At 39.9% G+C, this 144,179-nt stretch overlaps 4 protein-coding genes and 1 pseudogene across 10 annotated transcripts; 2 read left to right on the top strand and 3 right to left on the bottom strand.

Annotated features, from left to right (window-relative positions):
- Window positions 1-1,457: 1,457 nt before the first annotated feature.
- Window positions 1,458-3,519, top strand: LOC129462933 (lithostathine-1-beta-like; annotated as a pseudogene).
- A 13,180-nt stretch (window positions 3,520-16,699) lies between these two features.
- Window positions 16,700-19,628, bottom strand: LOC129462487 (lithostathine-1-alpha). The gene is made up of 6 exons (XM_055242514.1): window positions 19,602-19,628; window positions 19,191-19,300; window positions 18,430-18,548; window positions 17,985-18,122; window positions 17,157-17,268; window positions 16,700-16,961 (listed from the first exon to the last, which is right to left on the bottom strand). The coding sequence occupies exons 2-6, from the start codon at window positions 19,252-19,254 to the stop codon at window positions 16,894-16,896; spliced, it is 501 nt and encodes a 166-aa protein (XP_055098489.1). The 5' UTR covers window positions 19,255-19,300; window positions 19,602-19,628; the 3' UTR covers window positions 16,700-16,893.
- Window positions 19,629-40,094: 20,466 nt separating this feature from the next.
- LOC129462047 (lithostathine-1-alpha-like) lies at window positions 40,095-110,671 on the bottom strand. The gene is made up of 9 exons (XM_055241663.2): window positions 110,590-110,671; window positions 103,833-103,888; window positions 43,308-43,400; window positions 43,094-43,167; window positions 42,682-42,789; window positions 41,793-41,911; window positions 41,364-41,501; window positions 40,543-40,654; window positions 40,095-40,338 (listed from the first exon to the last, which is right to left on the bottom strand). Exons 5-9 carry the CDS (start codon window positions 42,743-42,745, stop codon window positions 40,271-40,273), a joined length of 501 nt encoding a protein of 166 aa, XP_055097638.1. The 5' UTR covers window positions 42,746-42,789; window positions 43,094-43,167; window positions 43,308-43,400; window positions 103,833-103,888; window positions 110,590-110,671; the 3' UTR covers window positions 40,095-40,270.
- On the top strand, window positions 52,039-66,434 carry REG1B (regenerating family member 1 beta). Of its 4 annotated transcripts, none has more exons than XM_055241664.2 (8): window positions 52,039-52,380; window positions 63,186-63,278; window positions 63,430-63,500; window positions 63,801-63,910; window positions 64,527-64,645; window positions 64,953-65,090; window positions 65,856-65,967; window positions 66,176-66,434. In XM_055241664.2, the coding sequence occupies exons 4-8, from the start codon at window positions 63,847-63,849 to the stop codon at window positions 66,241-66,243; spliced, it is 501 nt and encodes a 166-aa protein (XP_055097639.1). In that variant the 5' UTR covers window positions 52,039-52,380; window positions 63,186-63,278; window positions 63,430-63,500; window positions 63,801-63,846; the 3' UTR covers window positions 66,244-66,434. The 4 variants fall into 4 exon arrangements, with proteins under 4 accessions (XP_055097639.1, XP_063472682.1, XP_063472681.1 ...); XM_063616612.1 differs by lacking the exon at window positions 63,430-63,500 and adding an exon at window positions 59,179-59,348; XM_063616611.1 differs by lacking the exon at window positions 63,430-63,500 and adding an exon at window positions 54,394-54,495 and having other exon boundaries at window positions 52,066-52,380.
- Window positions 110,672-118,684: 8,013 nt separating the features above from the next.
- LOC129462436 (regenerating islet-derived protein 3-gamma) lies at window positions 118,685-121,507 on the bottom strand. 4 transcript variants are annotated; one of them, XM_055242404.2, is made up of 6 exons: window positions 121,424-121,507; window positions 121,026-121,135; window positions 120,366-120,484; window positions 120,025-120,162; window positions 119,264-119,390; window positions 118,685-118,988 (listed from the first exon to the last, which is right to left on the bottom strand). In XM_055242404.2, the coding sequence occupies exons 2-6, from the start codon at window positions 121,099-121,101 to the stop codon at window positions 118,867-118,869; spliced, it is 582 nt and encodes a 193-aa protein (XP_055098379.1). In that variant the 5' UTR covers window positions 121,102-121,135; window positions 121,424-121,507; the 3' UTR covers window positions 118,685-118,866. The 4 variants fall into 4 exon arrangements, with proteins under 4 accessions (XP_055098379.1, XP_055098377.1, XP_055098378.1 ...); XM_055242402.1 differs by having other exon boundaries at window positions 121,026-121,214; window positions 121,424-121,505; XM_055242403.2 differs by having other exon boundaries at window positions 121,026-121,112; window positions 121,424-121,505.
- Between the last annotated feature and the right edge of the window lie 22,672 nt (window positions 121,508-144,179).

Below are 144,179 nucleotides of genomic sequence, written 5' to 3'. Positions count from 1 at the left end.
TTATAATCACCTTCTCCAAAGATCAAAGACCTGGTACCTCTAAAATTTTAATGAACAGATCTTGGTGTATTATAAGGCTATTTTAATCTATGCTAAGGAGACAACATGAAGGAAAATTCTTAGTTCTGGCCCTATTGTGTTCTTTAATTGGCTAAATAGAGAAAATGCCAATGTTGAAAAGAACCAATAGGAAATTCTACTGGATGGTAGGATCAGAAGGCAAGCCAGCAAATCCAATAAGGGAGACTCTCAGAAAGAACCTGGAGCTCCTTTTGCAAAAGACAGAGAGTGATCTTGATCGTCTTAAAAGGGTGCTCAACAGAGGAAGAAAAGCATGGGCTTTTCAGCTACTTGTGGGACAGTCAAATTGAAATGCATGAATGGTTTGAGAAGTACATGAAGGTTATAACAGGGTGATGCAGGCAGTGGTTTTGTCAGGAAATGGACAGTGCAGAAGTACTGACCATACACGGACTGACAGAACCTGCAAGTGGAGGGTGCTCACAGACCAAAACAAACAAACAACAACAACAAAAACAGTATATTAGAATAAGAAGGAGAAAAAAAAGAAGAATTGAGTTTTAGCTCCACTTTCTTCCATAGTGCAGTATTGGATAAGTCAATTAAGTTACCAATATTGTAAACTCTATTTGTCCCACTGCTCCAAACAGGGATGCTCCATAACCATTCAGCAGCTCCCTTGTCCCTGTGTCTCAAAGACGGCCCTACTCCAGGTTCTCACTCTCTCTGCCCCTACTACTTCTGGCCTAGCCTGTATACCAGCTGCCAAGATTCCTGGAAGGTCTCAGCTGCTTGCTGGATCTTCAGGGCTACAGGATAGGACATCTAGTTTCTGCTAAGCAAGGGCAAGGTCTGCCTTGAACTTGGAAAGTTTTCCAGTTTAGGGGAAGGGACTTCAACTGTGGCCATTCCCAGGATATGCCAGGAAGAGCTCCTCTTGATGCCAGAATCTCTTACTGTCAATGCCCTCTGTAGGACCGCTGTCTCCCATTCCTTGCTCCACCCCAGGCTTAAATACTGTGGCTCTTCTCTCAGACCCTGTTATAAATCTCTACCATTACCTTGCCTGAAAAGCCACCTCAGATTCAGCCAACAGGTACGTGGGCATTAGAGGAGAAGGGCACCTTTAACAAGGCTATAATCTAAAATCTTGGGGAAGATACAGCATTATCTGTCCAAGAGGTGTCAGCAGTAATGAAGACTCAGTAGGAGCCAAAGTTATTCTGGGTTACTGAGTCTGTATAGTTTCCAGATTCTCAAGAGAAATATTTGGGAATATAGATATCTCAGAGGACCTTCCTGCTGTCAGGAATTCATAGGAGGATCTAAGGAAGGTAATAGGTGCTCTGATCTCATTCTCTCAAACCCTCTTCCCCGTGTTCTCCTATAGAGATTGCTGATTTGGTCCTTAGGCAAGAGATTCACTGCTGCTCAGCATGGCTCGGACCAACTCATGCTTCATGCTGATCTCCTGCCTGATGTGCCTGTCTCTGAGCCAAGGTGAGATTTTTCCCCCACACATCCCACAACCCCATCCCTGAAGCCCTCACTCCATCCTCATGCATATGAGTTCATTTGAGACAAGGCAGAGTCAAGTTCAGGGGTTGTTTTGTGTTGTTCAGTGATATTTATTGCTGATCTCATCCCATTCAAAAACATTCTCACCTCACTAGGGAGTTGGAGATGGAACTTAGCATGACCCTTTATCAGTGACCACTGCAGTTGGCATTGATTTATCATATTAACGCTACTCATGATGAGGGGTTTGAGGATGTCTGTATGTAGACAGTCATTAGTGGAATGGGGAACTGAGGGGAGCTTTGTATGTAGAGAAACCGGACAGGCTTGAGAAAGGCAGAAGCCTGAGTCCTTCAAGGAAGAAAAAGTCAGAAGTAAAAGGGACAATGGGGACACTTTTCATGAGCCTATTCATTGTGTGCTCTTGTCTTGAGCAAAGACATCTTGAGAGACTACAGGTAAGATGCAGCAGGGCAGAAGTGACCAATCACTTCATGACCTATAGCATCCTTCTCTTCTTATAAAGAATCCTCAGAAGCTCCTACCTCATATTTTAGCCTTTGCCTTGTCCTGAGGGTCTTTCTTAATTGTCTCTCTTTTCTCAGGACAGGAGGGCCAGGCTGAGTTGCCCAAGTCCCATATCAGCTGCCCAGAAGACACCAATGCCTATGGCTCCTACTGCTACTACTTTTTCCTCCTTTACTGAGTGCTCCATTTCTTCTCCAACAGCTCTACCAACAGAATGTGAATTTGGGTTACCTGGTGTCTGTGCTCACCCAGGCTGAGGGTGCCTTCCTGGCTTCACTGATTAAAGAAAGTGGCACCAAGGATGGCAATGTCTGGATTGGCCTCCATGACCCCCACTGGCTCAGTCTGCTGCATCTTCTACCTCCTGATTATCAGGTTCCAGAGGGAAGACAGAGGTTCGATGTCTGGCACCTCAAACACCAGTTTTTACCATATTATGAAAAAAGCAACCTCTCTATAAATCCTATAATGTAAAGGATATTAAGGTTCTCTATAGGTTCTTAGAGATGAGCTTAAGGCTGAATGTCCTCTGTGTTTCAGGCATTCACGGATAAACTCATTCTGTCTACTTCTAAGGTAGCATCTTTATGTATCTATTATGTACCTCTTATCTATTGCGTTATCATCTCTGTTATAGAAGAGCCTTTTGTAGACCATATAGAAAAAGAGAATAGAGGAGGATCTACTGCTGTCAATTGGGAACTGCAAGGTATACTAAATAATATATCAACAACTAATGGCCATCTAATGCTATGCTGGATATGAACTTTTGGGGCCTCAGGAAAGAAAAACCAGGAACCAGTTTCAATAATGAGGTTTCATGGTTCCCTGTGGCAAATTTAGAACACTTATCGTTTGGCAGGACACAGAGAGGTAGGTGAACATTCCAAGAAAGAAGAAGCTTAGAGAAAATGTGGAGGAAATAACATGACACTTAGAGAAAAAGGAAGGTTTATTCTTGTCTTATGTCTTGACCTGTTTCTGAGTGCGAACACAAACCAGGTGTTTCTATCTCTTTCTGAGTCACGTCTACTCCTGTTCTGGCCCTTACCCATCTAGAACTGTCATTGGCACTGGAGCAGTGGGTCCCTGGTCTCCTACAAATCCTGGGACATTGGAGCCCCAAGCTGTGCCAATACTGCCTACTGTGCTAGCCTGACTTCAAGCTCAGGTGAGAAGCACAGAATCCACACACTTATTGCCATCCTCTCCTATTTATCTCTGAGGATCGACCAGGGACTGGGGTAGAAGAAGGGTGAGCTCCTCATTTAGGAAATAGTGGAGCGTTTCCTCTTTATTTTTGCTGAGTCCTGCAGCCAGGAGGGTAATACATTCTGATCCCCTCAGTCTGAATCTTCTCATTGGCTTATAGGATTCAAGAAATGGAAGGATGATTCTTGTTAGGAGAAGTTCTCCTTTGTTTGCAAGCTCAAATACTGGAGGCAATTGTAAAATGGACGTCTAGAATTAGTCTACCAGTTACTATGGAGTAAAGGAATTAAACTGGACCATCTCTCTCCATATCAATCCGGATCATCTCTTCTCTGCATCAATGACCTTTAGTATCTTTACCTACCTCAATCTCTGGAGCCCTAAACAATAAAAATAAACATGTTTCCCCATGGTGCTGTCTTCTGTGTCTGCTATTTCCCCACCTAATGCCTGGGTACTTGGGATGGGAGTGATTGTAGCACTCTAGCGTTTGCTTTGGCCCATTCACTTTTAAAAACTTTGTCCACATATTGTGCATGTTGGACTCAAGGGTTTATGAACATATGGTGGCCTTGCTTATGACAAGGTTAAGAAGTTAAGGATTTCACTCACCACCCACATATTTCCATGGACCTACTGTCAGAGAAATTATTACTGTTGATTTACAAGTGACTGGAGTGTTTGGTACTCTAAAGGGGTTCACATACTTGTGGTCTGAGGAGGGAACATCTGTGCTTGGTTATATAAGTTGAAGCTATGACTGAAGTGATAATTTGAGAATTATCAGGCCTACAGTGTTGAATGCATTGGTGTTGGAATGACTAGAGGCTTGGTGGCCAGGAATATTGGTTAAATGGCACTCCTGGAATGAACAGCTAAATGAATAATAAATTAGATTAATGAAATACTCAGGCATACTTATTTAATAATCCTATCTTCACATACAGTCAAATTCTGAAGTACTGATATTAGGACTTTAATGAATTAATTTTGTGGGAACACCATTCAGTCCATCACACCAACAGCATCAATGATACTATTACCTGGGATTTAATAAAACAATGCAATCGAAAGGCACATATTGTCAGTCTGAATTAAAACAACAACAACAACAAAATCTATTTATAAGCTATGAATAAATTGACTTAGATTCAAAGACACTGTGGAGATGAAAGTGACTCCATCTTGGGTGCTAATCTGCCATGTTGACTTTTGATTAGCCCCAGTCCTGGGAATGCTTCCTGATTCCTACATTATTTACTGTCCTTAGGATAAGAACATATACTTACTAGAAATCTTGCCTTTAGATAAAAACAATCTTGAGGTCTTTGCACAAATTATAGGCTATACTGAACGTAGCATTCTTGTCTGTTTGGAAGGGTTGCCTCTAATTGTCTCTATAGAGCATGTGCACTCTTTCCCTGTGGTACATAAGCTCTGGGGCCAGGGAGTAACTGTGTGGAGATCTCCCTGTCTGTGGCCACCAAGACCACGCTTCTGTCTATACATAGCCCAGCAAATCACCGTTTACTGACAAACTGGACTGTTCTGCCTCATTCTTTAGTTTCTTTGCTCCTTTTGTGTTTGGTGGTTGCTTTGCATATATGATCATTTATGAAACAACTGGGGAGTCAGTCAATAGGGGTCCAGGAACCAAAGTATGGGCAAAAGGCAGGAAACATATGTGGAGGAAATCCTGGCGGGCCCCCCTCATCTATGTGGGGTGGTGTTGGCTACTTGCTAGATGCCTGTGGACCATCGCGTGAGTACAGGGTTGCCCTGAAAATGCTGGAGGGTCTAGAATGCTTGTTAGTAGAAAGTTTTACAGCTCACTGTAAGGAAGTTCACCAGGTGGCTGAGACAGAGGGTTGGTCACTGTTACGGATTGTGGGAATGGCCACAGAAGTGTAGTTAGCAGCTGAGATGAAGGTACTAAGACTAGAGGAAGAATTACCGTTAGAAAAGGATATGAGGACCTCTGCGTCCATGTTTGCATCTAGTCTGGCAGATAAGCTCAAAACTCAGGATACTCACCTGGAACCCCTAGCCTGCTGCTCTGTATGGTTAGGTGGGAGAAAGCTGTGTTGGCCAAAAGTGCAAGCCGTTCTTCCTAAATTGGACTGGACTGATAAGACTTGTTGTCCTTAGGAAACAATTAGTGAGTGAGATGAAGACATACCTCAGGAGGAGGAGGAGAATTATCCTTCCCTTTTGAGAGCAAGACCTCTCACGCAACAGAAAACAAAAGCCCAACACCTGCAGCCAGGTAGTAATGGACAGCCTTTTCAGGAAACTTCAATGTCCAAAATTACACCTTGGCAGAATTATTGAACATAGCAAAAACTTTCAAAGAGCAGCCAATAGACAGCTGAGCCACATGGATGATGCAGCTAAGAAACCCTAGTGTGAGTGGCATTTCCTTAGCAGAAAGTGAAGCTGATAAAATGAGTACTGTAACCACCCAATCCACTTTGAGACAGCGTTGCATAGTGCTGGAACTGTTGAGAGCAAGCACAGTCTTATAGACCACATTATCCTGGCTGTGACAGAGGCTTGGCCAAATGAAGGGGACTTTCCGGGTCAAACTCTGGTAAGGTGAACTCTGGAGGTAACAAGGACCAATTTAAAGGAGTTGGTCATGCTCAGGCCATCTATGCCCAGCAATTTGCAGGACCAGATAAGGCCATGTTTACCATGGGCAAAATATATATATATAATAATAATAAGTTGTTGCAAGCTGCCCTGTCCCCACCACCTCTGGAATTGGTATGGTTATTTCCTATGCCTCTTAAGCCCTCTTGTGGGACAAGATATATATTACATGAGGAAGCTGTAGCTAATCTTGGAAAAAATGAAAAGGAAAGAGATAAGGTCTGTCTGATTACTAAAAAAAAGGTGGGTGGTGGGGAGGCGGGGTGGAGAAGGAGAGGCCAAGTCTGCCGGACTAAAAAAGGGAGGAATGAATGGCCTAGTTAGGATTACCAGGAAGCAGATATGGTATGATCTGATCTCAGCTGTAGAAGACAAAAAATAGATCAGAAACACAATGCCATATTAGTGGGCCTTTGGAAAAACCTGGCACCTGATCAACATGTTAGACTACTTCCTAGTGCCCCACCATAATAGGGAGTAGAAGAGGAAACTTCACATAAAAGAACCCCAATCTCTGCATTCCAGGGGCGACTCCTCCCCAGCCTAGAGACTGTTGCCTCCACCTGCCAGCAATAGGGGGCAAACAGGCCCCACGTGGATCTCACAATCTACTGAAGTCCAAAAAACAAGCAGAAAGGCTTAGCCTTAGTGGACATAGGTGAAAAATGCACCATAATTCATGGAAACCCAAAGAGACATCCTGGTAAGTAAGCAGCTGTGGATGGTTAAGAGGGGGTGAACAATCTGAGTGAAACAAACTCCTTTCGTCGTTTGTACTGGGCAGAGTACCCCCACTTATTATGTTTTTATCTCATTTATTCCATAAAACACCTTCAGTAAGGACGTCCATTTAGAATGCACTTTACAAATGTCTATGAGGGAATTAGCCCATGAGTTTGGGTGGTAAAAGCTATTTTAAGAGGGGAAGCAAAATGGGAACGGGTACACCTTCCTCCTCCACTGTGTTTATTAATGTGAAACAATACCCTCTTTCTGGTGAGATAAAAGAAATGACAGGCACCATGCAGGAGCTGGCCAAAGTTAATGTTATGTGGCCGTTCCAGAGTCCTTTCTAGAGTCCTGTACGGCCAGTAAAAAAAACTGATGGCACCTGGAACATGAGAGTAGACTACCAGGAACCAAATAAGATGGTTCCAGAGACACACATCACTAAGCCTAACATAATCTAAGTGATACAGCAAATAATACCAAAATAGCGCTTTGCACCCTGACTCATGGAACCAATTTGCTTTTACTTGGAACAGCAAACAATGGACATTCCAAGTGTTGCCCCAGAGTTATTTCCACGGCCCCACTATTTCTCATGGAATGATTGCCAGAGATTTAACTTTGTGTTCACTGCCACCTGCTGTTAAACAGTTTCATTATAACAATGGTATTATGCCAACTTCTGAAGACTCGCTATTGCTACAGCAGCACCTCCATGCATTGTGCACTCTTCTCCAATCCAGAGGATGGGCCATCAATTCACAAATGACACAAGGACCAGGATTGGCTGAGCAGTTCCTAGGGGTCACTTGGTTGGGTAAGACATGCCTTATCCCAGGCACAATCATTGATAAAATACAGTTTGCCATGCCTAAAGCAGTTAAACAGTTGCAAAGTTCCCTATGTCTTTTGGAATATTGTCAGGCTTTCATTCCACTTTTAGCGCAATGTTTTCATGCTCTATACTGACTAGTGAAGAAGGGATCTCGTTGTTGCTGGGATAAAGAACAAGAAGACGCATTTGAGAAGGCTAAAATATTAGTGGCTCAGGCACAAGCCTTAGGTCGTCCCTTCCCAAGGTGCCAAAGTCTTTGCATGCGAACATAAGGCCTGAGGGGATCAGTTGGGTAGAAGAGTTGTGTCCCAGACCTCTATCAGCTATTCTCCAAGCCTCCACTTTACAAAAGTGGCATGTGTCCCTGCAACAACATAGTGCCTTCTCCATGAGTCCCTTGGGAATGAACTGCATGCTATTTTAGAGCCAGTGCCATATATGGGGCCAATGCTATCGATGGGACCAGTGCTGCCCTTATTGAGGAACTCTCACAGGAGATGCCTCCAATAGTGCACAAAGGCACAGCCCCCATTCCTGAAAATGCTTGGTGCTCCAATGGACAAGAGCTAATCCTTGTATATGGATGGCAGTAGCTGTACAACCATGGACAGATACTATCTGGTTTGAGATAGGAATGTAGCAAAGCAGTGGGAAGAACTCTGAGGTGCATGGTTCGTTTGTACCCATGAGCCACTGCCTATAGTTCTCTGTACATATAATTGGGCAGTATTTAAAGGTCATACAATTGGCTTGCCCAATGGGCCCAAGATGACTGACACGTGCTTTGAAAGCCTTATGGGGAGCTGCTATGTGGAAAGACGTTTGGGAAAGGCTGCAAGAACTCACTGCAAGCTTAATTGTGTATCATGTTTTAACAACAGTCAGATTCACCTCCTGGAAACATGGAAGCTGATACTCTAGCAAAAATTAGAACACTAGCTCCCTTGCAATTATCTGAACTAGCTGATTGGTCCATAAACACAGTGGGCATCACATTGCAGAAGTGTGCTGACAAATAGCAAAGGGAACAAGATTGCCCCTCTACTATGCATATTTAGTGGTGAGAGTAATGAACTGACCCTGCCATGTCCCACAAACACCTGGACAGAAACAAGGTGAATATATACACATACACACATAGGACAGCTGCTCTTGTAAGAACCTGGCAGATAGACTACATCAGACCCCTGTCAGGCATCTTGGAACAAAAGCATGCACTAAGGTGTGTAGATACTGCCAAGAGATTGTTGCAGCCTTCCCTAGAAAAATGGCAAACCAAACAACCATTATTAAGGGCTTGGAAAAATTCAGTGTCATGTATAGATACCCTCCATGCATTGATAACAATGGAGACATGCGTTTTACTGGATATGATGTCCAAGATTGGGTACATGAAAAAGATACAGACTGGAGATTTCACATGCCATATAATCCGCAAGTAGCAGGGTTGATTGAAATGGAAAATGACATTTTGAAGGCACAACAGCAAGCACTCTCACATTCCAATACCTTGCATTTCCAGGGAGTTGATTCACTGGATGCATAAGAAAATGAAAACTAATAAGCAAAAAGTAAAATATTCAATCTCTTAGTTATTGCAATATATAATAGTTAAAATGAAAGTAAAAGAGAGTGCTGGGTTGGAACTTAAGGCTGGAACAAATTTTGATGTGGGCCTGTCTGAGCTCATGCCACTAACCTCAAAGCTACCCACAAAAGGGAAGATTATTCCAGGACAAAAGAAAGTACCTCAGACCAGTGGTTACCAAAAAGATAGTCAATATGAGAGAAAGAACAACCAGTAACTATTGAAACAAGAGGATATAGTGTGAAAGAATTTTTTCATGTTGCAGATCAGCATCATTAGCTTTTTGAGAAAACTGAAATAAATGGATTCTGAGAGTAACTAATTTAGGAGCAGTATCTTTGTTTTCAAATGCTGCAGAGTGAAATAGCATGTTTGGGTTAATGCAGGACCCACAACTCACTATTGAACAATTGCAAATGGGTATAAATTATCCAGACACACGAGGTAAATCCCGAGGGAACCACCAGCCTGATGGACTGGATGAAAGCCATTGTGAGATCTGTTTATCCTGAGGAAAGGAGCTGTTCAGCTCTCCCTATAAATGCCAAGTAAAGCACTTTAGATGAAGCAGTTGATATGCTTTCTATGAAAGCCACATGGGCCTGGCTTTATGATGACAGGGATATTCGCCACTGAGTATGCCCATTACTTAGGTTAGGGTAAATGCTGTGTTTAAGATGACCCCTTCTACATGGGAACCTCATGTGACTTTACTCCTGCAGAGTTAAATAACAGTTCAAGAAGCCTTATCAAATTTGCTGTCTGAGCTTCCTCTCATGGGTCTCACAGATGTTAATAAAAACACTAAGTTTATTAACAAGAGAATGGGGGAAGGCAGGAGGGAGAGTGAATGGACTCATCTCGGAAAGGTAGACATTTGTAAACAAATCTTAAACAAAGTGAATGAAGAAAACATTGATAGGAATGAAACTGAGAGGAGAAAGAAACGGGAGAGACATGGGACTCAGGCAGCAGGGTGAAAATCTTTAGATGATTATTAAAAAATGGAAAGAATAAAATGGAAATTAGTAGAATTAAAACAAAGGTCTTCATACAACAGGATTGAAGGTTGAGTGGACCAAAAGGAGCCCCTCCTCTCCCCCCAACATTAAACAGCCTAAGTCTCTGAACCCAAATCCTTTTCCACAGAAAAAAAGTAAAATGGTCTCGGGATGGAGAAAAGAAGTTCCTGGATCCTAGAATATAAAAGTATAAAGGTTAATAGGATTATGAAAGTTAAAATCTATAAACAGGTTTTATGTAAAGTAGTTGTGTCTCCTTTACCTAAATGTTTTATGGAATGTCTGACTGACGAATGTTTCCTCTGCTTTGTAGTATAAAACGGAAGGCGGCCGGACGCGGTGGCTCACGCTTGTAATCCCAGCACTTTGGAAGGCCGAGGCGGGCGGATCACGAGGTCAGGAGATCAAGACCACGGTGAAACCCCGTCTCTACTAAAAATACAAAAAAATTAGCCGGGCGCGATGGCGGGCGCCTGTAGTCCCAGCTACTCGGAGAGGCTGAGGCAGGAGAATGGCGTGAACCCGGGAGGCGGAGCTTGCAGTGAGCCGAGATCGCGCCACTGCACTCCAGCCTGGGCGGCAGAGCGAGACTCCATCTCAAAAAAAAAAACAAAACAAAAAAAAACGGAAGGCATGTGAATCTGCTTTTTCAGCAATAGATGTTTTAATGGTGCACAAGGGGGGACTTGTGCCATTATGAAGGCTGAATGCTGTGTATATATTCTTAATAATTTAATATTATTATAATATTATTTACTATTATAATATTAATATTTAATATTATTAATATAATAATAATAAAATTCTTAATAATTCCAGCAATATAACTTCAGTCCTACAGGACACGCATGAACAAATAACTGCCTTTTCTTTCTGACTCTACCCTTTCTCCCAAAGGCTCTCCTCTTTTTTTTTTTTTTTTTTTTTGGCTCCAGGAGAACATGGTGGCAAAAGGCATTATTAATTCTGTTTCTTATACGTAGCATAGGTATCATCACCTGTTGTTCATATTACTGCTGTAGCCTCTGCTTACATGTAAAAACAAATTGATGTAACGTGTTACACACACTATCAAAATGACTGCAGCGCCCCCCACCCTACCCTATCCCCAGCTCAGGGACCATGTGGAGCAAGTGGGTGTGTGAGATTATAAGAGCCTGATTAGAGCTGTGGAGTATGGAGACAAAAGTGACTCTATCTTGGATGCTAATCTGCTGTATTGACTTCTGCTTAACTCCAGTCCCAAGAATACCTCCTGATTCTTTATTTACTGTCTTTCCTTTTTTTTTTTTTTTTGAGACAGGGTCTCACTCCTGTCACTCAGGCTGGAGTGCAGTGGCATGGTCACAGCTCACTGCAGCTTCTGTCCCCCTGGGTTCAAGTAATCTTCCTGCCTCAGCCTCCTCAGTAGCTGGGATGACAGGCACACCTCATGTCACCAAATCCGGCTAATTTTTGTATTTTTAGTAGAGACAGGGTTTCACCATATTGCCCAGGCTGGTCTCAAACTCCTATCTAAAGCAATCCATTTCCTTTGGCCTCCCAAAAAGCTGGGGTTACAGGTGTGAGCCACCGTGACTGGCTTATTTACTGTCTTTGGTGCAAGAATATGCACCCACTCTAAATCTCTCCTTTAGAGCAAAGCAACCTTAATATTATCATGCAAATTACAAATTATGACACATACAGCATTTTTCCTTGTTCTGGAAGGTTGCCTTTAATTGTCCCTAGAAAGCATGCACCCCCTTTCCCTATGGTGTATGTGCACTGGGCCTGGGAAGTTATGGTTCAGAGATCTACCTGTCTTGCTGCCACCAAGACCACACTTCTGTCTGTAAGTTCTCTAATAAATCACCCCTTACTGACAAACTGGATTTGTTTGCTTTGTTATTTCTCTTCTCATCTCCTCCTTCATTTGCCAGTTGCTTCACATATATGGCCCTTTCATGAAACAGATACAGTAGTTTGAAAGTAAAAAATCAGGAAAAGATATGTCATACAAACAGCAACCATAAGAACACTGAAGTGTCTGTTCTAACGACAGGCATGTTAGACACTAAAGCAAAAAATGTTACTGGACATGTTAGACATTAAAGCAGAAAGTGTTACTAGAGGAAAGGAGGAGCATTTTATAATGACAAAGCGGTTAGTCTTTCAGAAAGGTGTAATAATTGTAGATACCTGTACAAATAACAACAGAGTCCCAAAATGCATAAAGCAAAATCTGGGAGAAGTGAAGGGAGAAATAGGTGATTGAACAGTAGTAGCTGGAGTCTTCAATGCACACTTTTATTAATGGGTAGAACACTTAGAAGATCAACAAGAAAGTAGAACACTTTAAATATATTCTAAATTCACTAAACCATACAAACATATATAGAATGAATGCTTCACCTAATGTCAGCAAAATACACATCCTTCTCGAGCACACAAGATATATTCTCTAGGAAAAACCATATGGTAGGAATAAACAATTTAAAATAATATCAAGAAAACATTGTCATTACAATAATATCAAAACAAATAACATTTTAAGAAAAATTTTTAAAAGAAGTGCAAATCTTGTACACTAGAAACTACAAAACATTGTTAAATGAAAGTAGAGAAGAACTAAATAAGTGAAAAGAGAGTTCGTGTTCATGGATCAGGGACGAAATATTAAGGTGAAAGTACTCTCTAAATTGACCTATAGATTTGTCTTAATCCCCATCAAAGTCCCAGCTGCCTCTTGCAGAAATTGTCAAGTTGATCCTAATATTCATCTGGAAATTCAGAACAGCCAAAACAATATTAGTCAAGAATAGACAAAACAATTTTGGTAAAGAACACAAGTTATTACAGTTACAGTTTCAGATTTTTAGAACTTATTTTTTTATTATTATTATTATACTTTAAGTTTTAGGGTACATGTGCACAATGTGCAGGTTTGTTACATATGTATCCATGTGCCATGTTGGTGTGCTGCACCCATTAACTCGTCATTTAGCATTAGGTTTATCTCCTAATGCTCTCCCTCCCCCCTCCCCCCACCCCACAACAGTCCCTGGAGTGTGATGTTCCCCTTCCTGTGTCCATGTGTTCTCATTGTTCAATTCCCACCTATGAGTGAGAACATGTGGTGTTTGGTGTTTTGTCCTTGCGATAGTTTACTGAGAATGATGGTTTCCAGTTTCATCCATGTCCCTACAAAGGACATGAACTCATCATTTTTCATGGCTGCAGAGTATTCCATGGTGTATATGTGCCACATTTTCTTAATCCAGTCTATCGTTGTTGGACATTTGGGTTGGTTCCAAGTCTTTGCTATTGCGAATAGTGCCACAATAAACATACGTGTGCATGTGTCTTTATAGCAGCATGATTTATAGTCCTTTGTGTATATACCCAGTAAGATTTTTAGAACTTATTACAAAGCTAAAGTAATAAAGATTGTGTAGAATTGTCATAATGACAAACATGAATTATCAGTGGTATAGAATGCAGATTTCAGAAATAAACTTTTAGCCTTATAGTTAGTTGTTTGTTGCCAACTGTATCATGGAAATTCAAGAGGGAAGAATATCCTTTAGCAAATGGTGCTGGAGCAACTAAATAGCTATATGCTAAGGAATGCGTTTGGTTCTATTTCTTACACTGTATATAGAGATTGATTCAAAATGAAATATAGATTTATATTTAAGAGATAAAACTATCAAAGACTTGAAAGAAAACATTTAGTAATTCTGTAAATTTAAGCCAGATCTCCTATAGATAACACATAACTGGATCTTGATTTTGTTATTGTGGTGGTTGTTTTAATGGAAAAACCTGTGTTTTTTAATTGGATTGTTTTATCAAATCACATGTAATGGTACTATTGATATGAATGGTGTTATTGTCTGAATTGGGTCTTCACCAAATTAATTTGTTAAACACCTTAGACTCAGAACTTCAGAATTTGACTGTATCTGGAGATACAATCTTCAAGGAGGTAACTAAGTATGCCTGGATATTTTAACTATTTATTGATTTATTATGTATTCAAGGAGAGCCTCGTAACAACTGTTGCTGGATTCCAGGTCTCTAGGTTATTCCACTATGCATTCAGCACTCTAGATCTGAACATTTTCTTTAAATTACCCATTTCCGTCGTGGCTTCAATTTGCGTATGGAGCAAAGATGCGACATCCTCAGACCGTAACTACACAAATATCTCATGAATATCAAATACTCCAGCCATCTGTAGACCATCAACAATCACTTCTGTAACTTGAACTGGGTTTATGTGAATACAAGCATACCTCGTTTTGTTGTGCTTGATAGATACTGCGTTTTTGGTTTTTGTTTTAACGGAAGGTTTGTGACAACTCTACATTGAACAAGTCTGTCAGTGCTGTTTTCCAATATCGTGTACTCACTTCAAGTCTTTGGGTCACATTTTGGTAATTTTGCAATATTTAAAACTTTACTATTATTATTATATCTGTTGTGGTGATTTGTGATCAGTGATCTTTGATGTTACTATTATCATTATTTTGGGCTTCAATGAAACATATAAAATTATGAACTTAATCAATAAATGCATGTGTTCTGACTACTCACTGGACACTTCTCCAGCTCTCTCCCTTTTCTCTGGCCTCCCTATTCCCAGAGACACAATAATATTGAAATTAGGCCAATTAATAACTTTCCCATGGCCTCTAATTCTTCAAGTGAAAGGAAGAATTGCACATCATTTGAGTTAAATTAAGAGCTAGAAATGATTGAGCTTAGCGAGGAAGGCATGTCCGAACTGAGATAGGCTAAAAATGAGGCCACTTGTCCCAAACAGCCAAGTTGTGAATAAAAAGGAGAAGTTCTTGAAGAAAGTTAAAAGTGTTACTCGAGTGAACACACAAATAATTTAAAAAGCACGTCCTTATTGCTGACTTGGAGAAAGTCAGCAACATTCCATGAAGGCTGAGAGAGTTGAGGAAACTGCCTAAGAAAAGTCTGCAGCTAGCAGTAGCTGGTTTATGAGGTTTCAGGAAAGAAGCTGTCTCCATAACATAAAAGTCCAAGGCAAAGCAGCAAGTGTTGATGGAGAAGCTTTAGCAAGTTATCCAGAAAATCTAGCTAAGATAATAAAGGTGGCGACACTAAGGCCTGGATGAGAGCATCTGTTTATAGCATAGTTTACTGAATATTTTAATCCTACTTGTTGAGACCTATGTATCAGAAAAAAGATTTTTCAAAAATATTATTGCTCATTGATGATGCACCTTGTCACCTAGGAACACAGATATATGCAAGAAGATTTATGACTTTTTCATGCCTGCTTCTAACAGAAAATCTGTTTTGCAGCCTAGGGATCAAAAAGTTATTTCACTTTTCAATTCTTATTATTTAACAAATACATGTCACAAAGCTATAGCTGCCATACATAGTGATTCCTCTGATGGATCTGGGCAAAGTAAATTGAAAACCATCTGGAAAGAATACACCATTCTAGATACCATTAAGAACATTTTTGATTTAAGGGAGGAGGTCAATATATCATTATTCACAGGAGATTGGAAGAAGCTGATTCCAACCTTCATGGATAACTTTGAAAGGATCAAGATTTCCGTGAAGGAAGTAACTGTGAATGTAGTGGAAATATCAAGAGAACTAAAATTAGAAATGCAGCATGAAGAGGTGACTGAACCGCTACAATCTTATGATAAAACTTGAAAGGATAAGGAGCAGCTTCTTATGGATGAGCAGAGAAATTGGTTTCCTGAAATGGAATCCACTCTTGACAAAGGTGCTGTGAACGTTGTTAAAATGACAACATAGGGTTTAGAACAACATATAAACTTAGTTGATAAAGAAGCAGCAGGGTTTGGAGAGACTGACTCCAATTTAAAAGAAGCTGTACTGTGGGAAAAATGCTATCAAACAATATTACATGCTATAGAGAAATCACTCACGAAAGGAAGAATCAAATCAATGTGGCCAACTTTATTGTAGTCTTATTTTAAGAAACTTCCACAGCCACGCTAACCTTCAGCAACCACTGCCCTGCTCAGGCAGCAGCCATCAACGTTGAGGCAAGACCATTCACCAGCAAAAGAATACTACTTGCTGAAGACTCAGATGATTGTTAGCATTTTTTAGCAATAAAATACTATTTCATTAAAGTACGTATATTTCTTTTTAGATATAATGTTATTGCTTATATAATAGACTACAGTATAGTGTAGACAAAACACTTATATGCATTGGGAAACAAACAAAAAAAACCACCGTGTAACTTGCTTTTCTGTGATATTACCCTCATTACAGTGGTCTGGAACTGAATGCAAAATATCTTTGAGATATGCCAGCATGTGAATTTTTGGTCAATCTCCATCTTGTTAATCTTGTCATAAGCAAAGCCACATATATTTATAAATACTGAATTCCAATATGCATCGTATGTGGATGGACTTTTAAAAAGTGGATCTTTTTAAAAGTCTTTAAAAGTGGATCTTTTTAAAAGTCTTTAAAAGTGGATGGACTTTTAAAGGCCAGAGCAAGCTTTGTTGTAATCACTCCCATCTCAACCACCCAGGCATCAGCTGTGGAAATAGCAGACACAGTGAGACAGCACAATAGTGGAAATATGTTTATTTTTATTATTTAGGGTTCCAAAGACTGGGGTAGGTAAAAGTACTGAAGGTTAACAAGGCAAACTCAGCAGATAAGAGAGTGTCCAGGTTAAGTTGAGTTGGAGAGATGGTCTGGTTTAATTTTTGACTCCGTAGTAATTGCCGGATCAGTTCTAGACATCTATTTTCCAGCTGCCTTTAGTTTTTGAACTTGCAGACAAAGGAGAACTTGTCTTCACAAGGCACATCCTTCCATTTCCGGAATCCTATAAGTCAATGACAAGAGTTAGAATTGGGAGACCAGAAAGAGTATGACCCTCCTGGTTTTAGGACTCAGGACAAAAACCAAACATCCATTTCCTTAATGAGGAGTTCACCTTTCCTCTATCCCAGTCCCAGTTCCATCCATAGAGCTAAGCAGGAGAGAACAGAAACAGGTGGATGGATTCTCTGCCTCTCACCTGAGTTTGAGGTCAGGCTCACACAGTAGCCAGGATTAACACTGCTTGGGGCTCCAGTGCCCCAGGATTTGTAGGAGACCAGGGACCCACTGCTCCAGTGCCAGCGGCGGTTCTAGATGGGGAAGGGCCAGAACAGAGGCAGTGGTCACTCAAAACTACATGGAATCACTGGGCCTGTGTGCACACTCAGAAACATGCTAAGACACAGGGAAGAATAAACCTTGCTAAGTATTGTTTCCTTTCCTTTGCTATTGCTCTAAACTTCTTCTTTTCTGAACTGTCCAACTCATTAACCGTGTTTCACCAAGAAATAAGTGTTATGAATTTGACATAGAGACCCAAAGTAGCTCACTTAAAAAGTGGTTCCTGATTTTTTGTCTTTATGGCCCAGGACCCTCATAACCAGCATAGCATTAGCCATTAGTTGTTGATATATTATATTATTTAGTATACTACCAGGTTCCCAAATGCCAGCAGTACAGCAGTAGATTCTTTACCACAAGTCTCCTTTTCTATATAGTTGGCAATCTAGTCTCTCTTATGACACTGACAGTAACAAAATAGGTAAGCAGTTGGTGCATAAAGATGCTCTGTTGACTGTAAACAGAATAAGTTTATTCATGAATGACCAGGACACCTAGGAAATTCAGCCTTCCACTTGTATCTCCAATCATCTACAGTGCACCTTGCTACACAGGACATTAGGGGATCTGTAAACAGCCTGATTTCTGGAAAGTGACAAAAGCTGGTATTTAAGAGACCAGAACTTGAACCTCCTTCTTACTTCTCAAACCTGATCATTAGGAGAAAAAGAAGGCTGCAGCTTACCTTTTTGGGGTCATGGAGGCCAATCCAGACATTGAAGTCATCAGTGCCACTCTCCTTAATCAGTGAGGCCACAAAGGCACCCTCGGCCTGGGTGAGCACAGACACCAGGTTGCCCGAATTCATGTTCTGGCAATAGAGCTGTTGGAGAAGAACGTGGAGCACTCAGTGGAGGAGGAAGGCGTGAGGGATATACTGAGTCCTCCAAGAGGATGGGTGAGAAAAAGGACAGCACAGTAATGTCCCTGATGATGCTGTCACTGACCACCAGGTTCTTTGTGCTGGGAATGTGCTGAATAATGGGATAAAGTAGATTGGAAAGTTTGGGGCTTATGATAGTATAGCAAGGGGTTCAGTCTCATCTCATTGCAGCCACTGAACACACTGGAGAGTGGCAGCTTCCCCTCCCTTCATGAGCCTCCCTTCCCACACTGCTCTCCTCACTCACATCTGCATCAACCCAGGTCTCACGGTCTTCATTAAAATAGTAACAGTAGGAGCGATAGGCATTGGTGCCTTCTGGGCAGCTGATCCTGGCCTGGGGCAACTCTGTCTGGGCCTCTTGGCCTGAAAAACAAGAGACAATTAAAGGAGGCTCTCAGGGTAAGGAAAAGGCTTGAAGGGGAGGTAGGAGCATCTGAGGTTCCTTTATAAAACAGAAGAATCCAGTCTATTATGGGACGACTGCTCACTTTTGCTCCTGCATCCTACATCTTCTCTCTTTGGTTTTTTTGATCAGGGAAAAAAAACAGAATGAATAGGCCAAAGAAACATGTCTCCAGTTTCCCTTTTACGTCTGGAGCTCAGGCTCTTCTGCCTTGAAGGACTCAGTCTTCTACTTTCTCAAGCCTGTCTTGGTTTCCCTGAACACACGCTGTCTTCAGTTCTCTACCCTATTAGTGACTCTTTACACACAGACATCCCCAAATCCACCATCATGTATAAATTTAATCAGATAAACTCATGCCAACTGCGGCAGTCGCTTATAAGGGGTCATTTTAAATTCTAGCTCAAACTCCTTAATGAGGTGTGGATATATATAAATGTGAAGGGATCAGCAATAAAGCTCACTAAACACCACAAAACAACCCTTAATGGTGACTCTGCTTTTTGTTTTGTTTTTTTTTTTTTCAAGTAGACCTGCATGCTTGGGGATAGAGTGAAGGCTTCAGGGCTAGAAAGAGTTGGTTGGTGGAAAAGAGATCTTACCTTGGCTCTGAGACAGGAACATCAGGCAGGAGATCAGCATGAAGTATGAGCTGGTCTGAGCCATGCTGAGTCGCAATCAATCTCTTGCTTAAGAGGCAAATCAACAATCTCTACAGGAGAACACAGGAAAGGGGCTTCTGAGAGATGGAGAGCAAAGCACCTATTACCTTCCTTAAAACCTCCGCTCAGAATTTCTGAGACCAGGAAGGTCCTCTGAGATACCCATACCTTCAAATGTTTCTCTTGAGAGTGGGGATTATACAGACTCAGTAACTGAAAAACAACTTTGGATCCATCTGAGGCTTCATTACAGCTAAAACCTCTTGGACAGAAACTCATGCTGTATCTTCCCCAAGAGTTTAGATATGCAGTGCTCGTTAGAGGTGCCCTCCTCCTGTAATGCCCACTTACCTGTTGGCTGAGTCTGAGTTGGCTTCTCAGGCCAGGTAGCTGTAGGAGCTTTATATCAGGATCTGAGATAAGAACCACGTCATTTAAGCAAAAGGGGTGGGGGCAAGGGGTGAGTTTTGGGGGCCTGGAGAGGGCATTGACAGTAAGAGATTCTGGCACCAGTAGGAGCCTTTTCCTGGCACACACTGGGAGTGGTCACAACTCAGGTCCCCTTCCAGCAAACAATTTGGCAAGCTGTGTAAGTCCAAGGTGGACTTTGCTCTTGCTCAGCAGAAAACAGCTGAGGATTCCCATGTGCCCTAATAACCCAGAGAGGAGCAGAGAACAGTAGATTTCCTTCTACTCCCTGTAAATTTAGAGGTTCCTCCTTGGTGTCAGGCATGCCTAGGAGATGGGGAGGAATTAACTGATTCCAAATAATTTAGAACAATGTGCTTTTGGCATTAAGTGGTTCCTCCATGTCTTTTTAGGCTCACAAACCTCTCAAGACCTACCTCAAGAGGTAGGTTAAATTTATATTTCTAAACATTTAACATGTCCAGCAAGGTTTGAGCTAACAAAATACAGATATTCTCAATGTGAGAATTGTAGAGAGCTGACGCCTAAGGAAGCTTAAAGGCGCTAAATACGAAGTCAGGCTTCATTGAAATTGTCCATGTGAAGTCAACTGCTTGTTAGTGTGAAGTCAACTGCTTGTTAGTATGAAGTCAAAGATTGTGTGGTGAAATTGAATATTTACCAGAATCATCATAGAATGGTCATTTATAATTCAGGGAATAAAAGCCAATCAGAATGCAAAATTAGGAAGAAAAAACTAACCTGAATGTTCACAGAAAGAGAGATCAGTATATGAATTGGGACAAATGGATTAACAAAATACAATAAAATGCTAAACAGAATTTAAATCGAATAAAGTAGATATCTATATTTCAACTTGTACTAGTATCAAAGCCATAACACTGAATACAAAAATTCAGTTGCAAGAAGTTATAAGCTATTTGATAAACTTTATATATGGTTTTACAAGACAGATGAATACGAAATTTTATTTATTAATCAATTCTCATACAGTTTAAAAAATAAAAATCTGAAAGGTAAGAATATGTATTGCAATTTTTCATAGTATTTGCCTAACAATTTTAAGTTTTTTTTTTAATATATAAAAACTAATGATGGGCCTTGTGTGGTGGCTCAAGCCTGCAATCCCAGCACTTTGGGAGGCTGAGACGAGAGGATCACTTGAGCCAGGAATTGGAGACCAGCCTGGACAATGTAGCAAGACCCCATCTCTACAAAAAAAGTATATATATATGTATATATATCCAGATATGGTGGCCAGTGCCTGTAGTCTCAGCTACTTAGGAGGCTGAGGTGGGGGATTGTTTGAACTTGGCAAGTTGAGATTGCAGTGAGTTGTGGTTGTGCCACTGCACTCCAGCCTGGGTGATAGAATGGGAAACTGTCTCAAAAAATAAAAACAAAAACAAAAACTAATGATATTAAACAAAGATGACAAATGTTAACATTGTTTATTCTCACTGTCTGGTTCATATGTGTTTGTTAAATTAATCCAATTTTTTTCTGCTTTTACAAAAAGTAGTTATGCCTTTTAAAATGATTACAACCAGAGAATGATTCCTATTTTTTTCTGTAAATAGGAGATTCGACATATTCTTCCATTAACAAAAGATATAGTAGGGAAGAGTCCAGCATACTTGGTACCATGACATATTTATCTTGTGAAAATTAAACAAGCAATTTTTTAAAAATTTAAGATAAAAATACTTTATGGCATAATATTTTATTTTCTTTTTTTAACTTTAATTTTAAGTTAAGTGGTACAAGTGCAAGTTTGTTACAGAGGTAAACTTGTGTAATGGGGGTTTGTTGTACAGATTATTTCATCACCCAGGTATTGAGCCCAGTACCCTTAGTTATTTTTGCTGACCCTCTCCCTCCTCCCATGTCCCACCCTCCAAAAGGCCCCAGTGTGTGTTGTTCCCCTCTATTTGTTCAATTGTTCACATCACTTAGCTCCCATTTATAAGTGAGAACATGCAGTATTTGGTTTTCTGTTCCTGTGTTAGTTTGCTAAGGATAATGACCTCCAGTTCCATTCATGTCCCTGAAAAGGACATTATCTCATTCTTTTGTATGGCTGCATAGTATTCCATGGTGTATATGTACCACATTTTCTTTATCCAGTTTATCATTGATGGGCATTTAGGTTGATGCCATGTCTTTACTATAGTGAACAATGCTGCAATGAACATATGTATTCATATGTCTTTATAATAAATGTTTTTAAATATGAGATTTTTTCTAAATTTAACATAACTTCAAACAAGAAATGACTGTCCAGGTATAAAAGATCTAATACTCTAAAATACGCAATAAAATATGTTACAACTAGGAAGACATAAAACAGACAGAGATTCAAAACAAATAACAATTGACAAAGTACTCCCATAAAAATCTTTATTGTCCCCAGTAGTGGTAAATCCATTGAGAAGTTGCACTTATTGCTTACATAGGTGACTGGCCAAATTCCACATGCAAGATAATAAAATTTAGGACATAAATTGGTAGCAGCCTTGGTCCCAAAGAAATTCTTTTTTCAGGAAAGCCATACATTCAATCCCTTTAATATTTTCCTTATTTTTCTGAGGATCTTCAAGGACCTTTGACCTAGTTTTATAAGATTTCCAGAAGCTCATTTCAGCCCTTTCCCATCTATTCCTTGTTAGTTTTCTCATAGATAGAAACAAGTATCATGGACATTAGGGTTAATATGTGCCCAGGTGGGGCAATTTCTTGATAAGACTTAATATGGCTTAGAACGTTTCAAGGCTGTGGGTGATAGATGGTACTACTGGCCATCATCCAGTAGGTATTTTCTGCTTTTGATGCTTGTAATAGAGATTTTAGACTTATTATTGAGAAATAATTTTCCTCGTTTAAATACTTAGCAGGCATGCGAATAGAAGCCTGTCTGCAAACCTTAGACTGGAGAGGAAAGGAGCTCAAGAAATACAAGATGCATTCAGGACTTTCCTTGGTCTGCTGTGTTCTGCAGGCATAAAGAAACTTACTTATAACTTAGCCTCTTCTGCTTCACAGGAAACCTCTGTTTTATTTGACACAAACTTTCTTTTTCTTTTTTCTTTTTTTTTTTTTGAGATGGATCTTCACTCTGTCACCCAGGCTGTAGTGCAGTGGCACCATCTCAGCTCACTGCAACCTCTGCCTCTCAGGCTCAAGTGATTCTCCTGCCTCAGCCTTACAAGTAGCTGGGATTACAGGTGTAAGCCACCACGCCTGGATAATTTTTGTATTTTTAGTAGAGACAGGGTTTCACTATGTTGGCCAGGCTGGTCTCGAACTCCTAACCTCAGGTGATCCACCCACTTCGGCCTCCCAAAGTGCTGGGATTATAAGCATGAGCCACTGCATGTGGCCATTTAACACAAACTTTCATTGCATGCTCTCTGTGCCAGGGACTATTCTAATGCTGACTAAGAGGAACCTACTTAATCCACATGACATCCTAATAATATAGGTCCTATTAAGAACCATATTTAACAAATGAAGAGACTGAGGGTCAGAGAAGAACTAACTAACTAAACCAATCTAAATGGCAAATATTTATTGGAACTATATTCAACACAAGCAGTTTTGCTTTAGGGTCACTTTGTTATTCCAACTATCTTTCTGAATTTCTTTTATTAAGTAATTTCCATGTTCAACCCATCTAGGCCTCTGAGGACTGATTTAATAACCACAAATTCATCATGGCCATGGCCAGAGACACCATAAGAAGAGCTTAAAGTGTGAATAAATATAAGATATCAAGCACCCATATCTACCCCACAATTTATTTATTACTTTTTTAACATATGTTAACAACACAGTTCTGACCTGAAGTCACAAACCAATGTGGTCAAATAACTGGAAATATTGGAGGATCCTTGGGAGAGCAGAAACTTAGGGCCCCCTCCTCACCCTTTCTCATGACTCAGCACTTTTTCAGAGAAATGAAAGACACAAAAAGATTCAGGAAAATACCAGGCACAGAAAGATAAATACCACATGTTCTAGCTCAAATGTGGAAGCTAACAATTTAGATCTCATAGCAGTAGAGAGTGAAATAGTGGTTACTACAGGCACAGAAGGGGACACAGAAGACAGCCAAAGCTTGGTTAAGGAATACAAAAGTACGGCCACATCTGAGGAATGGGTTCCAATGTCCTATAGCACTACAGGGTGGCTATAATTTATAACAATTTTGTGTAAATTTTTGAATAGCTAGATGAGTGAGTTTTGAATATTCCCAACAAAAGAAACGATGCATGTTTGAAGGGATAGATATGCTAATTACCCTGGCTGGTTTATTGCACATAGTATACATGTATGGAAATATCACAGTGAACCTGAAAAATATGTACACTTATTATAGGCCAATTAAAACATTGAAAGGAAAAAAGGAAAAAGAAAAGAAAAAGCTATTACATAAAACTCTCCAGGACCTCTCCCTACTTTAAATCTTGCATCACTGAATAGTCAGAAACACCTACTCTATCAAGGCCCCAGTTATTTAATGTATTTATTTGAGTATAGAGTTTCCAGAGAACTTGTAAGTTCCTCAAATCCACAACAGAAGCTATTTTCCTGTGGATCCCTCCTACTGTAAAAAGAGCTTTGAATTTGAATTCCAAGCAGAGGGCAAGGGTAGAAGCTCAGAGACCCTACAGATGGCTCCGACACAAGGGAGTTCTGGCATCGGGGGAACTCTTCCTGGCACACCCTGGGAGTGGTCACATATAAAGTCCTCTTTCACAAACAGCTTGGCAAACTGTGCAAGTCAAAGATGGGCTTTGTCATTTCCCAGCAGCAACCTGATGCCCAGTTCTCATGGCCCTGAGCAGCCCAGGAAGAAGCAGAGACCTTCCAGGAATAGTGATGATGGGTGTGAAGGGAGGACTCTGGGAGGAGGGGCAGTGAGTGTGTGAGCCTGGAGCAAGACCATCTGTGGGACAAGGGACAAGGGCAGCAGCAGGACAAGATGTGGACCATCCTGCTTGGGGCAGTGGGGAATGGGAGAGACAGAAGTTCGTGGAATGTTAACATCATTTACCACGGAGGCCTCTTCTACTGACTAGGCGTGTCCTGAAAGGATCCTATGGAAAGAGAAGCTCCCATGGAAGAAGCTGAAGGTTTCTGGGGACTGCACCTTACACCTCACTTCCCCAAAGTAATAAATCAACTCTAATGCTTCTTCAGAACTGTTGCCGGATACAACGAGGAGAAAGGAGGAGGGGAGTGATGATGGGGATGATGCATTTAGCAAAGGCACTCTTAACACTGTTGGCTTTCTGCTAAGCACATAACAGTGACGATTAAAGCTGAAACTATAATTCTGTATGTACCTTCATAATACCTTGAAATACACCCTTTCATATAATAGTTTAGAATATTTCTGTCATATTATTCCATTTGCACAAACATGTATATTACAATTTTCATTTTCTGAGAAATATTTTTACATGTGTAAAACATGTTAACTTTAAAAAAATATCCCTACATACTGGGAGGCTAAGATGGGTGGATCATGAGGTCAAGATATCGAGATTATCCTGGCCAACATGGTGAAACCCCATCTCTACTAAAAATACAAAAATTAGCTGGGCATGGTGGTGCACGCCTGTAGTCCCAGCTACTTGGGAGACTGAGGCAGGAGAATCGCTTGAGCCTGGGAGGCGGAGGTTGCAGTGAGCCAAGATAGCAGCACTGCACTCCAGCCTGGTGACACAGCAAGACTCCATCTCAAGACAAAAAAAAAAATCCCTACAGAGAAGACAGTTACCTTAGTAAGTAAATAAATAAATAAATAAATTTAGGAAAAGCCTTATCCACAGAAAGGTGGATTAACTTGCCCAAGGTCACACAGTGACCACAATATGTGGCATAGCTAGAATTCAGACCCAATGAACCTGACACCAGGGTCTGTGCTTTCTATTTCTCTGCTCTATTGCCCACCCTGCAAAAGTTCTAAAATTCTGACACAACTGGTAAGAATGGAAAGTTATTGGTAGATGGGATCACATATTGTTCCATTCTCTCTCATAAGGAGACAGGTATTCAGAGAATTTTATTATCTAGTTCAGACACTAAAATTGGATCCCTCCTCTCTAAAGAGAACCCCTGTCCAATGGTGATCAAACAAAATGCTGAAACTACAATCCACTTCCCTGTCTGCTATTCCTTCCACCACTTTGCCCCTCCTTTCCCTGCGGGCTCCAGCAGCTATTTTGCTTTATGGTTATTTTGTAAAAGCTTCCCATCGACAACCTCATCTCCACATGAAAGCTGGAGTTATACCATATCCTCCTCGGAGTGTCTGTATTCTCTCAAGTTTCCTAACCACCATCCCACTTCCTCCATTTATAGGCTTCACAGAGAAACAAAGTCAAACTCAGTTTTGTGAATATATTGTCTCTACTTTGCAGTCTCTGGACCAGTTAACTTGTTGCCAGTGGGGTTTGACTTATTTTTGTGAGACTTCCAAGGAGGAATCACTCTGTCAAGGACTGTTGTCAACTGTCAACTGTCCATTATAAGCCTATGGGCTGAAGCGCCAAATTTTGTTTAGGGAAAGCTCCAAAGATTCTGATCCTCAATTTCTGAGTGAATTACCTTTTGCAGGAGTAATGGATCCCTGAACCCTAAAACATGAAAAGCTAAGTATATAGCCATGGTCAGAGCCATCATCTGCCAAACAACATTAGGCTTTTTAAAACATGCATTGATATTAGCCACAGACTAGCACGAATATAAACTTTGCCTTAAAATCTGAGATTTAAGAATAGAGGTGGAGTTCGGGAGCTCAGATTTTATTCCCTCTCATGTGAAAAGATTCTTTCTTCTGAGGAACAATGGCCTGCCTCAAAGACATGGTAAATCCACAAATTTAAACTGAACTCATAATGGATGCCTTGCTATGGAGTTAGAGAAAATGTAAAAGAGGAAGCCAGATGACCCTTTTAAAAATACCATTATGTTAATTGAGATGAATATTAACCGTGGTCCAGATGAACCAAAAAGGTAAGAAAATCAGAGAAGGTTATAATATGTGTTCCCTCCAAAACTTTTGTTGAAATTTAACTGCTATTACAATATTACTAAGTAATGTTACCTTAAAGAATTAATGGAGCTATGAGGCTTCTGTTCTCATGGGTGGGATTAATGCCATTATAAGATGGCTCCTTCCATTTCCTTTTGCCTTTTTGTCATTCAGCCTTTTACCATGAGATAACACAGTAAGAATGCCATTGCCAAGTGCAAGCACTGTGATATTGAACTTAGTATCCAGAGCTGTGAGAAAATAAATTTCTGTCAGTTATAAATTTCCCTCTCCCAGGTATTCTGTTCTAGCAGCATACACAAAAAAACTAAGATAGAACTTGGTACCAGAAGTGGTATTCTTACCATAACAAATACATAAAGACTTATGTCAGCTTTGGAACTGGGTAATGAGCAGAGGCTGGATGGGTTTGAAAGAAGAGGCTGGAAAAAGTCTATATTGCCATTAACAGAGAGTTAAGGGCTTTCCTGATGAGGGCTCAGAAGAAGGAGAGCTAACAGCCAAGACTAAATCATCTCCAAGATTACTAAGTAAGTGTAAACAGAATATTGTTAGCAACATAGACACTAGAAGTAATTCTGATAAGGTCTTAGATGGAAATGAGGAGCATGGTATTGCACAATGGAGGAAGGGCCGTCCTTTATGTAAAGTGGTAAAGAACTTGGCTGAATTATCTTTGTGTCCCAGCAATTTGCGAAGGCAGACTTTAAGAACCGCGAGCTAGGATATTTGCTAAAAGAAATATCTCGGCAGCAAATTGTTGAGGATGCTGCATGGCTTCTTTGACCTAATAACAGTAAAATTCAGGAAGAAAGAAGCAACTTAAAGCTTATGGATGCTGGGCTTAATACCTAGGTGATTGGCTGATCTGTGCAGTGAATCACCATGACACACGTTTACCTATGTAAAAAACCTGCATATTCTGCATATGTACCCTGGAACTTAAAATAAAAGTTGATGAAAAAAAGAAGGCATAATTTATGTGAAAAGATAAACAAAGTGTAAATATTTGAAAAAAAATCTCAGGGTTGCTTTGTTTTTAAGAAAGAAAAGGCAAGGTAACAAGAGAAAACCAAAAATAAAGACAAGTAACTATTTGATATAGAGATTAGTATGAATGGAAGAAGCTAGCTGCTTCTTCATCAAGACAATTCATCAAGACAATGGAAGAATGATCCCAATGGCATCTTGGAGATTACTGGTGCTGCTTCTCCCTTCACAGGTCTAGAATGCCAATATCTAGGGGATAGAATTATACTAAAAGCTGGACCTTGGAAGCCCTTGAGACCTTGATGCTCAATGCCCAGGGCTACTTCAAGTCTCTGATGCCTACATTCCTGAGCAGCAATCCTTACCATTTCAGAAGTGGCTTAAAGGATCTCACATGTGGCTACATCCACCATTCCAGAAGCTGCAGGATATAAATCTTGGCAGTGCCCACTGGTTGCTAATTTTGTAGGCTTGCCTATTATAGATTTCAAAAGATACCTCAGAGAGGCTCAGGGCTCAAATAATTGACACAAGGACAGGGTCACCACAGAGTTTGTCCACTAGGGCAATTTCTAGTAGAACTTTGGGAGATGGGTTTTCTTCAAAACCCTAACTGTAAATCCAGCAGTGTGAGATGCCACCTGTAGAGGGCTGCATACAAGAGACTCTAACTTCTGATAGCTACTCCCTGGGATGCACCCAGCAAAATCACAGGGGCCCAACCCTCACCCCAATGTGTAGAGAAGGTTTGACTTGGAGCCAAAGACGATTATTCTCAAACCTCAAGATTTAATGTTGTTTGCTTTGGTGGGAATTTGACTTATTACAGACTTATTATTTATTTTTATTTTCCATTTCTCTCTTTTGGAATGAGGCTATCCATCCTGTGCCTGTCCCATCACTATATCGTGGAAGTACATAACTCACTTGATTTCACAGCTGGAGAAGCATGTGCCTCAGAATGAATCATACTTGACTTTCACGCATATCTGATTTTGATTATATTTAGATGAGAACCTGGACCTTAGACTTTTAAGAGGATACTATAATGAGCTAAGACTTTTGGGGCTTTGGGGATGAAATGAAACATTTTGTACCTGAGAAATATGTGATTTTTAGACAGCTTAGAATGCTGCAGTTTGAATGTTTGTCTTCTCCAAAGTTCATGTTGAAATTTAATTGCCATTGGAACAATGTTAAGAGGTGGGACTTTTATGTGGTGACCAGGCCATGAGGATTCTAAAGAACAATTCCTCCTTTCTGGAACACACACACACAGACACACAGACACACACACACACAGACAGACACACACAGGTTTGTGGTGCTAGTGTGTGTGTAAAAGACAAATTAAATTGTAGGTTAAGAATTGGGTGCTTGATGTCTTACATTTATTCACTTTTTAAGCTCTTCTTGGGGAGCCTCTGATCATGTGGAGCCATGATCAGTGGGTGGTTATGTGTTGAAATCAGTCAGAATCCAGATAGCTGAATGAGTTGCATGTGGAAATAAGTAGAGGAAAATCAGTATTGTGGGAGCTCAGGGAATGGCCCTGAAGCTAAACTGCGTGTGTCTGAATCTAGTGCCAACACATAGTAGCTGTTTGGTTTTTTAAAATTTTATTTTAGGTTCAGGGGTACATGTGTATGTTTGTTATATAGGCAAATTGCGTGTTGCAGGAGTTTGGTGTATGGATTGTTTCATCACCCAGGTAATATGCATAGTATCTGATAGGTAGATTTTCAATCCTTACTTGATATCCACCTTCAATCCTCAAGCAGGCCCTGTGTCTGTTGTTCCTTTCTTTGTGTCCATATGTACTTGATGTTTGGCTCACACTTGCAAGTGAGATCATGCAATATTTGGTTTTCTATTCTACTATTAGTAGATATAATATTTGGTTTATAATATATAATATTATATATTATAGTAGAATAATATTCTACTCTTAGTAGTATAAGATTTGGTTTTTCTATTCTAATATTAGTAGCTGTTTTAATCTTGCAGAAGTTGCCTAGCCTTTCTCTTGCCTTCAGTTTTTTTATGTGTCAAATATGGTTCCTAGCATCAACTACATTATTAGGTTTTCATGGGGATTAAATGGTTTCTAATTAGGCAAGCATTTAGAATTGTGCCTGGCATAGAGAGCATGTGACAAAAATTAATGTTTAAAAATCGGAGGTTTCTTGTGAAGCAGAATAGGCTAACTTATAAGTAGGTTTCCTTACACTTACAGAACACAGCAGACATGAAATGTCCTTGCTGCATTTGGTATTTGTTCAGCTCCTTTCTTTTCCAGTCTAAAGTTTGCAGACAGGCTATTATTTACATGCCCACCAAGGATTTAAACAAGTGGGAGACTATCTCTCTCTTATATGTCTAAAATCTCAATTCCAAGGGTGGAAAGCAGAGAATACCTCTTGGAAAATGGTAGACAGCACCTAGTATCAGCCATAGCCTTGGAACTTTCTTGGCATTATTGGAGGCTTATCAGAAAGTTTTCCACTTAAGGACATATTAACACCAGATTTCCAGGAGACTGCTTTCCATATACAAGAAGACTGCTAGAGGGAATATGATGGGAAAGACCTGAAATGAGCTTCTTGGAATCTTGTAAAACTATGTCACAGGAACGGCCTTGTTATCTGGAGGGCAATGAGATAAACCTTGAATGGATAGGAAATACAGTTTATATAAAAAAAGGCATCACTTTGGAACAAAGTAGCTGCCAGGTAAAGATATCAGTTTTATTACCTTGCATGAGGAATTTGGCCAGCCACATGTGCAAGCAATAAAGTTAATGGTATCTCAGTGTGTTTCCAGATACTGGTAGCAATAAAGATTTTTATGGGAATACTGTGTCAATTGTTGGTACACTATTGAACTGAATCTCTCTCTGTTTTATATCATGCTACTTACAGTTTTTCATTATGTATTTTAAAGTATTAGATCTTTTATATCTGGAATGTTTTTGCTTGCTTTAAGTCTTCTTGAAGTAAAGAAGAACTGTCATATTTAAAAAAATTATGCCACAATTTTTTGTTTCAATTTTAAACTGTTAATTACTTGTTCATTTTTTTGCAAGATACAATTATTATGGTACCATGTATACTGGACTCCTACCTACTGTATCTTTTATTAAGTATGAAGAATATGATTGACTTTCTTATTTATGAGAAAAAAGATATCTTAACCTGGCTATAAGCTTTTAAGATAGCATAAATATTTTTACTAAATGCAGAAATAAGTTGGATTAACATAACAAACACCTATGAACCTGCCAAGTAGAATAAATAATGTCAACGTTTGTCATCTTTGTTTAATATTATTAGTTTTATTTAAAAAGTTATAAATTCTCCAGGCAAATACTGTGATACATTTTTCCGTATATTCTGTGTATATGCAACAATGTAGCAAAAATTATCTCACTAAAATCTGACAACTTGATCTTGGACTTCCCTGTCTCAAAAAATTAGAAAAATAAATTTGTGCTCATTAAAAATTCCCCAATCTCAGTTATTTCATTCTGTTATAGCATACAAAATGAACTAAAACTAGAAGAATGCCTACCTGGTATCTATCACGTCTTCCTCACTAATGACATAAGCAAGAATTTACATGATGTGTCAATGTATCACAATAAAGAACATTTTATTATTATTATTATTATTATTACATATATATATATATTTTTGAGACAGAGTCTCGCTCTGTCACCCAGGCTGGAGTACAGGGGTGCGATCTCTGCTCACTGCAAGCTCCGCCTCCCAGGTTCAGGCCATTCTCCTGCCTCAGCCTCCCGAGTAGCTGGGACTACAGGTGCCCACCACCACACCCGGCTAATTTTTTGTATTTTTAGTAGAGATGGGGTTTCACCGTGTTAGCCAGGATGGTCTCGATCCCCTGACCTTTCGATCCACCCACCTCGGCCTCCCAAAGTGCTGGGATTACAGGCGTGAGCCACCGCACCTGGCAAGAACATTCTTTTTAAGGTCTTATGCATCAGAGTACTTAAATGTAATTACATTTTTATAAATGTGATATGTGTATCTGAGATATATGCTTTTGTGGAATGAAAAGTTTTCTTTTAAAAGAGAGTTAAAAACTGTGACATGGGCCATTTTGTCTTTCTTCTATTCCTCTTGTCAGATGCCTGGGTGGCTGGAGCACTGGGAGCCTTCTTAGAACATGAAAGAAGTTTGTAGGGATTATTTACATGCAAAAGATAATGGTTTAGAGGGATAAAAAGGACAGGTTAGCTGATAATTGTGAAACTTTCATAGCATGCCTGTAGGTCTTTTAACATGACATAAATACATTTCAATCTTATTTAGCCATTTAAAATTTTAATTTTGTAATATTTGTAGCTGAATCATATTCATGACCGAACCAGGTGGACCTTGACTGAAAGGATTTTATCTGCAAGGCTCTGTCTATAGGAGCCTGCTCACTGACAAGTCATTAGGGGGATTTCTTTAAGTTCTGAGAAGTCAAAATTTGCCTTCCCCATCAGCAGTTTTCCTTAAGAGAATATTTATTAAAAAACACTAAGCATATACATTTTTGAAAAATTTGGATTCAAGGCTACATGTGCCGGTTGGTTACGTGGGTATATTGCATGATGCCCAGATTTGGGCTTCCATCCATCCCATCATCCAGATAGTAACATAGTACCCAATAGGTAGTTTTTCATCCCTGGTCCTCTTCCTTCCCTTTCCCCTTTTGGAGTTTCCAGTGTCTATTTCTCTCATGTTTATATTTGTGTGTAACCAGTGTTGAGCTCCCACTTATAAGTGAGAACATGTGATATATATTTTTCTGTTTCTGTGTTAATTCACTTAGGATAATTGCCTCCAGGTGGACTGGATAAAGAAAATGTGGTACAGGAACACAATAGAATTATATACAGTCATAAAAAAGAACAAAAAATAATTTGAATAAATTATTATAATACATTTTGAAACTTAGAAAGATAGAATTTCCTAGAAAAGCTATCATACTCACTCAAAAAAATAGAAAACTGAATAGATTCATAGCCATTAATAAACTGAAGTAGTAGCATGTAATCTATAGAAACTGAGTCAAACTAAATAACCATGCCCATAATGTTTTACAGGGCATAGGACATGAGATATTGAATAAGCTTACATAGATCAGATAATTCCAGCCTTACACAACCCATCAGCGGAGCCTATAAATGAGGAAATTTCTATAGCTCATTTCTTGAACACATTATAACTTTTATACCAGAATTAGGTAAAAATATATAGAAAAACAGAGCTAGAAGTCTATATTAATTACAAAATTAGAAATGAGAGTCCCTCCAAAAATGTCAGAAATTCAAAATAAGCATACGTATAGTGTGACACGTAGTTTCTTCATATTCAGGTTGAAAGTTATATTCCTTTAGTAATATAGTCTCAGAAGTGACACCCACCACTTTTGCCATATTCTATTTCCATAAACTAGCAGGGGGTGCTGAGCACAGGTCTGCCTAGTCCAGGCCCACCCCTTCACCCTCTCCAGTACACAAGTATACTATCCAGGGAACTGAAAATTGCCCAAATCAGTCCACCATAAATTGGCATGAAAACTCCTCCAGGGACTGAGGTCAGACCCATCCAACCTGCTGCTGTCACCACAGCTTGTGCCCACCTGCACATATCACCTGAATGTCTGGGGACTGGTCTGCCCAGCCCATTGCAGCCACTGCTAACACCAGTGCAAACTGTATGGGTCTCAGAAGGTAGTCCCACTACTGTTACTTTCATCACCAATGCCATACCCATAGCCCAGGGAATTGAAAACAAGCCCATCTGCCTGGCCTACCACTATCATTTGTAGCACCTGAGCAAGCAACCTGGAGTCCCAAGAATCAATCTGCCTGGACCTGCTAAAACCTGTGCAAGCATATGCCAACCTGGGGCCCAAGAACAGGCATGCTCAGCCCACCATTGCCAACACTGGATTCCAAAGACTGGCTCACCTGACGTCTCAGTCCCAGAAAAACTTCACCACAGTCTTTGCCAACAACCGTACCCTAAGCCATTAAGGAAACCAAACACCACTAAAACAATCAAATATATCATACAGAGACTACACTACTGGATGCACCCAGAATCATTGTTAAAGTGCCCTACCGAAGCAACATCATAGATACATTTTCAGAAAAAAGCTCTCCGTTATGAAGGCAAATTTGAAAGATTGGAAAAAAGTGACTGTTAACACCCGATGCATAGATATTAAAGTAAGGACACAGAAAACATGGAAATACAGGGAAACATGATACCTCCAAAGGAACACAATAATTCTCCAGTAATAGATCCCAATCAAAAAGAAATTTATGGCCAGGCGCGGTGGCTCACTCTTGTAATCCCAGCACTTTGGGAGGCCGAGGCGGGCGGATCACGAGGTGAGGAGATCGAGACCACGGTGAAACCCCGTCTCTACTAAAAATACAAAAAATTAGCCGGGCGTGGTGGTGGGTGCCTGTAGTCTCAGCTACTCAGAGAGGCTGAGGCAGGAGAATGGAGTGAACCCGGGAGGTGGAGCTTGCAGTGAGCCGAGATTGCACCACTGCACTCCAGCCTGGGCGACAGAGCGAGACTCCGTCTCAAAAAAAAAAAAAAAAAAAAAATTATAAAATCCAGAAAAGAGAATTCAAAATATTAATATTAAAGATGTCAGTGAGATACAAGAGAATACTGAAAAGCAATATAAAGAAATTTTTAAAAACTCAAGATATAAATGAAAAATTTATAAAAGAGGTAGATATTATAAAAAATGAACCAACCAAAAATTCTGAAACAGAATAACTCATTGAATTAAAAAACAAATTACATGCAAATATTTAATGATAGACTACTAGGTCAAGCAGAATGAAGAATTTCAGAACTTAAAGACAAGTCTTTTCACATCAAGCCAAAATAAAGAAAAAGGAATATAAAAGAATGAGCAAAGCCTAGGTAATATATGGGACACCACAGAGTGATCAAATATTCACAATTTTGATGTCTCAGAAGTTGAAAAGAAAATGAAAGAGTTGGAAAATGAATATAATGAAATAATTAAAACTTCCCAAGTCTAGCAAGATATTTAGACATCTAAATACAAGAAGCTCAGAGATCCCCAAATGGACACAGTTTATCGCACATTATAGTCAAATTGTCAAAAGTCATAGACAAAGAATTCTGGAAACAGCAAGATAAAAGCATTTAGTCACGTATAAAGTCATCCTTTTTATACTAACAGTGGATGTCTTAGAAGAAATCTTTAGAGTCAGAACAGAATGGGATGGTATATTCAAAGTGCTGAAAGAAAAAAAAAAAAACTGCCTGCTAAAGATCCTATACTTAGCAAAGTTACCCTACATAAATGAAGGAGAAATAATGTCTTTCTCACACAGACCAAAGGTAAAGGGATTCACATCACCATACTGGTCCTACAAGAAATGATTTAGGGAGTCCTTGTACCCAAAAGTGAATGAACAATATCTACCATCATGAAAGCATAACAATATCAAAACCACTAGTAAGCAAACACACAAACAAGGAAGAGAAAAGACTCAAAAGTTATCACTACAGAAAGCCCCCAAACCACAATGATAAACAATGAAGAGGAAAAAAAGAAATGAAAGATGTATAAAACAATCAGAAATCAATTAATAAAATGAGAGGAATAAGTGTTAAAATATCAATAAAAACTTTGAATGTAAATAGATTATACTTTCCACTTAAAAAACTGGCTGAATGGATTTTTAGAAAAATAACTCCACTGTATCCTACCTATAATAAATTCATCTCACCTGTAAAAATGCTGAAAGTAAATGAATAGAAAAAGATACCTCATGCAAATGGAAACCAAAAGCAAGTAGGAATAGCTACACTTGTATCAGGTGAAACAGACTTTAAATCTAAAATAGTAAAAAGGGACAAAGATGTTAATTATAAAATGATAAAGGGATCAATTCAGCAAGAGGATATAATAATTCTAAACATAAATGCACCCAACATCAAAGTACCAAAATACATAAAGCAAATAATATTAGATTTAAAGGGACAGAGAGAGATTCCAATGGAATAATAGTCAGGGACTTCCAAACCCCATTCCCACTCTCAGAATTAGATAGATCACTAGAAATAAAATTTACAAAGAAACATTGGATTTAAACTGCATGCTCAGCCAAATGGACCTACCACACATACAAAACATTTGGTCTAACAGTTAGAGAATACACATTCTTCTCATAAACACATGGAACATTCTTCATGATAGATCATATGTTAGGATACAAAACTAAGTCTCAACAAATGTTAAAAAATCAAAATCCTATCAAGTATTTTCTCAGACCACAATGAAATTCAACTAGAAGTTAATAACAAGAATTGAATACTTTGGAAGCTGTACAAACACATGGGAATTAAAGAGCATGCTCCTGAATGACCACAGAGTCAAAGAATAAATTCATAAGAAAATCAAAAAATATCTTGAAACAAGTGAGAATTAAAACCCAACATACCAAAACCTATGGAATACAACAAAAACAGTGCTAAAAGGGAAGTTTGTAGCAATAAATGCCTATATCAAACAAATAGAACAACTGTAAATAAACAATCTAATGATGTACCTTAAGGAACTAGAAAAATAAGAACAAATCAAACCCCAAATTAGTAGAAGAAAATATGTAATAAATATCAGAGCATAAATAAATAAAATGGTCACTAGAAACATAAAAATAACCAAAAAAACCAAAAAGTTTTTTTAAAAGGATAAAAATCAGTAAAATATTTTCTCTCTTTTATTCTTGGTTATTCTAAACTAACAAAGAATATAAGAGAGAAAATACAAATAAACAAAATCAGAAGGAAAAAGACATTACAACTGATACCACACAAGTTAAGAAAGATCACCAGAGACTATTATGAACAAATACACACTAACAAACTGGAATACCTAGAGGAAGTAGACAAATTCCTGGATACATACAACCTACCGAAATAGAATCAGGAAGAAATGGAAAACCTGAATAAACGAGTGTTGAGTAATAAAACTGAATCAGTAATAAATAGTCTCCCAAAAAAGAAAAGTTCAGGAGCAGATTCTGAATTCTACCAAACATTCAAAAAAGAACACCAACTATCCTTAAAATATTCCAAAAAATTGAAGAGGAATTCCCTCTGACTCGTTCTATGAGGCCAGCAGTGTGGACTCCTCCAAGGACTGAGAAATGACTGTTACACACACCTACAATGATCTCATTTTCAATAAAGGTGTCAAGAACATACACTGGGGAAAAGGCAGTCTTTTCAATAAATGGTGCTGGGAAAATGGGATATCCATATGCAGAAGAATGAAACTAGACTCCTGTCTCTGGCCGTATACAAAAATTAAATGGATTAAAGACTTAAATATGACTCCAAAAGATGAAACTACTAGAAAAACAAATGAATAAACAAACAAACATTGGGGAAAATCTCCAGGACATAAGTCTGGGCAAAAATTTCTTGAGTTATATCCCACAAGCACAGGCAACCAAAGCAAAATGGAAAAATGGGATCGCATCAAGTTCAAAAGCTTTTGCAGCACAGGAAACAATTTACTTCAGGGTGGCAAAGTTCTCCAAGCCCTGGGCAGGTCCAGATATGCTGTCCAGTAGCAGGGACGAGCATTAGAAATGTTAGAAGTCTACCTGATACTCTATGTACTTTGGCTAAGCTGGCACTCAAACCACAAGACAAGGTCTTTTCCATTCTTCTCTACTCTTTCCAAAGGCAGAGGAGCTTCCTCCTGTAGCCTCTGCCACCACAGGCCACAGGGAGTATTGCATTCTACCCAATGTTCCCTTAAGTCCCAAGGGCTCTTAAGTCAGCTATGGTGAAAGTTGTCTGGCCTGGGACTCACCCTTCAGGGAAGTGGGCTACTTTTTGGCCCAGCGCAGGTTCAGACATGCTGTCCAAGAATCAAATCCTGGAATGGAGGATCCCAACAGCTCACTTGGTGCTCTACCCCCCTGTGACTGTGCTGGTACCTAAGATGCAAGACAAAGTCCACTTTACTTTTCCCTGTGTTCTTCTCAAGCAAAAGGAATTTCACCTGATAGCCACCATAGCCGGTATTGTGCTGAGTCTCCCATGAAGTGAGCAATTCTTAGATGCTCACCCAAGTCCCTTGACTTAGTACTTGGGTATCACTGCTGGTTATTCAGGGCCCAAGGGCTCTTCTGTTAGCAGATGATGAATGCTTCTAGGACTGGGCCCTTCCCTTCAAGACAGCAGGTTGTCTAGAAATGTGTGTGTGTCTAGAAATATTAGCCAGGAGCCAGGACTTGGAGCTAGGGCTTGGAACAGGGACCTCATGACTCTTTCCAGTTTTCTATCCTACTGTGACTGAGCTGGTATCCAAGATTCAAGACAAAGTCTTCCCCACTCTTCAGTCTCCTCTCCTCAAGTAGAAAGAAGGGGTCTGTTTTGAAGCCGCAAGCTTTGCAGCCTGGTGTTAGGGAGAGAGGTGATGCCAGCACTCAGCCACCACAGCTGGTGATTCTGCAGATCTCATTCTCCACCCCCTATCAGTGTCCACTGGGCCCAGTTCGGCACTAGGACTCGCCTATGAGTTGCAGTCCTTGTGGCCAGACTGCCTTTCAAGTTTATTTAGAGCACAGAGCACTTTAGCCTGTGGTGGTGAGGTGTGCAGAAATTCAAATTCCAACCACTGGGATTGGAAATTCCCCTCTGACTGGGGCTCCTTTAAATCCTCCATGTGTGGGCAGATTTCAGCTGAGTATGAACCAAAAATAAAATTCTAAGCCCTCCAACCATCTAAATGGACTCCTCCTCTTGGAAAGGGCATTCCAAGGCTAACCTGAGGGGACTGGTTCAGGCCATGATAGTGGGCAGGGTTCAGACATGCTTTGTTATACCCTATCCCTTTTGGAATTACTGATAGAATAGATTCTTTAAGTTTGATGTGAAACGTTGACAATCTATTCTCTCTGAAGCCTGATGCCTGGAGGCTTCATTTGCATGATAAAACTTTGTTTTCCACAAACTCTTTTCACCATAACCCAGACATTACTTTCTATTGATTCCAGGTCTTTAAATAATAACAACTCTTTCAACCAATTTCCAATCAGAAGAATTGTAAATCTACCTATGACCTGGAAGCAACGTCCCCCTCACCCCCAGCTTCCAGTTGTCCTACCTTTCCAGACTGAACCAATGTTTGTACATCTTACATGTAATTGATTGATGTCTCATGTCTCCCTAATATGTGTAAATTAAGCTGTACTCCAACCACCTTGGGCACATGTTCTCAGGATCTCCTGAGGGCTGTGTCGCAGGCCTGTTGGTCACTCATATCTCTTCAAATATTCTAAAGAGTTTAACTCTTTTCATTGACATGATTTTGGTCTGGTTTTCCTTTAGGATCTCGTAGGACAGTGCTGAGTTCAATGCCTCACAATTGCTATACTTTCCCTCTCTCAGCGCTCAGAGATGCTCTCTGCACCACACTAGTGTTGCTGAGGGCTGGCGTCAGCGATTTAAGACTGTTTTTTCTATCTTTTCAGTGCTTCTTTCAGTAATTCAGAGTTAAATCCAGGTATAAGAGGGCTCATCTGAATTTTGGTTCTTATGAAGGTGTTTTTTCTGAGTAGATAGTTGTTAAATTGGTGTCCCTGTAGCAGGGGGACTATTGGCGGAGACTTCTATTCTGCCATCTTGCTTTGCCTCTCAGAAAAATCCCTACAAAATTAATCTGTGGAAGTCCTAAAACTCAGTATTTCAGAATTTGAATGTATTTGGAGATAGGATCTTTAATGAGGAATTAATATGCCTGTAGATTTTTATTTATCTAATTCTTTATTTATTTATTTATTTATTTATTTATTTATTTATTTATTCAAGTAGCACCATTTAACAAACCTTCCTGGTCTTCCACTAGTTATTCTACCACCAGTGAAGTCCTCTCTCTATACCTGACAATTCTTCTTAAATTATCGCTTCAGTCATGAAATCAACTTGCATATTTGAGTATAGATGTGGACTCCTCAGACCCTAATTATGTAAATCCTTTCATAGTACAAAATATTCCAGCCATCTCTAGATCAATGATCCAATTATTTCTTTAACACAAACTAGGTCCATGGTAACATGTAGGATATGGCTGAAATCTTTATTTTCTTAACTTGTCATAAGAAAGGCCATCACATGTTCATAAGTGCAACAGGCATGATATGTAAATGAGGCTTTAAAAAGTAGCCAGGAAAAAGCAAGCTCTGAAATGTTGCAATCACTCCAACCCCAACCATTCAGACACAGGCTGTGGAATGAACAAATGCAGAAGACAGCACAATGGGGAAAACGTTTATTTTTATTGTTTCAGGCTCCGGAGACTTAGCGGTGGGTAAGGTACTGAAGGTTACCGATGCAAATTCAGTAGAGAAGAGAGGGTTTGAACTGAGTTGGAGATGTGGTCCAGTTTAATTTTTGACTCTGTAGTAATTGCAGGATCACTTCTATACGTCCATTTTCCAGTGCCTCTAGTTTTTGAACTTGCAGACAAAGGAAAACTTTTCTTCACAAGACACATCCTTCCATCCCTTGAATCCTATGACACAATGAAAAGAGTCAGAATAAGGGGTTTGAAAGGAGGGTGGCCTCTCTGGATCTAGGACTCAGGACAAGAAACAAGGAAAAACACTTCACCATTTCCTGGATGAGGACCTTACCTCATCTCTACCCCAGTTCCTACGTTCATCCCAACTAAGCAGGAGAGAATGGTAAACAAATGGATGGTTTCTCTGCCTTTTACCTGAGCTTGAAGTCAGGCTCACACAGTAGCCAGGATTGATACTGCTTGGGGATCCAATGACCCAGGATTTGTAGGAGACCAGGGACCCACTGCTCCAGTGCCAACGGCGGTTCTAGATGGAGAAAGGTCAGAAGAGGGTAAGAGGTGACTTGGAAAGAGAAACACCTGGCCTGTGTGTACACTCAGTAACAGGCCAAACATAAGGCAAGAATAAACCTTATTGTTCCCATGAATAGAACATTTTTTCCTCTGCTTTCACTTTAAGACTCTCCTTTCGTGGACTGCCCAATTCTCTCCCACTCTCACACAAAATGACAAATGTTCTGAAGTTGATACAAAAAAAAAAAAGCTCATTATAGAACATGGTTTCTTATTTTCTCTCCTGAGACCCATGACCCTCATATTCACCACTACCAGTGGTTGCCCATTAGTTGTTGGTGTATTGTTTAGTATAACACCAGGCTCCCAAATGCCTTGTCTCCACCAGTATCTTTTTGTATATAGTCTACAAAGAGATATTGTTCAAGAAAGACAATAATAAAATGGGTAAGATGTGGTATATAAAGATGCTTTCCTAGAAGTAGATATAATGAGTTTATGCATTAATGAATGCCCAGGACACTCAGGATATCCAGTTTCCACTCATCTCTCCTACTATCTACACTGAATCTCACTACCTCATACATCATAAGATCTATAAAGAAGTCCCTTTTATTAAAAATAAGAAAGGATAAAAGCTGGTTCTATAGTTCCCAAACCTTAAACTTCCCTCTTTCTTCTCAAAATTGATAGCCAAGAGATAAAAGAAGCTCCAGACTGACCTTTTTGGGGTCATAGAGGCCAATCCAGACATTGCCATCATCAGTGCTAGTTTCCTTAATCAGTGAGGCCACGAAGGCGCCCTCGGCCTGGGTGAGCACAGACACCAGGTTGCCTGAATTCATGTTCTGGCAGTAGAGCTATTGGAGAAGCAAATGGAGCACTCAGTGGAGAAGGAAAGTGTGGGGGATACAGTGGGCCCTCCCAGAGGATGTGTTAGTAAAAGGACAGCACAGAAATGTCCCTGATGATGCTATCACTGACCACCAGCATCTCTGTGCTGAATGATGGGATAAAGTAGATTGGAAAGTTTTAGGCTGATGATTAGATAGGGAGGGGATTAGTCTTATATCAGCCACTGAACACACTGGAGAATGGCAGCTTCCCCTCCCTTCATGAGCCTCCCTTCCCGCACTGCTCTCTTCACTCACATCTGCATCAACCCAGGTCTCAAGGTCTTCATTAAAGTAGTAGCAGTAGGAGCCATAGGCATTCGTGCCTTCTGGGCAGCTGATACGGGCCTTGGGCAAGTCTGTCTGGACCTCTTGGCCTGGAAAAGAAAGAACAATTAAGAAAGACCCTCAGAGCAGGGCAAAGGCTGGATGGTGAGGTAGGAGCTTCTGAGGTTCCTTTATAGGGACAGAAGGATGTAGTAGGTCATGGATGATTAGTCACTTCTGCCCTCCTGCACCCTACCTCTTCTCTCTCAAGGTATCTTTGCTCAAGACAAGAGCACACAACGAATAGGCTCATGAAATGTGTCCCATTGTCCCTTTTACTTATGGGGCTCAGGCTTTTTCTGCCTCAGACTCAGGCTTCTGCCTTTCTCAAGCCTGTTCAGTTTCTCTACATAAAAAGCTCCCCTCAGTTCCCCATTCCACTAATGACTGTCTACATACAGACATCCCCAAGCCCCCCATCATGAGTAGTGTTAATATAATAAACCAATGTCAACTGCAGTGGTCACTGATAAGGGGTCATGCTAAGTTCCATCTCTAACTCTCTAATGAGGTGAGGATTTTTTTTTTCTTTTTTCTTTATTTTTTGAGACAGAGTCTGGCTCTGTTGCCCAGGCTGGAGTGCAGTGGTGCGATCTCGGCTCACTGCAAGCTCTGCCTCCCAGGTTCATGCCATTCTTCTGCTTCAGCCTCCCAAGTAGGTGGGACTTTGAATAGGATGAAATCAGCAATAAAGGTCACTGAGCAACACAAAACAACCCCTGATGTTGACTCTGCTTTTTCTCATGTGAACCCATATGCATGAGGATGGAGTGAAGGCTTCAGGGCTGGGGTTGTGGGAGGTGTGGGGGAAGAATCTCACCTTGGCTCAAAGACAGGCACATCAGGCAGGAGATCAGCATGAAGCATGAGTTGGTCTGAGCCATGCTGAGCAGCAGTGAATCTCTTGCTTAAGGAGCAAATCAGCAATCTTAATAGGAGAACACAGGGAAGAGGGTTTGGGCAGTGAAGAGCAGAGCATGGTTAACTTCCTTATAGCTTCCTCTCTCTAGATTCCTGATGGCAGCAAGGCCATCTGAGATACCCACACCCTCAACATTTCTCTATACAGGTTGGAGATCATACAGATCCTGTAACCCAGAAACAGATTTGTCTCCTGCTTAGGCTTCATTACTGTTGAGACCTTTTGGTTAGAAAATTATCCCGAATCTTCCCCAAGATGAAAGAGGAATAACCCATGTTAGAGTTGCCCTCCTCCTGTAATGTCCACTTACCCGTTTGCTGGGTCTGAAGTGGCTTGTTGGGCCAGGCACTGGTTGGAGGTTTATTACAGGGTCTGAGAACAGAGCTGCATAAATTAAGCAAGAGGCGGGGCAAGGAGTGAGGATCAAAGGGCCTACTTTGGGCACTGAGACAGAGAGATTCTGGCATCAGAACTAGCTTCTTCCTGGCACACACTGGGAATGATTACAAATGACATCAACTTACCACAAACAGATTGGCAAACTGTTCAAGTGCAAGTCAGGCTTTGCCCTTCCTCAGCAGCAACCAGGTGTCCAGTTCCTATGGTCTTTAGCAGTTCTAGAAAGAGGAAAGGAGTAGATTTCCTTGTCCTCTCTGTAAATATGGAGTCCTTTCTTTGATATTAAGCATAGGTAGGGGTAGGGGAAGAGTTGGCTGAGTCTACATGAGTAAGCACAATTTGCTGGTTGATTGGGTTGTTCCTCTATTTCTTTTCTTTTCTTTTTTTTTTTAGACAGAATCTCACTGTCACCCAGGCTGGAGGGCAGTGGTGCAATCTCAGCTCACTGCAACCCCTGCCTCCCAGGTTCAAGCGATTCTCCTGCCTCAGCCTCTCGAGTAGCTGGGATTACAGGTATGTGCCACCACACTTGACTAATTTTTTGTATTTTTTGTAGACACGGGGTTTCACTAGGCTGGTCTCGAACTCCTGAACTCAAGCAATCTGCCTGACTCAACCTCCCAAAGTGCTGGAATTACAGGCATAAGCCAACGCGCCCTGCCATTCCTCTATTTCTTTTCAAGTTCAGGAACCTCTCAAGACCTACTTCAGATGTCAAGCCTTAAGAGTTACATACATGTAAACCAATATGTCCAGTCAGGTTTTAGTACAAGTAGCTAGCCTGATATAGGCATTCTCCAAGTCTAAACAGGTGGCAACTGTACAGTGAGCTAATGCTTAAGAAAGCTCAAAATACCTGGATATGAGGTTAGGCTTCATTGAAGACTTTGGTACGAAATTAACAGTCTCTTAGAGTGAAGTTACAGATGATGCGATGAAATTGAGCATGTAGCAGAATCATCTGAGTATTTAGTGGAATCATCAAACAAAAAACAATTCATAATGGAATATTAGAAAAAAACCCTAAATGTTCACAGAGACAGGTGTATCAATTGGCATAAATAGATAAATAATGTATTATAAGACACTACACACATTAAATCAAATAAGCTAGATATTTATCAACATGGCTTGGTTTCAAAAACATAATGTTGAATATAAAACTGTCAGCTGCAGGAAGTTATAAACTATTTAATAAAATGTATACATTCTTTAAAAAGATAGAGATTAAATTGTATAATTTTTTTTGGTCAATTCACATGTAGTTTAAAGAATAAAAATCTGAAATTCAAGAATATACATAACCACTTACATTATTTGCATAGAGAATTTAGAGTGAGTTTTTAAATCTTTCCTTTGTTTTATAAAAGCTAAAGATTTTAAACAAAGATGACAAATATTAATAGTATTTATTCCAAATGATAGCTTTATACACAGTTGTTAATTTAGTTCATTTAATTTTTGCATTTACTAAAGTTATGCTTTCTAAAAAACAGCACCAGTGAAAGATGTCTTTCTTGTTTCTATAAATAAGAGGTTAAGTCATGCTCTATAGAGTTACCAAAGGATAGAGTAGGAAGGAATTCAGTATATTTGGTGTCATCACAGGTTGATACGGTAAAAAGCAAAGACACAATTAATTAAACAAAAATTAAAACAAAACATTTTGTGGCATGTCTTAAAAATATGAGTTCATCTATATTTCAAGAATATTCCAAACAAGCAATGACTTTCCAGGTATAAAGGATCTAATACTTTATAGTGCCTACTAAAATATATTATTGCTAGTGTGATATAAAAGAGAGATATAAAACAAACAATAATTGAAAGAGTACTCTCGTAAAAACCTTTATTGCCCTAAATAGCTCTGTCCCTATTGAGATACTTACCCTTATTGCTTGCATATATGACTGACAAATTCCACATGCAGGACAAAAAAAAAAATTTAGGACATTTACTGGCAGCCACTGTGGTTCCAAAGTGATGCCCTTTTCAAGGAAGTCATAGTTCCTATTCCTTCAATGCTTATCTCATTTTCCTCAGTAACCCCAGGTTCTTTCCTCTGAGTTTTATGACATTCCCATGAGCTCATTTAAGTCCTTTCTACCAAATTCACTCTGAAAGCCGTCTCATAGATGAGAATCATTACCCTGCACATCTAGTGTTAATGTAGCCTCAAGTGGGGGAACGTTTTGATATGCCTTAATAAGGCTTAGGAAGTTTCGAGGCTATGGCTAATTTTTGGTGTTTTTGGCCATCTCCTTGTAGATATTCCCTGCGTTCCACCCTTGTAATACAAATTTTACACTTATGAAGGAGAGATAATCTCCCTCTTTTTTTGGTCCTTGGCAGACATGTGAATACTGCAAACATTATACCTAAGAGGAAATTAGGTGAAGTAGTACCAGGTTCACAAATAGACCTTCCATGGTCTATTTGTGCTCTGCAGATGTAAGAAATCCTTCTTACAACTTAGCTTCCTCTCCTTCACAAGAAAGCTCTAGTTTATTTAACACAAGCTTTCACTGCATGTTCTTTATGCCAGATACTATTCTAAATGTTTTACAAATAAGAACCCACTTAATCCCATGACATTCTGAAAATACAGGTGCTATCTGCAGCCATATTTAAGATATGAAGAAACTGAAGATGAGAAATGGCTTAAGTAATTTACTTAATATAAAACAGCTACTATGTAGTGAAGCAAAATTCAAACATAAGCATAAGTTTTGCTTTAAGGTCATTTAGTTATCTCAAATATCCTTCTGAATTCCCTTGATTTATCTCCACATTCAACCCATCCAGCTCTCCCAGAGTTCTGACTGATTTCACCAAATAACTAAGTTAGAAAGAATGACTAAGACGTAGTATTTGTTAGCACAACAGGATGATTATAGTAAAAGATAATTTAATTGGATGTTTTAAAATAACGAAGAGAGCATACCCTGCTGTGTTTATTAGGCATTGCATGCTTATAATAAAATATCTCATGTAACCCATAAATATATACACCTACTCTGTACCCAGAAAATGAAAAATAAATGAGTAAATAAATAACCACTCAGCAATCATAGCCATACCACAAGCCCCAAAGGATGAACTTAAAAGGTTAATAAATGTAAGATACCAAGCACCCAATCCTTAACCCATGATTTAATTGGACTTTTACATATACTAGCATGACAATCATGTCTGTGTCTGTGTTTGGCACAGAGGGAGCTGTTCTTTACCACCTTAGCACGGATAGGAGCAAGCCTCACCAAAAGTCACACAACAAAGGGGTCAGAAAATTTGAAGTTTTGATGGAATCTTGGAAGGTTAGGAAGCAAGCCAGGGCCTCTTTTCTCCCTTCCTCATGTCTCAGCACTTGTCCATGGAAATCAAAGCCAGAAAAACACTAAGAAAAACTAAACTCTTACAGAAAACCATCCATGATCTCATAAAGTCTTGCATCCCTGAAGAGTTAGAAACCCATAGGTTAACAAGTTTCCACTTATTTACTTTATTTAATATGAATAAGGAATCTCAGAAAAGTTGCAAATTCCTCAAATCCAAAAAGAGAAGCTATTTTTCTATAGATCCCTCCTCTATAAAATAAGCATTTAATTTAAATTCCAAGCAGAGGGCAAGGAGAGAATTCACAGGCCTTGTAAAAGGCACTGACACAAGTTCAGCATCAGGGGGGCCTCTTCCTGGCAAACCCAGGACTGGTCATACATGAGGTCCTTTCTCATAAACAGCTTGGTAAACTCTGCAAGTCAAAGGCAGGCTTTGCCCTTCCCCAGCAGCAACCAGATGCCCAGTTCCCATGGCCCTGAGCAGCCCAGGAAAAAGCAGAGACTTTCCAGGAATAGTGATGATGGGTGTGAAGGGAGGACCCTGGGAGGAGGGGCTGTGAATGTGTGAGCCTGGAGCAGAACCATCTGTGAGACAAGGGGCAAGGGAGGCAGCAGGACAAGATGTGGAGCATCCTGCTTGGGGCAGTGGGGAAAGGGAGGAACATACATTCATAGCATGCTAGCACCATTTGCCATGGAGGCCTCCTCTCCTGACAAGGCATGTCCCGAAAGGATCCTGTGGAAAGAGAAACTCCCATGGAAGAGGCTGAAGGTTTCTGGGGACTGCACCTTACACCTCACTTCCCCAAATTAATAAATCAACTCTAATGCCTCTTCAGAACTGTTGCCGGATACAACGAGGAGAAAGGAGGAGGGGAGTGATGATGAGGATGATGCATTCAGCAAAGATGCTGCTGACTTTCTGCTAAGCACATAACAGTGATGATTAAAGCTTAAACTACAGTTCCTCTCTGTACTTGCACAATACCTTCAAATACACTCTTTCCTAGTGTAGAATATTTCTATTATATTATCCCATTAAAGCAAACACTTGTATTTTAATTTTTATGTTCTTAGAAATATTTTTACATGTATTAAATATGTTAACTTAAAAAAAACTCTACATTGAATGTAAATACCTTAAGCACCAAAAGGTGAAGTGACTTGCCCAAAGTCACACGGGATTCACAGAAAGTAGCACAGCCAGAATTTGGGTCCAATGAATCTGACACCAAGGTCTGTGCTCTCTCTCTCTGTCTGTTCTATTGCCCACCCTGCAAAAGCTATAAAATTCTAAAACTGGAAAGAATGGAATGTTATAAGTAGATGGGATCACATGTAATTAAACTGTCCCTCTCATAAGAGGACAGATGTTCAGAGAATTTAAGTACCTGGACCTCTATCCAGTGGTGGTGAGAAAAAGCATTAACTCCAATCTACTTCTCAGCCCTCTGTTTCTTCCACCACTTTGCTCTGTCCTTTTTCTGCAGACTCCAGCAGCTACTTTACTCATGGCTGTTTTGTAAAAGCTTTTCATCCACAACCTCATCTCCATAGGAAAGCTGGAGTGATTGCCATATCCTCCTCTGGGTGTCTATAGTCTCTCAAGTTTCCTGACCAGTATCCCACTTCCTCCATTTATATACCTCACAGACAGACAAAATCAAACTCAGTTTTGTGAACACATTGTCTCTACTTCCTAGTATCTGGGCCAGTTAAATAACCAGCTGAGGTTTCTGACAAGGTTTGATTTCTTTTCTTTTCTTTCTTTTATTTCTTTTTTTTTTTTTTTTTGAGATTTCCTAGGTGGAATCATTCTGGCAATGACTATTGTCAGCTGCCCACTGTAAGTCTATGGGCTGGAGGGCCAACATTGGTTTGGGAAAAAATACAATAGTTTTGAACTTCAAGATATAAGTGAATTACCCTTTGTAGTGAGAAGAGAAAAAAAAAAAATAACTCAGAGCTCTGACCTATGAGATATGCAAAATTTATCAGGCCCAGAGAGGCATGAGTGTGGAACTTTGGTCATAGCCCCTCACACCCATGCCTGGGGGCAACTGCTTAAGGGCATTTAGTTCCTGACTAGCTGCCTCACTTATTATCCTGATTTTTTTTTATACAAACTACAATGTATAACCTGTAAATAGTCTTTGTTATTAATGTAAATTCTTGGTAAAGAACTTAGGAACTGCCTCTTTTTTTCCTATAAAAACCCAATGGTAACTGCTGCTAATTGGAGCATATATTCAGGGAAACTTGAATTTATGCTCCCAGGTTGTAGTCCTCAAACTTGGCCCAAATAAACTCTCTACTTACATTAATTTTGCCTAATTTTTCCTCTATAGTTTGACAGTAGGACTAAATAATTCCTTAACCATACAACATGAAAAGTGAAACTAATAGCTATGTTCAGAGAACACACTTGTTGAATGTCTTTGTCCTTTTTTTTTTTTTTTTTGAGATGGAGTCTTGCTGTGTCTCCCAGGCTGGAGTGCAGTGGCACAATCTCGGCTCACTGCAACCTCTTCCTCCCAGGTTCATGCCATTCTACTGCCTCAGCCTCCTGAGTAGCTGGGACTACAGGTGTCTGCCACCACGCCTGGCTAATTTTTTGTATTTTTAGTAGAGATGGGGTCTCACCATGTTAACCAGGATGGTCTCGATCTCCTGACCTCGTGATCTGCCCGCCTCTGCCTCCCAAAGTGCTAGGATTACAGGTGTGAGCCACCGCGCCCAGCCGGCGTTGTCCTTTTTAAATACAGAAGGCACAAAACTAGCAGCAATATAAACTGCTGTAACATATGAGGCTGAGGAATAGAAGTGGAATTTAGAAACCCAAACTGGATTTTCTCTCAAGTGAAAGGATCCTTTCCTCAGAGGATCAATGACATGCCTCCAAGGCAAGGTAGATTCACAAATCTAAATTAAACCGATCATGTATTTCTGGCTATGAAATGATAAAAAGTGTAAGACAGATAACCATATAACCTTTAAACAAATGTCATTATGCCAATTGAGGAGATGAATATTAACCAGGTTTCAGAAAAATGAAGATAGTAAGAGAATCCAGGAAAAATTATCAAGTTTATCCTCTCTAAACTCATGTCGACATTTAATTGAACATTGTAATCATATTTACATGGACCTTTAAGAAGTGATTGAGCCATGAAGGCTCTGTTCTCATAGTTGAGATTAATACCATTATAAAATGGCTAGTTTCATTCCCTTTTGCTTCTTTGCCCTTCAGTCTTTTGCCATGTTGCGAAACAGCAGGAAGGCCCTTGAAAGATTCCAGCATCTTGATAATGAACTTCTAAGTTTCTGGAACTGTTAGAAAATAAATTTCTGTTTATTATAAATTATCCAGTCTCAAGTGTTTTGTTCTAGTTGTAGAAAATGGACTAAGATAGAAATATGTACCAGAAGTGGGGTTGTTACTATTAGAAACACCTAAAAATGTGTGTCAGATTTGGAACTGAGTAATGGGCAGAGGGCAGAAGAGTTTAGAGGATCAGGCTAGAAAAAAGTCTAGATTGCTATTAACAGAGTGTTAAGGGCTACGCTGGTGAGGGCTCAAGAAGAGGAGAGCTATAGGCTAAACCTAAATCATCAGTGAGATTACTTAAGTGGTTTTCAAAAGACTAATAGCAATATTAATGGTGGCGGTAATTCTGATGAGATCCCAGATGGAAATGCAGAGCATGGTACTGCACAATGATGCGAGGGTTATCCTTTTTACTAAGAGGCAACGAACGTGGCTGAATTGTCTTTAAGTCCCAACATTTTACGAAAGGCAGAATTTAAGAACCACAAGTTAGGATATTTGGTGGAAGAAATATCTAAGTAGCAAATTGTTAAGTATGCTGCATGACTTTTTTAAACTGTCAATAGTAAAACTTGAGAAAAGGGAAAAAATTAAATATGAAATGTATATTGAAAAGTAAGCAGAAAGTAAAGATTTGGAAAATTCTTAGTCTGGCTGTGTTTTAAAAAAAGAAAAGGCATATTCAAAAAAGAAAAACCGAGGGTGTGGCCAAATTTTGATAAGGAGATAAGCTCCCATCACAAGCCCAGAATGCCAATGCCTGGAGAACAGAATTAGATCAAAAGAGGAGTCTTGGGAGCCCTTGGGACCTTGTTGCTCACCACTCAGGACTTCCTCAAGTCTCTGATTCCTGCATTCCTGAGCAGCACTTTTAGCCATCTCAGAAACGGCTTAAAGAAGCCCAGATGTGGTGCTGGCCATCACTCCAGAAGGCACAGGGTATAAGTTTTGATGGTGTCCATAGAATGTTAATTCTCCAGGATTGCTGATTGTAGGAGCTAGATTTCAAAAAATGTGTCAGGGAGCCTCAGGGCTCAAAGAGAGAACTGACACAGGTGCAAGGCCACCACAGAGATTACCCACTGGGACAATTCCTAATGAAACATTAGTGGGTAGGTTGCTAGGCAAATAGCTAAACATAAGCAGGAGGGAAGAACTCCTGACAAAAGGGAGGTTTAAAAACTTTTACACCCCAGAGATTACCTAAAACAGGCATGCTAAATATAACCCGAAAAGAGGAAATAAACTCTCTGTTCTCTATTTTCCTTCAATACATTCTCTTTTTTGGTTAAATCAATCACTTGGCAGAATTCTTCCTCCAATTAAAACTAATCAAAAATTCCTGCACTTCCTAGTAACAGTGGGAAACCCCAGCTGCAGCTAGCTTTGGGGATAATATTCCAGCCTGTGAGAGCTGCTGCATTGGTTGCTCCCAGAAAAGCCATGGAGGCCTAACCCCTGCCCCAGTCTGTGCTGATGGTGGGACTTGAAGTCAAAACGAAAAATGCTCAAACCTCAGGATTTAATGTTGTTGTTGTTGTTGTTGTTGTTGTTTTTGGTGGGGGTTTGGATTTAGTTGGACCCTGTTAATTCTTTTCATTTTCTGTTGTTCTTTTGTTATGGAATTTTCTATCCTATGCCTGTCCCACCATATATTTTAGAAACATATAATTTGTTTGATTTCACAGCTGGAGGGGAATTTTCCTCAGAATGAATCATAACCTGAGTCTTACATATATCCAATTTTGATGATATTTAGATGAGAATCTAGACCATAGACTTTTAAGATTATGCTAGAATGAGTTAAGACCAGGAGCTATTGGGTTAAAATGAAAGTACTTTATATGTGAGAAGTACATAAGTTTTGGGGGTGACAGAGGCAGAATGCTGTAATTTGAATGTTTGTCCCTTCAAAAACTCATGTTGAAATTTAATTCCCACTGTAACAGTGTTAAGAGATGTCACCTTTAAGTGGCCATTAGGCCATGAGTGTAAGATTCTCCCTGGGGTCTGAAAGCTTAAGGAGATGAATAACTCTTCCCTTCTCAGGCCCAGTCCCAAGGCACAAGGCTACTTGCGCCACCAGCGTGTGCCAGCAAGATAGCAGAAGCAGGAAGTGAGCCATCTGGAAGACACGTACCCCTGAAGATCGAGAAAGAGGCCATCTGGGTCCAACGTAGCAGTTACGTCAGACTAGGACACTTCCTGTTTACAGGAGACAATAAAACCTTTGCCCCTTCCTCACTTGGGGCTGACGCCATTTTAGGTCTCAGCCATCCTGCACCCAGGTGCTCATTAAAACAGCATGTTGCTCCACACTGCCTCCTGTTATCTGTTGGAGCGCTCTCAGGGTTTGAAGTGATACAAAAACCTTACATCTGGTGCTGAAACCCAGGAGGGGCTCAGGTCTGCATCCTCCATGGACCTACCCCTCCACCCCAGAAAGGAGACCACAGCAGCCGGACAAAGGAAGCTCCTCGGTCTCCAGTCACTTCTCTCTGCATGCACATCGGTCACTGATCTCGCCTGCTGGTAAGTTTCCTTGGGAGCCCCGTTAACAGGGAAAAATCTGCACAGCCTCTCTTGGTTTCTCTGGTCCAAAAATCCAACATTGGTCCAAGAAGGCTCCAGCATGTGTCAGGCACTCGCTGATCATCTGGTCTTAAGTGGATGCCTCTTAGCCATTTGATCCTGTTTCGGGAACAAATAGGCAGCGGTGACAGTTGCTCCTTTTACCATCTCCCTCTTGCCATCCAGGACGGTTTCCTTTTTCTCTGTTCTCCCAAGCCTACCCTCTGTTATGGAAAACTCCCAGTCCTCTATTCCAAAAAACAGCCCTCTAGGCTGCCTCATAAAAAATCTGCAAACCTTAGGCCTCAGGCAAGATATCCGCCCTAAGCCCCTTGCCTTTCTTTTTGCAATACAGCCTGGCCGCAGTGCAAATTAAATAACGGATCCAAATGGCCCGCAAATAGAACATTTGACTTTACAGTTTTAACTGACTTGAGCAATAATTGCCGACGACTTGAAAAATGGGGAGAAATTCCTTATGTCCAAGCCTTTGTGCACTCAGATCACTACCTGATCTCTGCAATCCTTACTTACCGGTTCAAATTCTTCCCCTCCATTCTTGCCTCCCTGATCACCTTTCTCCTCCCGACCCTCTCTCTTTTTCCTCATTCGATCCAGCTGACTGCTGTTCACCCCTCCCAGCCACTACCTCTTCCTCTCAACTGTCTTCTTTAATCCTCCAAACCTCCTTGTTGTCTTCTCAGCCGCCATCTTCCCAGCTGCCATCTTCCCAGCCGGCATCACCTCCAAAAGTACCCACTTCTTTTCCTACAACATCCTCTCAAGACAACTGTAGCACTGTCTGTACTAATTCTCCTTCTTCACCCCCCTCTCCTGAAGCCTGTAAAACCATCCCACCACCTTATGCCCCTATCTATCGTCCACTGCCTGTCAACTCAACCCTGCTTCCCCTTCAAACCCTGAGCAGGAACCACTTCTGGCTTCTTTCTTCTCTCCCACCCATATTCGTTCAGGCACCATCTTTGGCCCATGCCCTACCCTTACTTCAGCGCCGGCGCTAGAATGCCCCCTTCGGGAAGTGGCAGAAACTGTTCCCTTCTCCCTCACTAATGTCTCTCAAATTAACAAAAGACTCAGTTCATTTCCAGAAGACCCAACCTTTTATATTAGAGAGTTTCAGTACCTTACCCAGCCTTATAAGCTAACCTGGCATGACCTCTACGTTATCCTCTCTTCCACCCTCACCCCAGAAGACCAGGACCGGACCGTATCTGGACCCTCGCGCAGGCACACGCTAATACAATTCATCACCAAGCTCCTGCCCTGTCTACTAGCACAGAGGCAGTCCCCAGCCAGGACCCCCACTGGGATTATTAAGATGGGGCCTCTGGATGGCGCCATCAAGACCACATAATTATGTGTCTCCTTGCAGGACTCAAAAGGGGTGCCCATAAAGTGGTAAACTGTGAAAAACTTTCAGAAATCACCCAAGGTCCTGACAAAAACCCAGCCCTTTTTCTCTCTGGTTTTACTGAAGCCATGAGAAAATATACCAACCTAAACCCAGCCAGCCCAGAAGAAACCACTATTTTAAACCTTCAGATCATTTCCCAATCCACCCGTGATATTAGGCGCAAGCTTCAGAAGCTTGACGATGGCCCTCAAACCCCACAACAAGACCTTCTTAATTTAGCCTTCAAAGTCTTTAACAGTTGCGATGAGGAAAGTAAAAGGCAAAAACAGGCAGAGTTTCAAATGCTTGCCTCCGCCATCAGGGGCCCTGCAGGCCCCCGGGGCCACAGCTCCACACGGAAGTCTCCAAGCAATCCACCTCCACCTGGCACCGGTTCAAGTGCAGCAATAAAGGCCACTGGTCCAGAAAATGCCCAAATCCAGGTAGGCCCACCAGGCCATGCCTTCTCTGCAGAGCACTCCACTGGAAGTTGGACTGAGAGTGGCCCCTGCAAGGACCACCCCCATCCCTTCCTGAGCTGGCCAAAACCTCCTACTCAGATCTCATTGGCCTTGCCGCTGAAGACTGACGGTGCCCTGGAATGGATGCCCCAGCAACTACCATTGCTTCATCCGAGCCAAGGGTAACCCTGATGGTGGCAGGTAGGCCAGTATATTTTTTTAAATTAATATCGGGGCAACCTACCCTGCTTTACCTAATTTTTCAGGACCCACCCAGTCCTCCTAAGTCTCTGTTGTGGGAATTGATGGACAAATCTCTAAACCCTGAGCCACCCGCCACTTTTCTACTCCTTGCACACTTTTTCCTTCACTCACTCTTTGTTAGTCCTGCCCTCATGCCCAACTCCACTCCCAGGCAGAGATATCCTTTCTTTTTCTTTCTTTCTTTTTTTTTTTTTTTTTTTGAGATGGCGTCTCACTCTGTCGCCCAGGCTGGAGTGCAGTGGTGTGATCTCGGCTTACTGCAAGCTCTGCCTCCCGGGTTCATGCCATTCTCCTGCCTCAGCCTCCCGAGTAGCTGGGACTACAGGCACCCACCACCACGCCCGGCTAATTTTTTTGTAATTTTAGTAGAGACAGGGTTTCACCATGTTAGCCAGGATGGTCTCAATCTCCTGACCTTGTGATCCTCCCGCCTCGGCCTCTCAAAGTGCTGGGATTACAGGCATGAGCCACCGCGCCCGGCCGAGACATCCTTTCAAAACTCCACACTACTCTCCACTTCCATGTTCCCCATAGTACCCAACACATCCACCCAGACCCCTCCAGTACTTCTAGTTTTCTTCTGCTCCTTCAACCTCCCACCCTAAAACATGCAACCTTTCCTTATCCCCCATCCGTAGTTAATCCCGCTGTTTAGGATACTTGCACACCCTCAGTCACAGAACACCACACCCCTGTCTGCATTACTCTTAAAGAGCCCACCCAGTTCCTATCACAGAAGCAGTATCCCATCCCCCAAGCAGCTCTCATAAGCCTAAAGCCTATCATTTCTTGCCTTCTTGCCAGTCACCTACTCCGCTCAACAAACTCCCCTTTTAACACACGAATTCCACCTGTCAAAAAGCCAGCTGGAACTTATCGCTTAGTTCAGGACCTCAGGCTCATTAACCAAGCTGTACGTCCAGTATGTTCAGTAGTGCCTAACCTATACACTTTACTTTCCACAATTCCCTCCAATACCACCCATTTTTCTGTTCTAAACCTAAAGGATGCTTTTTTTCACAATTCCTTTACACCCCAATTCCCAAAACTTCTTTGCCTTTATGTGGGAAAACCCCAACACCCACATTTCACGTCCACTCACCTGGTGCATACTACCTCGAGGTTTCAGAGACAGCCCCCACCTTTTTAGACAGGCCCTTGCTTGCGACCTTTGTATCTTATCCCTAAAACCGTCCACTCTCCTTCAATGTGTTAATGATCTGCTTCTGCGTAGCACCTCTCAAAAAGACTGCAACGTCCATACTATCTCTCTCTTTTAAACTTCTTGGCAGAATGGGGGCATTAAGTCTCCCCTAAAAAAGCACAAATATGCACCCCCTCAGACATCTATCTAGGCCTAGCTCTTACCCTGTGTACCCAAGGGCTCACAGCCAACCACATATCCCTCCTCCAGTCCCTCCCACCTCTGCAAACTAAGCAAGAAATTCTCTCTTTCCTAGGGACAAGCAGGATATTTTAGACTCTGGGTTCCCTCCCACCTCTGCAAACTAAGCAAGAAATTCTCTCTTTCCTAGGGACAAGCAGGATATTTTAGACTCTGGGTTCCCTCCTTGGCTCTACTTGCCAAACTGTTATACCAAGCTGCTAAAGGCCCTCTCCATGAGCCTTTAAAACCTGCACAGCCTATTACTTAACCTTTCCATCTACTCCAAAAGGCTCTCATCTCAGCCCCCATCCTCACTCTCCCACACCTCATCAAATTTTTCTCCCTCTATACCAACAAACAGCATGAAGTTACACTGGGTGTTCTAACCCAGTCTAAGGGACCTAGCATCCAGGTTGTTGTCTACCTCTCTAAACAGCTTGAAGCCACAGTTCTCAGATGGCCTGCCTGCCTCTGAGCATTGATGGCAGCTGCTGCCCTCACCTTCAAAAGCCTAAAACTATCTATCCATGCCAACCTAACAGTTTATTCAACCCATAACATCAAAGACATGCTAGCTCACCACAGTGTACTAAATCTCATCTCTGCCTCCAACTGTATGCTCTATTCATAGAAACCCCCCAAATCACCATGCTAATCAGCTCCCGTCTAAACCCAGCCACACTTTTACCTGAAGCTACAACCACCCAAGACCCTACACACTTCTGTGTGAATACTATTCAAACCTTTCTTATACCTTTTCCAAACCTAACAGACCAACCCCTTCCAGATGCCTCCTTTACTTGGTTTATAGATGGTAGCTCCTTCCTACATCAAGGACGCCGGCATGCTGGCTACGCTATAGTGTCACCCCCCACGCACACTGTTGAAGCCAATCCAATCCTAGGCACCACCTCCCAAAAAGCTGAACTTATCGCTCTCAGTCGAGCTCTCACTCTAGCAACCAGACAACAGATCAACATATATTCAAATTCTCATTATGCGTTCCACATAGTACAGTCACATTTGTCCATCTGGAAAGAACGAGGTTTCCTAACTGCAAAAATCACCCCTGTCGCAAATGACTCCCCCATCAGCAAGCTCCTTCAAGCTGCCAGGCTCCCACAGAAAGTTGCCATCATTCATTGCAGGGGCCACCAAACCCCAGACAATCCTATATCGGCCTGAAATGCTTTAGCAGATCAGGTAGCCAAAAAAGTAGCCCTACAACAAGGCCAGTTTCTGTCCCTGTCCTTGTTCTCTCCTCTTTACTCCTCAGAAGAAAAGGAGGACTTCTGAGCCCAAAACCTTCAAAAGCAAGGGCCATGGTATGTCAATGAAGGGCGCTTCATTCTTCCTCACTCTCAAAGTCTTCCTCACCTCCAAAGCCTCCATAACTCTTTCCATGTTGGTTACAAACCTCTCTTGCAACTTCTCTGCTCTATTCTCACCTGTCCTCACCTTTCCAGCTGTGTTTGAGAAATTACCCAGTCCTGCTCCATCTACCACTCAGTGTCACCCCAGGGCTCCTTCTGGCCACTGCCTTTTCCTACCCACCAAGCCTGGGGCCAGATACCCAGGCAAGATTGGCAAGTAGATTTCATTCACATCCCACCCGATAAACGGCTCGTCTCTCTTCTAGTCTTTATATGTACTTTCTCCGGGTAGGTAGAAGCATTCCCAACAACTTCAGAAGGTGCAAATATCCTCACACTAACTCTCATCATGCATATAATTCCCTGTTTTGGACTTCCAACATCCATCCAGTCTGATAACGGACCCGCCTTCATCAGCCAAATTACCCAAGGCATCTCTACATCCTTAGAAATAAAATGGGTTCTCCACACACCCTACAGATCTCAATCTTCAGGCAAAGTTGAAAAAATTAACTCTGTCCTTAAAGCCCAACTCACCAAGCTGGCTCTAGAAACCCACCAGTAGTGGACAACAAATCTCCCTTTTGCCCTCATGAGACTCCATGCAACACCAAAAACACCCTCTTTTTATAGTACCTTTGAAATCGTGTGGCCAAACTTTTGTCTTAGGGCCTCTACCCTTACCAGACTTACCGCTCAGGAATTACCTCCCCTCCTTAATCCAGACATGGTTTTTCATTCATGAAACAGCAAATGAGGCCATGCCTCTCCTGTTGACACCTCCTTGTCCTCTCAACATAACTGTCTTGCAGGCACGATGTGTTTATCTGCCAACCTGACCCCCACCCAAATGATACAACCAAAGTGGACAGGCCCCTACACTGTGATACTCAGCACCCCAACTGTAGTGAGAGTCCAAAGACTCCCCCACTAGGTCCATCCTACCAGGGTCAAGCTCACCCCCAAGGCTACTCCTTCTTCCAAAACATTAACAGTGGGCAACACTCTCGGAGTCCCTGTATACAATAACCTAAACAAAGAAAAATGATCCTTAAAGGTAGGAGGAAGCCAAAGATGGCGGGGAGACGAATGGCCTCCGCAACGGATCATCGAGTATAACTGTCCTGCCACTTAGGCTGAGGATGGTTCCTGAGGTTATCGCACTCCTATATATATGCTAAATAGAATAATTAGACTACAGGCTGTTCTAGAGATAATCACTAACCAAACCACTTTAGCCCTGGAAATGCTCGCGCAACAACAAAACCAAATGTACCCGGCAATTTATCAAAACGGGCTAGCTAGCACTAGACTACTTATTAGCAGAAGAGGGTGGAGTCTGTGGTAAGTTTAATATCTCTAATTGCTATCTTAATATAGACAATAATGGAAAAGCGGTTCTAGAAATCGCTTCAAACATCAGAAAAGTAGCCCATGTACCAGTCCAAAGCTGGAAGGGATGGGACCCAACAAACCTTCTAGGAGGGTGGTTCTTTAGGAGGATTTAAAACGCTGGTAAGGACAGTAATCTTCATCATTGGGCTCCTCCTGTTTTTCTCCCGTGTTATCCCACTGATAATAAAAGCCATTAAAACTCTTGTTGAAACTAGAGTTAACTGCCAGACAATCCAGACGATGCTCCTGCTACAATGACACTATAGATACTAACCCGTCTCTTAAGAATACACCAAAAATTAAATTTTTCTTTTTCCAAGGTGCCCACTCCACCCCTATGTCACGCCTGAAGTAGTTATTGAGAAACTCATCCCTTTTCCCTTTTCTATAACCAAATAGACAGCAATGTAAGATTCTCCCCAGGGCCTGAAAGCTTAAGGAGATGAATAACTCTTCCCTTCTCAGGCCCAGTCCCAAGGTGCAAGGCTACTTGCACCAGCAGCGTGCACCAGCAAGATAGCAGAAGCAGGAAGAGAGCCAGCTGGAAGACACGTACCCCTGAAGATCGAGAAAGAGGCCATCTGGGTCCAACGTAGCAGTTGCGTCAGACTAGGACACTTCTTGTTTACAGGAGGGTATAAAACCTTTGCCCCTTCCTCACTTGGGGCTGAAGCCATTTTAGGCCTCAGCCATCCTGCCCCCAGGTGCTCATTAAAACAGCATGTTGCTCCACACCATCTCCTGTTGTCTGTTGGCATGCTCCCAGGGTTTGAACCAATACAAAAACCTTAAAACGAGGACTCTAAAGAACAATTCCCATTTCCTTAAAAACAAGTACACACACACACACACACACACACACAAGATTGTGATGATAGCGTGTGTAAAGGACAAATTAACTTGTAGGGTAAGGACTGGGTGCTTAGTATCTTAAATGCATTTTTTTATGTTCTTCTTATGGGTCCTCAGGCCGTGGCCATGATCAATGGGTTGTTCTATATTGAAATTAGTCTGGCCTCAGACAGCTAGATTGGTTGAATGTGGAAATAAATAAAGAGAAGGAAACTAGCAGGTTTCATTGAGCTAAGAAAATGAACCTGAAGCAAAACTTCTTGCCTTTGAATCTAGCTTCAATATAGAGTAACTGTTTGATCTTGGGGAAGTTACTTAGCTCTGCTCTTACCTTCAGTTTCTTCATATGTGATATATGGTTCCTAGTAGTACCCATATTACAAAGTTGTCATGTGGATTAAGTGGGTGCGGGAAGTTACTTAGCTCTGCTCTTACCTTCAGTTTCTTCATATGTGATATATGGTTCCTAGTAGTACCCATATTACAAAGTTGTCATGTGGATTAACTGGGTGCCTATTAGTCAAGCATTTAGAATAATACCTGGCATAGAGAGCACGTGATGAAAGTTTGTGTTAAATAAACTGAAGCTTTCCTGTGAAGCGGAAGAGGCTAATTTATAAGGAAGTTTCTTTACATCTGCACAATACAGCGGATGATGGAAAATTTTTGGTGCATTTGGTACTCCTTCAGCTCCTTTCTTTTCCAGTCTAAAGTTTGCAGACAGGCTGTTATTCACATGCCTGCCAAAAGTTTCAAACAAAAGAGAGATTCTCTCTCCATAATAAGTCTAAAATCTGTTAAAAGGTGGAAAACAGGGAACAGCAGATAGAAGATGGCCAATAGCACTAAAAATAAGCCATAGCCTTGAAACTCTCTAAGCTTTATTGAGGTGTATCAAGAAATTGTCCCCATTTGGGGATATACTAACACTAGATGTCCAGTTTACCCCTTTCCACCTATGTGAAGACTAACAAAGGAAATAGATAGGAAAGGCCTCAAATCAGCTTCTTAGAACTTTGTAAAACTAGTTCAGAGGACAGGACCTTCAGAATCCTAAGGACAAGGAGATAAATCTTAAAGGATTGGGAAATATGGCTTCCTTGACAAAGGCATCACTTTGGAACCAAAGTGGCTGCCAGTAAGTGTCCTCAATTTTACTACCTGGCCTATGGAATTTGGTCAGTCACATATGTGAGCAATAACGGTTTGTTATCTAAACGGGCATACAGCTATTGGGGCAATAAACATTTTATGAGAGTTGTGTCAATTGTTATTTATTTTGAAATGTTTTCATATCGTGCTAGCCACAATGTGTTTTATTGTGTATTTGAAAGTATTAGATCTTTTGTACCTGAAAAGTCATCGTCTATTTGAAGTCTTCTTGATGTAAAGAAAAACTCTCATTTAAAAAATTACCACAAAGAATTTTTTTGTGTTAATTTTTAAAAATTGGCCCAACACAGTGGCTCCTGCCTATAGTCCCAGCACTTTGGGAGGCTGAGGCGGGCAGATGGCTTGAGCCCAGGAGTTTGAGACCAGCCTGGGCAGTATAGTAAAACCCTGTCTCTACTGAAAATACAAAAATTAGCCTGGCATGGAGGTGTGCACCTGTACTCCCAGCTACTCAGGAGGCTGAGGTGGGAGAACAGTTGAGCCCAGGGGCTCAAGACTGACGTGAGCCATGATTGAGCCACTGCACTCTAGCCTGGGTGACAAAGAGACACCCTGTCTCAAAAATAATGATAATAATAATAATAATAATTGCTTGTTTGATTTTGGTAAGATAAACTTATGGTAACAAGCATAATAGATTTCTCTCTTCTTCATCGCTTTCTAACTTGGAATAATATGATTGAAATTCTTACTTATAGAAAGAGAACCTCGCATCTTTCTCTGGTTATAAGCTTTTAAGAAAACATAATTATTTTTAGAAAATGCTGAAATAAGTTGGAGTAGTTTGACAAACACTTTTGAATTTGTTAGACTAAACAATATTAATCTCTGTCATCTATGTTTAAAATGATTATTTTAAATAAATAAAAATATATATTCTCCAGGAAAACAGTAACGTAGACAGTAAAAAGTTTCCTCTTCAGAGTTTCCCTTCTTGTTAAAGAATAAATCATAAGTGTTAGAAATAATAGTTTATTTTAAAGATGAACTTCCCTCAAGCCCCCTTGCTTTATGCTAATAACTCTTTATTAAGCCCTATCTTATACAGCTGTTAAACATGCTCACAGGCACATAATACATTCCATGTCCTTGTACCTTAACCAAGATATTTGTGTTGGACATGCTCATAGGTATGTCCCAGTTCACAGCCTATGACCCTTCCTTATTTGGAAATACTATTTTTGTACCTATTTAAAAAAATTATAAATTATTAGCCAATCGGGTTTTAATTTAGATTGCGAGGTCTGGCCCCAGCCAGTGGAGACAGGACACAGCAATAGGGACCTCATGCATAAGGAATAAATATTCTGGTGTCTCTTTATTCTGTGTATGCCCTTGCCGTTGTTCCATCTGTGAGGGGCATCCTTTCTGCAGAAAGTAAAAATTGCCTCACTGAGAGAACTTTTTGTCTTAATGCTGATTTTTCCTTGCAGAACCAAGGAACACACATTTTGTATTTCTAACAAGTATGAAAATTTTTTGTATAGTGTTTTATTACGGATTCATTTTACTTTAAACCACATGTGAATAGATAAAGAAACAATATAAATAGCCTTTTTATAGCATGTATAAATATTATTAGTTTGTAAGTTTTTGCAACTGACTTTTAATATTCATTTTAACTTTATATATGCTTTTGAAATGAGCTCATGTTTATATAAAGATATTTAGCTTATTTAATTTAACTCCTGTATTTCAAAATATATTATTTAGTCATTTATCCCAATTGATACAGCCATCTGTATTTCTGTCAACATTTTGGTTAGTTTTTCAACTGAATTTTAAATTCCAGATTTGCTCTTGTTCCCTGAATCTGAATGGATAGTTAATGGGAATTTCAGTAAGTGTTTAATTTCACATCACTATCTGTAACTTCACAACAACAGATAATTGACTTCAAACCAACAACTTCATATTCCACTACATGTGTGGATGGAGGAACCTAGTGGGAGGCGATTGGATCATTGGAGTAGTTTCCCCCATGCTGTTCTCGTGATAGTGAGTGCATTCTCACAAGATCTGATGGTTTTATAAAGGGCTCTTCCCTCTTCACTTTCTCTTGCTCACCTGGACCATGTAAGACATGCTTTGCTTCCCCTTCATCTCCATGATTGTAAGTTTCTTGAGGCCTCCCCAGCGTCAGGAAAGTCTGTGAGTCAATTAAACTATGAGTCAATTAAACCTCTTTCCTTTTTAAGTTACCCAGTCCCTGGTAGTATCTTTACAGCAGTATGAAATGGACTAATACACCTTGACTTCTGAAGTAGGTCTTGAGAGGTTCCTGAGCCTGAAAGGGAATGGAGAAATGACTTAAAGCCACCAGCTAATTGGGCTTAATCATTTGGACTCAGTTGACTCTTCCCCTACCCCTACCCATGCCTAAACCAAAGAAAGGATCATCCCATATTTACATAGCACAAAGAAATCTACTCTTCTGCTCTTTCTAGGACTGCTAAAGGCCATGGGAACTGGACACCTGGATGCTGCGGAGGAAGGGCAAAGTTCGACATCAACTTGGACAGTTTGCCAGCCTGTTTGTGGTAAGTTGATGTCATTTGTGACCACTCCTAATGTGTGCCAGGAATAAGCTCTTCCTGATGCCAGAATCTCTTACTGTCAGTGCCCTCTGTAGGCCTTCTGATCCTTACTCCTTGCTCCGCCCATTATTTATATCAAGTGGTTCTCTCTCAGACCCTGATATAAAGCTCCTACTCTGTCTGACCTGACAAGCCACCTCAAGTGGACAAGGCACTTACCAACAGGTAAAGGGGCATTAGAGGAGAAGAGCATGTCTAACATGGGATTTTCTCTTTTCATTTTGAGGTAGATACAGGGTGATTTTCTGAATTAAAGATCCCAGTAGTAATGAAGCTTAAGCAAGACCAAAGCTGATTTTGGGTAATTTGGCCTCTGTTATCCCCAAACGAAAAGAGAAATATCTGGGAGTGTAGCTATCTCAGTGGACCTTCCTGCTCTCAGGAATTCAGAGAGGAGGGGATGTTAGAAAGATAATAGGTGCTCTGCTCTCTTCTTCAAACCTTCTTCCCTGTGTTCTCCTACAGAGATTGCTGATTTGCTCCTTAAGCAAGAGATTCACTGCTGCTAAGCATGGCTCAGACCAACTCCTTCTTCATGCTGATCTCCTCCCTGATGTTTCTATCTCTGAGTCAAGGTGAGATTTTCCCCCACACCTCCCACAACCCCAGCTCTGAGGTCTTCCCTCCATCGTCATGCATAGGGTTCACTTGAAAAAAAGCAGAGTCAACATCAGAGTTGTTTTATGTTGTTCAGTGATCATTATGGCTGATTTTATCCCATTCAAAAACACCCTCACCTCATTCGTGGGTTTGAGACAGAATTTAATAGGACCACTTATAGGTGACCATTGTAGTTGAGTTTATCTGATTGAATCTATATGCGATGGCAGTTTGGGGGATGTTTTTATGTAGTCATTGATAGGATGGAGAACTAAGGCAAACGTGTGCAGGGAAACCAAGAGAAACTTGAGAAAGGTGGAAGCCTGGGTCTTTAAAGGCAGAAGCCTGAGCCTCAGAAATAAAGGAAAATGAGGACACATTTATTTAGCCTATTCATTGTGAGCTCTTGTCTTGAGCAGAGGAAACTAGAGAGAAAAGAGATAGGATGCAGGAGGGCAGAACTGAGCAGTCACCCCAGTATTCACTGTATCACTATGTTCTTATTAAGGACACCAAGAAGCCCCTAATTTACCTTCCAGCCTTTTCCTTGCCCTGAGATTCTTTCTTAATTATCTCTTTTGTTTTCCCCAGGCCAGGAGTCCCAGACAGAGCTGCCTAATCCCCGAATCAGCTGCCCAGAAGGCACCAATGCCTATCGCTCCTACTGCTACTACTTTAATGAAGACCCTGAGACCTGGGTTGATGCAGATGTGAGTGAGGAGAGCAGCAGGGGAAGGGATGCTTATGAAGGTAGAGACAGCTGCTAATTTGCAGTGTGTTCTGTGGCTGCAATGAGATAAGATTGATCCCTTCCCTATTCCACCACTGGTCCAAAACTTCCCAATCTACTTTATCCCATCATTTGACACATTCCCAGCACAGAGATGCTGGTGGTCAGTGACAGCATCATCAGGGACATTTCTGTGCTCTCCTTTTTCTGTTACATCCTCTGGAAGGTCTCAGTGTATCCCTCACACCTTCCTCCTCCACTGAGTGCTCCATTTTCTTCTCCAACAGCTCTACTGCCAGAACATGAATTCAGGCAACCTGGTGTCTGTGCTCACCCAGGCGGAGGGTGCTTTTGTGGCCTCACTGATTAAGGAGAGTGGCACTGATGACAGCAATGTCTGGATTGGCCTCCATGACCCCAAAAAGGTCAGTCTGCAGCCTCCTCTATCTCCTTATAAACATTTTTGAGAGGTAAGAGGGACGTTTAAGGTCTGGCACCTCGAGCGCCAACTTTTATCTTTTTGTTTGTTTAAATAAAAGCAACCTCTTTATAGATCCTATAATGTATGAGTTGTGAAGTTCAGTGTAGGTAGTTAGAGACATGAGCTGAAGTCTGAATTTTCTGGGCTCCTGGGAATTCATGCACACACTCATTGTGTCTACTTCTAGAAATGCATCTTTATGTATGACTTCTTCCCTATTTTGCTATTGTCTGTCTTGGAAGAGGTCCCTCTGTAGACTATATAGAAAATGAGTAGTGGAGGAGAATCTATTGCTGGCATTTGTTATACATTTTATACAAGTGTATAAAACTGTACAGTATATTATTTAGTTTAACACTATAAACTAAATAATATATCAACAACTACTCTACCTCCAATGTTATGCTGGATATGAGAGTTCTGAGCTTCAGGAAGAAAAACCAGGAACCACTCTCTGTAATGGGCTTTTATGGGTCTCTGTATCAAACTCTGAACACTTATTATTTGCTGGAAGAGGAGGAGGAATTTGGACATTCCACAGAAGGAGAAGCTTAGAGCAAAAGCAGAGGAAATGATATGATATTCATGGTGACAACAATGTTTATTCTTTCTGCTATATCTTGGCCTGTTTCTGAGTGTGCACACAGGCCTGGTTATTCTATTGATTTTTGAGTGACCGTGGCTCCTGTTCTGGCCCTTCTCCATCTAGAATCGCCGCTGGCACTGGAGCAGTGGGTCCCTGGTCTCCTACAAATCCTGGGACACTGGAGCCCCAAGCAGTGCTAATGCTGGCTACTGTGCAAGCCTGACTTCATGCTCAGGTGAGAGGCAGACAGTCTATCCATGTATTGCCATTGCCCTCCCACTTATCTCTGGGGATGAACATGGGGACTGGGATAGAGGAAAGGTGAGCTCCTTATCTGGAAAATAAAGGAGTATTTCCTCTTGTTTTTTGTTCTGAGTCCTAGGTCGAGGAGGGGCTACCCTCCTTCTGATCCTCTCTGTCTGACTCTTCTCATTGTACTATAGGATTCAAGAAATGGAAGGATGAATCTTGTGAGAAGAAGTTCTCCTTTGTTTGCAAGTTCAAAAACTAGAGGCAGCTGAAAAATGGATGTCTAGAACTGGTCCTGCAATTACTATGAGGTCAAAAATTAAACTAGACTATTTCTCCAACTCAGTTCAGACCATCTCCTCCCTAATGAGTTTGCATCACTGATCTTCAGTACCTTCACCTCTCCCAGTCTCTAGAGCCCTGAAAAATAAAAACAAACATATTTTTCTCCATTGTTTTGTCTTCTGCATTTGCTCTTTCTATAGCCCATGCTTGGGTGGTTGGGGTGGGAATGATTGTCACACTCCAGAGCTTGCCATGGCCCATCCACTTGTGAAAACCCCACTCATATTTTATGTATGTCAGGCTTATGAACATGTGGTGGCCTTGTTTATGACAAGAGAAAAAGATTAAGATTTCATCCACAACACATGTTAGCATGAATCTAGTGTGAGTTACACAAATAATTAAATTGTTGATCCAGTCTGACAGGAGTATTTGATATTCCAGAAGAATTCGCATAGTTGGGGGTCTGAGGAGAACACATCTGTTTTCGGTTATGCAGTTTGAAGTCATGACTGAAGTGGTAACTTAAGGAGAATTGTCAGGTCTACAGTCCTGAGTGCATTAGTGGTACATTTTTGGAGGCCAGCCTGCAAAGTTTGTTAAATGCTACTCCTTGGATGAATGAATAAGTGAATGATCAATTATGTAAATTAAATATACAGGCATACTTAGTTGTCTCTTTAAATATCCTCTCAATAAAGTCAAATTCTGAAATATTACTCTTAGGACTTTCACAAATTAATTGTGCGGGGACACAATTCAGCCCATAACATCAATCATATCAATAATAGAGTTAAATGTGATTTGATAACAAAGGAAACAAATTGTCAGCTGGATTAAAGTAAGAACAATGAAAACAAGATTCAACTGTATGCTATGTATGAGAGACATGAGTTAGATTAAGACACAAATAGCTTGAAAATAAAAGGAAGGAAATAGACATATCTTGCAAACAGAAACCATAAGAATGCTGGTTTCTGTACTGTTACCCTGTGTAATGCCTATATGAGATTGCTGAATTTCTACCCTGTCCTAACTCTGCTTATCTTTAAGAAACAGAATGCCTGTGGTAAAAAGTTTTCTTTATAACTAGTCCAGCTGAGACTGGTTAGAATCAAGATCACTATCAAAGGACCTCAGAAAGACATCTGGTTCATTATAATCTCATTTCCTTGCTAAATGACACTCCTATCAGCACAATGACAGTTGATAATCACCATGACAATGGCCAGAAGAAGCGGTAAAGTTACAAAAAGGAAGGCACACTTCCAGGAAGTTCGCAACCTATTTCCAGAAAAGACATGAATATTCCTCCTTTTGTTTTTAATGCCCAGTACTTTCATTAGAGAAACCCTATATTTTAACCCCTTTACCCCTCACTAGTAGAGAAGCCGATTTGTGAGTCATGTTCCTGCTTCTCAATTCCATGGCCATCAAATAAATCCTTCAGCGCTTGACACTCACTTTCTGTTTCATGTATTGGCTTTGTGACACCAAATAGGGAAAAATTCCATCTTTTGGGGGACTGGTTTTGTCTGCAACAATACTAATATCAGACATACTTGACTTTAAAGCAAACAATGTTACTTGAGAAGAAAAGGAGCATTTTATAATAATAAAGTAGTTAATCCTTCAGGAAGATGTCTCAAAATACCTGAAGCAGGTGGAACCCACTGCAGTGTGACAAAGCTGCTATAACAAGACTGCCCCTCTGGATTCCTCCTCTCTGGGGAGGACATCTCTGAAAGAAAGGCAGCAGCCTCAGTCAGGGGCTTATAGATAAACTCCCATCTCCCTGGGACAGAGCACCTGGGGGAAGGGGTGGCTGTGGGCCAAGCTTCAGCAGGCTTAACCGTTCCTGCCTGCTGCCTCTGAAGAGAGCAGCAGGTCTCCCAGCACTCAAGCTCTGCTAAGGGACAGACTGCCTCCTCAAGTGGGTCCCTTACTCCAGTGCCTACTGACTGGGAGATACCTCCCAGCAGGAGTTGACAGACGCCTCATACAGGAGAGCTCCAGGTGGCATCTGGCTGGTGTCCCTCTGGGACAAAGCTTCCAGAGGAAGGAGCAGGCAGCAATACTTGCTGTTCTGCAGCCTCCACTGGTGAGACACAGGCAAACAGGGTCTGGAGTGGACCTCTAACAAACTCCAGCAGACCTGCAGAAGAGGGGTCTGACTCTTAGAAGGAAAACTAACAAACAGAGAGCAATAGCATCAATATCAACTAAAAGGACACCCAGGAAAATCACCATCCGAAGGTCACCAACTTTAAAGACTAAAGATAGATAAATCCATGAAGATGAGAAAAAAACAGCACAAAAAGGATGAAAATTTCGAAAACCAGAAAGCCTCTTCTCCTCCAAAAGATCACAACTCCTCATCAGCAAGGAAACAAAACTGGATAGACAATGAGTTTGATGAATTGACAGAAGTAGGCTTCAGAAGGTGGGTAATAACAAACTCCTCTGAGCTAAGGAGCATGTTCTAACCCAATGCAAGGAAGCTAAGAACTTTGATAAAAGGTTAAAGGAACTGGTAACTAGAATAACTAGTTTAGAGAAGAACATAAGCGATCTGACGGAGCTGAAAAACACAACATGAGAACTTCATGAAGCATAGGCAAGTATCAATAGCTGAATCAATCAAGCAGAGAAAAGGATATCAGAGATTGAAGATCAACTTAATGAAGTAAAGCATGAAGACAAGACTAGAGAATAAAGAATGAAAAGGGATGAACAAAGCCTCCAAGAAATATGGGACTATGTGAAAAGACCAAACCTACGTTTGACTGGTGTACCTGAAAGTGACAGGGAGAATGGATCCAAGTTGGAAAACATACTTCAGGATATTATCCAGAAGAATTTCCCCAACCTAGTAAGAGAGGCCAACATTCAGATTCAGGAAATACAGAGAAGACGGCAAAGATACTCCTGAGAAAAGCAACCCCAAGACACATAATTGTTGGATTCCCCAAGGTTGAAATGAAGGAAAAAATGTTAAGGGCAGCCAGAAAGAAAGGCCAGGTTACCCACAAAGGGACACCCATCAGACTAACAGAGGATCTTTCTGCAGAAACCCTACAAGCCAGAAGAGAGTGGGGGCCAGTATTCAACATTCTTAAAGAAAAGAATTTTCAACCCAGAATTTCATATCCAGTCAAACTAAGCTTCATAAGCAAAGGAGAAATAAAGTCCTTTACAGACAAGCAAATGCTGAGGGATTTTGTCACCACCAGGCCTGCCTTACAAGAACTCCTGAAGGAAGCACTAAATACGGAAAGGAAAATTGGTACCAGCCATTGCAAAAACATACCAAAGTGTAAAGACCAACGACACTATGAAGAAACCGCATCAACTAATGGGCAAAATAACCAGCTAGCATCATAATGACAGGATCAAATTCACACATAACAATGTTAGCCTTAAATGTAAACAGGCTAAGTGCCCCAATTAAAAGACACAGACTGGCAAATTGGATAGAGTCAAAACCCATCTGTGTGCTGTATTCAGGAGACCCATCTCACGTGCAAAGATACACATAGGCTCAAAATGAAGGGATGGAGGAATACTTACCAAGCAAACGGAAAGCCAAAAAAAAAAAAAAAAAAAAAGCAGGAGTTGCAATTCTCATCTTTGATAAAACAGACTTTAAACCAACAAAGATGAAAAAAGACAAAGAAGAGCATTACATAATGGTAAAGGGCTCAATGCATCAGGAAGAGCTAACTATCCTAAATATATATGCACCCAATACAGGAGCACCCAGATTCATTGAGCAAGTTCTTAGAGACCTACAAAGAGACTTAGACTCCCACACAATAATAGTGGGAGACTTTAACACCCCACTGTCAATATTAGACAGATCAACGAGACAGAATATTAACAAGGATATTCAGGACTTGAACTCAGCTCTGGACCAAGTAGACCTAACAGACATCTAGAGAACTCTCCACCCCAAATCAACAGAATATTCATTCTTCTCAGCACCGCATCACACTTATTCTAAAATTGACCACATAATTGGAAGGAAAACACTGCTCAGCAAATGCAAAAGAATGGAAATCACAACAGCCTCTCAGACCACAGTGCAATCAAATTAGAACTTAGGATTAAGAAACTCACTCAAAACTGCACAACTACATGGAAACTAAGCAACCTGATCCTGAGTGACTACTGGGTATATAATGAAATTAAGGCAGAAATAAATAAGTTCTTTGAAACCAATGAGAAGAAAGACACAATGTACCAGAATCTCTGGGACACAGCTAAAGCAGTGCTTACAGGGAAATTTATAGCACTAAATGCCAACAGGAGAAAGTGGGAAAGATCTAAAATTGACATCCTAACATCACAATTAAAAGAACTAGAGAAGCAAGAGCAAACAAATTCAAAGGCTAGCAGAAGACAAGAAATAACTGAGATCAGAGCAGAACTGAAGGAGATAGAGACAGAAAAAACCCTTCAAAATATCAATGAATCCAGCTGGTTTTTTGAAAAGATTAACAAAATCAATAGACCTCTAGCCAGACTAATAAACAAGAAAAGAGAGAAGAATCAAATAGATACAATAAAATATGATAAAGAGGAGATCACCACTGATCCCACAGAAATACAAACTACCATCAGAGAATACTACAAACACCTCTACACAAATAAACTAGAAAATCTAGAAGAAATGGATAAATTCCTGGACACATACACCCTCCCAAGACTAAACCAAAAAGAAGTCAAATCCCTGAATAGACCAATAACAAGTTCTGAAATTGAGGCAGTAATTAACAGCCTACCAACCAAAAAATATCCCAGGACCAGATGGATTCACAGCTGAATTCTACCAGAGGTATAAAGAGGAGCTGATACCATTCCTTCTGAAATTATTCCAAACAGTAGAAAACGAGAGGCTACTCTCTAATTCATTTTATGAGTCCAGCCTCATCCCGATACCATAACCTGGCAGAGACACAACAAAATAAAGAAAATTACAGGCCAATATCCCTAATGAACATCGATGCAAAAATCTTCAATAAAATACTGGCAAACTGAATCCAGCAGCACATCAAAAAGCTTATCTACCACGATCAAGTCAGCTTCATCCCTGGGATGCAAGGTTGTTTCAACATACACAGATAAATAAATGTAATCCAACACATAAACAGAATCAATGACAAAAACCACTTTATCTCAATAGATGCAGAAAAGGCCTTTGATAAAATTCAACACCACTTCATGCTAAAAACACTCAGTAAACTAGGTATTGATGAACCATATCTCAAAATAATAAGAGCTATTTATGACAAACCCACAGTAAATATCATACTGAATGAGCAAAACTGGAAGCATTCCTTTCGAAAACCGGCACAAGACAAGGATGCCCTCTTTCACCACTCCTGTTCAACATAGTGTTGGAAGTTCTGGCCAGGGCAATCAGGCAAGAGAAAGAAATAAAGGGTATTAAAATAGGCAGAAAGGAAGTCAAATTGTCTCTGTTTGCAGATGACATGATTGCATATTTAGAAAACCCCATCATCTCAGCCCAAAAACTCCTTACGCTGATAAGCAATTTCAGCAAAGTCTCAGGATACAAAATCAATGTGCAAAAATCACAAACATTTCTATACACCAATAATAGACAAACAGAGAGCCAAATCATGAGTGAACTCCCATTCACAATTGCTACAAAGAGAGTAAAATACCTAGGATAAAACTTACAAGGGATGTGAAGGACCTCTTCAAGGAGAACTACAAACCACTGCCCAATGAAATAAGAGAGGACAAAAACAAATGGAAAAGCATTCCATGCTCATGGATAGGAAGAATCAATACTGTGAAAATGGCCATAATGCCCAAAGTAATTTATAGATTCAATGCTATTCCCACTAAGCTGCCTTTGACTTTCTTCACAGAATTAGAAAAAAGTACTTTAAATTTCATATAGAACAACAACAACAAAAAGCCTGTATAGCCAAGACAATCCTAAGCAAAAAGAACAAAGCTGGAGGCATCAGACTACCTGACTTCAAACTATATTACAAGGCTACAGTAACAAAAATAGCATGGTATTGGTACCAAAACAGATATATAGACTAATGGAACAGAACAGAGGCCTCAGAAATAACACTACATGTCTACAACCGTCTGATCTTTGATAAACCTGACAAAAACAAGCAATGGGGAAAGGATTCCCTATTTAATAAATGGTGTTGGGAAAACTGGCTAGCAATATGCAGAAAACAGAAACTGGACTCCTTCCTTACACCTTATAGAAAAATTAACTGAAGATAGATTAAAGACTTAAACATAAGACCTAAAACCATAAAAAAACTAGAAGAAAACCTAGGTAATACCATTCAGGACATAGACATGAGCAAAGACTTCACGACTAAAACACCAAAAGCAATTGCAACAAAAGACAAAATTGACAAATGGGATCTAATTAAACTAAAGAGTTTCTGCACAGCAAAAGAAACTATCATCAGAGTGAAAAAGCAACCTACAGAATGGAAGAAAATTTTTGCAATCTATCCATCTGACAAAAGGCTAATATCCAGAATTTACAAGGAACTTAAACAAATTTACAAGAAAAAAACAAACAACCCCATTAAAAAGTGGGCAAAAGAATATGAACAGAGACTTCTCAAAAGAATACATTTATGCAGCCAACAAACATGAAAAAAGGCTCATCATCGTGGGTCATTAGAGAAATGTAAATCAAAAACCACAGTGAGATACCATCTCACACCAGTTAGAATGGCAATCATTAAAAAGTCAGGAAACAACAGATGCTGGGAAGGATGTAGAGTAATAGTAACACACTGTTGGTGGGACTGTAAATTAGCTCAACCATTGTGAAAGACAGTGTGGCAATTCATCAAGGATCTAGAAACAGAAATACCATTTGACCCAGCAATCCCATTACTGGGTATACACCCAAAGGAACATAAATCATTCCACTATAAAGACACATGCACATGTATGTTTATTGCAGCACTATTCACAATAGCAAAGATTTGGAGCCAACCCAAATGCCCATCAATAATAGACTGGATAAAGAAAATGTGGCCCATATACACCATGGAATACTATGCAGCCATAAAAAAGATTAGTTCATGTCCTTTACAGGGACATGGATGAAGCTGGAAACCATCATTCTCAGTAAACTAACTCAGGAACAGAAAACGGATCACTGCATGTTCTCACTCATAAATGGGAACTGAACAATGAGAACATATGGGCATAGGGAGCGGAACATCACACACTGGGGCCTGTCAAGGGGTGGGGACCAAAGGGAGAAATAGCATTAGGAGAAATATCTAATGTAGATGACAGGTTGATGGATGCAGCAAACCACCATGGCACATGTATACCTATGTAACAAACCTGCATGTTCTGCACATGTATCCCAGAACTTAAAGTATAATAATAAAAAAAAAGAAGTAAAACAAAATACATGAAACAAAAACTGACAGACTTAAAAGAAGTAGATAATTCAATAATAATGCACCTCAATTCACCACTTTGAATAGTGAGTAGAACACTTAAAAGATCAATAAAGAAGTAGAACACTTGAAAATATTCTAATCCAACTGGATCATACAGATATCTAAAAAATGCTTCGCCCAACACCAGCAAAACATAGAGTTCTCAAACATACGAGAAACATTCTGTAGGATAAACCATAAGCTAGCAATGAATGATACAAAATGACATCAAGAAACAATTTCATTGCGTTAACATAGAAAGAATAAAATTTTTAGAAATTCACTTTTTAAAAAGTTCAAGTTTTGTATACTAAAAGTGAAAACCACTCGTAAATGAAATCAGCAATCTAAATAAACGAAAATATATCTCTTGTTCAGTGACTAATATAATATAATATAATATAATATAATATAAAGGTGGACATTCTCCCCAAATTTATCTATAGATTTATCACAATCCCTATCAGTGTCCCAGATGGCTTTTTTGCAGAAATTGACAGGCTGATCCTAACATTCATATGGAAATTCAGAATAGCCAAAGTAATCTGGATAAAGAAAAACAACATTGGAGGGCTTACGCTTCTAGATTACAAAATATACTACAAAGCTACAATAATCAAGATTTTTGTGGAATTGGCATAATGATAAACACAGATTTCAGCAGTAGAGAATTCAGAATCCAGGAATAATCTCTTTCATTTACAGCTAGCTTTTTTTTTTTTTTTTTTTGATAAATGTGTCATAGAAATTTAACGGAGAAGACTATTCAATGGGGTTTCTCCATGTTGGTCAGGCTGGTCTCGAACTCCCGACATCAGGTGATCCGCCTGCCTTGGCCTCCCAAAGTGCTCGGATTACAGGTGTGAGCCACCATGCCTGGCCAATTTCTTCCCATTTTTATGCTACACATAGAAATTAATTCAAAATGGGTCACAGACAAATTTAAAAGATAAAACTGTCAAACACCTAGAAGAAATCATATAAGCAACCCTCAGTGACCTTGGAACGGGCAATGGTTTCTTAAAGTTATGACATCAAATGCACAGGTGGTAAATATATTTATATATATTTATTATATATTATTATATATAAAATAAATATATATTATTTACCATCAAATGCACAGGTGGTAAATGTATAAAATATAATAAATACATATAAGATTTCAATAAAATTTACCTATTTTGTGCTTAAAAGGACACAATCAACAAAGTGAAAAGACAACTCCTAGAACGGTAGAAAATACTTGCACATCATACATCTGATAAGGAGTCTGTATATAAGATATATGTATGTATAATATTTATATGTATATCTTGCATATCTTATGCAAAAGTCTCATATCTATATCTTACACCTCAATACTAGAAGACAAATAATGCAATTAAAAATGAGCAAAATATTTGAAATATATCTCCCAAATAAGATATACAAATGGCCAATGAGACATGGAAATATGCTCAATTATGGAAAAATGCTCCATCATTAGACATGAGGAAAATGGAAACCAAAACCATAAGGAGATGTACCTCACATACCTACTAATATGGCTATAATAAAAAAATATAATAACAAGCACTGTTGATAATGTAGAGAAATTGCAATTCTCTAACACTGCTGGTGGGAAGTGTAAAACCATGTGGCTGATTTAGAAAACAGCTTGACAACTTCTCAAAATATTAATCATGAAGTTACCATATGATCAAGCAATTCTATTTCTAGGGACCTATTCGCTAGAAATGGAAACTTATGTTCACACAAAAACTTGTATACAAATGTTCTTAGCAGCATAATTTTTAACGGACAAAAAAAATGGAAATAATCTACATGTTAATCAAATTGATGTTTAGCTCCTTGCCACATCATGACTTTCACCCTCCAGTAATCAAATCCTTCTGTACTACTCTCTCCTTTCGTGTCAGCTGGGCATAGTGACTAGATTCTGAGAAATGAAATATAGCAAAGTGATGGATGCCATTACTGAGATTATGTTACAAAAAATATGATTTTCATCGTGAATACTCAGTCAGCTTGTCACACTCTTAATATAGAGGTTTTGAATTTCTGACGGATTATCTAAGTTTGTAATTTTTGCAGATTTCTAGTTCTTATATTTGATATACCTTTATTCAGACCTGGTATTAAAAGTATAATATATTCATGAATGAATTGGAAACTTTCCTCTTTTATAGGCTTTTCTGATAGCCTGTGTAAGATTAGATTATCTGTTTATCGAAGACTTGTAAGATCTCTCAGGCCTCAAACCTTTCAAAGTACTATGAACAGGGTTATTTATTTTAATTCGTGTTTGTAGCTTAAATGGTTATTTATGTATTGTAGCTTAAATTTTAATTTGTCTAATGACTGTAAATCCATTCAATTTTCCTATTTTTTGGAATGAGTTTGATAGACTTTTCTAGAAAATTGTCTCTTCTCTCTAAGTTTCAAAAATGTTTTATGATAAACCTATTCGAAGTTTTTTACTGATTTTCTTTTTATTCTTCTTTCCAGAAGCTGCTGATGGTAAATGCAGTTTCTTTTTACTACTCAGGACTTAAATCCCCCTAATGACCTGTCACTGAGCAGATCCCTATAGGTAGAGTCTGCAGATGAAATCCTTTCAGCTAAGGTCCATCTGGTTCAATTTAGAATGGGGTTAAGCTATAAATATTACAAAATTAAAAATAAAATGGCTAAATATGATTAAAATTTATCTTATGCTAAAAGATGCATAGGGATGGTATAGAATTTTCACAATTATCAGCTAACTTGATCCTTTTCACCCTTCTAAACCAATATACTTTGCAGGTAAATAATTCCTACAGATGATAGTTTCGAGTGATCTTTTAAAGAAAACTTTTATAATTCCCTAATAGATATATTAAGCCCAAAATGCATATATTCTGGATATATACTTAAATACTTATATCCAGAATATATATCATATATACATATCTCACACATAAAGACCAAATTGCGTTTGTAAACTCTAATGCAAAATAGTCTAAAATATTCTTAGCATGATACAATGGCATATCACATAAATGGTTGGTTCTGATACTGGCGAAGAAGGAGTAAGCGATATCAGGTAGACATTCTTCCAGTTTTAGTCCATTTGTGCTGTTACAACAGAATACCTGAGACTGAGTAATTGATAATAAACAGAAATTAATTTTCTCACAGTTTTGGAGGCTGGAAATCTAAGATATAGTTAATGCCTCTAGTGAGGACCTTATTGCTACATCACCGCCTGACAAAAGGCAAAAGGGCAAAGAGGCAGAGAGGGCCAAACTCCCTCTTTTATAATGACATTCTTCTTACTCATGAGGTCCAAGCCCTCGTGACTCAATCACTTCATAAAGATTCCACCTCTTAATATTGTTACAATGAAAATTAAATTCCAACATAAGTTTTGTGGGACACAACATTACAGCTTCTCCTGATTCACCTATCATCTTGATTTATCTGGGCCCTAGTTAATACTCATCTTCTCAATTACTATAATGGCTATTTGTTAAATGGTCATCTGATTACCTTCTTTTTAACCTTAAAACATACAAAGACAGACATTAGGCTTTCATTTTAGATTTGTGAATATACTATGCCTTGGAGGCATGCTGTTTTTCTTCTGAGGAGAAGATCTTTTTCTGTGAGGGAGAATCCAGTCTCCACCAGCAAACTCCATCTCTTTTCCTAAGTTTCAGATCTTAGGGCAGTTTATATTTCTGCTGCTCCTGTAGCTAGTGTCAATGTGTGTTTGGAAATGCCCATGTTGTTTCATACGTGGTGGCTCTAAACATGGCTCGTGGTTTAGCTTTTCATGTTTTAGATTCAAGGATCCACTACTCTTATAAAAGGTAATTCACTCAGATCTTAAGGCTCAGAGTTGTTGGATCTTTCTTCAAACCAAATTTGGCCCGACCACCCATAGAGTGGCCAGCTGGCAATAGTCCTTGCCAAAGTGATTTCTCCCTGGGAGTCTCAGAGAAAGAGATCAAACCTCATTAGCAACCTCAGTTGATTAGTTAACTGGTCCAGCAACTGAATAGTAGAGACAATGTATTCACAAAACTGAGTTTGACTTTGTTTATGAAGTGTTTACATGGAGGAAGTGAGATAGTGGTTAGGAAACTTGAGAGACTGAAGACGCTCAGAGGAGAATATGACAATTACTTGAGCTTTCCAATGGAGACAAGGTTGTGGATGGGAAGCTTTTCCAAAATAACCACAAAGGAAAACAGCTGCTGGCATCTGCAGAGAAAGGAGGAGCCATGTGGTAGAATGAACATCAGGCTGGTAAATGGATAGGCATTTTAGTGTTTTTTCCCACAACCATTGGATAGTGGTTCAGACACTTAAATTCTCTGAACCCCCGTCCTCTTGTAAGAGGGAGAAATGAACCACATGTGATTTCATCCATATATAACTTTCCATTCTTTCCAGTTGTTTCAGAATTTTGCAGCTTTTGCAGGGAGAGTAATAGGGCAAAGAGGTGAAGAGCACAGATCCTGGTGTACCATTAGAATCGAATGCTATCTGTGCCACTTGTTGTAATTACTGTGCCATCCTGGGGCAAGTCACTTTACCTTTCTGTGCATGAGGGGTTTTTTTTGTTTTTTTTTGCCAATGATATCTACCTTCTGTATAGGGAGACTGAAAAGGAATCAACATATTTAAAACACTTACATTTTTCAGAACATGAAAATCATAATGCAAATGTTTGTTCAAATGAAATAACATGGACTCTGGACTAGAAAACGCGCCAGAATTATAGTTTAAGCTTTAATCATCACTATCATGTGTATAGCAGAAAGACAATAGTTTTCAGAGTTTGTTAAGCTGCATGAATTGTCATTATCACTACTCTCCTTCCCTTCCTCCTCACTGCATCTGGCAACAGTTCTGAAGAGGCATTAGAGTTGATTTATTAATTTGGGGCAGCGAGGTGTAAGGTGCAGTCCCAGAACGCTTTAGCTTCTTCCATCGGAGTTTCTGTTTCCACAGGCTCCTTTCAGTGCATGCCTGGTCAGGAGATGAGGCCTTCATGATGAATGATGTTAAGATGCCCTGAACTTGTGTCTGTCTGTTTCTCCACTACCCCAAGCAGGGTGCTCCACATCTTATCCTGCTGCCTCTCTTGTCTCACAGATGGTCCTGCTCCAGGCTCACACACTCGGTGCCCCTCCTCCCAGGGTCCTTCCCTCACACCCATTATCACCATTCCTGGATGATCTCTGTTTCCTCCTGGGCTGCTCAGGGCAATGGGAACTGGGCGTCTGATTGCTGCTGGGGAAGGGCAAAGCCTGCCCTTGACTTGCACAGTTTGCCAAGTTGTTTGTGGAAGGGACCTCTTGTGTGACCACTCCCAGGATGTGCCTGGAAGAGGTTTCTCCTGATGCTGGGCTTTCCTTGCATCAGTGCCCTCTATAGGGCCTGTGAACTTCTCTCATTGCCCTCTGCTTAGAATTCCAATTTAAGACTTCCTTTACAGAGAGGGATTCACAGGAAAATAGCGTCTCTTTTTGGATTTGAGGAATTCACAACTTTTCTTAGACTCCATACTCAAAAAGCAAATAATGGGGTCTCAACACACTACGTGTTTTTGACAGCTCAAGGGTGCAAATCTTTGAGGGAGAGATCTTGGCTGGCTTATTCTAAGAGTTTAGTCCTTTCTGAACATTTTTATGTCCTTTATTTTCAAGGACAAGTCCTGAGATATGAAGAAGAGAGGAAGAGTCCTGACTTGCTTCCTGTCTTTCCAAGTTTCCCTCAAAACTTCAAGTGTTACCTGATCCCATTTGTTTGTGACTTTTGTTGGAGGTTGGTCATATCTGTGCTAAGATTAAAAAAACATTCTCAATGCCTCCAAACACACACAAATACGATTGTGGTACCAGTAAATATAAAAGTCAAATTTAATTGTGCTCTAAGGATTGGGTGCGTAGTGTCTCACATTTATTTACTTTTTAAGATCTTCCTGTGGGGCTTGTGGCTATGGCTATGATTCATAGGTATGTTTTTACTGAATCCAGTAAGGCTTCAGAGAGCTGAATGGATTGAATGTGAAGAAAACTGGAGAGATCTCAGAAAGATAGTTGTGATAACTAAATGACCCTAGAGCAAAACTTGTGCTTGTGTTTGATTTTCACTTCAATACATAGTAGCTGATTGATTCTAGGTAAATTACTTAGGCCTTCTCTGACCCTCAGTTTCTTCATTTGTTAAATATGGTGGCAAATGGCACCTCTGTTTTTAGGATGTCATGGGGATTAAGTGGGTTCCTGTTTGTCAAGCATTTAGAATAGTGCCTGGCATAGAGACCATATGATGTAAGTTTGTTTAAAATAAACTAGAGCTTTCCTGTGAAGCAGAAGAGGAGGTTTTCTTACATCTACAGAACACATCAGGCCATGGAAGATGCTTGGTGCATCTGGTACTTCCTCAGCTCCTTTTCTTTCCAGTCTGAAGTTAGCAGAAAGGCTGTTATTCACATTGCCTGCTAAGAATTTAAACAAGAGGGTGAGTATCTCTCCACAGCAAGTTTAAAATCTAGATTATAAGGTTAGAAAGTGGCAGCTTCTGGAAGATGGCCAATAACATAAAATATCATCTATATATTTGAAACTTCCTAAATGTTATTGGAGGCTTATCAAGGAATTGCCCCACTTGGGGAGGCATTAACACTAGATGTGCAGGATATATTCACCCTTTCATCTATCAGGACACTCTCAGAGAAAATATGATGGGAAAGACCTGAAATGAGCTTCCTAGAACTTTGCAAAACTAGGTCAGAGAATAGGACCTTGTGGCTGCTGAAGACAAGCAGATAACATTTTTAAGGGACATGAAATATGACTTCCCTGAAAAAGGCATGACTTTGCAACCAAAGTGACTGCCAATAAATGTCCTTAATTTTATTACCATACATGTGAAATTTGGCCTGCTACATATGTAAGCAATAAAGGTAACTATCTCAATGGGTATACAGCTATTGGGGCAATAAATATTTTTTGTGAGAGAATTTTGTCAGTTGTTATTTGTTTTAAATCTCTCTCTTTTCCATATTGTGCTAGTGAAGCAGGATATTTCCCTGACCCCTTCACAAGCCTCATGACAGGGGTGCCTCACTTAGCCCACAGCTCTCAACCCCTTGCAGGTGGGGGAGCATGCAGTTGAGCAGGTACAGGAGCCAGGGCAAGCGCTACTGGGCACCGGCAGGAATGAACTCCATACCAGCCCCAGGGCAGCATCTAGGGGGGTGCCTGTGACCCCTGAAGCCCCAGAGGGAGTGTTATGGTCAGTGTTCTTTTAGCTTTGCCATCCCTGGATGGCTTATGTCAATGGAGAGTCATTGTGACAGTCTTTTGCATGCACACTTGTGGCTCTGAGCTCTTGTCTGCAATCCAGGAAAAATCAGGTCACATGAACGAATTGAAGATGGTAAATGCAGGGGATTCTATTGCTGGCGAAACTGGATCTCAGCCAGAGGGGGAGCTGAAAGGGGGACAGAGTGGGAAGGTAATCGTCCCCCGAAGACTGGCTGTCCCCGGCCGGCCCCCTCTTTGAAGCTATGCTGTCAAGCTGCCCCTCTGAAGTCAAGCCACTTCTCTCTGACATCCAACTCTAGTCTCTGACATCCAGCTGGTTCTCCTCTCTCTGCCACCTAAGCCTGGAGTTTTTATAGGCACAGGATATGGGGGGTGGACCATGGGTGGTTTTGGAAAATGCAACATTCGAGCAGGAAAACAGGAATTTAAGTTCTCACTTTGGGCCATGGTTCCAGGCTTGACGGTGGGGCCCTCACTGTGGATCTGCCCTCTTCTGCCCAGAATTTCCCTGCTTCCTGTCCCTATCATTTCCCACCTCTGAAGACACACATCTAACTGCTGTAAGAATGCAGACGATGACCAGTCTTAGCTACTTTCTTCTGACAGGAGGCATTTTTTGGGGGGAGAATGACAGTCAGACTCTTCCCAGAGGTCTATTTAAGGGTCCCTGGCAAATGGGAGCCATCATCTGAGGCTCCAGTTGCCTGACTCTTTGGAGTTTGATGGCCTCTAGATGAGAAGAAACAAGCTTTACAAGGTTAAGTATGCATGGATCAAATATGTCTATTGTACAAAGAGGAGTTGAAAAGGAGAGAATCTAGTGCCAAAAATTACAGAAGTAAGTGAAATACATTAATCATTCTGAAAACAATATGGTGCCCCATGGTATAAAACAGAATAAAGGTAACAACAGCAAGCATAGGCAAGACTATAAAAAGGATGACTCGCCTTATGAAGATTCTGCCAGTTTCATTTTGTATAAACAACCCCAGCTGAGTGTGGTTTAAACTGTAGAATGCTATTGATGTTAAGGGCTGTCTAAAGATCCTTCTATAAATCTGGTCACCAGCATGAGAGCCATTCTCTCACAGACACTTTTCAAAGATGTTCTGCCACCTTTCAGATTGATATCAGTGATTCTTCCTTAGTAGTCTCTTGCTATGTGTGAAACTGTCTTTGTGGAGGAATGGATAATGGTGATGCACACTGAAGGTCTTTTAAGATTCTATTCAGCTTGTTACATATTGTATTAGTGTGCTGTTGCAGCTGTAACAAACTTTGTGGCATAAAACAGCAGAAATGTATCCTTCCACAGTTCTGGAAGAGAGAAGGCTGATATTAGTATCGTGGGGACAAAGTTCAGGGGTTGGCAGAGTCACATTTCCTCTAGATGCTCTAGTGGAGCATCTTCCAGCAACTGGTGGTTTCTGGCCTTCTTCAGCTTGTTGCTGCATCACCCCAATCTTCATAGCCACCATCTTCAAATCTCTTTATTCTTTATCTTCACTTTGCCTTCTCCTCTGTGTGTATGAGCCTAATCTCTCCCTTATAAGAGCAGCTGTGATTGCATTTAGAACACACCAGGATAATCCAGGATTATCTCACTGTCCCCAAATCCTTAATCACATCTGCAAAGCCTTTTTTTTCTCTCCAAATATGGTCACAATTACAGGTTGTAGGAATTGGAACATGATAGCTTGGGGATCATTTTTCATCCTACACAGAGTTTATCTCATTTAATCCTGAAGTAAGTATGTATACCCTCCCTTTACAGGTGAGGAATCTAAGACTCAGAGAGCTTAATGTTTTTACATTAAGTATTTTTTATTGGCCTCCTAATGTGTTCTAGATGCTCTTTTGGTTTCTAGGATACCGCAATCTCTTGATATCATTTTTACCTCATTGGCCACCCTTTTGTTCTCCTTTGGGGCTACTCCAAAGGAGTAGCTCTTTTTTTTAGCCTCGATGTCAGACATTGCAATTCTTAATTGCTGAACCTCTTCTTCTCTTCCCTTTTCTTCTTTATTCTCTCACTGCATCCTAACCTCCAAATCTTCCTTCTAGGAGTCTTAATGTGAATGTTTTAATAGATACATCAAACTCAAGTTTAAAACTCAACACCTGATTTCCCCCTCTCTGCTACTCCATAAAAAACATTGCTCCAACATCAGCCTCTCCCATCTCACTGATCCATTCTTTTGGTAGCTTCAGCCAAAACCTTGAAGCCATTGCTCATTCCTGTCTTACGTTCTGTTCCACTCCATATTCAAGAATTCCTGTTGATGCTTCCTTCAAAATAGATCTCTCCTGGGCCACTTCCCAACTTCTCCAGGGCTGTGTTCAAGACCCACCTTCTTCTTGCTTGATTTACTGCAAGTAATTCCTAACTGGTTCCCTGCTTCTACTTCATTGTCTGTGTGTCCTCTTTACTAACTAGCCAGAAGGAACCTTTTAAAACATGAGTGAGATAATGTACTCAGACCTCTGCTCAAAATCATATACTGGCTCCTCACTTCACTCAGTGAAAGCCCGCAAATGCCAGCATGATTCGGTCCTATTTCCTTCCTGATTTCTGCTCTTTTAACTCTTCCACCCCTGACTGTGTTTCAGAAATCACCAGGCATTCTCTTAGTTAAGTCTTTGCATGGCTGTCCCTTCCTCCTGGAACATACTTCTACATATGTCTGCATGGCTAAATTCCTCAGCTAAATATTTTAATAAGCCAATCCTAACCTGTATAGTTGTAATTTTGATAACATTCATCTCCTCCTCATGCTCTCCAGTTCTATTGTTTCTCTGCATTTTCTTTATATCCTTAACCCTTCCTATCTTCTAGATAATTTACTTGTTTATTAAAAACTGCTCAACGTACGAAAAAAAACCTGAAGGTGACTTTGGGTTCTTTCTTATTCATGCTGTAATCTGGAGTCAGACCCAAGACCACCATCTTTGTCTGTTTTGTGTTTCTGTAAAGGAATACCTGAGGCTGGGTAATTTATAACAAAAAGAGGTTTATTCGGCTCACAGACCTGTAGGCTCTACAACAAGCATGGCACCAACACCTGCTTCTGGTGAGGGCTTCAGAGAACTTCCACTCATGGAGGAAGGTGGAAGGGAGTAGGCACGACATGGCAAGAGAGAAAGGAGGAGAGAGAGGAAGATGCCAGACACTTTTTAACAGCCAGATCTCACAGAAACTAAGAGTAATAACTCACTCAATCCTGCAAGAATAGCACCAAGAAGTTCATGAGAATTCTGCCCCTTTACCCCCAAAACCCCTCACTAGGCCCAACCTCCAACATTGGGGATTAAATTTTGACATGAGATTTGGAAGGAATAAATATCCAAAATACATCAACCACTATATTGATAACCTTGGCTAAGTTATTTAATTGTGTTGTGTGTAAAATCAGGATAGTAATGGTATTTGCTTCATAGAGTTGGTTTGATGATTAAATAAGTTAATATATGTAGAGCCTTTATAAAATACCTGGCACTTGGTCAATATTTAATAAATGTTAGTTATTATTATTTGGGTTCATTGTTCATTCTGAAGTAATAACCAAATAAATTCCCTTTTATAAATTATGGGTCTTATGTGTCCAAAGCCTAAGCATTCTGTGATATAATCTAGTCCAAAGATGAACATGTCACTTGCAATAGAATGACTGTTGAGGCAGAACTTAGAAATTATGCCAGTTGTTCTTTTTCCGTAGTTGAAGGCTTTTAGACACCTTTTTGTGAATAATTGCTTCAGCGACTCCCTTTAGGAATGTTAATTGAAGAAGTGTAGTCACACATTTCTGTGATTTAACACACTCTAAGCCTGAAAGGCAGAACTTCGAGGAGGAGCTAGGCTAATGTTCATGTGGAATTGTGAGACCTTCTGGAAGGGAGGGTTTCAAGATTACAGATTTTCTCCCTTGACAGTTAATTAAAACTAGCTCCTAAAAGGGCAACTGGAGAGAGGAATCTGCTGGAAGGTCACTTCACTCAGTACCCAGAGTAAGGGTTTAGCTTTGGGTATTGCTATTTTCCTAAAAGATGGGTATTAGCACTGCTTTTGGATCTAAGTGCTCTGAATCCTCTCGATTTACTGGAATTTTCTTTAGGAAGTTTTCCCTGATCCTGACCTACTCCCCAATTCCTTCCAGGCCTGGATTCCTTTTGCCAGAGACAAGATGTTTTTATTTTTATTTCATGAGAAAAAGTTTAAAATGAAGGTTTTGATAGTGGGATGAGCAGAGCAAAAAGAAGAGAAGAATGTTATGAAAACAGTGGAAACATTATAAAGATATGAGAGAACAAAGCAACGATGGTTTTTGTTTAACAGGGGAAACAGTTTTCTACCTAAGAGAATCTATAGGTTTCCAAATACCTTAGGAACTTGGCATTTGGACATGGATGCTCTGTTAGGCCATTCTTGCATTGCTATAAATAAATACCTGAGGCCGGGTACTTTATAAGAAAAGACGTTTAATTGGCTCACTGTTCTACAGGCTGTACAGGAAGCATAATGCCCGCATCTGCTTCTGGGGAGGCCTCAGGAAGCTTCCAGTCATGGCAGAAGGTGAAAGAGGAGCAGGCACCTCACACCGTGGGAGCAGGAGTAAGACAGAGAAAGTGGTTGGGTGCGGGGGGCATGGGGCGAGATGCCACACATTTAAACAACCAGATCTCAGGAGAACTCACTCACTATGGTGAGGACAGCACTAAGCCATGAGGGATCCTTCTCCATGCCCAAACACATCTCACCAGGCCTCACCTTCAACACGGGATGGCATCTCAACATGAGGTTTGAAGGGTACATCCAAACTTTATCAGATGCTGTTCTATCTGGGGGGAGAATAAATAGGCTGTGTCGATTTTGAAATGTGTCCAGTTACTGCTTTTTCTTTATCAGAGGACAGCTTATTTGGCACCCAATGGTGTGGGGAGTTGTCAGCTTGAAGCTGGCAAGAGTCTTCTACCAGCTGTTCTCACTTCATACTAAGATCCAGAGAGTGGCTGGGATCTCCTGAAAAGATCTTCCACTTCTCTTTTTGGTGAGCATTTTTGGGTTTTACTCAAGGAAAAGCTGGCACTGCTGGAATGGAAGAAACAGATGGAATATACGGTCTTCAGAGCTCAGATTATGTTGGCAGATGGGGGTGGAGGGGTGTTATAGGTGCCGAGAATCCAAAAGGTGGCATACCACATTTAGTAGGCTGCTGGAATGTGCATATTTTGTTTAATTAGCAGTTTTGTAAGTCATAAGCATATGCTTTGTTACTTCTTGTTGTTTTAATGGTAAGCTATTATGTACTTTAGTGAAGTCTTATGCCTTCTCTGAGTGAGTTTTGCTTATAATTAGCAACTCAGCACCATATGTCATCCCCAGCCTTTCCTGCACATGCCCCATCACCCTCTACCACCCTGCCTGGTACTGTCCTGCTAATAGGCATTGTGGGAGATACAAAGGAAAGGTAGATGCAGATTCTGCTCTAAATTCCCTTGTAGGAATGGAGTAGAACAGTGGGCCAGAGAAAGGCTCTAGGACCAAAACAATTCAGTGCTTACCCAGGAACAAATGTGCCCTGGTAAATTCTAGTAAGAGATGGAGTGGAAGCCAGAGGGTCCCAGTAGATTTGGCAACAAAGACTTGGAGAAATCTGACTGAAGCTAGGCAAAAAGAAAACAGACCAAGGGTGCCATTTGTAGGAATAGAGCCTGATGCTGCATTGAAAGGTTGCTAAGCTAGAGGCTGCTTGTCTCTGTTCCTAGAAGGTGACGATTTCACCAATGTATAACTACCAAATTGAGTAACATTGTCCAGTTTACCAAGAGTCAGGCTTTCATACCAGTTGACATTTTTGGAACCCAAGTTTTTATAATGTTCCATTCTTGTGTAATTGCTACTGTTTTCTATTGTGTGGCTTCATGGCAGTCATGGGCAGAGATCTTCTATTAAAAGCCACAAGTAATTTCTGGGACAAGGCTATGTATTTTAAAGATTGTATTGATAGATGAAGAAAGTAAACAGCAGAAAATTAATTCCAATGATAAGATGTGGACGTTCTTGTATCCTATAAACCCAGACTATAGCCCATTGTATACGTTCATTCTTACATTGCTATAAAGAACTACCTGAGACTGGCTAATTTATAAAGAAAATAGGTTTAATTGACTCACAGTTTCATAGGATGCACAGGAGCCATTGCTGGGGAGGCCTCAGGAAACTTACAATCGTAGTGGAAGGTGAAGGGGAAGCAAGTGCATCTAAATGGCAGGAGCAAGAGGAAGGGGGAGAGATAAGGAGGAGGTGCTACACACTTTCAAACAACTAGGTATCATGAGAACTCTATCATATGATAACAGAGCAAGGGGGAAGTCTGCCCCCATCATTCAATCACTTCCCACCAGGCCCCTCCTCCAACATTGAGAATTACAATTCGACATGAGATTTGGGTGGGGACAGAGGGCCAAACCATTTCACTTGTCCTCCAAAATGCTTCCCTGCCTAGTCTGTAGGTGGATGCCTTGAGTCAAGGGCCAGTTTATCTTGCCAAAATGTTAGTACTCTAGAACAGTATGTCTCAGACTTTAATGTGCATTTAAATCACCTGGGGATCTTGTTAAAATACACATTATGATTCAATTGGTTGGAAGTGGAGCCTAAGATTTTGCATTCTAACAAGTTCCTAGGTGATGCTGAAGCCCAAATTTGGAGTAGCAAGGCCTAGGCCATGTCATTCTTTCTCAGAATTTAAGTGCAAACAGTGTGAGTTCTATAAGAGGGACATTCTTGTTTCTTGAGCTTGTAGTCTGTTCTTTAGCACCTATTTCCCTTCTTAGGTCCTGCTCTAACCTAGGACAGTTGACAGTGTATGCCCCATTCCCATCTTAAGGAGACTCACAGTGGAATAATAGAGAAAATATAGAAAATACAGCATTAAGTATTATCCATTTTCAAATGACTCCATGCATGAGGTTTCCATTTGCTAATTTGAACTGTACTTGGCCAGGCCTAAGCCATTCTTTGTTTACTTCTAGCTTAAAGTGAAGGTTAGCTCTTGACATTCTTGGATAAATTTATGGAACAAGAGCTCTTTCTGTGCCTGTCTGTCTCTGTCTTTTCTTACTCTTTGCTTGTCTCTGTCTCTCTCACCCCCCGACACCCATCCCCACACACCTTCATATATGGACAAGAAATAATGAACGGGAATAAGGCCATCAAGTCCAACCATCCATACACAGAAATATCTCTCCATTAAAAAGCAAAACAAATTCCAGAGACAAATTTTTGCACAACATACACTCAGTTTACATGACCAAACTGAACACCAAGTTCCAGTTTGAAACATTTGAATTCAAGTCCAACAATTGCTAGCTGCTTTTATTTGCACAGTTAATCCATCCAATTTGGTGCTTTTCCTAGGAAAAAGAAAGAAAAATATTTGCCTCAAAGGTAAATTTGTGTCTGTCCTTTTATTGCACTAGAAAACTGCTGTATTAGATATCCTCTGCTACACAACAAATAACCCAAAATATAGTGGCTTAAAAGCAACCACATATTATCACAGTTTTTATAGGTCAGAAATCTGGGCATAGCTTAGCTGGGCTCTCAGCAACAGTTTCACACAAGGTAGTGAACAAAGCATCACCCATGGCTGTAGTCTCATCTGAAGGTTTGGTAGGAGAAAGGTTCAATTTCAAACTCAGTGACATGGTTATTGGAAGGATTCATTTCCTCATGGGCTGTTGGACTGAGGGCCTCAGATCCTTGCTGGTTGCTGGCTGAAGGCTTCCCTCAGTTCCTTGCCACAAGGCCCCTCCAAGTTTCTCTCCATATAGGCAGCTCACAATACTTTAGCTTTCTTCATCAGAATGGGTGACCGTGAGCAAGAGAGAGTGTCAACAAGAGAGAAAGGAGTAAAAGCAAGGCAGAAATCCTGGCCTTTTATTACCCAATCATGGATGTGGCATCACATCACTTCCGTCATATACTATTGGTGAGAAGCAAGTCGTTATGTTTATCTCACATGCAAGGGGACGGGATTAGAAAAAGGATGTCAAACCAAGATGCAGAGATTGTTGGAGGCCATCTCAAAGGGTGCTAATCATAGTGACCAAAGACTTGAAACTATACATTTTCTGGTTTTATCAATAAAGTTTAAGAATATTAGAAATAGAGTAATTCCAATTGATTTAATTATTGCCAGAAAGACACCTGATATTATCTGTCTTTACCTGTAACTACCTCCTTGCATTCTACTCCTATTCAGAACAAAACTCTGAGGATCAAGTACTGTAAAAGAGTTGGGACAGTCAACATCCCTTTCAAAGCCAACATTCAGGATTTTTTGTATTATTTCTGGGGTACTAGATATTATAGCTGTGCTGGAGTTGCTGGTTGACTGCATTTTAGGTAGTTTATAATTTTAGAAACTACAGGGGACAAGACAAAAGGTAAAATGGGATGGGCTTAAAAAATGTAGGATAATTTTTGTGTGTGCCAGCTTTCAATGTGATAGGAATTCCCTGCACCAATCTTCACTGCTCTTTTCTAGTACATGGCAATTGCTATAGTTAAAACTGCTAGTGAACAAAACTTCTTTTCTCTGTGGTGACTATGACCTATAAATCCTTAGGATGTCTTCCTATAGAATACTTTTTCTTCTTCCATTCAGCCTCTTCAGTGAATAATTGACAATATTCAGAAGGCAAAAGAAGAGCACTAAGGAAAAGAGTGTGTCTGTTTCTCTCTCTCCTCTCAGGATGGTGTATATCCAAGGAAAGATGATTATACTTTCTCTATTTACGCCACATTGGTCCTTGACTTATCCCTCAAAGAAAATTCTTCCTATCCTTCAAATGGAAGAATTTTTCCAATAGCTCTTGAGGAGCAGAATATGAACTTGGGTAAAGAAAACATGAACGGCAAGACTTTATTTTTAAGAAAATTTAATTCACAAGTACTTCCCATTCACTGGCCTAAAGAAGGGAAAATTTTTAGAAGCAGGAAGAGCAGGCTGTTTTGGTTTCCTAATGGGACTGAGCTGGGGAGGGGTTACCTGTGTCTTCAGGAATTCCTATCCCGTTCAAAGCTTTACTAGAGTCAGATCTGTAAGTAATGCTTTTCTTAGTTTTCCCTCTTCTAAAAAATTTAGGCTAGAATGATACTGCAGCTTCCTCAAGGAGAGAAACACAAATGTTGAGGTAGGAACTTGCCCTTGCCTGGGGTAGGCACCAGCAGAGGAAGAAGAAGAGATCAAATTTATATTTGAACTGTTCAAACATTTAAGGTTAAAGAGTTGAGTGTGAAGTGAAAATAAGATGAATCCCAGAGGCTAAGGGGTGCTATAACAGCCAGAAAAATCTGGCATATGTATTCTAGCTCTGTGACATTAGCCAAGCTATCAGATTTTCTGCACCTTAGTTTACTCACCCATACAATCTTATAATATCCCACAGGATTGTTGTTCATTTAAAATGGGATGAGGTATATAAAGCTCAATAACTCATGATCATTATTATTGTTGACTTGTTGATTAGGAGTGAGAACATATGATAGCCTCAGGTTTACTACTTCTGTGTGAAGATTACCTTTTATACACATTTTACTAAATCATTCATCCTCTCAAAATGTACTACATTTTACTAGAAAACTGGCATTGCTTTATGTCAGTTTCTCAACAGCAGCGTTACTGACATTTTGGACAAAATAAGCATTTGTTGTGGAGTGATATCTTGTGCATCATATTTTGTTTAGAAACAACCTGGGTCTCTACCCACTAGATGCCAATAGCTAGCACAATTTCCCCTGCTCTGCCTCAGTTGTGACATTCGGAAAACTCTCTAGACATTGCCAGATGTCTCCAGAGGATAAAATTGCTCTCCATTGAGAATCAGTGTTCCAGATTCTAGGGACAGAAAGACAAGTTAAGATGCCTGTAGAAGTCCAGAGGGCTAGGGAAAGGGGTGAGATAAAGATCCACAACCGGAAATAAAAATAGGTAATGAAAACCAGGAAAACAGATGAAATCACTATTTGAGAATGTGTAAGTTAAGAAAAAAATATACACCGATTAAGAATGGAACCCTGATGAATACTGCCAATGTAAGACTGCTTGTGTCCCTTTCAAATTCATTATCCCTCTCTTCAATGGTAATCAAGCTTGAAGTTCCATGGCCTTACGACCAAGTTTAGCCACTGGCATACAACGGGAGGTGATGTGTGTAGCTGTTGGGTCATTTCTAATTTAGAGATAAGCTGATTCACTTTGGAGGACATTTGGTCCTCTCACTGGCTGGAACACAGACAAGGCTGTGTCCCTGCTTCAGAGAAACAGATGAGAACAATTAGAGATGCCTCAAAAACAATATGAAAAGAGCCTGAGTCCAAAATCTTATGTGAATGGAAAATAAACTTATATCTTGTTTAATGTTTTGTGTCTGCATTTTGGCACCTCAACTAATACACAAATGTTTAAATATCAGGTAGAAAATAGGTTTTTATGCAAGAATCAGAGACTCAAAAATGTGAAGAGATCCAGAAAAGTGTGGTGTCATGGAAGTTAGAAAGCCTCAGGAAAGAAAAGGTAATCAACAGTACTATAGAGGCAAGTCTGGTTAGATGGGAGGTGGAAAGGTAACTTGACAAATGTTAATTCATTGATATCCTTAATGATAGCAAGTTCAGAAGAATGCTGAGAGCAGAAGTAAAATTTCAATGTAATGAGTCAAATGGAGATGTGAAATTGGATATGATTAATATAGGTAACACTTTTTCAACGTCTGAAAGAGAAGGGGAAGAACTAAACGTGAATTATTTGGGGAGGATAATGGATTCAAGGGAGGGTTATTTTCTCAACTTTTAAATTTGAAATAATTATAGATCCATAGGAACGTTCAATGTAACATACAAAAGATCCCAGGCAGTATCAAAACCAGAGAAAGGAATTTAGTAAAATCCATAAATTTTATTCAGATGTTATCCTTTATACATTCACTTAGGTGAGTGTATGTGTATGTGTGGCTCCATGAAATTTTATTAGATGTGTATCTTTGTGTAACCACCACCACAATCACAGCACAACATAAAAAAATACAACTGCGTGATAAGACTCTCTCTTGCTATCCCTTTATAGCAAGATATATATCCCTTTATACCCATCCCTTCTTCATCCCCAAACCTTTGCTATCACCAATTTTCTATAGATCCCCATAATTAGATTATTTCATGGAGTTTTTATAGGTGGAATTTGCTATATCCATATATTATCAGCTGGTTTTGCTTGCATAATTTCCTTTGAGCTTCATTCAAATTACTGTGTCCATTCATAGTGTGTTGCTTTTTTATTGCTGGATAGTATGACTGGACCACAGTTTGTTTAATCATCCACCCAGTGAAAGACACTTGGGTAGTTTCCAGTTTGGGACTCTTGTAATTAAATAATCATAAATAATTATGTGTAAAAATTACTTATTTACTATAAATAACAAATTTAACATCCATTTATAACAAAATCTCTCAGCACATGAGGACTAGAAGATACCTCTTTAACCTGATGAAGTTTATGTATGAAAAACCTAAAGCTATGCATCATGCTTAAATGATAAAAGACTGAAAGCTTTTCCATTGGGATTAGGACAGACAAGAATATCTCTTTTGGTACCCCTTTTAACTGTTTTGTATTAAAATTTCTAGCCAATGTCATAAGGCAAGAAAAAAAAAGTCATATAGATTGGAAAGGAAGAGGTCAGTCTTTATCGGAAAATATGATAATCTATATAGGAATCTCAAGAAATCTACAAAAAGGTCATAGACCTAATAAATGAGTTTAACAAGTTGTAGAATACAAAGTCAATATAAAAATTAATTGTATTTCTCTATATTTTGATAAACTATTGAAAACCAAATTCAAAAATCAAGAAAAATTGTAAGAGCATCTAAGAAGATGAAATACTTAGGAATAAATCTGACAAAAGATGAGCAAGACCTACACATTGAAAAGTTAAAATGTCTCTGAGAAAAATTAAAGAAAACCTAAATAGAGAGAAAGAGAGATCCTGTTTATGGATTAGAAGACGCAATATTGTTATGACATCAGTTCGCCCTCAAATTAATCTAAAGAGTCAATGTAATTTAATCAAAATCTGAACAAAACTTTTTTGGTAGAAATTTATGCTAATTTTAAAATGGATATGGGAATGATAAGCAAATAAAAGAGGCAAAATTATTTTGAAGGAGAAAAGCAAATTGAAGGACTCACGTTACCTGATTTTGAGACTCAATGTTAAACTACAGTGATTCAGACATCACTGTACTATGATAGTGATATAAAGATAAACCATTGGGCCAATGGAACAGAACAGAGGATCCAGAAATAGAACTGCACATATTTGATTATTTTTTAAAAATTAAAGTTAAATAACCACAGAAATGTGGTATATAAAAGAGTTTCTGCATACTCTCTACCAGCTTTCCTTAATGTTGGAATTTTACATAATTCTGAAAAACCAAGAAATTAACATTACTCAATACTACTAACTAAACTAGAGGCATTTATTGGGATTTCCCGTGTCTGCTTCAGGATCTAATTCAGGATCCTGTGTTTCATTTAGTTTTCATATCACCCTAGTCTCCTCCAGTCGGTGACAGTTCCTCAGCCTTTCTTTGTCTTTCATGATCTGAAGACTTTGAAATAATTCTGGTTAGTTATTTTGTAGAATATTCCTCAGTTTGGGTTTGTTTGATCTTTTGTCATGATTTTATTAAGGTTGTATATTTAAAAAAATACAGCAGAGGTGTTGTGCCTTTATCATTGCATCTTATCATGGGTACATGAGGTCTATATGTCCTATTACTGGCAATGTTAATGTTGATCACTTGATTAAGCTAGCATCTGCCAATTTTCTCCATGGCAAAATTACTATTTTAATCTTTATAACCAGTAATTATTTATTTTGAGAGAAAAACTCTGAGATTATAAAAATATTCTGTTTTTCTTTAAATGTTTGTCCACTAACCCTAGCATTTTGCCTGCAGCAATAATTACCCTGATCTTATAATAGTGATTTTCTATTTCTTTCATTTCTTCTACAGTTATAAATTGAAATTCTTCTGTAAAAAAGAACAGCTCCTTCTCTCTCTTCTCTTTATCTAATCATTGCTATTTATTTATATTAGCTTGGACTCCAGGATATTTATTTTATTCTTTGGGCTATGATCAATATTACTATTATTTATATTCTCAACTTTTTCCAGCTTTGACCACTGAAAGCTCTTTCAGACTGGCACCTGTGCCCTTTTAATATGGCTCGATTCCTTTATATCTATCTATCTATCTATCTATCTATCTATCTATCTATCTATCTATCTATCCATCCATCTTAGGGTTCTCCAGAAGGACAGGCCTAATGGGAGATTATATATCTGAAAGGGAGTTTATTAAGGAGAATATTGACTTGCATGCTCACAAGGCAAAGTTGCATGACAAGCTGGAGGAAGAAAACCAATAGTGACTCATTCTGAGTCCAAAAGCCTCAAAAGTAGGGAGTCCCACGGTGCAGCCTTCTGTCTGTGGCCAAAGGCCGAAGATCCCCCAGCAAGCCACTGATATATAAGTCCAAGAATCCAAAGGCTGAAGAACCTGGAGTCAGATGTTCAAGGGTAGGAAGCATCCAGCATGGGAGAAAGATGAAAGATAGACTCAGCAAGCCAGCTTATTGCACCTTTTCCCACCTGCTTTATTCTAGCCATGCTGGTAGCCGATCAGATAGTGTCGACCCAAATTGAGAGTTGGATCTTCCTCTTCCAGTCCACTGACTCAAATGTTAATCTCTTCTGACAACACCCTCTCAGACACACCCAGAAACAATGCTTTACCAGCTCTCTAGACTTCCTTCAACCAAGTTGACACCTAATATTAACCATCATACTATATCTATCTCGTAGGTATGTATGTATGTATGTATGTATGTATGTATGTATGTATGTATCTATCGATCTATCGATCTATCTCTCTATCTATCTATCTATCTTTCTATCTGTCTGTCTGTCTATCATCTCTATGTGTGTTTTTATATTATGGGATCATCAATGCCTTAGTTATATCTTGTATTTTCTCTCACTCAGTGTGAAATCAATCACCTTTCTATAAGGCCCTGATTCCTTTTATTGGAGAATTATTTCTAAAAATCAAGATTCTTCTTCTAGGTATGCTCATTGCTCTTGGGACATCCCTGCTTATAGGGGACAGATATAGGAAATAAATTCATGCATACAGACATATCAGTTTTTATTTCTATCTCTTTCTCTGGCAATCCAACTGCAATCCAGAATAATGGAGTTCCTCCTTTCCTTATTTGTAACTTTTTTCTTCACAGAGAGAAACATGGTTCTCATTATTTACAACATAGTTACTTATTGATCCAACCCTTCTATACATATAAAGTAGTTTTAAATTGTTATTCTATAGCACTGTGAGAAGCAAATTTACAAACTACGATACAATGTTTACACAAAATTATTTTTTGTCTTTAGTCTTTATAAGTATCTAGTCAAAATACTGTTATCCAACTTAAGTCAGCTCATTTTCTCCACCACATACATGTAACCATAGTATGGTTACATGATTCTTTGTAAAAGAGTTAGATTCATTTGTTTTAGTTCGCATTCTATCTTGAGTTCCTCTCAATTTTGTTATCTCATAAAAATTTGGATTCTCCTAAATTTGTATTTTTAAATTTTTATAGGTACATAGTAGGTGTATATATTTATGAGGCACTTGAGATGTTTTCATACTGGCAGACAATGTGAAATAATCACATCATGGAGAATGGGGTATCTATCCCCTCAAACCTTTATCCTTTGTGTTACAAACAATCTAATTATACTCTGAATTATTTTAAAATGTACAATTAAATTATTACTGACTATAGTCACCCTGTTGTGTTATCAAATAGTAGGTGTCATTCTTTCTTTCTGAGTATTAGTTTTGTAGCCATTAACCATCTCCCCACTCCACTACACTTCCCAGCCTCTGGTAACCATCCTTCTACTACCTATCTCCATATGTTCAATTGTTTCTATTTTTAGATCCCCGAAATAAGTGAGAACATACGATATATGTCTTTCTGTGCCTGTTTTGTTCACATAGCATAATGACATCGAGCTCCATCCATGTTGTTGCAAATGACAGAATCACATTCTTTTTTATGGCTGGATAGTACTCCATTGTGTATATGTACCACATTTTCTTTATCATTTTGTTGATGGATACAGGTTGCTTCCAAATTTTGGCTACTGTGAATAGTGCTGAAACAAACTTGGGAGTACAGATATCTCTTCAATATATTAATTTCCTTTCTTTTGGGTATATGCCCAGCAGTGGGCAAAATATTCATATATTTTTCTCATTTTTTGGATCAGATCATTACTTTTTTTTCTGTAGAGTTGTTCGAGTTCCTTATATATTCTGGTTATTAATCTCTCATCAGATGAGTAGTTTGCAAATATTTCTTCCCATTCCTTGGATTGTCTCTTCACTTTGTCAATTGTTTCCTTTGCTGTGCAGAAGCTTTTTAACTTGATGTGATCCCATTTGTTCATTTTTCTTTTGGTTGTCTGTGCTTCTGAAATATTACCCAACAAGTTTTTGCCCAGCCTCTAATCCCAGCACTTTGAGAGGTCAAGGTGGGCTGATCACTTAAGGTCAGGATTTCGTGACCAGCCTGGCCACCATGGTGAAACCCTGTCTTTACTAAAAATACAAAAATTAATCGGGCATGGTGGCATGCTCCTGTAGTCCCAGCTACTCAGGAGGCTGAGGCAGTGAAATGGCTTGGACCCGGGAGGCAGAAGTTAAAGTGAGCGGAGATTGAGCCACTGCACTCTAGCCTTGGAGACAGAGTGAGACTCTGTCTCAATAAAAAAAAAAAAAAAAAGAAAAACCAGAAATTTTTGCCCAGACCAATATCCTGGAGGTTTTTTCCGATGGTTTCTTGTTCTTGTAATAGTTTTGTGGTTTGAGGTCTTATATTTAAGTCTTTAATGCATTTTTATTTGATTTTTATATAGGATGAGAGATAAGAGTCTAGTTTCATTCTTCTGCACAAGGATATCTCAGTTTCCTCAGCATCATTTATTGAAGAGAGTATCTTTCCCCTGACATATGTTCTTAGCACCTTTGTCAAAAAGGAATTCAGGGCAGATGTGTATATTACCTTCTGGGTTCTCTATTCTGTTTCATTGGTCACTGTGTCTGTTTTTATGCCAGTGTCATGCTGTTTTGATTACTGCAACTCTGTAGTATAGTTTGAAGTCAGGTAATGTGATTCCTCCAATTTTGTTCTTTTTGCTTAGAATAGCATTGGCTATTCTGATTCTTTTTTTGTGGTTTCATATAAGCTTTAGCATTGGTTTGTTTTCTGTTTCTATGAAGAATGTCATTAGTATTTTGATATTGATAGTGATTGCATTGAAACTGAAGATCACTTTGGGTAGTATGAGCATTTTAACAATATTGAGTCTTCTAATCCATGAACATAGAATTTTTTTATTTTTTTGATTACTTCTTTAATTTCATTCATCAATGTTTTATAGTTTTTGTTATAGAAATCTTTCACTTCTTTGGCTAATTCCTAGGTATTTAATGTTATTTGTGGCTATTGTAAACGGGATTAAATTCTAGATTTCTTTTTCATATTGTTTGTTGTTGATATATAGAAATGCTACTAACTTTTGTATGTTGTTTTTGTATTTTGCAACTTTACTGAATTTGCTTATCATTACTAATAGTTTTTTAATGGAATCTTTAGGTTTTTCCATAATGGATTTTTTTGCGGATTCTTTAGGTTTTTCAAAATATATTATCATATCATTTGCAAACCAGGATAATTTGACTTCTTGAATTTCAAATTGGATGCACTTTAGTGTTTTTGGTTGTCTATCTGCTCTAGCTAGGACTTCCAGTACTGTGTTGAACAACAGTACTAACTGCTGTTCACAGTGGATCTTTGCCATGTTCCAGATCTTAGAGGAAAGGATTTCAGTTTTTCCCTGTTTAGTATGATACTAGCTGCGGATCTGTCATAATGGCTTTTGTTATTTTGAGGTATGTTCCTTCTATCCCTAGTGGTTTGAGACTTTTTATCATAAAAGAATGTTGAATTTTATCAAAAGCTTTTTCAGCATCAATTGAAATGATTCTATGGGTTTTATCCTTCATTCGATTGACATGAAGTATCACATTGATTGATTTGCATATGTTAAACCATCCTTGGATCTAGGAATAAATCTTACTTGGTCATAATAAGTAATCTTTTAAATCCAATGTGAATTTGATTTGGCAGTATTTTGTTGAGAATTTTTGCATCAATATTCTTCACAGATATTGGCTTGGGGTTTTTTGTTTGTTTGCTTTTTGATGTGTCTTTGTCTGGTTTTAGTATCAGGGCAATTTTCTCTATATATCTGGGTGCTCCAGTGTTGGGTGGATATATATTTAAACTTGCTATATTCTCTTGTTAAATTGACTTATCATTATACAGTGGCATTCTTTGTCTTTTCCCATAGTGTTTGTCTTGAAATCTATTTTGTCTGATGCAAGTATAGCTACTCCTGCTCTTTTTGGGTTTCCATCAGTATGGAATATCTTTTTTCCATGCCTTTATTTTCAATCTATGTGTGTCTTTATAGGTGAAGTGTGTTTTTTAGACAACAGATCAATGACTTTATTTTATCCATTTCGTTACTCTATGTCTTTTGATTGTAGAATTAAGTCTATTTACATCCAATGTTATTATTGATAAGTAAGGACTCACTTCATTTTGTTATCTGCTTTCTGGTTATTTTGTGGTCTTCTCTTCCTTCTTCCTTCCTGTCTTCTTTTTAGTGAAGGTGATTTTCTCTGGTGATGCAATTTCATTTCTTTCTTTTTGCTTTTTTGTGTATCCATTGTATGTTTTTTGGTTTGAAGTTAACATGAGGCTTGCAAATACTATCTTATAATCCATTATTTTAAGCTAATAACAACTTAACAGTGTTTGCATAAACAAAGAAGCAAAAAGAAAATAAAGACTCTACGCCTTACCTTTGTCCCCCCCACTTTTTAACATTTTGTTTCTATTTTTACCTTATTGTACTTTCTGTGTCTTGAAAAGTTGTTGTAGCTATTATTTTTTATTGGTTCATCATTTAGTCTTTCTACAAAGAATAAGAGTAGTTTACACACCACAGTTATAGTATTATAATACTCTGTTTTTCTGTGTGCTTACTATTATCAATGAGCTTTGCACCTTCAGGTGATTACTTATTGCTCATCAACATCCGTCTCTTTCTGATTAAAATACTCCCTCTAGCATTTCTTGCAGAAAAGGTCTAGTGTTGATGAAATCCCTCAGCTTTTGTTATCTGGTTAAATATTTCTCCTTCATATTTGAAGAATATTTTAAACAGGCATACTATTCTAGGATAAAAGTTTTCCTGTTTTTTTTTTTCCTTCAACACTTTAAACATGTCATGCCACTCTCTGTTGGCATGTAATGTTTCCACTGTAAAGTTTCCTGGATTGTCTTGATACCTGTAGATGTTCTTCTGTGTCCAAGCATTGAAGAGATAGGTATTTATTATAGCCTTGGAAGTCTGGGCTTATTTGTACCTGTTCTTCTTAGGAAAGCTTTCCAGTTATTCAAAAGGAGTTGGATGTTATAACCTAAGCCATATCTACTTTAGGAGGCACCCAAGCCCAGTAACACTGTCGTTCTTGCAGACTCATAGAGGTACTGCCTTGATGGTCTTGGACAGGATCTGGAAGAATTCTCTGTATTACCAGGTAGCAGCTCTTGTTCTTTTTCCTTACTTTCTCCTAAGCAAACAGAATCTCTCTCTTTCTGAGTCACATGAAACTGAGGGTGGAGTGACACAAGCACCCCTGTAGCCACTACCATTGTGATTGTGCTAGGTCAGACCTGAAGCCAGCACAACATTGGGTCTCATGCAAGACCTGCTGTAATCACTCCTTGGCTACTGCCTATGTTCACTCAAGGCTCTGGGGATCTACAATAAGCAGATGGCAAAACCAGCCAGGACTGTGTCCTTCACTTCAGGATGGTGAGTTCCCCCAGACCCCAGGCAGGTTCAGATATGCTGTCCAGTAACTAGGGACTAGAGTTAGAAACCTTAGAAGTCTACCTAGTGTTTTACTGTACTGTGCCTGAGCTGGCACTCAAACCATAAGATGCTGTCCTTCTCACCATTTCCTCCCCTTTCCAAAAACAGAGGAGCCTTACCCCATGGCCACCACCACCACTGGCCCATAGGAGTGTTCTACCTGATATTCCCTTAGGAATATCTTAAGTCAACTTGTGGTGAATTCTGTCTGGCCTAGGAATCTGTCTTCAGAGCCGTGCACTCCCCTCTGCCCCAGGGGTGTCAAGAAATGCAATCCAAGAGCCAAGTTCTGGAATCAGGGATCCCAAGAATCTACTTGGTGCGCTACCGCTTTGTGGCCAAGCTTGTATGTATGGTGCAAGACAAAGTCCCTTTTACTTTTCCTTCTGCTTTTCTCAAGCAGAAGGAGTCTTGTCATGTAGCTGCTGTGGCTGATTATGTGCTGAGTCTCACCTGAAGCCAGCAAGTCTCAGAGGCTCACCCAAGGCCCTGGATGTAGTACCTGGTCATCACTACTGTTTATTCAGGGCCCAAGGACTCTTCAGTTAGCAGATGATGAATGCTGCCAGGACTGAGTAATTCCCTTCAAGGCAGCAGGTTCCCTTTTAGCCCAGGGTGTGTCTAGAAATGTCCTCCTCGAACTAGGGCCTGGAAAGGGGGCCTCATGACTCTGACCCATTCTCTATCCTGCTGTGGCTAAGCTGGTATCCAAGATGCAAGACCAAGTCCTCCCCACTCTTCTCTCTCTTCTCCTCAAGCAGAAGGAAGGGGTCTCTTTGGACCTGCAAGTTCTGCAGCCTGGGCTTAGGGGAGGACCGATGCCAGTACTCTCTTAGCCATCCATGCTGTTGTTTCAGTAGGTCATGTGCTCCCCAGTCCACTGTCTCTGGGGTTAGTTTAGCATCGGGACTCTCTTAGGAGTTGCAGTCCTTGTGGCCTAGACTGTCTTTTGGGTTTATTTAGAGCCCAAGAGCACTTTTGCCCTCGGTGATGAGGTTTGTGGTAACTCAAGTTCCCTCCTGTGGGATCTGTGATTCCCCTCTGGCTAGGACTGGTTTAAATGCTCCCTCCATGGGTGAGCATCAGCAGAGTTTGGTCTGGTTTTTCTTTCTGCTGTAACACATCAGCACTGAGTCCAACGTCTCAATTGCTGTGCTGCCTTCCCCAGTGCACAGAAATGCTCTCTGTACCCCACCACTGCTATTGGGGTGGGGGATGGGGGAAGCTTGGGAAGTTTGGTGTTGGTAATTCAAGACTTTTTTCTTCCTCTTCAGTGCCTCTTTTAACAATATAAAGTTAAAACCAGATACTGTGAGTACTCAGTTAGTTTTTGGTTCTTATGAAGGTGATTTTTTCATGTAGATAGTTGTTAAATTGGTGTCCTTGCAGGGAGGACAATCAGCAGAACCTTCTCTTCTACCGTCTCGCTTTGCTTCTTCTCTCTGAAATTTGATCTATAGATTCAATGCTATCCTTTTCAAAATCCCAGTAAACTTTTGATTTAAAAATTTATATCAAAATCAAATGAGCTGAAATAGCCAAAACAATTTTGGAAAACAAGAACAAAGTAAAGTTGGAAAAACACATTATCCAATTTCAAAACTTCTTATAAAGCTACTGTAAGTAATGCAGTACGGTACTGATGAAAGGATAGACATGTAGCTCAATGAACAGAACAAACAAGGCTAGTCACAGACCTAAAATAGGGTCAATTGATTTTGTTTTTCTTTTGAGACAGTGTCCGGCTCTGTCACCAAGGCTGGAATGTGATGGTATGATCTTAGCTCACTGCAACCTCTGCCTCCTGGGCTCAAACCATCATCCCACCTCAGCCTTCTTATTAGCTGGGACTACAGGTGCACACCGCCATGCCTGGCATATTTTTGTATTTTTGGTGGAGATAGGTTTTCACCATGTTGTCCACGCTGGTCTGGAACTCCTGGGCTCAAGCAATCTTCCTGCCTCGGCCTTCCAAAGTGCTGGGATTACAGGTATGTGCCACCACACTTGGCCGAGTCAACTGATTTTTGACAAAAGTGTCAAGGGCAATGAATAGTCTCCTCAAGAAACAGTGCTGGAGCAATTTGATATCCATATGTAAAATGAATGAAACTTGATATAGATTTCATAACTTATACAAAAATTAACTCAGAATGGATAGTAGCTCAAAATATAAATATAAAACTATAATATTTGAAAAACAAACTATAAAAATAATCCTAGTAGCTTTGAGTTAAGCAAAAACAAAAAAAAATTAAGTATGTACAAAGCACACAAGAAAAAGTTATTAAGTTGGACCCAATGAAAACAAAAATATTTTGCTCTTCCTGAGAAATTGTTAAGAATATAAAAAAGCAAGTCATAAACTGGGAGAAAATGTTTCTAAAACATATTTTGGTCAAAATAAATCTATCTAAAATATTTAAAGACCTCTTGCATCTCAATAATAATAAGACAAACAACCCGATATGAAATGGACAAAAGATTTAAAGAGACATTTCACTGGAAAAGATCTATACATGTTAACTTGGCACATGAACAATTTATTAATATCATTTACTATTAGAGAAACACATTTTTTTTAAACTTTTGTTTTAAGTTCAGGGGGTACATGTGCTGGTTTGTTACATGGTTAAATTGTGTGTCATAGAAGTTTGGTGTAGAGATTATTTCATCACCCAGGTTGTAAACATAGTACCCAACAGGTAGCTTTTCTATCCTCATGCTCTTCTACCCTTCACCCTCAGGTAGATCCCAGTGTCTATTGTTCCCTTCTTTGTGTCCCTGTTTACTCAATGTTTAGCTCCCTATTATAAGGGACAACATGCAGTATTTGGTGAGCACGGCAAATTAGTATCACAATGGGATGCCTTATAAGTGTCTAAATTAGAAAGACTGCATGCAAAACAACTAGAACGCTCATACACTGCTGATGTTACACTAAAACGATAAAGTTTATTTAGAAAACTTATAGCAGTTTCTTAAAAGTTAAATGTATACCTACTGCACAATGCAAGGATTTCACTCCAAGATATTTATGTGAAATAAATAAAAGCATTTGTCTCCACATAACTTGTACACAAATGTTCATAGCAGCTTTACTTATAATAGACAAAAACTGAAAACTACCCAAATGTCCATCAAAAGAGAATAGACAAATTGTGTTATATCCACACAATACTTATTACTCAACAATAAAACTAAATGAGCTATTGATACATGGAATAATAGGAATGATTTCAAGATAATTATGCCAAATATAAGAAATAAGAGAAAGAAGTATATAATTTATTCCATTTACATAAAATTCTAGAAAATGCAAATTACACCTATCTATGGTGTCAGAAAACAGATCAATTATTGACATGCATTGAGGAGTTTGTGGAAGTTGAAAGTGGGAGGTGGGGATGGGGGAGGAAACCTTTAATGCTGATAGATATGTTTATTATATTATTTTTATGATTTCATGCATGCATACATATGTCAAGGCTTATCAGTTTTGGTACTTTAAATATATATAGCTTAATGTATCTCAAATATAACTAGATAAGACTCTAAAATCAAAATAAGCAAAATACAAAAGCTCTTCATCATATCAAAGACTCACTGGGATGCTGGGGAGCCAGGTCTGGAAAACAGGAAGGAACCAGGAAAGTTTGGCAGCTAAAAATACAAGTGAGGTCATGTAGTTAGCGCCATTTGATTATAAAGCTTAAAGCAAACCACAACCATTGTGCTCTTATTATCACCACTGTGGGGCCCCAGCTCACAGCCATTATGAATTATCTAATAATCTCTGTGTCACCCCTAGCTGGGGCATCCCATTGGCATGCCACAATCATATCTCAGGGCACTAGCCTCCAGACAGCTGGGAAATGGAGAATATCTTCTTCCTTTGCTTCTGTAGTGGGAGCTGTGATCCTACCTCTCACTATGAACTACACCAAGGGACATTTCTCTACACATAGGAAACATTTTCATTCTGAGTAGCCAAGACAAGATAAAAGAAAAAAAAAAAAGACAAATGACTCTCTAGGCAATCACATGACTCATAATTTCAGAAGCCATAAGAAGCCTTCGAGTCTTAGGTCTCTCTGACTTATTCCTGCATATATAGCTTTCTGCATCACAGACTTCTGAGTCTAGTTAGCTAGTGACAGAGATGATCTTCCCAGTTCCAATCCCTCTGTTATTTACACACTGTGCATTTTCATTTGCAAGATTTTCTCCTTCAGTTCCCTGTGATGTGCTACTGTAGTAGATATGTAATCTTAGAGAGTGTAGGAGTAGATTAAACTTTTCTTTTCCTTATGTCTTTTTTTCTAACCCCTTCTGTTCTTGGAAGGATCCAGCTCATGCTTCTCATTTTCCCAGTTACTATACTCAGCACTGGTCCAACTCTCCCTCTAGTGGTAATTTGTTTCATCTGCCCATAGTTACCTAAAAGTGTATGCTTTAGATTGTTGGCATTCAAAAGTTTGACTGCTATTCATAATAAAAAATAAATTGTATATCTCCGCACCACTCATACATTCATATATAACTAAAATAAAAATTTCACAAAACAGTGTTTCCCTAAATTTGTGGAGTATACTGTGGCATTTTCTATTCGATTCTACTTTCCTTTAGAAAATTATGTTAGTTTTACCCACTGAATTCAACCACCAACAAACTGCAACCCATGCTTTGAAAAACCATGCTTTAGACTATTATTAAAACTGTATTAAGCTTGTGATCTGCAAATTGGTATTTCTCCCAAATAGAGACACAGAGACAAGCACACAAAAGCTTCCTATGACCAAATATCTGATGACCTGCAAACCTTTTTTTATTTTTCTTTTATTACTTCTTTTATTTTCCTAACACATTTGCATATAATGACTTGGAAAAATCTTGCAGTGAAGAAACCAGCGTAAGTTTGCATAATTCAGTGTTTGCTTAATTTAATCATGGAAGGAGTATTTCCAAAATATACACATACAACAAAATTAAACAAATCTAGAAGTAGCTAATGAAACTCCTAAAACGACTATACCAAGGGATGAGATTTTGAGAAATTCTGCTTTATACATGAGAAGAAAATTCACAAATAAATCTCAATGCCAAATATACACACAAAACTTAACAAAGATTTATACAGGTAGGCAATGGCATCCTGGAGGTGTACCTTAAAAGCAACTTAAGAAGAATAGACAAATATGGTTTGAGGGTAGGAATTTTGGAGGTAAAGAGGAAATAACTCTATTAAAGCTAAAAGGGCGAATTATGAAGTTATATCCAGGGATGTTAGGAAATAGAGTAGCTTGGTTTAGCTAACTGTTATCCAGATGCTCTTCGGGCCTGCTATTGCTATCAAGTGATTTTGTCTCCTGCAGTCCAGATGGAGAGTAAAGTCAGTGGTAGAGGGCACCATTAGGGGCCCAGGAGCTTATGAGGGAGGATTTGCTGATCCAACTGGGAAAAATATTTTGTCCAATTCATTAACTCACAGACAGTGACTAGTAGAAATGCAAATCTCAACATGTTAGATACATAATTTTATACACAGGTTAGGATTGGGTAAATGCAGTAAGAGTAGTGAGCACAGAAGCCAGTTGGACAACTTTTGGAAATCTGAAGAACAGTCCAAGGTGATACGATCCCTGGGGCAATATAACAATATCTAAGGAAAGAAATCTAGGTCAGAAAACAAGCCAAGGCCAGCAGGAGAGGCTTACTCGGACAACAGTTGTGTTCTCTGCAGCAAACACTTCCTGGAGTAGCTTTCTGCTCCCCTTCTCTGAGAGCAGGCTGTCACCCACAAGTCCTGCTTAAGAGGCAGGTGTAGCAACCATAATAAGAAGACTCAAATTTTTGGTCCAGGGGACTGGACTGTGGTGAACACCCAGTCTTAGCTGGACTAAACATATATTTTTCTAAAAAGGAATTTGTTCACCAAGAATATAATAAAGGTTTTGAATCCTTGGAGTGAAAATCTGGTAATGGATTATCCATGTTTCATTACTCTGTTTGCACTACAAAAGCAAGCAAACAGATTGGCTGAAAGAGTATGAACCAGATGCAGTGAAATTAGCAGAGACAAGAGAGAAAAGGAATGAGAGAATAATTTAATTTCCTAACTTTGCTCCTTTTTTCCCTAGTTCCTCGTGAAACTTAGCTATATGCCTAATCTTGGGTACATTGAGATAAACCCTTGCCCTTCCAAAATCATCTTCTCTAATGTCAGTAAGTTAGAATGCATGTCAATGTCTTATATCCAAATAACCTTAACGAAATCAGCCTGAAAGAAGCCTGCATCCTATCTCAGGCAAGACACCTTTGAGCTGTCTGCACCCCAGTGAGAGTATGAATTTAAGAAGGAAATTGTGGAGAATTCAAATACTAGATATAACACAAAGTGTCTCACACAAATTATAAGCATCGGGGGCCAACACACAAGCTGGGTCACTCCTACCTTCTTTTCCAGGAATCCTGGAGGAGTCGTTTTTAGAGATAGAAAATAAGAAATTACAAGTGTTAGGGAGAGGGACGTTTTTATTAACTGTGTCTGGAGAAGTACAGGTCTGGACTGGCTGGAAGGAATTAAATTATGGAGGGTTCCATGGGACAGAATGGATACAGAGGAAGAAGACGCAGAAATTGCCTGCCTACCTCTTCTGGACTTCTAGACAGAAAGGCTTATGAAAGTTCACCAGAGAAAGAAAATTTACAAAACTCGTTCAGGGAACAAAATATTCATGAATAAAGACTATGAATTAAGCAAAAGATTCTTGTGATTAGTATCTCAGGTATTTACATGTTGATCTAGGTGTAGTAGATATTGTTAATTGATTTAATAACAGCTATTCACCTCTAATTTTGATAACGAGACCCCATTTTCATAGGAAAACAGTATGTTCAGTCACATGGGGATAAATCCTGATTGGTCAAAGTAAATTCTGGTGATCCCAATCCCTTTTCTGGTAGTTGATTTGAGAACTGCAACCCATCTTTGGCCAGTGAAATGTAAGATTATGTCCACTAGAGGTTTCTCCCTAATAAGAAAGAATGTATGAGAAGAAAGTCTTATTTTTCTCTCTTCTTTGCTTCTTTATTGCATTGAAAATTGTCATATCAGGATATGATACTTAGGCTGCTGTGGCCATTTTGCATCAAAGAGGGAAAGACCAAGATTATCATAGAGAGGTCAACCTCAAGTCCTGATATTCTTGAGCTTTTGTCAAACCCTAGAAAACCCTGTTGTCAGATTTCTTAAGTGAGTCATTACATCTCTATGTTATTTAAACTGCTTATGGTTGGATATTCTGTCACAGACAAAAGCATCAAAATTGGTAAAACAGGTGAAGGGAAGCAGATGCATCTAGTGAAGGGAAGAATAAAAAGGCCAAAGTCCTATATTAAGCAAAAGAGCAGAAGATGCTAGTGCTGAAGGTACCAGTATAAACATAACATTCCTGGCTGGGCACAGTGGTTTACACTTGTAACCCCAGCACTTTAGAAGGTCAAGGCAGTTGGATCACTTGAGCTCAGAAGTTTGAGACCAGCCTGGACAACATGGTGAAACTGCATCTCTCCAAAAATTACAAAAATTAGCTGGGCGTGGTAGTGCACATGTGTGGTCCCAGCCACTTGGGAGGCTCAGGTGGGAGGATCTCTTCAGCCTGAGAGGTCAAGGCTGCAGTGAGCTGAGATTGCACCACTTGCACTCCAGTCTGGGTGACAGAGTGAGACCCTGTCTCAAAAATAAAAAAAATAAAAATAAAAAGAGATTCCTAATTGTGTGAGCATTGTCGGCCCCAAATCAGAGCCTACAATGTGTGTACGCAAAGGAAGGAGACAGGGAAATGTTTTAACTTGGGTGGGAGTGGTGGTGTTAATGTGCTATTCTTGAAGGTACTGGTGGCTTTTGATTCATGTCAAAGGCATGATATATTGAATCTAACATACACCCTAAATCTGCTTATGTACACCAATGAGGGGCAAGCCATTTGTGGCCATAGTACTAGTCTGATAGTATTAGACAAATTGTCACTCAATTGAGAAGTTCCTGGTCTATAACTTGGTATGTTAAAGTTTAATGCTTTGTAAATAACTGTATATATGTATGTAATATGTATATTACATGCTTTATATCATATGTTACAGATTGTTAGATCCAAGAGTATCATTACATATATTTAATTCAACTGGAAAAGAACCTACAAGCACTAAGTCTGGAGATACCAGAAATAGAGTTCAAAGTTTTATTTCAGGGCAAAGATCTTGGGGGTAGTGAAAAACAAGAACAAATCATTAGCAAAGCTGGAATGAGAAAACCTGGTCAAGAGTGAATGTTTCAAACAAATTGCTTCAATACCAGCTGGTGTTTGCAAATCTTCTTGGGCTGAAATGAACATTCTGGATTTGTCTTTCTTAAAGAACAAGGGACAGCATGTATCCGTAGGTCAGGAGAGGTATAGTAGAAATCTAAGCCTAGTTTACTGACTTCCAGTCCAATTCCCTTTGCACTTCACCCTTATTGCTGAGCTGAAGCTATAGACATGGATAATAATGGTGATAAATAAGTGAGTTCCCAAAATGAGAACCAACACTGGAAAGACCCCAAGGCTTCCCATAACAAACTTCCTGCTGTGTTCAAAATTCCTTCTGTTTCACTTCCCTTTTAAACCACCTTGAAGCTAAAAGCCATGGGTTTCTACCCATGTTAAAGGCATCAGCCCTCCTGGCAGAAAGTACTGAGAGCTGTCAGTATGCATACACAAATAGACCTTATTTTCTTGAGTAAATACTATTGCTTATCAAGTCACTGGCTCACTATTCTTGTGTATAATATTATTTTTCATTCCTGATTTGACAGCAATGAAATGGCAGCAAAGAAACCTTTTATACATGGAACAATTTTACCTGTCATACTCATCACTTTCTCTTTTTGTCTACAGGCTTCCCATGGATGTGACCCTCTCCTAGGGAATGCTATAACTTTTAAATTAAGAAAAGGTAATTGATCTTAGTGTAGTTTGATTTTATTTTCTTTTTATTGTATTTAGAAAAAACTATGTCAATGGGAGATATGCTGTCTTCTCTTTCCTTCTAAATACATGCATCCAGCCCTCCTCACCAATGTAAGGGACTTTAAAGAGAACAACCTATGAAAACATGTTTTTTTCATGATGGACAGAAGAAGCAAGAAACATATACTTGCTGAGCTATCGAAACAACCTGGGACTACGGCAGTTAGCATTGCATTTATCTAATTAGGACAATATACCATAGATCTATCTTCACTACTTTCACAGGATGGAGAACATGGTCACCCATACAGCCTAGAAGAGCACTGGAGGAGCTATTAACACTCTATCTTTAACACTCTATATATTAGGCAAATGGTGGGCTGGACTGCTCTGTCATCCACTTTAAAACCAGTGAAGGTGTTGGAGGACAGGATACTAGGGGCCATTGTCATTATTTGTTTTTTAATCATGCTACCTTCAAATAGGCTTCTTTTCCTTTTTTAATGCATGGGATTAAAAATTCTCTTTTTCTTTTTTTTTCGAGACAGATTATCACTTTGTGGCCCAGGCTGAACTGTGCAATCTTGGCTCACTGCAACCTCTGCCTCCCGGGTTCGAGCAATTCTCCTGCCTCAGCCTCACAAGTAGCTGGGATTATAGGCACATGCCACCACGCCCAGCTAATTTTTGTATATTAACAGAGACGGGTTTCACCATGTTGGCCAGGCTGGTCTCGAACTCCTGACCTCAAGTAATCTGCCTGCCTCAACCTCCCAAAGTGCTGGGATTACAGACATGAGCCACTGAGCCCAGCCCTGGATTCAAAAGTTCTTAATTCTTCCAGGGGAACAGTAAGAATATCTTGAAAGTCCTACTACACCTATTAAAGAAATTCCATTTATATTTTAAAATATTCTCACAAAGAAAGCTTTAGGTCCAGAGTTTTCAAGAGTTGTACAAACTACCAAGAAACAGATATTTCTAATACTATACAAGCTGTTTTAGGGAATAAAGAAAAAGCAAACCCTAACTATGTGACAGATAATAATAGAAAAAATCTCCACCAAAAGTACTAAATGGACATATAGTCAATTTTCAGGTGGGTCAGGGTTCCTCTTTTATTGCAGATAGGCAGCCTGTCTTGGAACAGGTATAGGGAACTTGCCAAACATCAATTTATACACTGCCCATTCATCTTATCTATTTATTTGAGAATGAAAATCCCTGCATAAACATTGCCAGATTAAGCAAACATATGATATTTGGGACACACTTATACTAAGCAACTATTTGCTGGTCACCTACATTTAAGTTTAACTGGGACTGTGCTTTTATTTTATCTCACAAACCTACATATGCAGCAATACTGAGTTGCCCCAGGTCCCTGTAGATGTCTTCCAGCATTCTGTGCCTGTTCAAATGAGGGCATTTGGCCTATTACTCCATTTTTACACAAGATATAAAGCTAGGAATGTGACGTCAGTGATGTTGAGAGGTGACAGCATGCTGGCAGTCCTCACAGCCCTCGCTCGCTCTCAGCACCTCCTCTGCCTGGGCTCCCACTTTGGTGGCACTTGAGGAGCCCTTCAGCCCACCGCTGCACTGTGGGAGTCCCTTTCTGGGCTGGCCAAGGCGGGAGCCGGCTCCCTCAGCTTGCAGGGAGGTGTGGAGGGAGAGGCGCGAGCGGGAACCGGGGCTGCAGGCGGTGCTTGCGGGCCAGCTGGCCTTCCGGGTGGGCGTGGTCTTGGCGGCCCCCTCACTCGGAGCAGCCGGCCGGCCCTGCCGGCCCCGGGCAATGAGGGGCTTAGCACCCAAGCCAGCGGCTGCGGAGGGTGTACTGGGTCCCCCAGCAGTGCCAGCCCACCGGCGCTGCGCTTGATTTCTCACCAGGCCTTAGCTGCCTTCCCGCGGGGCAGGGCTCGGGACCTGCAGCCCGCCACGCCTGAGCCTCCCACCCCCTCCATGGGCTCCTGTGCAGCCGGAGCCTCCCCGACGAGCGCCACCCCCTGCTCCACGGCACCCAGTCCCATCGACCTGAGGAGTGCGGGCACAGGGCGCAGGACTGGCAGGCAGCTCCACCTGCAGTCCCGGTGCAGGATCCACTGGGTGAAGCCAGCTGGGCTCCTGAGTCTGGTGGAGATGTGGAGAACCTTTATGTCTAGCTCAGGGATTGTAAACACAGCAATCAGCACCCCGTGTCTAGCTCGAGGTTTGTGGATGCACCAATCGACACTCTGTGTCTGGCTGCTCTGGTGGGGCCTTGGAGAACCTTTGTGTCCATACTCTGTATCTAACTGATCTGATGGGGACGTGGAGAACCTTTATGTCTAGCTCAGGGATGGTAAACGCACCAATCAGCGCCCTGTCAAAACAGACCACTCGGCTCTACCAATCAGCAGGACGTGGGTGGGGCCAGATAAGAGAATAAAAGCAGGCTGCCCGAGCCAGCAGTGGCAACCCGCTCGAGTCACCTTCCACGCTGTGGAAGCTTTGTTCTTTCACTCTTTGCAATAAATCTTGCTACTGCTCACTCTTTGGGTCCACACTGCATTTATGAGCTGTAACACTCACCGCGAAGGTCTGCAGCCTCACTCCTGAAACCAGCGAGACCACGAGCCCACCGGGAGGAATGAACAACTCCAGACGCGCCGCCTTAAGAGCTGTAACACTCACCACGAAGGTCTACAGCTTCGCTCCTGAAGCCAGCGAGACCACGAGCCCACCAGGAGGAACAAACAACTCCAGATGCGCCGCCTTAAGAGCTGTAACACCGCGAAGGTCTGCAGCTTCATTCCTGAGCCAGCGAGACCACGAACCCACCAGAAGGAACTCTGAACACATCTGAACATCAGAAGGAAGGAACAACTCCAGACGCGCCACCTTAAGAGCTGTAACACTCACCGCGGGGATCCGCGGCTTCATTCTTGAAGTCAGTGAGACCAAGAACCCACCAATTCCGGACACAATGTGGTGAGTAATATAATAATCTAAATATATTTAGATTCATTGAAAATCTGGTCTTTCTTCTTTTTTCATCTAAGTGGTGCTTTTCAAATAAAGCTTTATTTATTCCATTTCTTATTTATTCAATAAATATTAACAGAAATTATGCCAAATATTGTCTTACTAACTCTAGTCCTGACTGAGGCGAGAATATATTTCTAGGCCACAGGATAAAAAACCCACTGGGGCGTTTTGTGACACTAACTTAAGAAAGTGAGTCTATTCAGTCCTGTAGAAACAAGGCAACTAACCATGTAGTTCGTGGAATGATCCTGGTTCCCAAGCCTGTGTGCTACTTGTTCATGGCAAGGTAGGCACAGAAATTGAAAGAAGGATTTTAGAAAAATGTATACGAGCATGACAATTTTTATTGAATCAAAAAATTAAAAAACAAAAAGGTCTTACATATGTTTTTGTTTTATATTTCATTTTTATTAATTTGTTTTTTTAAATTTAATTCCTAGAATAGTTTTAGATTTACACAGTTATTGTATCGATGTACTTGTTTCAATTTTCTGAAAGAAATTACAAACAATTGGTATCATTTCTTTTTTAAATGTTCAGTAGAATTCACCAGTAAAATGATCTACACCTGTGTTTTCTCTTTTGGAAGGATTTAAATTACTGATTAAATTTATTTAACGAATATAGGCCTATTGAGATTATCTATTTCTACTTGAGTTTTAATGATTTGTATCTTTCAAGAAACTAATTTATTTTATCTAAATTACAAATTTTGGGACATAGAGTTGTTTGTAGTATTCCTTTACTGTCTTTTAAAAGTTATTATTATACTTTAAGTTCTGGGATACATGTGCAGAATGTGCAGGTTTGTTACATAGGTATACACGTGCTATGGTTGTTTGCTGCACTCGTCAACCCATCTACATTAGGTATTTTTTCCTAATGCTATCCCTCCCCTAGGCCCCCACCCCCCGACAGGTCCCGGTGTGTGATGTTCCCCTCCCTGTGTCCATGTGTTCTCATTGTTCAGCTCCCACTTATGAGTGAGAACATGCAGTGTTTGGTTTTCTGTTCCTGAGTTAATGTGCTGAGAATGATGGTTTCCAGCTTCATCCATGTCCCTGCAAAGGACAATGAACTCATTCTTTTTTATGGCTGCATAGTATTCCATGGTATATATTTGCCACATTTTCTTTATCCGGTCTATCAGTAATGGGCATTTGGGTTGGTTCCAAGTCTTTGCTGTTGTGAATAGTGCTGCAATAAACATACATGTGCATGTGTCTTTATCATAGAATGATTTATAATCCTTTGGGTATATACCCAGTAATGGGATGGCTGAGTCAAATGGTATTTCTGGTTCTAGATCCTTGAGGAATTGTCACACTGTCTTCCACAATGGTTGAACTAATTTACACTCCCACTGACAGTGTAAAAGTGTTCCTGTTTCTCCACATCCTCTCCAGCATCTGTTGTTTCCTGACTTTTTAATGATCACCATTCTAACTGGCATGAGATAGTATCTCATTGTGGTTTTGATTTGCATTTCTTTAATGATCAGTGATGATGAGCTTTTTTTCATATATATTTGTTGGCTGCATAAATGCTTTCTTTGGAGAAGTGTCTGTTCATATCCTTCGCTCACTTTTTGATGGGGTTGTTTGTTTTTTTCTTGTAAATTTGTTTAAGTTCTTTGTAGATTCTGGATATTAGCCATTTGTCAGATGGATAGATTGCAAAAATTTTCGCCCATTCAGTAGGTTGCAAATTGACAAATCGGATCTAATTAAACTAAAGAGCTTCAGCACAGCAAAAGAAACTATCATCAGAGTAAACAGGCAACCTACTATCTTTTTTTCGTTGGTGGATTCAGTAGTGATGACCTCTGTATTAGGTTCCTATTGCTACTGTAGCAAATTCCCTGAAACACAGCTGCTTAAACAGCATGCATTTATTTTCTTTCAGTACTGAAGAACAGAAGTCGTCAAGACATTTACAGGTCTAAAATCAAGATGTTGGCATGACTGGTTCCTTCTGGAGGCACAAGAAGAAAATCCATTCTTGCCTATTCCAGCTTTTAGAGGCTGCATGTGGCCCTTTCAGCCATCTTCAAATAAAGCTGCATAATCTTTTTCTCCCCTCTGACTTTCTGCCTCTCTCTCATAAAGACCTTGTGATTGTACTCATGCATCCAGAATAATCACCCTATCTTAAGATTCTTAATGCAATCACATCTGCAAAGTACATTTTGCCATTTAAGGTAACAACATATTCATAAATTCCAGGAAGAAGGTCTTTGGAGGGAGGCCATTTTTCAGCCTTCCTTGATCTCTTTTTCATTTCTGACATTACTAAATTGCACCACCTTATTTTATTCATGGTTAGTCTGCCTAAAGATGCCTAAATTTTATTGATCTTTTAAATCAGTTTTTTATTTTATTATTTTTTCCATTGTTTTTCTCTTTTTAAATTCATTGATTTCTATTCTATTATTATGTTTCTTCTTCTGCTTGCTTTACAGTTAAATAGCCTTTATTTCTGTAGTTTCCTAAAGAGTACGTTTGGATTATTTATTTTAGATCATTTTTTCTTTTCTAATATATTCATCTAATATTATGTATTTTCTTCTAAGCACTGCTTTCATCACATACCACAGATTTTAATAAGTTGTATTTTCATTTTCATTTAGTTCAAACTATTTTTTTAAAATTTGTCTGTGACTTCTATTTTTCCATGTGTTATTTAGAAATGTGTTGTTTTAACTCCAAATATTTTGGAATCTCCCATCTGTGTTTCTGTTTTTGATTTCCAGTTTAATTCCACTGTGATCTGATGCATACTTTCTATGATTTCTATACTTTTAAATTTGTTAAGGTGTAATTCATGCCTGGGAGTGTGGTCTCTTTTGGTAAATGCTCCATGTGACTGTGAGAAAAATGTGTATTATGCTGTTGGATGCAGTATTCTTTAAGTGTCAATTAGAACAAGTTGAATGATAATGCTATTCAGGTCAACCCTGTTCCTAATTTTCTGCTTACTTGTTCTACCAATTACAAAAAGAGAACTGTTGAAGTCTCTAAGTACAAAAAAAGATTTCTCTAGTTCTCCTTGTAATTGTATAAGTAATTGTCTCATGCATCTTGTTCCCTTGTTAGGTACATACATGTCAAACATTGTTAGGTCCTTTTGGAGAATTGACCCCTTTTATCATTTTGTAATGCCCCTCTTGATTCCAAATAATATTTATATACTTTTCTGAAATCTGATTTGTCTGAAGTTAACATACTACTCAAGCTTTCTTTTGATTAATGTTGTCATGGTATATCTTCCTCCATCCCTTTGCTTTGATCATACCTGAGGATGTGTGTTACAAGTGGTTTTATGATAGACAATATACAGTAGGATCTTTCTTAAAAAATCCCTCTGACAATCTCTTTCTTTCAATTGATACATTTAGATCACCCAAGTTTAAAGCGATTATTGATATAGTTGGAATACTATTTATCATGTTTATAACTGTTTTCTATAACATCATTTACTCTGTTCAATTTTTTTCTTCCCTTTTTATGCATTCTCTGGTTTTAATTGAACAATTTATATGATTCTATTTTTTTCACTCTCTTGTATCTTAATTGTATTTTATTTTAAATTTTTATGGCAGTTGCTGTAGAGTATGCAATATACATTTACAACTAATGGAAGTCCACTGTCAAATAATATATAGTATTTCACATGTAGTGCAGAAACTTAGAACAAAGCACTCCAAATTTCTCCCTCTCACCCCTTATGACATTGCTGTTATTCATCTCACTTGTTTATGTGCTGCACTCATAGAAAACAGTTACTATATTTCCTTTAAGCCAATGGTTATCTATTAGCTTGATGAAAAATAAAGTAAACAAAATATTTCACTTAACATTTTTATGCCTTTTTTTAATACTCTTCTTTAAGTAGATCTAAGTTTCAGACCTATATCATTTCCCTTCTCCCCAAAAAAACTTCTTTCAATATTTCTTCCCAAGCAGTTCTGCTGAAAACGAATTCCCTTTTTTGTTTGTCAGAGAAAGTCTTTTATTGCTCATTCACTTTTGAAGGATAATTTTACTGGCTATAAAATTCTAGTTTGGTCATTACGCCTTCCAATTCGTTAAGTAGTTTATTCCACTAATGGTTTCTGACGAGAAATCTGTTCTAATTCTTGTCCTTGATCCTCTGTGGGTAAGCTGTCCCCCAAACTCTCTGGATTCTTTCAAGATTTTCTCTTAGTCTTTGTTTTTCTGAAGACTGAATATGATATGCCTAGGATTGGTTTTTGATATTTATTCTACTTGCTGTTCTCTGAGCTTGGATCTAGGGTTTAGTGTCTGTCATTAATTTTGGAAAATGCATGATCATTATTACTTTAAATTTTTCTTTTGTTTCTTTTTCTTCTTATATTGCAATTATATACATATTAGAGTTTAAAAATTATTCCACTGTTCTTGGATATTCTGTTCTACTTATTCACTCTATTTTCTCTTTGCATTTCAGTTTGAGAAGTTTCTGTTGACCTATTTTCAAGCTTACTGATTCTTTACTTGGCCAGGTCCAGTCTACAGATAAGCCCTTCAAAAACATCCTGTTTGGGTGGCTGAGGCAGGTGGATCACCTGAGGTCAGGAGTTCGAGACCAGTCTGGCCTCTGGTCTCTGGTGAAACCTGGTCTCTACTAAAAATACAAAAATTAGCTGGGTGTGGTGACAGGCACCTGTACTCCCAGCTACTCAGGAGACTGAGGCAGGAAAATCGCTTGAACTCAGGAGGCAGAGGTTGCAGTGAGCCGAGATTGTGCCACTGCACTCCAGCCTGGGTGACAGACCGAGACTCCATCTCTAAAAAAAAAAATTCCTTTGTTTTTATTATATTGCTTTTGATGTGTAGCATTATCTGTTGATTATTTTATACAGTTTCTATTTTTCTGCATAGATTGTGCATCTTTTCTTTCCCATTGTCCATTTTCTTCATCAAAGCCCTATCACATCAATCATAGTTATTTTAAGTTTCCTAATAGTTCCAAAATCTGTACCATATTTGAGTCTGGTTTTGATGTTTGCTTTATCTCTTCAGATTATGTTTTTTCTTATTGTTCAGCAAAATTTTTAGTTTCTCTTGAAAGCTTCACTTGATGTATTGAATAATAATAACTGAAGTAAAAGACCTTTGGTGTAAGGCTTTTCATTAATCTCACTTGGGTTTAGTTTCTGTTTAATGTTTGCTATAGCTGTAGGTGCAAGAGGCTTAAAATTTCTCTGGTGTCCTTGTTTTTTCTCTCCTATTGCCTTTGTCATTTCCTAATAATTCTTCCTTAAATAGTGTACTTGCAGCTCCTCAGTTGCGATCTATTGTCATTAAACTGGATCCCTATTGATGTAGTGTCTGAGCAAGGGGAAGTATCATATAATTTTATGATTAAATCTCAGTATTTTTGTGAGTCTATGCCCCAGGGTCATGACTTTCAAAAATGTTTCTTAGCTCTCTTTCTGTTAGGTAAGATGAGAAGGCTAGATGTGGTTGGAGTGGACGTAAATGCACTCGTGCTTAGGCATGATAAGAAGCTCATAAGGTCTTTTTACCTGGAAGTAGGCCTTTGTTATTGAGAATGGTCTGGGCTGATTTAGAAATGGTTTCTTTTCTCCTCCTCCTGCCAAAGCCATGAGAGAATTATTTTTGACTCTCCACCAAGAGAACCTGTTGGGATTCCTGAAGGTAAAATCCATGAAGGCGTGAGGGCTTTCCTAGGAGTGCAACTTCCATGAGTTTCTCACTCTTAATGCCAAGCTGTACTCAACATCCAGCAATTTTTCAAAATCACCATTTAAATGTTCCTAACAGCTTGTAGCTCTGGAGGCTTTTGCTCCAGATAAGCAGAAATGTAAACAACTCTGTTTATTTGGGTGCTTTTCCAGATATTGGGGTACCAACTTGCCCTGCTACCTCAGTTCTCTCATTAGCCCAAAGGAAAGTTGTTGATTTTAAGTTTATTCAGATTTTTCTTGTTTTAAAGAAAAGAGTAACCGTCTCCAAAGCTCTTTATGTCAACATTGTAACCAGAAGTTTAAGTAATTCTTTTTTTACTGTATTTTACAAAAGTCACCATGCAGGGTAGATTGCAAATTAATGAAGAAAATGATCCTTCACAGAAAATTATTTGAGAAGTTCTGTTTTAAGTAATTATCAGACTCCCCTAGGGCTGATTGTGTCACATCAGGGACAATGTGTGGGCGGTGAGTGTGTGGGGAAGCACTGTCTTCATTTCTTCATGACACAAACCCTGCCTGAGCAGGGCCCACACCTTCATCATAAATACACTGAAGGGGACACTCATATAGTAATTTCCCCTTAGCCCTGGGTGAAATTGGGAGGAGCCAAGACTCAATGTTTCGTCCCCCAACTTCTCCCTCCTCTTCCAAAGGCTCTTACTGTAAGAATGAAACAAAAGCATATAAGTATAAAGTAACATTTTTATTATTATTCTCTGAGATCTCAGGATATGGAAGACAGAGAAAAGCCTGAAATGAAGGTGAGGAAAAAGGAAAAAGGAAAAAGGAGGAGGATCAGGAGAAGGTGGTCAGGTAGGACAGTTTGGGGAGAATATTCTCTTCCAGGGTGACTCTTCACACCGGTCTCATATCCATGATGAGCTGCACACCAAGCTCGGGCTGCTGACTTCCCACCTGCCCCAGTCGTTGAACTTGCAGACATAGGGTAACTTTGCATCATAGTTATAATCTTTCCACTTCAGAAATCCTAGGGAGACAGAATATAAAAGGCATGGGGCTGGGGGAACTTGTGAACCCAATGAAGAGGCATCCCAGATTTTAGCCTAGGATTTAAAGCTTCTCTCTCATCTTCACCAGTTTCTCAACCCAGGAGAATGAGACTCAAAGAAAGCAGAGATGAGAGGAGATGGGAGAAGGCACATCAGCACTGCATTTCCTAGGTGAAAAGGATTTCCTGAAGATCAGGAAATTGGGGATGAGGAACGGAAAGTGCTGGGAAGAGGCAGCTCTTCTGTTTCTTACCTGTACTTCTTGACAGGCTCCTACAGTGGCCAGGGTTTAAGATGGTGGAGGGATTTTTCTCCCATGCAAAGTAATTCATCACATCAGTGCTACTCCACTCCCATCCATCTCCATCAGGCTCAGAGCCCTGTAGAGAAGAGGAGGCAGCCAGGTGAAGAAAATGGCCATAGCAGCTCTCTTTGCATGGCCCCTGAGCTGTAACACCTGATTCCTCCCCACGTCAGGGATTTTGGTCTGCTCTTCCAGATGCTGCCCTAGAGTCCTCTGCATTGGAACATCTTCCTTAACTCCTCATTGCTATTGGAAAATCACAGCCAATAAACACAAGACGTTTGGAATCACTCAAAGTACTATGTTACTTGCAGAACAATAATTGCTGTAGCATTTGTGATTAGCCTGTGAACCTCAAAGATAATGTCTATTCTGTGTGGGGGCAAAAATTGATCCTATCTTAATTTAGAATTCCCTCAGAATAATAGATGCAGACTCCCTGAAGCTCAGATAATTGATTTGTTAGGATTCATGTGAGAATTATGTAAAAGTTTTACAAGAGTCTGATTAATTTTATTTAAAGACTAGGGACCTCCATATAATTCAGTTCTTCAGGTGCCTCATGGACTTCCTGTTCTTCCAAATGTCCCCCAGAATCTGAGCTCCAGTGCTCCCTGAAGTACTTCCTGGGCAGGGACAGGGGACAGGAAGTGGGCCTGGGCAACAATAGCACGTTGAGAGGTAACAGAGAGGGGAGGATATACTCGCACCTGTGTGGGGTCATGGAGCCCAATCCAGATGTATGAGTAGCTGTTACTAATGCTCCTCACCAGGGAGGACACGAAGGATCCCTCAGCCCCACTGAGCACAGACACCAGGTTTCCAGAGGGCCGCTTCTGGCAGGCCAGCTTTGAGGGGGAGAAAGAGAATGAGAGGGAGCCTGAGACCTGCTGGGGGAGCACAGGGCAAAGGTAGGTGGGAGGAGGACTGTGTGAAAGATAAGCGTGTTCATCCTCATTCCCAAGGAACTCTCCTGAATGGAGACCCTCCTCCCCCTGAGACCTGCATGGACTTTCCCCTGTCACTTCCAACCCCACATCTAACCACTCACATCTGCATCCATCCAGGATTTTGGTGACAAAAACAAGGCATAGCAGTGGGAGCCATAGGCCTTGGAGCCTTTGGGACAGCGGATCCATGGAGAGGGCAGTTCCTTCTGGGGTTCTTCACCTGGGGTAGAAGAAAAGGGAGAGAGTAAAATGAAGAGTAGGGGGTGGGTGGGAGAGGACTTTGGGGAATATCTAGGCCTGCCCTTGGGGAGGAAGACCACATTCCTGACACCCCTTTGTCTTCCCTTGTGTTTTCAGAAGTTCTTTATCTCAAAATTGCCCTAGTAAATGGGCCACCATCTAGTCTCTTATTACTCTTTCCCCTTATTCAAACATTCAACACTCCTCATTCTGGGCTGTCTCTACATTGGGTCCTCCAATCATTGTCCCTCCCCACATCTCAATACTGACCCTCCACACTTTCCCACCAGTGTATATTAGAGTCCACTGACTAAATGGAAGCCATCTCATTCCATTGTGAGTGGACCACCGTGGAGCCTCCCACTGCAAGTTAACCTGAAGGAAGGAGTGATGATGCAAGAACTGCAGGCAGGTTCATTAGACACCATGTCATTACCTCACACGACACACAGGAGCCTTCCTCCTTTTCTTGGCTCTGAGGATTCATAGGGAACCCAGTGATAGAGACAGAGCAATCTCACCTTGAACCTGAGACAGGAGTATGAGGCAGGAAAGCAGCATCCAGGACACACTGGGCAGGGCCATGGGAGGCAGCATGGTGTCTGCGACTTGAGGAGTCAATCAGGGGTCACTAAAGGAAGTGTGGTCAGTGAGAGGACACACAGATACCATGCTGCCTCATGTCTTTTTCCTTCTGTAGTCCCCTAGGACTAAAGTGATCTTGGTCACATCCATTGTCTTCTACAGTTCTGAATGAGTTGTGAATCTGTGTACTCTCCCATCCCCGAGCCCTCCCAGGACACCCTTGCTGAGTCTCAGAGCTCCTGTGCTCCCTGAGGAAGGGACCCTCCCATGGGTTCTCCTGTATCATGTGAGGTTGCGCCTCCCCAGGTCTCATCTTCTCTCGGCTCCCACTTACCTCTCTGGTGAGATCTGGTATGCTTTGTCTGGTCAGGAAAGACTAGGTTTTTTATAAGAGGATCTCAGGGATGGTCATTGGAGTGAATAACGGCAATATGTAGGTGGGACAGGGGTCATGGGGAGGGCTTGGCATTGGTTCAAAAAGATTATGCCAAGGGGAGGAGACTCTTCCTGGCAAAGGCTGGGAATTGTTACAGATGTTGCCTTTTTCTCTGTGGCAGGCCAGCACTTTCCCCACAAACAGTTGAAGTTTGCACTTTTCCCACCCTCTTCCAGATATCTTCTTCTGAGAAACTTAAGGGAATAAAGGCAGTCTTGTGAGCCTAGTATTACATAGTTTAGAAAATATTATGATATTACATAGTTATGAAAAATGTCAAAAGTTTGCTTTTGATCAACCTGCCAGGAACTCACTTCTATAGGCATACATATGAATTTCTTTATACCTTATCTAGTAACATTTAAAATAAATTAATAAATAAAAATTGGGTGGGCATTAAAATTAGATGTGTTGGCAAAGACAATGTATTAGTTGAAATAAAGAATAGAAACCAGAAGCAGCAGCACTGGTTCAGAGTTGCTACTTCAACTTTGCAGCAAGATGTAAAAGAAGGTTGAAATAATCTTGTGAGTCATTAGGCAAGCCAGGGTCTTATGGAACAGCAGTTAAATAGATTTGCCTTCCAGCTACCTTTGTGTGAGAAGACCAAGAGATAGTTCCTTGGTTTATTGTGATTCTGAGCTGACAGTTTGATATCTCAGAGTAGCATTCTTAGATTGTGATCTACACACCAGTGGAGGTCTTCAGGGCCTGTTCGGAGTGGCTGTGCAGTTATATTTTTCATAATTATACTAAAATGTTATTTGTCATTTTTACTATGGTGACATTTGCACTGATGAGGCAAAAGAAATGGTGGATAGAAGTTCTGGTGCCTTAACATTAATCAAGGCAGTGGCACCAAATTGTATTGCTCATATCCACGCACTTGCAAGAAACAAAATAAAGGCATTTTTACTTGAAAATGCCCTTGAACTTGATGAATCAGAGTAGTGAATTGGCTTCAGTAAATCTCAACCCTTGAATACATCTAGAGGGAATATTCTGTATGACTAAATGGGAAGCTGACATGCTAAAGTATAATGGTTGTCTTGAGGGAAATAATTTGTAACACTGAGTTTTAATTCACTATTTCATGGAACACCATTTTTACTTGAAAAATAAACCAAGACAAACTTTACTTACTGACATATGGGTCTTTTGTTAACATGTTTTCAAAAAAGATCAAAGTGAGTTAGTAAATGAATATTTTTAACTTTTCTCTTTTAATATATATTATTATAAATATCAGTAGCTCACATGAACAAAATTTTTTTTCGAGTGTCCTCAATATTTTTTAAGAGTGTAAAATGGTCCTGAGATCAAAACAGTTTGAGATCTCTGGTTAACATCTAGCTGGCAATTTCCAGAAAATATAGGACATGGAGACGGTATTATATTACAACGTAGGAATACCATCAGCAAAATTTAGAAGGTGGGAAATTCTACAGGACAAATAAGTACATTTCCCCAGCAAGTGAATTTAAGGAAATAAAACAACATATCACTCTTAACATGTGAAAAATATATCAATCAAATAAAATGTGTGAACCGTGTTTGGATCTTGATTTGAACAAATTAAATAAAAAATATAATTATAAAACAATTGGGTAAAAGTGAGCATTTGATAATGTTAAGGGACTATATCATGTTCAGATGTTATTATAATATTGAAATAATATTATTTAAAGTATCCTTATCATTTAAGATACATAGCACAATACTTACAGATGAAATATTCAGGATTTACTTCAAAATAACCTAGCATGATAGAGATAAAGAGAGAGACAGGTAAAACAAGAGAGGCCTTGAGGTCATGATAGTTGTTGCTTGGTGGTGGGTACACAATAAATCATAACACTATTGTCTTTGGGTTTTTATCTAAAATATTGGGGGAAATTTTTGAGAAAAAGAAAAATCCAGGGCCATCGTGAGAAAAAAATTAGAAGGACAATCTGACTCAATAACATAGATACAAAGTTCCTGAACAGAACACAAAACAAATTGAATTCATTGTTGTATATAATAAATGAAGAGAAAGAAAAGTTAATCTTGGAAATGTAATGATAGTTTATTATGATGAACTATTAATGCAATTTCCAAGTTCAGAAATTAAAAGGGAAAAAAATACACTCATTTTAAGAGAACAAAATCATTAAGTGAAATTAAAAACCTATTAGTAACTGATAAAAAGTCTTAAAAACAAGAGTTAGACAGGAATAACTTTAACACAGTAATCTATAGAGACTCAAAAGTGAAATACTGGCAAGACTTCCTTAAAAAGTCAGAAATATACAAATGTACCACCCTCATTGATTCTATGTAACAATATCGTGCGATAGAAAGTACACGTAGAAAAGAAAAAAAATTTAAACAGGGAAAGAGTAAATTAGGTTGTCACTATTTGCATATGACATGCTGTCTCCATAGAAAACCCAGAAGACTCTTTAAATTAATTGTTAGAATTAATGGATAAATTTAGTAAACAAGGAGAATGTGAGATCAACATATAAATCCCAAATGAATGTTTATATTCCAACAATAGAGTTAAAAAAGGTATTTTTAAGAAAGATACTGTTTTTAATAGGAAGAAAAATATAAAGGATCTAGAAATATATCCGACAAAAATAGTCAAGACCACATAAAACCTTTTAAACTTTAAAGAAGACTTTAATATACGAAGAAATATATGATGCTTTAGAGAGACAGATTCAATACCCTGAAGAGGTTACTTTTCCCTACACAGATGGTCTCTGATTTATGATAGTTCTACTTACAATTTTTCTACCGTGTCATGGTGGGAAAGTGATATGCATTCCCTAGAAGCCTTATTTCAGATTTTGAATATTGATATTTTACTGGGCTAGCAATGTGCAGTACGGTACTCTCTCATGATGCCTCAGCATAGGCAGCAAGCACTGCCCTGGTGGCAATACCATCTTGAAAGTAAACAGCTGATACTCCACAGCGTACTGTATTTTCAGATGATTTTGCCCAACCATGAATGCAGGAGTTTTGCCTGGGGGCTATCTTAATAGCTGGCTATCGGAATTGGAAACTGGTACTTTAATAGTCAAGGGCTTGGCCCTTTCTCCCTTCCTCCTAGTAGACCATTTTGAATCTCCATAATACCATTTGTACACTGGAGGAGGAACTTCACCCAATTTTGTCCAGCAGTCCTCAAATTTCAGATAAACTTGAATGTATGGTGGGAGCAGAAGACATGGGTGCTTATCTTCTATTACCTGACTCTATGTCCCTACCTATTCAAAATGATCAGTTATGAATATGAATTCATCATTACTCTCCCCTTCAAACTTTACTGATGATTTCTCCATTATCTACTCTTCTGATTTCCTATTGGTACACAGAAAACTATCCCAAGGTGAGTGGCATAAAACAGTTTGTTATTGCTTCTCATGGTTCTGTGAGGTGATTAGGATTGTCTGGGTGGTTCTCCCTTGGAAATCATGCAGTTGCAGATAATGGCTGGAACTGGAGTCATATGAAGCATCAAATGGACTGGTCTTCAAAGATGATTACACACATGCTTAGCAGTTGATCTGGTTATTGGCTGAGAGCTGAGATGGGACTGCTAAAGAGAATTACAATGCAGTGGCCCTGTGTCTTGACCTTCTTACATCATGGAGGTGTTAGGATAGTAGAACTTCTTTTATTGTTGGTCAGGGCTCTAAGAGGGCAAAGCAGAAGCTGCTGGTCCTTTTGGGCTAGGTCATGAAATAACATAATGCTATTTCCATCATACTCTGTTGATCAAGCATGAGTTTGTATTCTCAGGAACTAGGACATTAAACCCTCAATAATACTTATTTAATACATTGATATGTTTATTCACAATGATTTTAGCAATTATGTTAGCTGCTTTTAACCTCAAAATGTTACAGGCTGATAAGACTTCACTTTTAATTTTATTTCTTTCATTAAATCTGTTATTTTGAGTAGGTGACTTTATTCCCCCTGGACCTATGTTTCTTAATTTTCCAATGATGATGTTGGACAAAGACAGCACTGAGATATATTCTATAATTTTCCTATTATTGATCAGAATGCTGGAATATTATGAATGTGGGTTAAGAGATTTCCTGGAAAACAGTTACTGCTTCCATATTTAAATCTCAGACAATCTTTGGGAAGGCCATCTTCTTATTGTATCAGTTTATTCATGAGCAAGCTTTGGAAAAAGTAAACTATTATAAAACAGTCTGGAAATTGAGCCATTACAGAGAATTTTTCACTCTATTATTTTGTATTGGCTATTAGAAACAACTTGTTTCTGAAATGGAAACACATTGACTAAGCTCTCTTTGCATATGTGCATAAATGCTTAAAGAATCAGAACTTAGCATTTTAGATTAAATAACTTTATTCAAAGAATGATTATTTGTTAAGCTCTGTGAGCTTATTCCCTATGAGTCTTTAGAAGAAAGAGCACTTCGCAGAAAGGACTTAACATGGCAATTGGCATACATATGATAAGTTACCAAGGAAGAATCTGTTCACTGAAAAACCACATTCCTTCAGAAAATCTTTCAAAATTAGTAGAATTTGAGGGCTGCTTTCTTTTTTTAACTTCTTTTTAATTTAGGGACTAATTTGAGTCCAGTTGGAACTTATATACTTAAGACGCTGGAATTTGATTTAAATCAAGGAGCAGAATAGAGACCACAGGTCAATGCAGAAATATGTTCTATGGAGGAGAGTGCTCTCATGATTAATCTTGAGAGACCAGTTTACTAATAGTAAAAGAAAAAATAGAATCAAGAGCAGGAGGAAGAGAGGGCATATAATCTGAGGTCTCTCAAGATACTTGATCTTGTGGGTTAGCTGGAGTTAGGAACTTAGAGTAAAGACACTTTGCTCCTTGGGCGTCACATTTCATGGCCTGAAGTGAGAACAACAAGGAAAAAGAAGGAATTTTATAGAAAATACTTCTCAAAAAAACAATGTCTCACATCGAAGGCTTTCTTCTTTACACACGTCCCTCCTCCTCTTCCCTTTATGTTTCGTAGATCAATCGTCGTTGCTTAGGGGTGAGTGAAGACATGAACAAAATCCCATTGTAATTGAAGGGAAGACCAGGAGTCAAGGCTGGAGCAAAATGAGGACACTAGTATGAGAATTAGGCAAAGGAAGTAAAGCAACAAGACATGCTAAAATCAGCTGTAGGCAGAAAAGAAGTGTCATGTCTCAAGCTGGGGTTGATCCAAGACAACTGGGGAGTGCCAAGGTAGAACAGTGTGTCTCATCAGGAGACAGAGTGCTCCTAAGACAGATTCAAGGGGGTAATGCTCTCTGGGGATATAGGGGAAAGCGCCGGTTCCAGCACTCAGAAATACTTGGAGCTAGGTGACTCAGCCAGGGCAGGGAACCCAGGTATGCGGGGTGGAGGGGAGTACTGGGTTGGGCTTCCCAGTAGGATTCCTAGCTGAGAGAGTAGGAATGCTTTAAGGTTGTGCTGCTCTCTTTACTCATGATGCTCCACTGGGCCTTCTGATACCCATTCTCATGTATGCCAGGCCTCATGCCAACCTACACAGTGGGCCAGTGGAAGGCATAGTGATTACGGATATGGGCTCTCAAATCAAATAGACCTATTTCACAGGGTTGTGGTGGAAATTAAATAAAATAGTGCATGGATATCATTAAGCATGGTGCCTAGCACATATGATCACATAATAAGAGTGAATAATAACATTATATGCAGTGCCTGGTAACTCCATAATAGACAATAATTTTCAGTGGAACAACAGAACAACAGATCCGCAGATGAAGGTTACAGTGAAATGACTCCTCTGAATCATTTCTGCAGCTTCCCTATTAGTTGCAATCATTTTGTTCTATTTATCAACCTTAATCTTCAACAATGTACCCTGGGGGACATCAAGCAAGCAATACTTGTCGAGCCTTTTCCATTGTCTATATATACTTAAGTGCAATATATTTTCTTTTTAAGAAGGTATTCAGTTGTTACAAATTTAGGAAATCACTTTAAGGAAATCACTTTAATCATAAAGTCAGTGTCACCAGAGAATTGCCAGACTTATATTTTCAGGAGCTCATCTAAGTATAACTACCATTTATTCAGCACTAATTTTGTGCCAGGCATTGTGCTAAGATATCTACATAAATTATTATATTTAATATACAGAACATCATTATGCAACAGCTATGCTTACCCTCATATTTCAAACAAGGAAATGAAAATTTGGAGAAATAGGATAACTTGGTCATGGTTCTATAAAAGTAACAGAATGGGACTTAAAACCCAAACACCAAAGCTGTGCTTGTAATCACTGCTACTGGCTTCTTCTGGAGGGAAGAGATTAGGGAATAAAAAAGAAACAGAGTTTTGGCCTTTGCTGCAAGGCTATTTACTTCAACATCATGAGAGAGGAAATTTTTTTTCTAAGATATTTAATTTACCATTGGGATGAATCTGACATTTAGAAGACCTAAGCCCAGAAAATTAGATTTCTGTTTTACATGGAGGGTATTGAAAACACCAGGGAAATTCTATAACCAACAACCAAGGGTAGTTATTTGCTAGGCTACATTAACCTAATGCATACTAAGAAAAATAATGTGCTCAGTGGAGTTATCAGATCCTCTTTACTTACTCAAAGTACGATACCGTCAATTCCTTGGTTCTAGAAAATGGCTGATATTGTGCCTGTTTTCTCTGTGTTTTTCAGATACTGTGAGATCCAACTTCCCTCTAACTTATACAATGTCTAAATTGTCTATGTCATCCATTATATCATTTTATTCTCAAAATTATCCCATATGTTAGGCAGGGCAGGTGTTAATTCATTCTACATTACAAGGAAGAAATTTAGAAGCTGGACTTAGTTTATGTCAAAATGTACATTAGTGACCAAGTCAGGATGAGAACTATTCTATTCCTGAATTCTTTGTTCTTGATATTCAACTCCACATTATTTCATTTTGAGTAACATTCTTCAGGCATTCAGCAGGAACGAATTAAATTCTGAAAAGACCCAATTAATTGCTCTTTGACTTGGTAGGTTTTTTGAATGTTTCACTCCAGTTGATAGATTCATTAATTTTAGAACATCTTATTTGCTTTCCACTAATGGAATTCTTAGAAGGTGATTGGTTGGTTACCTTCTCTAAGCCTCATGTAAAGTTTAAATGTCATTTTATACAAGATATTTACTGCATGGTATGTTGGTCTAATTAATTTTTGAGATCAAATAAGAATTGCTCCAAGTCATTCTTGTCTGTAATTGAAGCATGAGCCTTGAAAATGTGGTTGTGATTTCTTGGGTATGTGTATATACCCACATGTGTGAATTTAGGTGCACGTGTATGGGGACATAGGTTTAGAATGGTGGTTTTTCTTTGTAAAAATTAACATGTTTCAAGTGTTTTTTAGGTGGTATCTTTTATCTCAGTTGTGCTAGCTCTAGGTAATGCAAGAGCTTGATCGCAGTATATCCTAGGAAATTCTCTGAAGTGGGGAGGTGAGAAAGTTAGCATGCCTAAACGGCACAGAACAAACTCAAATTCATGACAGTAAATCCAAGGAATGGGTACAAACCCAAGTCCATCAAATACAGCTGTCTTTCTCCAAGGGGATGGATTGAGGATACATGTCAAGCTTGGGAGCTACAGTGGTGCTCAGAAATCTGTGTTGTGTTTGGGAGATCTGAGACAATACAAGGAAATATCAGCAATCTTGTTGTCAGAGTCATAAAGGGTAGATTTTCAAAACTAGCCTATGTTCCCCAGCAAAACTCGAGTGGAAATCATAAAACCAAGACTGAAACTCAGGCAAGCTGAATAAGCCAACAGTATGGTAAGAATAATTTCTTCCAAGGTCATGAGGGACCTGAGGATTTACTCCAAGTATTTACCCTTTCTAGTTTCAGGGTATAATAGGAGAATCTGGTGAGACCAATGATGTAGAAATACTTTGGGGAGACTATGATGTATCCATGAACATGCATATGGATGATAGTAACATCTCTTTCTTCAACATGCTTATATCACAAGTTTCATTGTATTCTTATTAGATCTCTTGGGCTTGGATTTTTACACCTTTAAATATACATATTACTTAAAAAAATCTTGACGTATTCAAGGTCAGCAAGAGAACTGAAATTGTCTTCTACCTCCTTCAAAACAATTTTTTTCTATATAAAATTTTAAGTAAGCTTGTTGTGTTGAACATTTATGTTTTCCCATTAAATAAAAAGCAGTGGACAGCTCCACTTACTCTGTTGCATTAAAAGGGAAATAGCAGTAGGACCTTCAGTCCTTGTACATTTGTTCTCTAGCCTCCTACAGCTTAACACATCTGGATTGCGGACAGTCAGGAATCTGACCTTTTACCCCACCTGGCTTATAAATGCAGGTTCTCAACATTCAGGGGGTTGCATGAATCAATACAGCTTTCTTCTCTGCAGAGGATATGACTCACAGTTTATCACTACTAATGGGGACTGAGAGGTGGTCAGGGATATTGCCTTCCAACACGGAAGGCAGCAGGAAAAGCTCCAAGTGTCTGAATTATTTTGCAGAACATGCTTAGTGTGGTGTTCTTGGCTTAAGCTCAAAGCAAAAATAGAGATCCTCAAATCAGACTCTAATCATTAATCACTCCTCTCTCTACCATAAACAATATCTTGGTGATACCCTAAAATGGGTTTTAATCCTCTCACATGGGGGTGGTTTGTGATAAACTAAGTGGTTTTTATCCCTCTGGTTATATACTTTATATATGTTTTAAACAAAGCGGTAAGGCCCTTTCTTTCACTATATAAAGTCAAGAATGCCGCCAACAGAACAGCCATGGGTCTTCTATTTAACAGCATATTCACAAACACTTCTCACCAGCAAGTGACAGGAGGCCATGGATATGATGCTGTTTTCTCGGAGAGCAGTCTCATGCATGCTCATAACACAGTTTTGGAGAAGAGCAAATAACTGAGCTTTGAGGTCATAAATGGGTTTAAATATTGGCTCTAAGAGTTTCTGGTTATGCGAGACTGGGCAAGTCATTTAACCTGGGGCAGGTTGTGTGTAATGTCACCACACTCTACTCATAGTCATTCCTTTTCTCTCATGGTCCACACTTTGTAACGGAGTCAAACTTTTCTGCCTGACCTTGTTTTCTTTGTAAGTTATCTCCAAAAAGACTCCTCAGCCCCCTAAAAGTAATATTGGAATAGGCTGGAGCAGTCCCAGATGGATGCTGAGGCATGTTTGAACTTAAAATACAGACACAGTTTAGGCTCATTGTGATGCTTATGGAATAAAGCTGAAACCGAAACCCAGGATAAATTTTGTGGGCTCACCTTGGTAGAGAAGTGACGTGAATACAAATTAAAATGCAGAGAGCTGCCAGAAATGGGGAGACCAATTAGGAGGTGAAAATGCTATGCAGATAAGAGAGAATGTGTATCCAAACCACCATCACAATGTTAGTGATGCTCAATATTTGCAACTCATTTCATTGGTGTATTTTTTTTTTATTTTATAATATGGATCAAAGAAAGCTAGAGTCATAGGGATGTTAGTAATCCAAATTTACCTATGGAGAAGTTGAATCTCTGAAAGGAGACATGACCTGTCTAAGTGCAAATATCTGATGGGATATAAAGCCCTGTTACAATCTAAGTAACAGTAATATGTGCACCTGCAGGACAGTTTTGATTATGAGAAGTGGAGATTTTGGTTTGGGATATTTTAGCTTAAGTTTTGATAAGAATTTCAAGAGGACTAAGTGGGCATAGTAAAATGGCCAGAGCCTTATGCTCAGCGAGAAGGCATAGAATACAGTCCTACCTGCAGAAGCAATGTTTATACCCCTATTTCCCACACTGATATTCTATTGTTCATAATTTCACCCATTCATGTCTCTCCAAGTACATTAACACTTGTAAAGTCCAGGGACTGTATCTTTATCTTTTTAAAATATCACAGTGCCTAACATGGGGCTAGGAACAGAGGTCTCTAAATTGAGGGGGAAATAGACATCACACAATTCCTTAGTCCCTGCAAATTTTCTCTAAATAAAACTGTCTGCAGCATGTAAAATATCATAAATAAATATAAAGGCTACATGATTTATTGCTTTTGCCATGTTGCAAAGAAAACCTCTAACTATTAAAAAATATATATACAAAAAAAGAATGTGACCCTGCAGCAAAGATACAGAAATACTATGTTAACCTGACAGTAGACTGTTAGAACTCTTTTAGTAAAGGAGAAGGGGAAACAACCCCAGGTCTCTCACACTGGTATCAGTGTGTGTTCAGCTTCAGGCTGAACTTACCTGCATGTTTATTGACCTTTGAAGTTACATTCAACACCTAAGTAACTCCTGGCACAGCTGTCTTGATTGAGCTCCATTATCAGGGCTGCCAGTATATCCACCTGAGTTACTGCATTTTTTCTTCAGCCTTTGAGACTCAACTATCCTGGAACCAGGAAGAGATACCTCAGCACAAGTGGAGGTGATATCCCAACAGCAATGACCAAAGTTAGAATTAGGGGATGGGTAGGGGCCAATAATAGAGACAAAGTTATAGACGGGTTATTCTTCTGCAGGATCCCTTTGCTCTCGATCTACTGACTCTTCCTTAGGGTTGGAAGATACCCTAAATTTCATCCAAGTCAACTCTGCCTAAACCTAAATACCTCCAATGATGAGGTGCTCACTCACCTGAACTAGGTGTTTTGATCCACAGCCCCAGCCTTTTTGCTGCATCACACTCTGTGATCACTTATTACAGTGAAACAGGACATCACAGGTTCTGGCCAGTGATGAAGGACATACAAGGATGACTTTTGGGATGAGACGGCAAGAGCCTCATCTTATATTCATCACTGTTGATGCAGGGAAGATGTGGCAGGTGTTCTGGAGAAGGAAAGCAAAGTGTGTCTCTGCTCAGAGACTGTAACAGCAAAATCCAAGATGTGAGTAATTAATCTCTGTTGAGCTTGGAGAGTGGAGGAGAAACTGGGGCAAAGTAACCAGGCAATTCAGTTAGTCTGTTTCCCTTGAAAAAAATAACTTAACATTTTTTTTTTTGGTTTGTTACAACAGAGCTTTCTTTACTAATGCTTTTTGTTTCATTGTCTCACAGTACAGTTTACCAGGCATGAGGGACTCCTGAGCCCCCAGAAGGATGAGATTTCCTTATCCTTCTAGTTGTCTGTCATTTCAACTCAAAAAGTGAAAAATTGCTTTAAGGGCAATATGAGTTCTTGAAAAAAAAGCTTTGTGTTGAAGTTTGCTGTCAAACTTGGATTTTTACATAAAGGCCAGTTTTTCTACTTAGCAGGCTCAGGGTCTATTTTTGCTGCTAGCTGTGTAATCATGAGCAAATTGCTAGTTTCCATTGTATTTTTTTTTTGTAAGATGGGGTAAGTATCAATCTCTCGGATGTCAAATGACTATAAGAGCACATTGATGAGGTACTGCCAAATAGAAATACAATGAAAACCATGTATATAAATTAAAATATTCTAGTAATAACATAAAAAAGTAAAAGGAAACTGGTACAATTAATTTTAATAGTATATTTTATTTAACTAATACATCCAAAATATCATTTTAACATATAATCGATATGAAAGTTATGAATGAGATATTTATAGCTTGTTCACACTAGATCTTGGAAAGCTAGTTTATATTTTTTACTTAACCACCCAAATCAATTCAGACTAGCCACATTCAATTGCTCAACAGACACACATGACTAGTAGCTATAGTATTAGTACAGCACTACATAATTATTAATTATGCTTTAAGAAAATATACATCAGGGCCCTGAAAAGAGATAACAAGTCATCAATATCATATAGATATTTCAATAATTAAGAGAAAAGGAAATGTTCCTTTCTCCCCCAAGATGATAAATTCAGCTATGGAAGAACAATTTATGAGTTCACTTGAGAAGGATGGTATAGTAAGTTATTAGCAGCTCTTAATTCTTGAGGGAATAGGCCTCTCAGAGCTCTCCCTGCAATTGGGTTTTAAGGGACAGAAAGGTAGAGGAACAGGGAAATAACATTGAAATCTTAGAGAAAAGTAAAGCCTGGAGGTGGAATAAGCAGGCAAAAAAGACAGGCTGAGGGACTCCATGAAAAGCTTGTCAACATCCCAGTGTCAAGAGCCTCAGTTCCTAAATGGGTCTCCTGGTTTTCTTCTTTCTCTGATTTTTAAATAGTTATTCCATTGTGCAGTTAAAATGGTACAGGATGCACTAATTTAAGGTGGGTTTAACTTAGAACTGTTTTATAACAATGCAACAAGGCTTCATGTGGGCTGCTTGTGTTTTTCAATGCACAGAGGCCTACATGACAGGGAACTCCTGAAGATCCAGGCACCTTTGGTTGGAGATACACATTTATTCTTCAGGGAAGATGGAGGAGGAAGTGAATAGCTTAGCATTGGACCCAGTCCCTGGGGCCATTACTTTTGGGGGCAACTGCCAGGCTTGAATTAAATGTATTTCCTTGCTCAATCATCTAGGGCATATCCCTAGTGCCCTTCTCTGCACCAGGGGTTCTATTTCCAGCCTCTAAACCTCTGTGTCCTTTGGATGCAAATTTACAGCTGCTTTTGGGGTGATGGTCCCACTTCTCTGGGTGTGGGTGAAAAATATCTGCCAAGAACATGGGTTGGTGTCAAGTTATAAACACAAAAATGTTATCAGGGCCAGGTAGCAAAATTCATTTATTTTCAAGGAAATTGAACAAACCAAGCAACACGCAAACAATAGTAGGTAGTAATTAGCAGTAATTAAAAAGTAATGATGATGTCTTTTTAGTATAGTCCTGATCTCACCAACATGAAGTTTAACAGTGTTGTTGGAGTTCTAGATACAAAAGCAGAGCCTCAGTTCCTAAATGGGTCTCCTGGTTTTCTTCTTTCTCTGATTTTTAAATAGTTATTCCATTGTGCAGTTAAAATGGTACAGGATGCACTAATTTAAGGTGGGTTTAACTTAGAACTGTTTTATAACAATGCAGCAAGGCTTGTGTTTTTCAATATTTTGTTTTCTCTTGCCTTTTCTCTCTCCTTACTGGGGAAGAAGGTTTTGTATGTGTATCTGGGGAGAAATAGAACAGTGATTCTCAACTGCGGTTGATTTTTCCCACTCTTTCCACAGACATTTGGCAATATCTAGAGACATTTGCGTTTGGCAGGAATCAAGTAAGGATGCTACTAGTATTTCCTGGATATAGCAATATTGAGAGAAGCTTTAAGTGGTAAGGAGGAGCTAACTATTCAGAGGGGGATAGGAAGATTTTTCTAAGCAGACAGGCATCAAGAGCACAGGCAGTGGATGCAGGTGGCAACAAGCTGTTTGGTGTAGCTGATGTATAAAATATGAAGCAAGGAAGAGCAATTGAATCAAGTGCCACTCAATTCCTAAATCAGTCCTCTCCAATTTCATTTAAATCTGGTTCAATCCCATCTCAGTTGTGTCTCATATGCCTCCTATTGGCCTAATCTTGCATTATAGCCTGTGGGGAAAATGGCACACATGTGAGAGGCGATTTCTGCTTTCAGGTACCCTGAGCACAAACAGAGAGTCAGGAAGCAAAGGGGCCAGCCCAACTCTGTGACCAGACCTCAGACTACTCTCTCCACCATGCAGCAGCCTGCAGGCCCGCTGACCATTGTCCAAGTTTATCCTCACCTGAGAAGTTTGGCCCCTGCATTCCGTGACCTGGAAAACCCTTCCCCCAAAATTGTGCTTGCTAATTCCTTCTCAACCCAAAAGTCACCTCCTCAGTAAACCCTCCTTTAAATGTTTAATATAATTTGCCCCCACCCCACTGTCTGTTTACTGTGTTTTGCTGTCTTATTTTCTTTACAGCACTCATCACCATCTGAAATTACCTTTAGGGATTTGTTTGCTGTTTGTTTATTGCCTGCACCTTACTACAGTCTGAGCTCCAACAAAACGGGTCTGGTCTCTCTAGTTGAGTGTCGTTTCATCAGTACGGAATGTTGTGCCTTGAACTGGCTGACTCTCAATAAATATATTTGAAAAGAGAAAGCATTTCCCTAGGAAATAATCAAACAGTAATTAATAACAATTTCCTGGCACACAGTTGAATGGCCCTAGTTGGGCCACTCTGATGATAAGAGGGGGTCATATACAGGGAGGGGTGAGCATTCTTAGAAAATTCCTGGGAGGAAACTAATAAGCTCAGGGTGTGTAGCAATTCTTCGTTATCACTTCCCACCATTGAATCACTCCCTCTCCTTTTCCTTATCCCCTTCCTCCTCCTCTGGAAGGAGACAAAGAAAGCAGCCCTCAATTGGAAACATTAACTCAGTCATCTGCTGGCAACTCTTCCCAGGCTGGGCAGGACAGCTGGCTTCTGGATTCAACCTAGGTTTCTAGATTTATGCTGTTTCGCTTTGCTTCAGGTGCATGCCTGAAGATGCAGGGTCTCTCTGCTTGTCAGGTTGGCAGCTGGATGATGAACCACTCTCTCAGGCACACAGAGGGAAAATGTCTGACATAATACGGAAGTGGTGGCCAAGCTCGGGACAGATCATGGGAGGAAATGCATCTGTGCAAACTGCTGACTAACTTGCCCTCAGAGGAAGAGGAGAGTGTTGTGATAAAAGGGACCATGAATGGTCAGATGGAGTGGTATGTTGCTTATGAGCAGGATATCTGTAGGAGTATGAGCCAAGAAGGACTTTCTCACACAATTTTTCCCCAGCATTGGAATTTCCAAAAGTCATTTAAAGATAGTGTGTCCAAAGCATATTTTTTCCTCACGACCCACCAATACATTTAATCCCTTCCATCGCCAGTCTTCCTCATTTTCATAAGTGGCATTACCATCTACCTATTAGATGCCGAGACAAACCCTGGGAGAGCTCTTTGATACCTCTTATTTCCATCATGGTCAATCTACCTCCCAAATGTATCTAGCATCAGTCTACTGCTCCCCATCTCCAACACCATCATCTTGGTCCAGGTCAACATCACCTGGAACCTGACAGTAACAGCCTATCAGGTTTTTGGCTTCCATTCACACTCCCTGTGTTCTTTACACAGAAGCTGAGATTACCTTGGAAAGAAATCAATGACATTAGCCCACTCCGCCTACCTTTTTTTTCTATGGCCTCTGGTTGCACTTGGGAAGAGCAAACACATGAACAAACTACTTGCCTGGTTTAGTTTGCTTCTACCTGAGGCTGTAACCTCACCTCACACGCCCTTGCTTCTGATGTCTACTTGCTCTGGATCCTGAAGAAGTCAAGATTGTTCTCACCTCCGGGCTTTGCCACTTGCTAATGCTTTGGGCTTGCATGCCTTTTCCCTTGCTGTTTGCATGACTTGCTCCTTCTTATTGTACGGGGCTGTGCTTAAACGTGGCTCACTCAATGAAGTCTGCTTGGAGTTTTCTCCTCTTGGCACATAGTCTCTGTCTTCAGTTACTGTCTATCACGTTACACTATTTATCTCAAAGCTATCGTGTAAAAGACTGGAAATGATACTAGTGAAAATGCTTAGTGCAGGCTGGCATTCAAAGGCAGAAGGGTCCCCAAGTTCATGGGTCTTTGTTCTCTCAGCCCCTGTGGATACCGCCTGCTTATTTCCCCCTTTAAAGGAATTCTCTCATGCTATTTTTTTCTCCTTTGTGAAATTGGCACAAGAGTGACTTTATAGTGTGAGATGCACTCTTTGGGCTATTTATGTGGCACCAGGCATTCTGAACTGAGGTGTGGGTTCTTTGTCAGGTGATGGGAAACTATAGCTGCCCAGAGGTTCCTTGCCCCGTGGGAATTTTCAATAGTTTGGGAGCAGCCTCTGCCACTAAATAGGGAGACCCTCCCTACCTTTAGAAAAATCCTTGCCAGGTTATTAGGAATGAGCCTCTGAGGTTATCTGTGGAAAAAATTTGCTTATTTCTCCTAATATTTGATACTTGTTTATTTATATGCTGACCTGGTTGTTGTCTATCTCTCCTACTAGAATGAAAGCCTCATTAGGGTAGTAACGTTGACCATTTTTTTTCACTGTTTTATATTTAGCTCATTTCCTGGAATGTAGTAGGTCCTCCTCAAGGAATATTTGTTAAATGAATTGAACTGAATGATGTAGTATCTGAAATGCCAACATAAGTGTACCTTGTAAATAGGGCTAATATTAGTGAGATTTAAAAATCAATATATTTACATTCCTGATCATGCCTTGTTTTGCATCTGTGTCTACTTGGGTCAGTCAATAGCATCTCCTGGTCTAGAACTAGGGATATCTTTGCTCTATGTTGACGCTTAAAGTCCATGACAAGTCAGTCATCCTCAAGTCCAAGATTAGTTGAAAGGGAAAAGGATTTTCTAAATTTAAAATTTTAAGAGCAATGCCTTGAGGTATTAATGATGATTTTTACTATAAAAATAGCATAGTTAGATACAGAATATAACATCAGAACAGAGTCTCCAAAACTGAAAAGGGAACTAAATCTTCAGGCAGGGGCTAAGGTATTATGATGTCTGATCCCTGAGAAGGATCTCAGCACCCCGCTCCCTTAGGCCTTACACGGTGCTGTTTTTAGGGATAATATTATAAAATCTCTGAAGAGAAACCCAGGAAGATGAGAGGTAGTGCGATTTTCCAATGTGGTGCTTCTTTCCTGCCACACTGCATGGTGCAGAGGTTGCATATTCATTTAAAAGGGAGGCATCCAGGCGGATGCACCTCCCACAGTTCTCCAGATGCCTTCAGCCTGTGGGGGCAAACAGGGATCCACTTAGGGGCTCCTCTGTGTGTTTATGGCAGGATCAGGATATGCAAGAGGCCTGGGTGGACTGGAGGAGGCCTGGGGCTGAGCTAAGCATGCCGTGGCATGTAGCAACCTAGTGACTGGAGGCAAATGGTTAACTTGGAACATGTCTGCCATTGGTAGGAGCCAAGCTAACCCCAGAGAAACTAAGCAGGGGCAGCCATGCCTCTTCAGCCACCAGAACACTCCATGTCCAGACAAGGTGGGCAGAGCAGACCCAAAAACAGTGTATGGACAAGAAACCCTTCCTTGACAGACATGAAGCTCCTCAATCTTTGCCTATACCCAGAGCATACAATGAGATGGTAGACAAAAAGTGACCTCCTGAGACAGTAGAGATAGCTTGGTTAGTTTAAACTTTGACTTGTACTGAGTGGGAAATTAGCTTGATGTTTCCATAGACTCCAAGACCAGGCAATACACTGTCAGCCTATTCCGGAGGCCATTGAACAGAAAGACTCACAGAGCCAATCACACTCTTCATTTAATAGATCGAAGCACACAGAAGAAAGCAAGGAGAGAACGACTGGGTAGGTTAACACTTCAAAGTGACTTTGGAGAGGCTGCAGGTGAGAAACAAGGACCACAATATCTGAATCCTGGGATCCATGATGTTCACATGTCCTGCCTGTCTCTAAGGATTGGCCTTCCCCACTGATGATGGACTTAGGAGCACCAGAGTTGAAGTGCAAGCAAGAGACCCACAGATGGAAGACACCCTGGGCCAACAACACACACTGGCTCTATGGAAAAGACTCAGAGACAAGTACACCTTGTCAACAGTTGCAGCTTGCCAGATGACAGCTGACTAATTTCTATTTTATTTGTGTTTCTTGGGCAAAGGACACTTAGAGTCAGAATGAGTGTCTCCAATAGGCAGCCAAATTAAGGCCTCATATTCATGAAGTCTTCATGTATGTTTAGTGCTTCTGTATAGTTAGCACCTCCTGAATACTTACTATGCAACAAACTCTTAGCACTCAGGCACCTCGTGATTATTAGGTACCGTTGGCTCCTTCCATCCCTTCCTGTGTGCAGCACACACATGCCCTACAAACTAACTTGTTATCTATACTTAACATAACTGAAAATATTTCTATTATCAAAGATGAGTAAGTCTTACAACTCATCTTCAGTAATAGAAATGAATGTTCTCTAAAAGCAAATGCTCATTACAACTTGATAGCCTGTTTACCTGGAAGATAATTTTTACATTAGAAATAAATAAAATATCTCTGATTGACAAGTTTAAGATTTCCTTTTTCTTTCTCCTGGGAACAAGAGGCCAAGAGATGGGTGAGAACGTTCACAGACAACGAAAGCCACCTGGTTTTCTACTTCTGAGCTGTAAAGAGTCAACAGCATTTTGCAGAGCTGAATGGTGTTTTTACTCTATTGCATTTCTCTCTTCCAAATCTTGCCCGCTTTCCTCCCATGGTGGCGACAGTCAATCCCAGCTCTAGACATACCAGCTGTTCTAACTTTGCCTCTGACTATGCAAGGAAACACTCTCCCGTGCATTTGGAGGGTGGATTGAGGCTCTGTGATGTCATATGCACATGCAACTGCCTCCCACCTTGCTCACTTATTGGGCTGCCTCCTTCCAGAATGAAGAAATGAAAGCATTCTGTCAAGAGAAAAGGTGAGAAGCCCCGGAGCAGTTTTCTGCTACTGTATTGGGGGTGATGAGCCAGGATCTGCTGAGAGAATGCTTATTCTGAAAGGGGCTCAAGCTGGCTTTCTGCAAGGAGGCAAGAGTGCCAGGTCTGGGGTGAAGTGGCACAAAAAGCAGAAAAAAGTAGACTTTAGCCTCCAGTGTCAAGCATTGCCTACACAATTGCGCCAAAGGCCAGTCTGAACTGTCTGTGTGTAGGAGTGTGATCGTATTAAATTGCAGGTAGGATCACTTCGCTTCAGAGCACTTCAGTGACTCCCTGTCTAAGGGACGAAATCCAGATCCCTTATGAAAACACAGCCGGTCTTCTCTAATCTGATCTCACTCTGACCTTGCATCCATTTTCCCTGGCACAAATCCTCTCAACAGCCCCACAGGGCTACAGGCCCTTCCCAAAACCCCAGAACAAGGTAATGCCTCTGATATTCTGGTCATGTTGTTTTCTCTGTCTAGAATGCATTTCTCCATCTCTCCCTGCCCTTTTCCACCTGTGAAATTCTCTGCTGTCTACCACTCTTGCAAGAGCCAATAGTATCACAACTCTTGGAACAGCTTGCGTAGCAATAAACTGGAAAATGCCTGTCTATTGTAAACTTATCTGAAGGCAGAAACTGTATCTTAACTCATCTTCAAAGCTCCAGAACCACAAGCAGTTGCCTGCATAGGGTAATTAAATTAATTAATTTAATTGATTTGTTAATCCATATGGAGCTGTTGCTGCAAGAGGTCACATCCTGTGCTCTGATAAGGGCTCTTACATCCCAAGACACATTCCTCGCTGGTGAATACAGATTTACCATGCTGGGACCACTGACCTATTTTGCTTCCCTGAGTGGAAAGTAAAAAGGCTCAGCTCCCGACAGTTCCTTGGCTGGTGATGTAGTAGTAGAACATCATGTCGAAGTCCAAGAAATTGAATTGCACTCAACCATGGTGGGTGACATGCACAATTAAGGATGTTTATAATTAGCATTTGTGAACACAGTTTTAGATAAAACAGTTATTAAGAGGAGCTAATGAGATTCGAGGGCATCACTTGGTTTCCTTTTTTCTGGCTAATACTCTTTTTTTTTTATGCTGGAAATCAATTAGGCATGAGGAGCAAAGAGGGAAAATTATACATTTGACAATGTGTTTCCTTTAATGAAGACAAAGCAAGAATGGAAGGAGAAAATGCAACACCGATCTAATTCATGGCTTGGTTGTTATTTGTAAAGAGAGAATAACTTATTTGTAATCAAATGGACAATTTCTAAAATATTTTAGAACAAAAAATATTGTTTCAGTACAGTGACAAACGGCATTTTCAAAATGTAAACAGAGAGCTTTCCATTGATAGCGTTTTTTCTGTGAAATTCAATTCTAGAGAGAGTTCCTTGTGTATTGGAAAACTTTGATGATAGAGGAGTTCAAAGCACAGTGTAGATGAATCATATAAACTAGAAAAAAGATTTGCAATGTTGCTCTTTATTTTAGGATCCTGATGTTTTTGCCTGCTTCTATAGCTAAGTGTGCTGTCCAAAAAAGGGTGCATCTTCCAGCCCTCCCTGACAGTCAACCATTAGGCCTGTGGCCCTACCAGTAGGTTTTATCAGATGTTGAATAGCAAATGCTTCTAGAAGGGCCCACCTTTATAACTAATATTTTAATATGAATTTCCAAAATTGAAGCCCAACTGGAATGGTTAATAGTTGGCAATGATTCAGTGAAGCCTAAAGCATAGGTTAGGATGATCTATCTGTAATGTATTCATCCAGTGAGTAGGTGAGTCTGTGGTGTGTGTGTGTGTCTGTGTGTGTGTGTGTATTTGGGTTTAATGCTGGCTTAGCCCTTTCTTATATAAATGCCTTTTTACAAGAGACAATACAGCATGTTGTTTCAAAGCACAAGCTTTGCAATCTGTCAGATTGTTGCTTGCACACTAGCTCTGTCTTTTATTAGGTAAGAGATGGACGTTCCTCAATTAGATCATATTTTTAGTAGAGTGCCTGCTATATAACACACCTTCAGTAAATGCTTGTTGTTATTATTGCAAAAAAAGTCTTCATCTCTCGCATTCTTCAAAGGTCAAGCTTCAAGCACGGGGTCTGTATGATGAATATTTCTGCCATTCTAGTTATGACCTTTCAAATTGGACAAGATGCTAGAGTGATGACTGGCCTCCAGCTCCAGTCCTTTGCTCTGTGTTGACCTCCTCTTCCTTTGCCAGTGGATGCCAGGGGCTACCACATCAGAAGACTATCATTTAAGTACTGAACCCCCATGATATGTGAACTGCTCTGAGAGCAATCTCTACAAAATATTTTGAGTGTATGTTCTGAGACAATCAGGAAATATTTTCAGGAGTAGGTAGTCTTTGAAAAGAAACTTTAGTCTTTTTAATAGCTCTGATTGCTTTTTTGTGATTATTTAATAAGTATCCAGTAAAAATACTTAGAAGTCCAAAAAGAAAAAAAGCATAAAGAGCTGAAGGAAAGTATGGATGAACTACAGCAGGGTCTTATCTTGTAATTAAGTCACAGACTCGCTCATCTCAGGGGCTAGAGGAGGCCAGGCCCTGAGAGACAGAGCAGCAGAAATCTAGGCACTTACAGCAGGGAAGGCAGAGAAGGGATCACCCTCTTGGCTGCTGGTCACCATGAGAGGGCCCTGACGTGTCCACTCCTGGGTCATGCACACATAGTGTCTGCAGCAGGGCGGAACTACCAGCCGAGGAACGCTTCTCCAGATCACTCCTTCCCTGCTATCCCTTTGGTGACTAGAATAGCTTAAAGTCCTTGTGATATAATTTGGATATTTGTCCCCATCCAAACCACATGTTGAATTGTAATCCCTAGTGCTGGAGGTGGGGCATGGGGCCTAGTGGGAGGTGTTTAGATCATGGGGGTGGATCCCTCATGGCTTGGTGCTGTCTTCATGACAGTGAGTGAATTCTATTTTTTTCTTTTTTTTTTTTTTTTGAGATGGAGTCTCACTCTGTCTCCCAGGCTGGAGTGCGGTGGCACCATCTCGGCTCACTGCAAGCTCCGCCTCCCGGATTCATGCCATTCTCCTGCCTCAGCCTCCCTAGTAGCTGGGACTGCAGGCTCCCACCACCACACCCAGCTAATTTTTTGTATTTTTAGTAGAGACGGGATTTCACCACGTTAGCCAGGATGGTCTCCACTCCGAAAGTGCTGGGATTACATGTGTGAGCCACCGTGCCCGGCCGACAGTCTGAATTCTTGTAAGACCTAGTCATTTAAAAGTATGTGGCACCTCCTTCCCCCTACTGGCTCTCTCTTGCCCCTCCTCTGGCCATGTGACATGCCTGCTTCCCCTTTGCCTTATGCCATGATTGTAAGCTTCCTGAGGCCTCCACAGAAGCCAAGCAGATGTCAGCACCATGCTTCCTGTAAAGCCTGCAGAACTGTAAGCCACTTAAACCTCTTTTCTTTATAACTTAACCAGACTTAAGTATTTCTTTACAGCAATGCAAGAATGGCCTAATACACCTGGCAAGCAGGAATTTTTGTCTTAGGCATGAAGAGGCCTGTGCTCTGAGCCTGGACCGTGGATGGAATCATGATTTAGGTTAGGGAACCCCCTAGCTGCCTGTGTAGGACTGTACTTGGTGCCCAGATAGGTGGCATAGAGGCTACCCTTCCGGAAAAATTCCTGGCTTATAAGTCAGAAAAACTAAGGAGACTGGTTGGAAAAAGAGGATCTAGCTATACCACCAGCAAGGGACACCCTCAGAGCCTTGACTCAGAAATGATTTGAAGTCATCGGAAGGATGTGGGGTCTGGGGTAATTTCTGCTCTAATAACCAGAGGAAGGTAGGGGCCTTGTTTTCTGGAAATCCAAGTGTGCAGACAGGATTTTGCCTGGAGTCGGTGGGCATTGTTGAGGACAGAGACATTTCTGTGCTACCTTCTGTTTAGCCTACTCATTTGCCATGTGGATGGCATCCAATAAATAAATAAATAAATAAATATAAATGTGCATCTGTGTCCCTAGACTCAGCTGTAGCAATTGCTTGGCCTCACCCCTTCCCTACCCCTCCTCTTACTTCCTCCTCTGTTCTATGTCAACTTGGCTTCTAGCTCTATTGCCTATGCTTTTCTTTTTCACCGTGTTATTATCCCTCTTACCTGGCCTTAGAAACTGGCTTCCAACACCTGGCCA

The sequence above is a fragment of the Symphalangus syndactylus genome, chromosome 14 (assembly GCF_028878055.3).
Source record: "Symphalangus syndactylus isolate Jambi chromosome 14, NHGRI_mSymSyn1-v2.1_pri, whole genome shotgun sequence".
NCBI classification, from domain to species: domain Eukaryota; kingdom Metazoa; phylum Chordata; class Mammalia; order Primates; family Hylobatidae; genus Symphalangus; species Symphalangus syndactylus.
The sequence above is the reverse complement of the archived record's forward strand: the minus strand, read 5'-3'. Positions and strand labels throughout refer to the sequence as shown.

What these genes read in the sequence shown, in the direction of transcription:
- LOC129462487 (XM_055242514.1), bottom strand. Translation starts at nt 19,254, where the DNA reads ATGGCTCAGACCAGCTCATACTTCATGCTGATCTCCTGCCTGATGTTC. An exon ending in AGACCTGGGTTGATGCAGAT is followed by an intron (nt 18,123 to 18,429) that starts GTGAGTGAGGAG and finishes CTTCTCCAACAG; the next exon opens with CTCTATTGCCAGAACATGAA. An exon ending in GAGCCTGACCTCAAACTCAG is followed by an intron (nt 16,962 to 17,156) that starts GTGAGAGGCAGA and finishes ATTGACTTATAG; the next exon opens with GATTCCGGAAATGGAAGGAT.
- LOC129462047 (XM_055241663.2), bottom strand. Translation starts at nt 42,745, where the DNA reads ATGGCTCAGACCAACTCATGCTTCATGCTGATCTCCTGCCTGATGTGC. An exon ending in GTGCCTGTCTTTGAGCCAAG is followed by an intron (nt 41,912 to 42,681) that starts GTGAGATTCTTC and finishes TTTCTTTTCCAG; the next exon opens with GCCAAGAGGTCCAGACAGAC. An exon ending in AGACCTGGGTTGATGCAGAT is followed by an intron (nt 41,502 to 41,792) that starts GTGAGTGAAGAG and finishes CTTCTCCAATAG; the next exon opens with CTCTACTGCCAGAACATGAA.
- REG1B (XM_055241664.2), top strand. Translation starts at nt 63,847, where the DNA reads ATGGCTCAGACCAACTCCTTCTTCATGCTGATCTCCTCCCTGATGTTT. An exon ending in GTTTCTATCTCTGAGTCAAG is followed by an intron (nt 63,911 to 64,526) that starts GTGAGATTTTCC and finishes TGTTTTCCCCAG; the next exon opens with GCCAGGAGTCCCAGACAGAG. An exon ending in GCCTCCATGACCCCAAAAAG is followed by an intron (nt 65,091 to 65,855) that starts GTCAGTCTGCAG and finishes TTCTCCATCTAG; the next exon opens with AATCGCCGCTGGCACTGGAG.
- LOC129462436 (XM_055242404.2), bottom strand. Translation starts at nt 121,101, where the DNA reads ATGCTGCCTCCCATGGCCCTGCCCAGTGTGTCCTGGATGCTGCTTTCC. An exon ending in ACTCCTGTCTCAGGTTCAAG is followed by an intron (nt 120,485 to 121,025) that starts GTGAGATTGCTC and finishes CTTCTACCCCAG; the next exon opens with GTGAAGAACCCCAGAAGGAA. An exon ending in GAGCCTGTCAAGAAGTACAG is followed by an intron (nt 118,989 to 119,263) that starts GTAAGAAACAGA and finishes CTGTCTCCCTAG; the next exon opens with GATTTCTGAAGTGGAAAGAT.